This window comes from Pongo abelii, chromosome 13 (genome assembly GCF_028885655.2).
Source record: "Pongo abelii isolate AG06213 chromosome 13, NHGRI_mPonAbe1-v2.0_pri, whole genome shotgun sequence".
Classification (NCBI taxonomy): Eukaryota; Metazoa; Chordata; class Mammalia; order Primates; family Hominidae; genus Pongo; species Pongo abelii.
Window position 1 is genome coordinate 125,467,763 of NC_071998.2, and position 139,878 is coordinate 125,607,640.

The following is a 139,878-nucleotide window of genomic DNA, read 5'->3' on the forward strand; positions in this document are numbered from 1 at the left end:
GAGTTCGAGACCAGCCTGGCCAACATGATGAAATCCCATCTCTACTAAAAATACAAAAAATTAGCTGGGCGTCGTGGCAGGCACCTGTAATCCCAGCTACTCAGGAGGCTGAGGCAGGAGAATTGCTTGAACCCGGGAGGTGGAGGTTGTGGTGAGCCAAAACCGCACCACTGCACTCCAGCCTGGGCAACAAGAGGGCAACTCCATCTAAAAAAAAAACAAAACTGTACCTTTGAGGGCTCGCCGGGTCTAGCCCCCTTATTGCATAAGAATCCTTAAAATCCCAGACGGGTTGGGCTTCCCATTTTACAGCAGAGAAAACTGAGGTGTAGGGAGGTGCCTAGGTATGTCTGACTCCAAGTTAAACACATGTTTTTAACCACTGTGCATTTCAGAGCCTCGTAAACCTCTGGCTCCATGTTCTCATCAGGATCCCTCTGCTGAGAGCTCAGCGCAGGCAGCAGGGCTGGACACAGGAGATGGGGACAAGGCCCATGCTGTAGAAGGGGCAGATCTGGGATCTCACCCCAGACAGACCATCCAATGGGAAGGGTCAGCGATTGTGGGACAGAAAGAGGAGACAAGAGAGCCAGGCTAGCAGCGCCCAGATGGACAGACACGTAGTCTCTGGGTGCGTTGCTGGAGGAGCATCCCACGATGGCTGGAACTGTCTGGATGCTGTGCCAGGCAGGCCAAAGTGGCCGGTCACATCGCAGCTGCTCTCAGCTCCTCTCGGCCACCACGGGCTCTGCCGAAGTGGCAGCCCTGAGCCGGGACACTCCCCACTCCCAACAGACATAGCTGGTGAGGAAGGCACTGTCCCTAGGCGGCCTCCACAGGCTTGTGTGGGATCCTCAGGAAGGGGATCTGGGGACCCTGGAGAGACTGAGGCCCTTGAGGGATGAGCTGAAGCTGGAGGAGGGGACGAGGTGCAGGCAGTGCAGTCCCAGGACCACGGCTGGCTCAGCGCCAGAGGAAGGAGATGCTGGGAGGGAGGCGCTGAGACTTCAGCTGAGGGGAGAGCTGGAGATGGGGAGGGGAGGCTGTGAGGATGGACTTGCGTCCAGGTCACATTGGGCTGGGCCCAGAGCAGTTTCTCCAAGTGTGGCCAGGAGCTTACAGGTGGTTGGTTAGAACTGTAGATTCCGGTCGGGTGTGGTGGCTCCTGCCTGTAATCCCAGCACTTTGGGTGGGTGCATCACGAGGTCAAGAGATGGAGACCATCTTGGCTAACATGGTGAAACCCCCCACTACTAAAAATACAAAAATTAGCTGGGCGTGGTGGTGCACACCTGTAGTCCCAGCTACTTGGGAGGCTGAGGCAGGATAATCGCTTGAACCAGGGAGTCGGAGGTTGCAGTGAGCCAAGGTCGCACCACTGCACTCCAGAGGAGGTGACAGAGTGAGACTCCATCTCAAAAAAAAGAACTACAGATTCCTGGGCTCCTCCCCAGACCTACCGGGGGGCCAGGGAACCTGCATTCCACCAGTTCCCTAGGTCACTCTGTTGCATCCTGAAGTCTGAGAGGCACTTTGCCTAAGTGAGGAGCCTGGAAACGTGGCCCAGCCTGTCTGCAGCAACTTCTGCAAGGGTTCCCTCTGCTGCTGCCCTTCACCACTTCCCGCCGGTCCTGCTCTCACCCGACTGGCCTAAAGCTCATGGTGTCTCTGCCCCTCACAAACAGCCCTGCAGGGCGGAACCCTGCCCACACCACCCGCCTCATTCGGGGTGAAAGGCAGAGCCTGCAGAGACAAGTGTGTCCAGGCCCCTCCGAGACCCGGTCAGCCTTTGGGCACTGGGGTCCAAGTTAGGGTCCATCCTTCTAGACTGCTACCCCAAAATGATGTTATTTTATTTTATTTTATTATTTTTTTTGAGATGGAGTCTCGTTCTGTCGCCCAGGCTGGAGTGCAGTGGCGCGATCTCAGCTCACTGCAAGCTCCGCCTCCTGGGTTCACGCATTCTCTTGCCTCAGCCTCCCAAGTACCTGGGACTTCAGGTGCCCGCCACCACGCCCAGCTGATTTTTTGTATTTTTAGTAGAGATGAGGTTTCACCATGTTAGCCAGGATGGTCTCGATCTCCTGACCTCGTGATCCTCCCGCCTTGGCCTCCCAAAGTGCTGGGATTACAGGCGTGAGCCACAGCACCCGGCCAGGATGGTTTCTTTCATCCTTGGGCCTCCTTGACCTTCCCCAGCTTGGCACGAGGCAAAGGCCTCCAAGTCAGCCCAGTGTGGGTGGCTGGTCTCTGTGCCAGCTCAGCTGTCTCCTGGCCTCACGCCAACAAAGGCTGTGAGCATCCCCCACTCACCCCATCTGCATCGTTCACCCACCCTTCCCTGTAGCATGCTGGGTGGGGGTGGGGGTCGGCCCTACCCATACCCACCTCTCTGGCTGGATCTCCCCTGTGCCTCCAGCCTCACCCCACTGCCCCCACGCCCTGGCCTTTGCTGACACAGCCCGTCCTCACCCCAGAGGCCTGTGTGATGCCTGCAGGGCAGCCTGGCTTTTCTGGCGCCTCTGGTTGAACACCACCTAGGAAGGGTCCCTTGATTTTCCACCAACTGGTCAGCATGGCCTTCCATTCCAGAACCTGGCACTGCATCCTGCAACTGTCGCCTGCAGGTCTGGCTCCCCCAGATGGAGCCCTCCCTGAGGGCAGGTACCAGGTGGGCCCACTTCAGACCCACGGCACCTGGCAGTACCTATATGCACACCACTCCAGGGATGCGGGTGACAAGGTGAGGGCCGGGAACTGGGTTGATGGGAGAGATTTGTAGTGGTCTAGCAGCCCTGTGTATCACTCTTCTATTGTGGAAAATGAAGGAGGCTTGTTATTTCTTTCATCACAAAGGCAGGATACCTGCCTGAAGAGCATCAGTGCTCCCCAGGGAGAACTGAGAGGCCCCCCTCCTACTTTCTTTTGTGTGTGTGTGTGAGACAGAGTCTCACTCTGTCGCTCAGGCTGCAATGCAGTGGCGCGATCTCGGCTCACTACAACCTCTGCCTCCCAGATTCAAACAATTCTCATGCCTCAGCCTCCCGAGTAGTTGGGAGTACAGGCACCTGCCACCATGCACGGCTATTTTTTGTATTTTTAGTAGAGACAGGGTTTCGCCGTGTTGGACAGGCTGGTCTCAAACTCCTGACCTCAGGTGCTCCGCCTGCCTCGGCCTCCCAAAGTGCTGGGATTACAGGCGTGAGCCACCGCTCCTGGCCTTGGTCCTTCCTACTTTCATTCCTTGTGGGCTCCTGTGGAACCATTTCTTCTGCACCCTCCAGAGCCTGCCTTCCTCCCCGCATCTGGCTTTGTTTTCCAAAACTGGTCATTCTGTGCCCATTCTCCCATTGCCTGTTTCTTCCTCTTAACAACGTGTCGCTGCCGTTGCTCTGTGGCAGGACTGCCCAAGCTACCTTATCTTTTTGGCGGCCGCGGACTGTTCCAGAATCCCGATGTCCCATGGCGTATTTTCCTTTTCCTCTACAGATGGACATTTGTCTCCAATGAGTTCATCATTATAAATATTGCTGCCATGGACATCCTGGGGCAGCCTCGGGCCCCTCTGCAGGTGTTTCTGAAGGAAAGATTCCTGGGAGGGAACTCACAAAGGGTTGTATATTCTAAATGGGCACTGGGGCCAGTGCTGTAATCCCAGAACTTTAGGAGGCTGACGTGGGAGGATACCTTGAGGCCAGGAGTTGAGACCAGCCTGGGCAACACAGTAAAACCCCACCTCTACAAAAAATTAAAAAAAAGTTAGCCGGGCATGGTGGTGCACACCTGTAGTTCCAGCTCCTCGAGAGACTGAGGCAGGAGGCTCACTTGCACCCCAGGGGATCGAGGCTGCAGTGAGGTGTGACCATGCCACTGCACCCCAGCTTGGGCAACAGAGTGAGACTTCATCTCCAATAAACAAACCGACAGGCACTTGGGGTCCATCTTTTATTTCTGTCTTAGAGACCACGGTTGTGATTTAAATGACCTCCACGCTCTGGTAGTCCCTGCCTCTCTGGTTTCCGACAGCTTTAACATGAGACCCCAAGATGAGGAAATCAATGTCTGAGGTCAGAACTATCCAGGACCAGCCACGTCCCATGGACTGCACCTCCTCTGCCGGAATTCGAGCCTGCTCACGCTTCCCATAGCCCACCGTGCTGAGATGGGCCCCATGTGCCTGCCTACCTGCCTGCCTCTAGCCGCTGGGGGCGTGGTGGGGTGGCTGCTCCCTGCCTCCAAGGCTGTCCCCCAAGCTCTGTGGCCACTGGAAGACAGCTGGGAGTGAGGCCCAGGCTGACCGCCTTGGAGAAGCCTCATCTGCCGCATTCGTGGAGATGCTCAGGCCTCAGCTGGTTTGCGGGGAGTTAAAGACGGCAGAGGTATAGGGCAGGGGCGGGCAGATGAAGGGGCCGCGAGGGTCCTTGCGGGGGCCAGGAAGGAAGGGAGCTGCTGGGAGCCAGAGCCCAGGCCAAGGCCTCCACCTGAGCCCAAGCCTCTCCTCTGCGTCAGCTTTCCTATTTCACGCAGCTGCTCCCCGCCTAGGGAATTCTCCGCGAGCTTGCGGGAAACGGGAAACGCAGCAGGGCCAGCCCTGCATCTGCAGCTTCTTACTCTCTTCCTCAGCTCCCGCCCCCAGGGCCCAGCCTTCAGTGCCTCGGGCTGGCGAGGGCCGCCCCCCTCAAGGCTGGTACGCTCGCCTAATCCCATGTCACCCCTTTCCTTAGGTTACTTATCCCTGTGGAGACTGTGCTGCCTCTTAACCAAGTCAGGGAGCGCTTCTATTTTATCCCAAAGAAACACTTCATCACTGTGAAATCCCAGAAACAATGGGAATGGGCAGCGGGGCTAAAGTGCAGCCAGGGGTGCGGGAGGGAAGGAACTGGGAGCGGGTGTCGGCGTGGAGGGCGGACTGCAGAGCTGCTGTGGGGACAGCCACTCAGGGATGACGTCCACACTTAGAAGAGGGCCAGTATGACTCCCAGGAACACGTGGAGCCTATGGAGGTCTGCAGAGCAGGGGCAAGCCCCAGCCTGTATGTACTTGTTATGTGACATTGGGCAGGTCACTGAGGCTCTCTGGGCCCCTCATTTTCCTCATCTGCCAGATCGTGGAGGTCTTTTAAATCATTTTCCTCACCTGTAAAGATCAGAATAGCTCCCACATTTGGGACTGAATGAAATGGTATCTAAAGTTCTTAGGTGGGCCAGGCGTGGTGGCTCACACCTGTAATCCCAGCACTTTGGGAGGCTGAGGTGGGCAGATCACCTGAGGTCAGGAGTTCAAGACCAGCTGGACAATATGGTGAAACCCCGTCTCTACTAAAAATACAAAAATTAGCCGGGTGAGGTGGTGCAGGCCTGTAATCCCAGCTACTCGGGAGGCTGAGGCAGGAGAATCACGTGAACCCAGGAGGCGGAGGTTGCAGTGAGCTGAGATCACACCACTGCACTCCAGCCTGGGCAACAAAGCGAGACTCTGTCTCAAAAATAAAAATAAAAATAAAAATAGGCCGGGTGCAGTGGCTCACGCCTGTAATCTCAGCACTTTGGGAGGCCGAGGCAGGTAGATCATGAGGTTAGGAGATGGAGACCATCCTGGCTAACACGGTGAAACCCTGTCTCTACTAAAATACAAAAAATTAGCCGGGCATGGTGGCACGTGCCTGTAGTCCCAGCTACTCAGGAGGCTAAGGCAGGAGAATGGAGTGAACCTGGGAGGTGGAGCTTGCAGTGAGCCGAGATGGTGCCACTGCACTCCAGCCTGGGCGACAGAGCGAGACTCCGTCTCAAAAATAAATAAAAAAATAAAAATAAATAAATGAAGTCCTTAGGCGGGTGAAAGGCACACAGTAGGCGCTCAGGAATAACAGCTGTGGTGGTTTTTAATAGCTCAGACAGATGGAAATAGTTTGGTATGATGGGGAAGCATGGGTGGAGTACTACTAGCAGCCGCATATAGAGCCCTTAAAAAATGACTCCTACAAACCACCACTGCACTAGCTACACTCCTCCAACCCGGCCCTGCCAAACAAAACTAAACAAAACAAACTAAAGCCTTTGAAAAATCCCCTTGGCTCTTTGGGCCGCTGATTTCCACCTGGTCTGTCCCAGGAGCTGTATCTTTCACAGTGGTCTTTGCCGGGACCCTCTGTAACCAGTGGAATTATGCTGCCGCCACCAGCGCCACCGAGAACCCGAGGTGGGGAGGGGATTTGCAGACTGCGCCAGGTGCAGCCTGGCTTTGGAAACAAGGGCCGCATTCCTTGAATTCTCGCTGGGAGACCCGCCCAGCTTGGCCTGACCCAAACTGGTGCCTGCATCGCTTCTGGGCACGCGCAACTGAGCTCCCAGCACCACCTGGGGGAAGAGGGGGGCAGTCCCTGGGGACACCCTGGCCTGGAGTGGGGTGGAGGGTGGAGCAGGCAGGCAGTCATAGGGACTTTTAAGCAAGTTTAACATAGGTTTAAATCCCAACAAGAGGCGGAAGCGAACATGCCACGATTCATTCATTGTGAGGGTCTTTATTGAGCACCTGCCATGCGTCCCTCCTGGCAGGCACCGAGGTGGACAGGGTGTCCCTCTCTCATGAGCCCACAGTAGCGAGGGAGGTGGACAAGGGAGCGGCCCCTGGTGAGGGCCAGGATGCTGGCAAGGATGGAGGGGCCTTAAGGAAGGGACAACCCAGGTGATCAACCATCCGGATTTCTTTGGGATTGAGGGGCTGCCAGGGGCAAGGACTCCGGTTCTGGAACTGGGGCTGTGCCAGTCAAAGTGGAGTGTTGTCACTGGAGACAGGGGCAATCTAGAGGGGTCACCTTAGAGGGTGGCCAGGGGAGCGGATGTGATGAATGGAGAACGAGGCTGGTGGGAAGGAGAACGGAGTGGAAGGAGAGAATTTGACACAAAGAAGAAACCACACAGTCCGTGTCAACAACAAGATGGGCTCCTCCGTCTACCCTGCTCTTTCTGTACCAGGAAGCTAAGGCCGGGGGAAGAAGAGAAGGACAGTGGTACAGTGAGGACTGGAAGTGGCTTTCTGGATACCTGGGCTGAGCGTGGACAATCAGCATAAAGCTGTCAGGTGAAGGCCCTGATGGGCCCTGATGGGCCCCTGGGGAGATCCCGGGGATGGGGGATGGTGACATGAATCCCCCAACTGGCTGCCCTGGCATAGTTACCAGGGGAAAAGGAATTCAACCTAAAATTCCACTGACCTGGCTGGCAGGGAGCCATAGGATCTCCAGGCAGCAGCAACAGCTCCCTGCACGGTGGCCAGGTTGAGGGGGCCCACCAGCCTGGAAATCTGCTCAGCAGCTCCGGGAAACCCTGGGTCCTGGGCATTCCCCCGTCCCTCGGCTTCCTCCACCCTCCCAAATCAACTGCCATTGGAATCTGCTGCCCCCCAAAGCTCTGGGCTGGCCATGAAGGGGCCAGTGCTCCCAGGCTGCCTGCTTCGAGGACGCCAGCACTCCTGCCACGGGCCGTTTGTCCATCGTTGCCGGTGGCCCTCCCTCTCAGAGTTCGGCAGTCCACTGTCCCCGAGGAAACACTAGTCACTAGGTGACAACACGGTTCTTCGAAAGCCCCAAGTCCTAAAACAGGCTGGTGTTCTGCATTTCACCCTGCTGCAACCTCAGAGCCGTGCCGCCTGCTCCTGATCCCAGAGGTGCCGTCTCTGAAGAGGCCACCCCTGGAAGCACTGAGAGTAGACTGGCGGGTGTGCGGGTCCTGCCTAGAGCCAGGGCTCACTTCCCTGGTTGTGGCCACTAGCTGTGGGTCCTTGGGCAGCTTCTCAACCTCTCTGAGCCTTGGTTTCCTCACTGTAAAAAGGAGATAATAAAAGCATCATGTCACAGGCTTGTTGGGAGGGTGCAAGGAGGTACCAAATGTAACAAACTGAATACAGAGTTGGGTACACAAGTGCTCCTCAGTGCTACATGTCACCCCCACCCTCCTGGGCCAAGTGCCCAGAGTGCTGTGATGAGGGTCAGACTCAACTCAGCCAGACCCAGGGGACACTGACCCAGGAATTACAATGGAAGATGTTTTCACTGTGGAGGAGCTGGGGGCCGGAAGACTTGCCAGGTTTAGGGAGGCCCAAGTGGACACTGGCTGGTCAGGGGTGCCCTGGGGAGGAGAGACTGGTGGAGGGACCTAGGCCAGTGGGGAGGGTGGCCAGCAGGCCTGGACTGTTGGGCTGATCAGAGATCCTTGAGTGCAGGTGGGGAGAAACCTTCTAGAAATGTTTGTTTGTTTATTTATTTATTTATGAGACAGAGTCTCGCTCTGTTGCCAGGCTGGAGTGCAGTGGTGCAATCTCAGCTCACTGCAACCTCCACCTCCTGGGTTCAAGCGATTCTCCTGCCTCAGCCTCCCGAGTAGCTGGGACAACAGGCACCTGTCACCATGCCTGGTTAATTGTTTGGTATTTTCAGTAGAGATGGGGTTTCGCCATGTTGACCAGAATGGTCTTGATCTCTTGTTCTTGTGATCTGCCTGCCTTGGCTTCTCAAAGTGCTGGGATTACAGGCGTGAGCCACTATGCCTGGCCAAAATGTTGTATTTATAAAAATTGTTTAGAGAAGGCTGGGCGTGATGGCTCACGCCTGTAATCCCAGCACTTTGGAGGCCAAGGCGGGTGGATCACCTGAGGTTAGGAGTTTGAAACCAGCCTGACCAACATGGTGAAACCCCATCTCTACTGAAAATACAAAATTAGCTGGGCGTGGTGGCGCATGCCTGTAATCCCAGCTACTCGGGAGGCTGAGGCAGGAGAATTGCTTGAACTCGGGAGGTGAAGGTTGTGGTGATCACCCCATTGCACTCCAGCCTGGGCAACAAGAGCAAACTCCGTCTCAAAAAAAAAAAAAAAAAAGAGAAAATCCCGTAACCCCATTCAGCAATTTTTGCAATCCACCCCTGCAGTCATAGCTAAAATTCTGAAACCATATAATGCCGGCAAGGAAGAGAATTTAACAAAGGCAAGTAATTTGCTTTACTAAGTTTTAAATCCTCCTATATCCTACCAAACTGTTGTCAGGCTCAGGAAAAACTATCGCAGGTGAAAATAGAAGAGAAAATAAGAATCACAGAAGAGGAACAAACACGATGGAGATTTTCAGAACATTAACTAGGCTTTGGCCACCAGGAGTGACTTAGTAAATGGAACTGTTTCTCTGACCAATTTTTTTTTTTTTTGTGACGGAGTTTTGCTCTTGTTGCCCAGGCTGAAGTGCAATGGCGGGATCTCGGCTCACTGCAACCTCTTTCCTGGGTTCCAGCGATTCTCCTTGCCTCAGCCTCAGGTGATCCTGACCTCAGGTGATCCACTCGCCTCAGCCTCCCAAAGTGCTGGGATTACAGGCGTGAGCCGCTGGGCCCGGCCGGATTTTCTCATTTTTACTAGAAGGCTCTATCTCCTGGGGGTGGGGTGGGGTGGGGTGGTGAGACCAATTCACCTGTAAGTGGAAGCTGGGAACTTGGTTTGAGTTCTGAGAGTTCTGGGGTCTAGCGTCTTATCTTGCTTTGCCTGGAGGGCTGAAGGACTGGAAATACTTCTGTTTTGGGGCTGGAACTAGGACTGCAGTTTGGGAGGCGGTGCTAGGTTGGAAGAGGAGGCGGGGTCTGGTAAGCACTTTAGCCAAATTGAGCAGTGGGAATTAGGGAATTGAGGGCAGTGGGAAGCTGGTTCCTAGTTTTAAACTGGGGAGTGACAGATCAGAGCTGGATTTTTAGGAGTTTCTCTGTCTGGAGGTTTAGAAAAGACCCAGGTGGGAGGTAGGGCTGGGGTGGGGAGGGAGAGAAGTGGACGATCTGAGAGCTGAGGCGGGGTGGAGGGAGAGCAGCGTGTCACGGGCTCGGGATTCCGGCCCAGGCGGCCAGGTGGACGGAGATAGAGATGCGCTTCTTCATCCGAACTGGGTTTGCTAACCTGTGACTGTCACTACTCCATGCTCCATGGCACCTGGCCCAAGGGATCAGGCCTCTTGGGCACACAGATCCATATGGCGCCCTGAAGGACCAGACAGGGACCTTGCCTTCTCTGTGTCCTTCCTGGGAAGGGGACTCCAGACCAACTGCCAGTCTTCCGGTTCCACCTCTCTGACAACCGCTCACCTCACCCTCCTTGGCATTTTTATTTCAAATGCTCTATCCCTTTGTTTGCATGGGTTCCCGTGTCATATTCTGTGTTCCCATTTTTAATTGGAGAATAAGGGACTATGTTATTCTACCCACTGGCCTAGCTGAGGGGATAGGGAGGCCGTGCCTACCTCCAAAGCTCTAAGAAGTGAAGCAGGCGGAGAGAATGTGCAGTCGTTGAGGCCAGAGGACCGGGCCTCAGCTTCTCCTCAAGCCCCTGAGTCCTCCTCTGGAGACCACCCCCTTGTACCTGGAGGTGAAAATGCCCGCCCAGGAGGGAAGGGCTGGCCCCCGGAGAGCCCGCAGCGAAGTGAGTTTGCGCACTGCGGAGCGGGCGCGGGTGACTCCAGAGCGGCTCTGCCAGTCCGCGGGGCTGGCGGGGAGCAGGTTCGTGCACCGCGGGCTCTGTGCATGCAGAGGCGGGAAGAGCCCCCAGCCCGGCAGCCGGCCCCGCGGGAAGGCGCAGCCCGGGCTTCCGAACCCTGTGAACTGGCAGGTTCCTGGTCTTCCAAATGGGCAGGAATCGTCCTGCCCGCCCGGGGTGGGAGGCCACATGGGGGCACTGCGCCCGGGCGCGGCTCCAGGTGCTTTCCAAATGCCCACTGCCGCTCTCATCCGTACCAGCGATGATCAAGAACGGGCCTGGTCGCCCGGGGAGGTGCCCCGGCCCGAATCGACTCCGGAGACAACGCCGGGCGACGCCACCTGCGCAGGTCCCAGAGGGCCGCTTGTGTCTGTGTGCAGGGCGTGCTGTCTGTGGAAACGCGAGGGCACACTAGCACTTTCCTGTATGTATTATTATACTTCAGTTTTTAGGAAGTGCATTAGAAGGGCCTGTACCAGTCAAATTCGGGGATTAAAGCTTTTAAGCGGGAAGCGCGCGCCCCGTGCTGTCCCTTTAAAGCGTTGGGCCGGCCCGAGGCATTCTGGCCGCTGCCGCTGCCCGTAGCGCTCCTCGGAGAGGCCGGCTTTGTGCGCTCGCCCCTCCCCCCGGACACCGCCCCCTCCCCTCGCGCACGCGCACTGCGCCCCCGCCGCCTGGCGCCCGCCCGAGCTGCCGCCTTGTCGAGCTGAGTCCGCGCTCCCGCCCAGGCGGCGGCCGACGCGACGCCCCGAGCGCCCGGCCCCGCCGCCGCGGCCCGGCAGGTAAGCGGGCAGCCGCCCGGCCCGGGGAACACAAGGCGGGCAGCGGGGCGGCGCCAGGAGCTGCCAAACCGCACCCGGCCGCCGCACGTGTTCCCCGCCGGGCTTCGGGCCAGGCCCAGCCCCGGGCGCTGCTCCCGCTGCAGCGGCCCCGCCCGGGACCCCCGGCTCGGCCCCTCGGTGGGCGGCCGCGCGCGCAGTCCCCTCCACCCGGTCCGCCCCCACTCGCGCCCCCACGTCCGCCTCCCTGGCGGGCCGCTGACAAGGCCAGAGCGCAGGCACTGGGGCCTCTTTCCCGCAGGCAGCGTGCCCGGCCTCACATCGCCCCTCTCTCTCCACTGCCCCTTCAGGGAAGGACCCCAGAGCCACCAAGCCACTCAGTCCCTGGACGTGGTGCGCTTCCCCTCGTAAAAACGCCCCCAGCCCGCTCCCGCCGCTCACCCCAACCCGAGGCAGCCAGGCTGCAGCTCGCTAGGTGGGGTCCTGGGGTGCGGGTCCTCGGTCCTGAACGGTAGGCCCACCGTGCCTCCTCGCGCGGTGCCGCAGACCTGTCCTGGCCGGTCTGCGAGAGCCATTTTGAGCGGTTACGTTCCCGGACCAAACTGAGGTCGGCCTGTTACATCGCTAACGACACTCCCTGCTGTCTCGCTTGCAAGTTTCCACTCACCCAGGTCCGTTTACCCATCTTCTCAAATGCTAGTTTAATCTGTGACCTGGGCAGGTGCTGTGCTAGCCGGTGGGGAAGACAGGTAAGCGAAGGACCCAGGCGGGGAGCCTGTCCAGGATCTGAGATAGGGAGAGCCAGGTTCCCACCTCTGTTGGGCCGGCCACTTGGCTGGTGTTTAAGATGCAGATTAATTCCTATCTGTGAACACAGTATGCTCTTCAGACTGCATGTCACAGGCAGATTCCTGGGCTCCACCTCAGGGACTGAGGGACTCAGGAATCGGCCTGCGGCATGCAGTCCAGGAGGGCATACTGAGGTTTGGTTGCTAGGCTTCAGGTGGTCAGGCTTACCTGGATGAAAAGCAGTGGCTGCTAGGAGCCAGGCAGCACCTGGTCTAGGGGCCAACTCTTCATCACCGTGCCTGTAACCTTGGCCCCCTCTTTCCTCAAGATCAAGTCTCCAACCTTCCTGTTCCCTCAAAATGATTGTTCCACAGAGACACCTGGGTGTTCATGAAAATGCCAAGCCTTGGCCCGGCGCGGTGGCTCACGCCTGTAATCCTAGCACTTTGGGAGGCTGAGGCGGGCGGATTGCCTGAACTCAGGAGTTCGAGACTAGCCTGGGCAACATGGCGAAACTCCGTCTCTACTAAAAATACAAAAAATTAGCCGGGCATAGTGGTATGTGCCTGTAATCCCGGCTAAACTGGAGGCTGAGGCACAAGAATTACTTGAACCCGGAAGGTGGAGGTTGTAGTGAGCCCAGATCGTGCACCTGGACTCTTTGGACTGTGTCTCAAAAAAAAAAACAAAAAACAAAAAACAAACGCCAAGCCTAGACCCCACCGACGTAGAAACTTGGTGGGCGTGTTGGGTCAAGAAATTGCATTCCCCCCATCCCCCAATGGAGTTTCACTCTTTGGCCCAGGCTGGAGTGCAGTGGCGCAATCTTGGTTCTGCCTTCCGGTTTCAAGTGATTCTCCTGCCTAAGCCTCCCGCGTAGCTGGGATTACAGGGACCGGCCGCCACACCCGGCTAATTTCTGTATTTTTAGTAGGGACGGGGTTTCTCCATATTGGTCAGGCTGGCCTTGAACTTCCTGACCTCGTGATCCACCGCCTCAGCCTCCCCAAGTGCTGAGATTACAGGCGTCAGCCACTGTGCCCAGCCATCATATTCTTAAAAGTCAAGTTAAGGTTGTTTTGTTTGTTTCTTTTACATGTTCATGTTTTTTGAGCCCAAAGGGTGGGGCAGGATGGGCTTGAGCTGGGAGGGGCTGGGCACCTTTTTTGTAAGACCGCCTATCTGTTGTTCCTCCCCTGAGGGTGTTTCCAGGCATCTAGACTCTCCTAGGTGAGTTGATGCTGACAGGAGCTGTTCGGCCTTCTGAGCTGCCTGTTTTGCCTTCTGTTCCTCTGGTGTTTCGTTTGGGTAGGGCATGGCCACACTTCACTCAGCTCTTGCCCTGGCCTGGCTATCTCATGCTAGGACCTTTGCAGTGGACTTTGCAGCTTTTTGCTTGGATTTCCTTAGTTACTCTTTCTCCCTGTATTTGTCCAGCCTGCCAAGGAAAAGGCAGCAGTTGGGTTAAATTGGCATGGCCAGGTTGCACTAATGACAAGCACCACGTAGCTGGCATTTACCGAGGACCGGTTTTGTACTAGCACTTTGTCCCCTGGGCAGCGCTACATGGCCTGCCCCTCCCCTCCCCATCTCTTGTCCTGTGCTCGGCCCTAGATGCAGCGTGATCCATCTTTGCGCAGGGAATCTTTGCTGCAGGTGAAATGGAGCGGTGGCCACACCTGTTCTCTGCAAAGTGGGTGTTGTAGTTTCTCTGCTTTCCTCTTGGATGAAGACTTTGAGACGTGCTTTTTAATGCCTTCCATTTCACGTTAGTGTTACAATCAGCCTGTGCAAGATTTCAGTTCCAAGCTCCAAGCTAGAATTTACAGTGTGTAAACTCATTAGATTAATGGTAGTGCTAGCTTCCGGGATTCCGATGGCCAGTGGTATTTGCAAGCATGTCTCAGTGGCTTTCCCTTTTAATAATGCTGTCCCTCCTTTCTGAGTAACCTGTTGTGCTTTTATGAGATGTATTCAAGTAATGAATCTATTCCCATGGTAGAGGAAACTAGCTGCTTACTGTACAGATTTGGGGTAATTTTCATTGTCAAGGTGAAACCGATTGAACTGCAGTCTTTTTTCGTTCCCCTGCAGTGTGAGTCCTGCTCGTAGAATATCGTTGGTGTACTTGAGGCTGCTTTTCCAGAAGGCAGGATGTGGGAATTCCAGCAGGCAGAGCTGGCTCTGGCTTGCTCTCATCTCTGTGTTTTGTAGCTCCTCACTGAGCGCGCGAGCCCTGTGAGCTGTTAGCATGCTGGAAGGCAGCCTCGCGCCTGCAGCCTGTGCATGGAGGCACTGGAGCCCAACCATGAGGCGTAGACCACGGGGTGCCTGCACTTGTGTTTTCAAACATGGCTGTGAACGTGATTGCGTCACTTAGGGTGCATTTTAGGATTTGGATGTGCTCCCAAACTTCTACACCCTGAAGCTCAGTCTTCTGTCATTTGGCGTGTTAGCTTTCTGTCAGGAAACCTTTTGCTGTTCTTTTTTTAATGTGTCCAGGGCTCTTTGAAGAAAACTGCATTTTGTTTGCACAAACTGCTGCATTCCTACAGACTTCTGGATAACAAAATAAGAAGCATCCTTGAGAGTGGGGTCTTTCATTATGACAAAAGGGGAGAGCGCAGGGGTGTCAGCGGAGCAGCTGGAAAGTATTAGCAAGGACTTAGGGGAATTAATAGGGTCCTCAATTTGGAATGGTTTGTTTGCTACAGGGCTCAATATGGTAGTCAAATGTTTTTCTTTTTATCCTTTTTCTTGGAAATCAGTTTTTAAAAATATGGTTTGTTTCTTGGCCCCCTGTTCTGCATCTCGCTCAACAGACTACCTCTGTCACCGGGTCCCTCCATCCGTGTCTCCTGTGCGGCCAGCGTCAGAGCCATGGCGACGGAGGAGAAGAAGCCCGAGACCGAGGCCGCCAGAGCACAGCCGACCCCTTCGTCATCCGCCACTCAGAGCAAGGTGCGTGCCCAGGGGCCCCTTGGACGCCTTCCGGGGGCAAATACGCTTAGAGATTGTCAGAAACATTTCAAGCTCATAAGCCTAGTCTTCCCTACTCAGTTAAATGTCACTGCTAATTTTTATTTACTGACCACATATCTAGCGAATGCTTGTTGCCTGCAGTGTCAGGGATCCCAAATCTGTCACCTGGAGGAGGGAGCCTTTTATCAAAAATACAGATTCTTGGTCCTGATTGTAAGAGTCTCTGTAGGACCCAGAAAACATCTCTTTATATTTGCCCCAACGCTGGCTGCGATCCTGACGCACAGGCAGATCTGCAAGCCCTCCTGTAGACCTTTAGCAAAGGGAGCAGGGCTTCAGTGTTCGGGGTCGGGGGGGTGGGGCGCTGGACCAAGGCCAGAGCTGGTGGGGGCCACCTGTGCTGTAGCAGGATCAGAGGTGGGATTGAGGTGGGGGGATGAGCTGGTGGGGGCCTCCTGTGCTGTAGCAGGATCAGAGGTGGGATTGAGGTGGGGGGATGAGGTGGATTGAGGGGGGCCTCACGTTTCTGGCTCGGCTGGTGCTGTTGGTACTGAGTTTGGAGACTACAGAAGAAGAGGTCTTGTGGGGAAGTAGTGGGCTCAGATTCAGATGTGTTCCACTTGAAAGGTACTGTCCACATACACATAGAGATTGGTGGAAGGCACTGGGCATGTGGATTTGGAGCTCTAAAGATCTGAGCTGAAATTAAACGGTGGGAGTCAAAATCCAAACTGGTCACGGGTGGAACGCACAGTGGTGGTGACTTTTTGCTAACTGGTCTCTCCCGCAGCCTACACCTGTGAAGCCAAACTATGCTCTAAAGTTCACCCTTGCTGGCCACACCAAAGCAGTGTCCTCCGTGAAATTCAGCCCGAATGGAGAGTGGCTGGCAAGTTCATGTACGTAGCACTGAGGCCCTTAGCTGCTGGGAGAGGCGGTCTGAGCTGCAGACAAAAAACTGGCGAGGGGATGGCTTGCTTCCTCACCTACTGCTGGGGGGACGTAGCAGGCCGCTGGGGGGCCGTAACAGGCGGGTGTGTCTCCTCCTGGAACTGTGACCTCAATGCTGGTTGAAATTGCCCGTGGGGGCCAGGCGTGGTGGCTCATGCCTGTAATCTTAGCACTTTGGGAGGCGGAGGCAGGCGGATCACGAGGTCAGGAGTTCGAGAGCAGCCTGGCCAATATGGTGGAACCCTGTCTCTATTAAAAATACAAAAACAGATTAGCCGGGTGTGGTGGCACATGCCTGTAGTCCCAGCTACTCAGGAGGTTGAGGCAGGAGAATCGCTTGAACCTGGGAGGTAGAGGTTGCAGTGAGCTGAGATCATGCCACTGCACTCCAGCCTGGGTGACAGAGCCAGACACCATCTCAGAAAAACAAAAGAAGAAAGAAAAGAAATTGCCCGTGGACCCTGGGAGGGAGAGGAAGGGGACTGGTCCTCTCGGGCGTGTGGCCGTGCTGAATGGGTTCTGAGCCATGTGGTTCATGCTGATCACCTGGGACTCATGGGAAAAGCTCAGACTTTGGACTCTGGATGACTGGACAACTGTATCCTGCTCTTAGCCTCAGATCCTTTTGTTTTCTTTCAGCTGCTGATAAACTTATTAAAATTTGGGGCGCGTATGATGGGAAATTTGAGAAAACCATATCTGGTCACAAGCTGGTAGGTTTCAGCCCTGTGCAGTGAAGTTGACTGTTGAACAGGGTGGCTCTAGTGATCAAGGGGTCAGGGCTGCTTCGAGAGCTGTGGGTTCAGGTTTAAGTTTTCCCCATTTTTTTTTTTTTTTTTAATAGTTATTTGCATCTTGAACTTTTAACCCAAATACATTTGACTTCCATGGAGGAGTGTCTGTGAGGCTGGCAGAGCTGCAGAAAGCCTGCTGTTTTCCTCCTGGGCCGTGTGTCTTTTGTAAGGTTAACTAGTGAGAAGATTTCCTGAGGGCAGTGGGGATGTTTGGGATTTTGACCTTTTGCCGATTGGTCCTATTTTGTCCTGTCAAGTTACTGACCCTGTTTTTTCTCCCCAAGGGAATATCTGATGTAGCCTGGTCGTCAGATTCTAACCTTCTTGTTTCTGCCTCAGATGACAAAACATTGAAGATATGGGACGTGAGCTCGGTAAGTGACACTCAGTGCTTCTCTCCAGGGGAGACCGGCTGCAGGGCACGGGGCAGGTGTGGGGGAGTGAGTTGACTGCTCAGTAAGCAACACTCAGTGCTCCTCTCCAGGGAAGACCGGCTGCAGGGCACGGGGCAGGTGCGGGGGACTGAGTTGACTGCTCAGTAAGCAACACTCAGTGCTCCTCTCCAGGGAAGACCGGCTGCAGGGGCATGGGGCGGGGTCGGGTGGAGGAGGCCGAGTTGACTTCGGGGAACGGTAAGTCACTGGCGGGACATCAGGCGTGCTTTGAGCTGTCAGACATTGATAAGTGTGACCTGATGCTTATGTTTGGGGAAATAAGCATTGGAATAATACTAATAATACTCTGTTTTAGGGAAAGTGTCTGAAAACCCTGAAGGGACACAGTAATTATGTCTTTTGCTGTAACTTCAATCCCCAGTCCAACCTTATTGTCTCAGGATCCGTAAGTGTGGCTGGGGCGTCTTCCCTGGGGGAGGTGGTATCGGATGTGGGAAGGCTGTTGAATTTGCTTATAGCTACTGTGGAGAAGGCAGGTGGGCCCTAAGTCCTTTCTGTGCTGTTTGTGGGGAGGATGGGCTGATAGCAGGTCTTAGGTTCCGGGGAGGTTTGTCCCCTCTCCTTCCTGTAAAATCACTGTCATCTCTTTTGTGTTCAGTTTGACGAAAGCGTGAGGATATGGGATGTGAAAACAGGGAAGTGCCTCAAGACTTTGCCAGCTCACTCGGATCCAGTCTCGGCCGTAAGTCCCTCTGACACAGGTGGGGTGGTGTCCGGCACTACGTTCCTCTGACATCGGATGTGGCCAGCTGTCTCCCTGAGGGGCGTAAGCCTGGACATGGCCTGTGCCTAGCTGAGTCCTGCTGTCATGCCACGGTCTAGAGCAATCAGGTTGGAGGCTGGGACTTGAGAAACGAGTCCTGTGTGCAGTGGAGGGATGGCGAGGGGGTGGGGAGGTGTCAGTGGGGTTCCCTGTGATAAGCACCAAGGGGCCCTTTGTGCAGACTTGGGGGCAGTGGCCACAGGCGTTCAGGAGGTAGTGTACCCCAAACTGATGCACAGGACAGGAAGGGCGGCCAGGCTGGGAAGGGCACTGGGAGTGGTGGGAGCATAGGTGAAGTGTGAGTTTTGAGTGGAGTTAGCTTTGTTGGACGGGGTGGGTGGGGATGACCCAGTCCTGGTGGGAACCGTTGGAAGCTGGAGCTCTCTGGAGAATGGGCTTTGCACAGGAACACATCCTGCCATTTTGCTGTTGCCATGCCACTGTGCAAACCAAATGACTGAGAGGCCAGGCACGGTGGCTCACGCCTGTAATCCCAGCACTTTGGGAGGCCGAGGCTGGTGGATCACTTGAGGTCAGAAGTTTGAGACCAGCCTGGCCAACATGGTGAAACCCCGTCTCTACTAAAAATACAAAAATCAGCTGGACGTGGTGGTGTGTGCCTGTAATCCCAGCTCCTGGGGAGGCTGAGGCTGGAGAATCACTTGAACCTGGGAAGCGGAGGTTGCTGTGAGCCGAGATTGCACCACTGCCTGGGTGACAAGAACGAAACTCTGTCTTTTTTTTTTTTTTTTTTTTTTTTTTTGAGACAGAGTCTCGCTCTGTTGCCCAGGCTGGAGTGCAGTGTTGCGATCTCGGCTCACTGCAAGCTCCACCTCCCAGGTTCACGCCATTCTCCTGCCTCAGCCTCTCCGAGTAGTTGAGACTACAGATGCCCGCCATATGAGCCCAGCTAATTTTTTGTATTTTTAGTAGAGACGGGGTTTCACCGTGGTCTCGATCTCCTGACCTCGTGATCCTCCTGCCTCGGCCTCCCAAAATGCTGGAATTACAAGCGTGAGCCACTGCGCCCGGCCGAAACTCTGTCTTTAAAAAAAAAAAACACAAACCAAGAACAAATGGCCGAGAGTTAAACTACGCAGTATCATAAACCGCTCCATTTCACCAAGTGGCCAGAAGGTTCTTTTGTTAACAAAGTGCATGAGGTAGTTTCTCGGCCAAGCCTGCCCTTCGTTGAGAAGCAGAAGGAAGGGTGGTGCAGCGTTTGTCCCATGCTGCCCGCCCGTGTGCCTTTCACTTTGTGTCATCTTGGCGGTGAATGGGTTTAAGCATTTTTACCCTTGCAAGGCTTTGCCTGAGTGAGATGGCAGGCGAAGCCCTGATGCTGACCGGACAGATAGTGTGTCAGGCCTGGGCGGGGCTGCGGGGTCTGAGCCCCGCACATAGCCGGGCCACAAGGCCCTCGCGGGCCCAGTGTCACCACTGTGGGGAGGCCGTTTGCTGTGGGGATGGCATCATGTGGCCTTGTGCTTGTGGCTGTGTGCTTGTGGACCCAGCCCCTAGGTGCCAGTCCGCTGCCCTCCAGGACACCTTGGGTCACAGTCAGCAGAGCTGACCTTCAGATTGGGGCTGACAAATGAACACTTGTGAAGTAACCTGAGAAAGGGGTTCGCTGGTGGCCTTTGAGTTGGAAGAAAGAATTCTGTGAGCATCCTGGAGGCCAAAGATAGCGCAGGTGGGACTCGCGGGTGATAGGTAGGATTTTAAAAGTCTTTTTTTCCTACAAAAGTCACATTTGCTCATTAAAAAAAACAGGTTGGGTGCCATGGCTCCCACCTGTAATTCCAGCACTTTGGGCGGCTGAGGCAGGAGGATCCTATGAGACCAGGAGTTTGAGACCATCCTGGACAACATAGTGAGATCCTGTCTCTATACAAAAAGCAAAAAATTAGCCAGGCGTAGTGATGCGCACGTGTGGTCCCAGCTACTTGGGAGGACAGAGTGGGAGGATTGCTTGGGCCCAGGAGTTTGAGGCTGCAGTGAGCAAGATGGTACCACTGCACTCCAGCCTGGGTGACAGAGTGAGACCCCATGTCTTAAAACAAAAAAACCACAAAGGTGAGCAAATGTAGGAAGTAGAAAATGAATTCCCTGAGCCACCCCTGGGGTCAGCTGCCAGGAGGTGGAGTTGGTCCCTCTGTGGTCTTCTACTTTGCTTTTTTAGGTGCATACTTTCCAGGGTAGCTCACTCTTGTCCTTTAAATAACTGGTACCACACCACAGCTGCTGCTCCGTAGCTGTCTCCACTTCACAGCTGCTGTTCCATAGCTGTCTCCACTGCAGAGAGGTTTGTGTTTTTTTTTTTTTTTTTTTTGTGACAGAATCTCACTCTGTTGCCCAGGCTGGAGTGCGGTGGTGCAATCTTGGCTCACTGCAAGCTCTGCTTCCTGGATTCAAGGGATTCTCCTGCCTCAGCCTCCCGAGTAGCTGGGATTACAGGTGCCCACTACCAAGACTGGCTAATTTTTGTATTTTTAGTAGAGACAGGGTTTCATCATGTTGGCCAGGCTGGTCTCAATCTCCTGACCTCAAGTGATCCGCCCGCCTGGTCCTCCCAAAGTGCTGGGATTATAGGCGTGAGCCACTGCGCCCGGCCTGGGGCACCTTTGATGTCTGCGCACATCTATGCCCTTGGATTGCTGGTGTGGGCCTGCTGTGTGAGCAAGGACTCTGCCAGTCACCTCTCAGTGAGTGCTTATGTGTAATTCTCACTTTGACAAAAAGGAGTGCAATGAGCATCCTGTTTGCATCTGTGGCAGTTTATGCGGGATGGCTTTGGAGGGGAAATGCAGTAGTCAGGATATGTGTTTAGCTTTTTGACAGGTACATTTTGGAGCTTTAGAGACTTCGAGGCGTGTGGCCCCCTGCTCACTGTCTCCCATCCCTGTCCCCTCTCTGGCCAGGGTTTGCCCTCTCTGGCCAGGGCTCCTCGGCTGAGGGCCACTGCTGACCCCGTCATCCACAGCCCTCGCGCCCTCCTTGCACCCGGGACCTGTGTTTTTCCTGCTCTGGAGCTTCTGCTACTGCTTGTCTGCCCAAGTTGACTCCACAGAGCGCTTGGAGTGCTCCTTGGCTAGGGGCTTTGCCATCCCCTGCTGGGTTCTGGCTGATTACCTTCTCTCTTTCTTTCTTTCTTTTTTTTTTTTTTTTTAATATTTATTTATTTTGAGACAGAGTCTCGCTTTGTTGCCCAGGCTGGAGTGCAGTGGTGTGATCTCAGCTCACTGCAAGCTCCACCTCCCGGGTTCACGCTGTTCTCCTGCCTCAGCCTCCCGAGTAGCTGGGACTACAGGTGCCCTCCACCACGCCTGGCTAATTTTTTTTGTATTTTTAGTAGAGACGAGGTTTCACCGTGTTAGCCAGGATGGTCTCCATCTCCTGACCTCATAATCCGCCCACCTCGGCCTCCTGAAGTGCTGGGTCTTTTTTTTTTTTTTTTTTTTTTTTTTTGAGACAGGGTCTCTCTCTGTCACCCAGGCTGGAATACAGTGGTGCGATCTTGGCTCACTGCAACCTCCGCCTCCTGGGTTAAAGTGATTCTCCTGCCTCAGCCCCCCGAGTAGCTGGGACTACAGGTTCATGCCACCACACCTGGTTAAGTTTTGTATTTTTTTGTAGAGACAAGGTTTCACCATGTTGGCCAGGCTGGTCTCGAATTCCTGGCCTCAAATGATCCATCCACCTCGATTTCCTAAAGTGCTGGGATTACAGGCATAAGGCACCGCGCCCGGCCTCCCTTATCTACTTCCTCACGGTTAACTTCTGGCAGCCTTCTGCTGGAGTGCAGTGGATGGGCTGGACTGCCCCTTGCACCTGAATGTGGGTGGAATGGCAGAGCCGGGCCATGTTTGCCAGTGGGTAGTATTTGGATGTGGTTAAGAAGCTGAACAAAGCAAAGCATGGAGTTGGCCTTGTGAGTTTTGGGGACTTGTTTTGTCTTGTTACTGTTACATCCATGGTAATAGTCTCAATAAGAGACTGTTTTGCACATTTAAAGGTAGGGATGAATGTGGTTAGATGGATCACTGTGAGTTAGAAAAGTACTTTGAGAGGCTGCTGGCCAGATGGTTGCAGTTAAGCAGCTGGCACGGTGAGAGCACCCTGTCAGAGCAGAAACAGGTACTCACCCCTCTGTGTCTGCTGGAGAACATCTAGGGCTGCAGCACCCAGCATGCCCAGCATAAGAGGCTGCCAGCCGCATGATGGCCCAGAGCTCAGGGCTGTGTGAGGTACCTGCAGGTTTCGGAGACCTGGTACAAAAAAAGAAAGTAAAGTGTCTTGTAGTAACTTTTTGTGTTGATTGTGTTGAAATAATATTTTAGATACCTTGGGTTACATGTTACCAAAGTAATTTCACTTGTCTTTTAAGCTTTTCTAGTGTAGCTTCTAGAACAATTAAAATTACACGTGTGGCTGGCAGGCTCTTGCAGAGTCTAGCCTAGTGCTTCTCCGGGCGTGCAGCAGCAGGCAGCATGCCCCGGGGACCTGTTCGAAATTTATGTTCTTGGACTCCCCCACCTGGACTGGTCAAATCAGAAGCCCTGGGGATGGGGCCTAGCAGTCTCTGCCGTAGTAGCTCACAGGTGCCTTTGATGCATGTGGATTTGCCTTTGGGGACACATGGCAATGTCTGGAGACATTTTTGGTTGTCAGAGCTATAGGCATCTAGTGAGCAAAGGACAAGGTTGCCACTGCACAGGGGCAGTACCACCCTGTCCCCCCCCCGGACGAGTCTGGTCTAAAATGTCAGTGGTGCCAAGGCTGGGAAACTGCTTCTACTAGAAAGTAGAAGCAGACAACCTCAGTCCCATCCCCGAATCATTAAACCACGGCTTCCTTGTGTGGCTTGATTTCACCCAGGAAATGTTTCAGCACCCATAGCCTGAGACAAGATAGTTTCCAAAGGTGCTGTTTGCTTGTGAGAAGGCTTATCCTTGGCTGGGTGCAGTGGCTCATGGCTGTACTCCCAGCACTTCCGAAGACCAAGGTGGGAGGATCGTGTGAGCTCAGGAGTTCGAGACCAGCCTGGGCAAGATAGGGAGACCCTGTTTCTCTTATGAAGAAAAAAAAAAGGGGTGGGCGCGGTGCCTCACGCCTGTAATCCCGCAGTTTGGGAAGCCAAGGCGGGTGGATCACTTGAGGTCAGGAGTTCAAGACCAGGCTGGCCAACATGGTGAAACCCCGTTTCTACTTAAAAAAAAAAAATATATATATATATATAAAAATTAGCTGGGAGTGGTGGTGCGTGCCTGTAATCCCAGTTACTTGGGAGGCTGAGGCACGAGAATCGCTTGAACCTGGGAGGTGGAGGTTGCAGTGAGTTGAGATCGCACCCCAGCCTGAGTGACAGAGTGAGACTCTTTCTGAAAACAAACAAACAAACAAACATAACTCAATCTTTTTTTTTTTTTTGAGATCAGGTAAGAAGCAGCCGTGTCCATGACTTGAAAGTAAGTTTTTGTCTGTTTTCCTTCTCCTTAATTCTTAGGTTCATTTTAATCGTGATGGATCCTTGATAGTTTCAAGTAGCTATGATGGTCTCTGGTAAGTGAAAACATTTTACTTCATTAAGCAATGAGTATTTAACTAAGGGCCAGCTCTTGCACCATTCCTGCATCTGGGGGTACAGCAGTGACAAAAAGACCCAAGTCCTTAATTTCCGAAGCTTCTCTTCTGGCCACGCTGCAGACATGTTAGCAGATACGCAGTGCAGTTTTGCGGTTGGCAGCACAGATGGTGGGGCGGCATGCCTGGGAAGATGTCCTTGTTGTTAGGGTGGGTCACGGAGGGCCGCCTCCATCGGACTTCAGGTCCGTGTAGACGCTGATGTGTGCTGTTCACATGCTCGTGGAAAATGGGTATTTGGACCCCTTGAGGTGAAAGCTGTGCTGCTCCGGGAGGATGCTGAGTGGTGCCGTCTTGCCCAGTGAGGACGCGTCACCATCCCGGGCAGGTGAACGCGAGCAGATGGCAGCATAGGGAAGGGCAGGAGGAAGAGTGACAGGGTCTCCTGCAGAAAGCCCACCTAGGTCTCAGCAGGCGTTTGTAGTGCTTGGACTTGGTAATCTGTGTCCAGCACTCCTCAGGAGACACAAGGGAAGTGGAGAAGTAGAGGTTAACTCAGCGAAACGTCTGATGGGAGCGAGTTGGGGGAGTGGAGTGTTTGGGTTGTGTTTTGGGTGTGGGACGGACACATCATAAGCTGTTCAGATTGGTCACTGGGGAGGAGGGGGATGGTGGCAGCCACTGGCGGAACTGAAGATCTTACTAGGACTTCCTGCAGGGAACCCTCAGGTGGACACGCACACTCGAATTCTGTCCTGCAGGGAACCCTCAGGTGGACACACACACTTGAAATCTGTTTCCCAGTGTGACTCCCCAGTGACTGTTGGCGTGGGGATCCCCAGGGGGTCACAGTATGTAGTCGCCATGCATGACCCCCCATCGGTCTTGAGAAGACGGGTCTGGTGGGAGAGGGTTGTAGTTGAGTTGCACCCAACCACCGGCCTCCCATGGGCTTCACAGCACACACTTCCGGGCCATCGCCTCGTGAGGTTCAAGCTGCAGTTGCAGCACTGTGATGGCGTTTGGGGCTGAGGTCACTGGGATGTGCTGTGGCAAAAATGAGGTCATCTGGAGCCCCACATTGGCCAGCAGTCTCCACGGTTAAAGCCATCATTTACACTTGACCATTTACTAGCTTATTGTAAAAGATACAATTCAGGAACAGCCAGAGGGAAGGAGTGCACAGGGTGAGCTATGGGGGAGCATGGAGCTGCCAGGGCCTCTCTGGTGCCACCCTCCCGGCCCCTCTGTGTGTGTCACCAACAGGAAAGTGAGCACGGGACAGTCTCAGAGTTACTCATGGACCTGGCTCTAAGAACTTTCTAAAGAAATCAGAAAAAGTATACCAAGGAAATCAGGAGGGAAATGGGAAACAAATGAGAACATAGATGATAGAAGATGTCTTCTTTGATGAGGCTGGTAATGAAAACTTTTTAAGTCCCATGATGGAAAAAGCAAAATAAGCAAGATGAGAACTAGGAGGTGGGTGGAAGCACTGTAGGGGGAGGAAACGGGAGTCAGAAGGCTCCGTCCAGGCTGAGCAGTGCCTCGGCTCCTAAACGGGCCCTGGGTATGGTGCCTTAAGGACCAGTCACTGCTGAAGAGGCTGGAAAAGGGGACCGAAGGCCTAAAAAGAACATATTCCCTGTGACTTTATATCTGAATCCAGTTAAATAGCGAACTTTGAAGCTTATCCAGACGATTCCAGACCGCAGACGGGAGGGAGCTCCCTGGTTCATTTTTTTGGATTTAGCATGACCTTGCTACCTAAGCCTTGATTGCTGGTCCCAGAGGAAGGCCACAGAGGGCAGCCCACTGGTGAATGTTGATGCCAGGATTCCAGAGGAAGTGGCAGCCTCCTGAGCCTACTGTGCACAGAAAGGAATTCCCACAGCCAAGTAATTCATTCATTATTGAATAATGAAAGGATTGTAACGTAAACATCAGGAAACCTATTATCTAATTCTACCAACAGATTAAAGGCGTTAAAGGTCTCTGTTATTAATTAGTAGAGGTCAAAAAGGCGCCTGATTGATAATATCCAGCAGCCAACCCTTCAGCAAGATAGAGCAGTATTGTTGGCCACTTATGGTAACTAATAATTTTCACATGTGGTGACATGCTAAGACGATTTCTGTGAAAATCAGAAGTGGGACAGGTGTGCCTGGTTCCCATGTTACTCAGCATTGTTGGGAGTGTCTCGTTAGTGTAAGAAAATGAAAAACCAGTCCTATGAAAATTGAATAGAGATACACATCTTTGTAGATATGTTTGCATGTTTTAAAATATTTAAAAGCCACCAACACTGCTTTTCAAATACCCATTTAGCCCTGTGATGTGGGTACTGTCAGCCTTGCTTTTCAGGCAGGGACACTTCCCATGGTCTCTCAGTTGGTCTGCAGGACCCAGACCCTGTGTCAGCTCTGGAGTCTGGGCCTGGAACCCTCTGCCCTGCTGGCTACGTGGTGTGATCTCGCGTTTAGTGCCATCAGTGCTTGAAAATTGACTGTTTTTCTATATACTAGGAATTGCCAGTTAGAAGATGGGGAAAATGTTTCCATTTTAACAGTGACAAAAATGCTAAGATGTATAGGAATGTGGCTAGCGAGAAAGAGCAGGAGCCATGCAGGAAATGAGAAATGGAACTGAAAGGACACACGGGGGTTAGGTCTTGAGGGTTAGGAGATGAGGTGGCTCTGGAGAGGCCCTCCCGCAGTGATTGCGGAGCTAGAGGACATGAATTTGAGATCCATGGGGCAGCAGGATGGAGCTGTTGCTGAGAGAATTGAGAAGATGCAGAGTTGGGAGGAGAGTTGCTGCTTCTGGGTTTGAAAACCCTGGGTGAAGTGTCTGAGGTCCAGTGTGGTCTTGTCCCCGGATTATTGAAGTGTGGGCAGAACAGGAGGTGGGTGTGCAGAACAGGAGGTGGGTGTGCAGAACAGGAGGTGGGTGTGCAGAGCAGAGAGCTTCGGGGCCCCAGAGGCGGCTTCTTCATGGGTGAGAGATGGGAGGGACTGTGCATGGCGGCCATGGGGTCTCGTGCTTGGGGAATGGTTTGTCCACGTGTGCCCCAAGCCTGTTCCCCGCTGCTGGCGTCTGTGCAGTAGAATTGTGGGTGCTAACACAGTGGGCTCTGCTTCCAGAATGCGTCTGTATTGGCAGAAATCACAGAAACCCTGAAATTGGAACAATGTAAATGCCTGGCTCGTCCCTTCTGGGAATAGTCCAGAAGACTGCTTACAATACTCTTAAATTTTTGTTTTGAAAGAAGCCCTCTTATTGCTTGCATGTGTTTGCATGAGCGTGGGCAGAGCCTGCGAGAAGCACTGGGCTGCTGCTCCCCCTCTCCTTGGCCAGGGAGAGTGGAGAGAGCAACAGGCCTCCCCCTCTGTGTTAGGGGTAAACCGCGGCTTGTGTAGGAGAGATCCAGAGGTACCCCACACATGGTCTGCACGTGTGTAGCGTGTGTGGACTGTTGATGTTTGTATGGACGGTGTTTAGTCTTTGTCCCTAGAATATAAGAGAATGACTGTTAAACAGGTGAAGCGTAACTTTTAAAAAAAGATAGGGAAAAGTGTGCTAGTCCTAAAACTTAGATCTGACTCCCAGCAGCCCACGTGAGATCGTAACTTGTCTACTTACACTTTCTTGTTCTCTTTGCTTCGAAGTCGCATCTGGGACACCGCCTCGGGCCAGTGCCTGAAGACGCTCATCGGTGAGTGTGGCTCTGTGTGGAGGCTGGGTCTGTGGGGAGGGCCTCCCCTGCTGAGTTCCCTGCCCCTGTTCTTCACCAGCTCCTCCTCCCTCCTCTGCCCTGGGTCTGCCCCTGCAGGAGGAACCTTCCTCCTTGTCCGACCGTTCCGCCAGCTCCCCCTGAACACCCTCTGGCTCTCTCGCTCCTTCTGGTGAAGTTTTCCTGCTGTGGCCTTTCTTCTCGGGCCAGTCTGGGGCTCTTCCACCTGTGCTGTCGGGCCTCCCTCCGGCTGCTCACTAGAGTCCTCTGGGCACCCCCATTGCCTCCTGGCTTCGGGCCCCTGCTATCATGCCCGCCTCTTGGATCATTCCTTGAGTGACGGGCTGAGCGCCTGCCCATCTGCTGGGGGTGCTGCAGAGGTGCTGCCCTGGGGGCATGGAGGACAGGCCTGAGGTCTCCACCCCTTGGCGGGAGGAGAGGAAGGAGGGACATGGCGTGGCCTGGATGGGAAGGCCAGGTGCTGGGCAGGGTGTGGCCTGAGGGTCTGTGATGGCCCGGGGTTCCTAGCTGCCCCTTGTGGAGCCTGCAGAAAGGAGCGGAAGGGTTTTCATCTGGGGAGTGTTCATGTTTAAGAAGCCTAGGCTAGATGTGTGGGATGGGGCGCACCTTGAGGAGGGAGCTGGGTGGTGAGGATGGGGAGATGGACCCCCTTGTGGGGGGGCACCCCGTTTGTGCTCTTCTTCCCCCTAGTCTGTCGTAGCCTGCTGGCCTAGCTGAGACCAAGCCCCACAGACTGAGAGGCTATCTGCAGCAGGAATGTGTTTCCCCGAAGTCCAGGAGGCTGCAGTCAGGATCGAGGAGGCCTCTTCTTGGCTTATAGACGCTGCCTTACCCTGGCTTCACACCGGTGTCCCTGGTGCCTCCGTGTGTCCAAATGTCCTCTTGTAAGGACACCACCCTTGGGCCTCATTTTCACTCTGTCGCCCTCTTTGAAGGCCCCGTCTCCAGTACACTCACCTCTGAGGCTCTGGAGGCCTGGGCTTCAGCATGAGTCCCCTTGCCACAGCGGTCTTTGTAGCTTCCTGCCTTGTGGGGCCAGCCTTTTGCCATGCATCTCTCCTGATCGAGATCACACTGCACTTGGTGTCCCCTGAACGGGCCACCTGTGCTCAGTTGTGTGCGCCGCTGTTGTGTGAGCACACATAACCCTCATGGCCACCCGTCGGGAGGGGTGTTGTCCTCATCCTCACGGCCACCTGCGGGGAGGGGTGTTGTCCTCATCCTCACGGCCACCTGTGGGGAGGGGTGTTGTCCTCATCCTGCAGAGAAGTTCATTCACTAGCCCAAAGCTCCACAGCAAGCAGGTGCAGGGACCGGGATTCCAGCCTGGGCACGGGTAGTTTTGGGCGCTCCTGAGCCCAGGGTGGGGACGGAGGGGTCGCTGCATAGCAGTTTTCCCATCGGCGTCTCCTCAGGTCTAGCGAGTTAGACCCTTCTGGACTTCACTGAGACAGGTCGGCTGATGCGTTCATTGTCTGTGAGGCTCTGGCCGGGCAGCCTGGGTTAGGCACGTGGACACATTTGCCATCAGCTGTGTTAAGGGAGCCCGGCCCCCCGGCCCTCACTGTGACCTCGGCCTGCCTGGTGGCGTGATGTGGTGTGCCCCTGAGGGAGGGACCGCGTGGCCTCACAGCGTCTCCCGTGCCTTTTCATTGTATGTGACCGGGCTGAGGGAGCGGAGACGCCAGGTGCCTGGCGAGGCCAGGCGTCCCCATGGTGGTAATGCTGAGGGCCGTGTCCTTCCTGGTGCTCAGGACACAGCAGCGTGTGCACATGCTCGGGGGTGGTGGGGGGGTCTCTGATGGGGCCCAGGGGTGGGGCCTGCACCAGGACACACCTTCATTGAGATTCCCTCCTCCTCACTCGGGTGAGAGGAGATGCCTTCCTCTGGTTGTGAGGGTTGTGGGGTTGCCACGTCCTGAAAACTCTGACCTGTACATCGACAGCTTCTGGGAACCTTGACTCTTTTTCAGCTGTGTGAGAAAGAGCGGCTCTGCTCTGCCCCCAGGCTGCGGAGTCCAGCTGATAGGCCTGGGACATTAGCTGTGGGTGTGACAACAGACAGATGGGTTCTGCGGGTGCGAATGCCCCTTGCGTGGATACATTCTTAAAGGAGAATTTCCGAGGTGATTTCCCAGCCCTCGTTGCTGCTGGTGGAGTTGTCCCTCTGTTGAGTTGGGCATTCGCCAGCCTCATCCATGCCCTGTGAGGCAGGCGACTCCTGAGAGTGCCGGTGGCTCAGTACCCCCAGGAGGCCTGTGTTCCTGTGTGCCTGTGTGCCTGTGTTCCGAAAGGCCTGCTGTCAGGGGAGGCCTGTGTTCCTGTGTTCCCGTGTTCCGAAAGGCCTGCTGTCAGGGGCCCCGAGGCCATGGGCTTGAGGTGTCAGGAACCTGCTCATGGCTGGTGTGCGTGGCTAGGCTACCCTTCGGGGCACCGAGGGGTGGTGGTGCTGGCACTGGTGGTGGTGGCCGACCTCACTCAGATGTCGCACGTGGGGGACGGGGAGCGGGTCCCACCTCCTGTCCCTGCCCAGCTGTCAGCGCCCGCCCCGTGTCACCTGTCCGTTTTTATTGCAGATGACGACAACCCCCCAGTGTCTTTTGTGAAGTTCTCCCCGAACGGCAAATACATCCTGGCCGCCACGCTGGACAAGTGAGTACTGCGTGGGACTGTGGCGGCGGGCATGTGGCCTCCCCAGCCAGAGACACCTGCTTGCCAGCGTGAGCCTTTGGAGAGCATGTTGTGGGCTTGGCACGGGATCCAGGCTCCTGGTGGAGCTTCGGCTTCTGGGCAGTGGCCTGTTAGGTCGGAGGGCAGACCCCTGCCCATCTCTTCCCGAGGCTGAACCTCAGGTCCGACTAAAGGAGGATTTAGGGTCAGTTTTCTGGTTGAGCGACTATGGCCAGGGCAGGCCTAGCCAATCCCGCATGAAGGAGTCGGCGGTCCGGGGGCCTCCAAGGCCCTTTCTGGTTCTGACCTCTGAGCGCCTTGATTTTACCTCTCACAAAGCCACTGCCCTCCCGGGCTGTTCTCTAAGCTCCAGCTTTCCCATGCGTGCACCCTCAGCCCTGTGGGTCCGAGCCTGGGCCCCGATCCTCTGAGGGCTGTGTGGTTGGGTGGTAAAACCTGTTCTGGATGTTTCCAGAACCAAGAGGACTTCCTCACCCTTTTGAGGATGACCCGAGTTAGGGACGATAACACCTATCAGCTTCCTGTTAAAGTCTCTCTTGGAACTACAAATACTTGCGGCTCTCACACTGTGCTCTCAGACGCCGAGTCACTGGACTTTGAGCCTGAGGGGGCCCCTCACCCTGATGGGGAAGGGAATTCCAGCCCCGCTGGCTTTTGCACCTGGCCCTGATGGTGGCCGTGACGTAGTGGCTGCAGAGTTGGGCATGGGGACAGAAGGAAGCCTCCAGACGTGCCGCCTCACCCCTCTCTCTGTCTTGCAGCACTCTGAAGCTCTGGGACTACAGCAAGGGGAAGGTGAGCTCCTGCAGGCTTGGGCCCCCATTGTGCGCCATCCCTGGGTCATGGCCTCTGGTGGGGACACAGCTGGCCCCGGTGATGACAAAGGAGAGGAGCTCAGAGAGCCATCTCCGCTGGATTTGGTGTGAACTGAAAGACCTGGGTATTTGTAGTGTGGCAGTCTGCAAGTTAAATCTTCGATTGTGTGGGTTTGGTACTTGTACTTATTAGAAATAAGTGTAATGAGTAGTGAAACGCCTTGCTTAGAACGTAGAATTATACAAAATCAAGGGGAATCATGACTCTGTGACCAGCCTGTCCCCTCCTGTTTCAGTGCCTGAAGACGTACACTGGCCACAAGAATGAGAAATACTGCATATTTGCCAATTTCTCTGTTACTGGCGGGAAGGTGAGTCTCATAACCTTGAAGCGTCTCACCCGTTCCCAGCTTACTTGCCCGAGAGGTCACGCCTGTTACAGGTTGCTTTATACTCAGAGACGCTTTTCTCTGCCCACAAAATGATTTTCCGTTTCAACCAAAGCGCACTGTGCCAAGTATGGGGGACATCTTGTCCCGTTTGTTTCTAGGTCCATCTCCTTAACGGAGGCAGGCAGCCTGTTGTCGGGCTCTGCTGGCAGTGCTTGGCCGACACCTTCCGAGGGCGTTGGGACCCAACGGATGGAGCTCTGTGTGCTCAGAGTGTCCCTGGGTGGGTGCGCTGGCTCCGAGGCCGTTGTCCACCGGCCCCAGCAGGGAGCGGAGTGTGTTTTCCTGCCCACCCACACTGGTCTCGATGCTCCTGTCTTAGACCGGGGTGACTCGGGCAGCATGTGTGTGACACACAGACTCAGAAAAGGGTGACCTGAGAAGCATCTTCCATCCTGGAAGCCTCTCCTGGGGCAGGCAGGTGCCTGGCTTCTGTGAGCGAGGCCAGTGCTGGGATAGAGTAGGCGGGGCTGTCCCCCTGGGAGATGAAGCCTCAGGCCTGGCTGGAGGGCAGGCAGGGCTTTTAGGTTGAGTTCAGCGAGGCAGCCACCAGCAGGGTGGGCGTGCGACGGGGCGTAACTGGAGATTCTGCCCCTTCCACATGCACGAGCTCTGACCTGCTTTTCCTTGCCCTGTTTTCCCTGCTTGTTGTTACCTAGTGGATTGTGTCTGGCTCAGAGGATAACCTTGTTTACATCTGGAACCTTCAGACGAAAGAGATTGTACAGAAACTACAAGGCCACACAGGTGAGGGCCTGCGCTCCTGCAGTCACTGGCTGCCTGTTGATGTGAGGACGGTTCCTGCAGGTGAAGCGTGGTCTGCCCATAGAGTGCCACTGTCTTCCCCTTCCCACCTCGGCCCTCCGCTGGCCCCGTTGAGGAGCCGCTGCTAACAGCTCTTGCCCAAGGCATGGAGCTGGTCACTGGGCTGCCGACTCAGACCCAGGGCTCCTGGCTTGAACCCTGTTTCTCCCTGTTCTGCCAGGCATTCTGGTCCGGAAGGTGTGTGTGGCTGTGGGACTTTAGGTGGGTGCAGCCTGTCCCACTTCACGGCGAGCTCTGTTTCCTGGGCCGGGGACAGTGAGGTCATCGCTGCCCCATTCTGGAAGCTCTGGCTCCTTTCGGATACCTGTTCCCTCTCCCAGAGAGACCCCCAGCTGCATGCAGGCCTAGTGGGCTCCACGGCGGTGCTGGTTCCCAAGTGACCTGGGGTTGCCCCCTCTGTGGGTCCTGGCTGCCCTCTGTAGCTGCCGCTGCTTCCTCGCCCTCTGGCCCTGCATTTCCACGTCTCATGGAGCCAACGAGAGCAGGGGGTTCGAGCCCTTGTGGAAATCTGGGGAGGTGCTGCTTCTCCCTCCATGCGAGCAGCTTCACCCAGCCTGGGGTCAGTGCTCACGCTCCACGGCGGGCCTGGGCCTTCCCCCGGGTCCTCGCTGGCGTTCTGGGGTTCCTTTGGTTTACGTAGAAGCTGTAAACTTTGATGTGGCCGACCTTGCACCACCAGTCTGTTAGATCTTACTGCCCTGCTTGGGTGGTGGACTTGTCCTTGCTGTGACAGAGCCAGCCCTGTGGGGTGCTCTGGGGCTTAGCATTGGGGGAAGGTGGTGGGAGTGGGCGGCTCAGGGTCCGAGGAAAAGAGGGACATTGTCGATAAAGGACTGAGGACCACGAGGGGTCCGACTGCAGTCCTTGTGCGCGCCAGCCTCTGAGCCAGTCCTGCTGCCACGCTCCTCCTTGTGGGCGCTGAGCTGCTGCTGGTGGGGGCGTGTGGGGCTCCTGGTCTGCAGGCAGGGCTGGCACTCCCTGTGGCCTCCTGCCCCTGTCCCCCAACCGCCTGTGTTGCCCTGGTACTGGCTGCTGTCCCCTTGCTCCCCTCCCCTGGGCTCCTTGTGTCGAGGGTGGGCAGTGGATGCTTGTCCTATGACCTCCCAGGTGACGGGCAGGTGCTACCGCATTTCTGGAGAAAGGTGGAGCTCAGCCTGGGATGGCGCCCCCAGCCCAGGCGCAGGGATGGCTCTGGTTCTGACTGTGTCTTTGTTTTCAGATGTCGTGATCTCAACAGCTTGTCACCCAACAGAAAACATCATCGCCTCTGCTGCGCTAGAAAATGACAAAACAATTAAACTGTGGAAGAGTGACTGCTAAGTCCCTTTGCTCCTGCCCGCGAGAGACTGTCGGGATGTTGACCCGGATTGGCAAGAAACAGGGTGTCTTGGAGGTGGTCCCCGGATCTGCGCCTGGGAGTCAGGACAGGGCCTGATTTGAGCCTCCTCTTTGAAGATGATCTGGCCGAGCGGAAGGTGTGGACCACCGGAAAGTTCTAAAAGTTGCTGGTGACATTTCTTGCCAATTCTAACACTGTCTAGGGAAGAGTTCCTAGTCTATTGTGTTCAAACAGAGTCAACAAAAGTTTTTAATTTTTTATTACAGAAGGGTGAAGTTCAATTTAACATGCGTTGTGTCTTTTCAGTAAACGTTCTGTATCTTTTTGATATTCCATGACCCAGTGCACGCTGTGGCCTGTCACCGCCACCGTGGTCCCGCCAGCCTCCCCTTTGGCCCACGCCGGCCGCCCCCATTCTCTGCTGCGTAGATGCCCTGGCCCAGGGCCCTGACTCCTCCATTCCTGCCAGTAGCTGTTCCTAGTGTATTTTCGTCTTTCTGGAAAACAGCATTGTGTGGTTGTTTTCCGTGTAAAGAGCCGTTTGTGTCTTGGGAGCTTGTGGCCCACACGCCGATAGCACGTTCATCGCACACGATGCTCGATGCTCCCGTTTGTCTCAGTGTCCCTGCAACAAGCAGCACCGCAGACTGTAATAAAAGGTGGGGTTTTGTGAACGGTTGTGGCAAGTGCGTCCTTGTGAAGCTCGTCCCATGTGGCTTTCTTGGAGAAAGGCTCCCCTGGGGCAAGAGGGCGGAAGGTTTCTTCAGAAAGGAGGTGCTGAGGCTGGCTGCACCTGCTCTCTGAAGACGCCTTCCTCTCTAGGTTCATTGTTCAGTGTTGCTGGGGGAGGAGCGGGGGTGGGGAGGTTCTTAGTTGCGAAGGAGCCAAGCTCCTGATGGACTCTTGTTGGGATGTGGGGGATGCCTGTGGCATGGGAAGGCTCCCTGAGTCCCTCACTCCAGGTCAGATGCCAGTGGGACTTATGCGCCCTATGAGGGCTGCAGGGCCAGCGCTGCCCCTCGGCCTCCTCGAGGGGTTGGGTGCTAAGCGCGAGCCTCGCCGTCCCTGCCGGAGCCCTCACCCGCCTGCCCCGCTGCCTCTGCTTCTGGCAGTGTGGCTTCCTGGTGCTCACCTGCACAGCAGTTTACAGCAGAGGCCGAGCAGGAGCCTCTGGGGAGTGAGGCTGAAACCTGAACCTGCCCGTGGAGACAGCTGTGGTGAGGGTTGCCACACACAGTGAGGGTGGAGCAGGGTGGCCGAGGGCACAGGTGCCTGGGTCTGTCCCACGGGGCAGGGCTTTGGGGCTGTGATGCTCTGGGAAGCCAACTTGGGTCCTGGGTCTACAGAGGGCCCTGGCCCCGGAGCCCAGCCAGCTCTGCCTCTCTCAGGGCCTGGAGTCCTGGGTGAATCCTGCAGGTTTTTGGTTGCACCGGCCCAGGGAGGAAGCAGGGGGTTTGTCAGGTGGGCTCTCCTGGGGGTCCTCGAGTGGCAGGGGTGAGGAGGGGATTATCCGAGGCATCTGGAGATGTATGTCCCGTGGTTTCCCCTGCTCCTCTGTTTCGGATGAGGTGTACGGATGAGTGACCTGCACTAAGAAGTGAGTTGCCACAGTGAAAATGGGTTGGTTTTTTTGTCTTCGACGCTCAGGGTCTGGGCGCCTCGCATTTGCAGTCTGTTGTGACAGACACGGGGAGCTCCGCGTGCCAGCCTATGGCTGCCCTGCTGTGGGGGTCCTGGGGCCGGTGAGGCCCCTTCAGTCTTGTTCTGGGGGGACGGCCCACTCCGGGGAGGGGGTGTGCTGTGCTGAGCGCTGTATCCCTGAATATAGTTTATTTTTTCTACATTTGAATTCTGTTGTAGATTTATGTAAAAATACATTCTTTTTGAAAATAAAAATTTTCATGTCTTCTAATTTAGTCTTGTGAGAATTTCTTAACTTAAAACGTAGCTGTCTCTGTGGGGTGGGAGGGCAGCCACCCTGGGGCTTTGTCCCCGGTGGTGGGGGTGGTGTCTGGTGAGCCAGTGTGCCCCACAGGACAGTCCTGGGTTTTTACAGTAACCTGAGGAAAGTCATCTATTTGTGCTAATTATTCTATGTATTTTGTGTTGGTTTTTCCACTCTTAGGTTTATACCTGTGTGCTAATTACTGACAGTGTTAGGCAGGTAGCACGGATGAGGAGGGGCCCTCCAAAGTCCTGCTGCCAGCACCGTGTTGGGGAGTATCTTCCAGCGTATGCGCTACAAACTAACAGGAGCTTTCAGATGTGAAGAGCGCTGCGCCCCCAGGTTCCTGTCCCTGCTGCAGGAACTTCATCGTTTATTGGCTCCTCCTGTTATCTCAGTACAAATCCCAGACATTCTACGTTGTGAGCGCTGAACGCGTGGGTATCTCAAAATAAGTCTCCAGAAGCGTTATCACCACAACGCCATTTTCACACCAAAAAAGGTCTCCAACCCCCGCCTTTTTTTTTTTTTTGAGATGGGGTCTTGCTCTGTTGCCCAGGCTGGAATACAGTGGTGTGATCACGACTTACTGCAGCCTCAACCTCTCGGACATGAGTGATCCTCCCACCTCAGCCTCCCAAGTAGCTGCGACCACAGGCACATGATACCATGCCCGTCTAATTCTTTTATTTTTGAGACAGGGTTTAACTCTGTCACCCAGGCTGGAGTGCAGTGGTGCCATCTCAGCTCACTGCAATCCCCACATCCCGGGTTCAAGCGATTCTTGTGCCTAGCCTCCCAAGTAGCTGGGATTACAGGCCTGGCTGTTTTGTGTATTTTTAGTAGAGTTGGGGTTTTGCCATGTTGGCCGGGCAGGCCAGCAAATTTTTGAATATTTAATTTTGCAGAGACAGGGTCTCACTGTGGTGCATAGGCCTGTCTCAAACTCCTGGCCTCCGGTGATCCACTTCTGCCTCCCAAAGTGCTGGGACTGCAGGGGTGAGCCATTGTACCCAGCCCCCCTAAAATTATTTAATTGAATATCTGATGTTCAGATTTCCCCTGTTGTCTTAGTATGTTTTAAAAAAGTGTGCCTGTATGTGCACATATACAAGCATATACACACGTCACATGCACGCGTACACGTATATATATGCATGTAGTGCACACCTGTGCATGGGTGCACACAAGTATATTTGTGCAGCAAACCACAGCATGTGTATGTGTATGTAGATGTACCTGCAAGGTATGTGTGCATAGGGTTATGTGTGTGCACATGCACAAATGCATGTATGTGCTTGCACACATGTATGCCTGTGTATGGAATCGGGAACCAGACAAGGTCTTCACCTGCATCTGGTTAGTTTACCTCAAGCCTTTTTTTTTTTTCTTTTTTTGGAGACGTCTTGCTCTGTTGCCCAGGCTGGAGTGTAGTGGCAGGACCTCAGCTCACTGCAACCTCTGCCTCCCAGGTTCAGGTGATTCTCCTGCCTCAGCCTCCTGAGTAGCTGGGACTACAGGCACCCACCCACCACGCCCTAATTTTTGTATTTTTGGCAGAGTTGGGGTTTCACCATGTTGCCAGGCTGGTCTCAAACTCTTGACCTCAAGTGCTCCGCCTGCCTTGGCCTCCCAAAGTTCTGGGATTACAGGCGTGAGCCACCGAGCCCGGCCCCTCAAGTCTTTTTAAATCGCCAGGTCCTCCCTCTTTTTTCTGTGCCATGTATCGTTGAAACCAGGTCGTTTATCTTGTGGCCTCCTGGTCTGGTTTTGCTGAGTGCATCTCCGTGGGGCTGTTCAGCATCTTCCTGTCTCCTGTGTTCCCTGTAACCTGGCAGTGGGTGAGGCAGCCGGCCACGCTCCATGCACCCACCACGGTGGGTGGTGCTGTGTGCGTGTTCAAACAGCTGACTCATCAGCAGATTGGTTTTATTTGATAAACATCTTTCCAGTCCTTACTTGAGTCCTATGTTAAAAAACATACAGGAGTTTGTGCCCAGGACAGATGTGATGGATGGGGACACACACAGAGGCCAGGCGAATGCTCTCACCACGCTTGCCATTCTCACTCTCTGGGGTGCCTTTCTGGTGATTTCCATCTATGGGAACCATGCACAGGTGGGATCAATCTGTGTCATTTAGGAAAACAAGCTGTGTGCCACATCCTGGCACATCCTGCTCTTCAGCCCATGAAGGAAGCTCTCAAAACACTGTGGTGGGGTAAGCTGTTGGCCGTGTGGATTCACCATCCCAGCAAGGAGCTACCTTAGGGTCAAGGATGAGTTCTGAGAAATAGAAAAGACTCAGTGAAGAGGAGAATCAGGTATGGTTACCCAGAGGAAGGGCAGAGGATGCTGAATCCCGGTAGAGTGATGCCCGCTCCTGGGCTGTGGGCTGAGATGGCATTTCACACCCTCGGGGGAGACCCTGACCCTCACCACCAAGCCCGACGGGTGCGGGGGAGCAGGGGGTGCAGGTACTGTTAAAGGTGAGATCCACTTGGCAAAAGATTTTATGTAACTCAACTAATGAGGGGACCTGTAAGATGTTACAACCGCTTGAAAGTACCACACTTATGCAGGCAGATGAATGCTAAGACAAATTGCAAATAGATTCAAAACTGGCAAAAGGTCAAAATCCACAGTAATAATCACATCCCACTGGGCAGGCACATTCAGCTTCCTACAATTTTGAGCTGTGAACAGTGAACAGCAAAGACCAAAGGTGGAGAGGACCCGGATGGCTGCTTAGACTCCTTAGGTTGAGCAGAGGTTTTTTCCTTATGGCTATTTCAAGGTCTCTCTGTTTTTCCTGATAGTCGACTCTTCTGTCAAAAGCTTGGTGAGCAGGAGGGAGGGTTCCCATAAAGCCTTTTGGGGAAGGAAATACCGGAATATGGGGTGACTCCGAGGGGAGGGGCTGTAACAGATGAAGGCCGCTTGGTAGCTTCATTGTCGGGGTGCAGGGGGCGAGCTGGGCTGCGGTTTCCAGCCTCCATCCAGGCTGAGCCCTCACCTGGATCGGCCCACTCTCTCCTAAGGGATGCAGCCAGGCTGTGGCTTTAACGTGGCTGGTGTGCTGATTGCGCAGGCCTGAGCCCTGGACCGGCTCGCACTTGGCCTGCCTATTTTCCGCATCCCAGGCCTCAGTGCCGGGCCCTCCAGCTCCCGGGGCCTGCGCCTCCCGCAGCCTTGGTTGTCTCAGCAGGTGGCACCGCGTCCTTCCCCGGAGGGGGACTGACACCCTGCAGTTACCCCGACCCTGCCCTCCACGGCTGTTGGCACATCTTCTCCAGAACCCAGGGCTCTCAGCCCCTCCATGGTGCCCGCACCCGGCCTCCGGCCTCGCCCCGCCGCAGCCGCGAAGGTCTTCCCGCTACCATCCTTGCCCGCTGGGCTGTTCTCAGCGTGGCCGCCGGAAGGACGTCCTTTGATCTCATTCGGTCCAGTCCCTCCCCTGCGGGAGGTTCTCCAAGGACTCGCCCTTGCTGAGGGTCGAAGCTCAGGTCCTTGCACAGGTCCCTGGGGCCCCGGGCCAAACGGGTCGTCCCCTGATTCCCCTCCTGGCTCCTGGCTCCCCTCCAGCCCCGGGGCCTTGCGGGGCCCTCCCTGCGTCTCAGGGCTCCGAGGTCCTCGCGCCTCCTTAGATCTGGACTTGGGTGTTGACCTCCCCGTCCGCCCTGCTCGCTGGAGCGGGTCTCCACTGGGCTCGGGGCGGAGGCTCTGGAATGGCCGGGAATGCGCTCCGGGCGGGCAGCGGCTTCGCTGGGTAGCTGCCGTATCTCCGGGCCGTGCCCAGTGCTTAGTTTTCTGTGAATGAATCAATGTTGAGCGGAAACTTCGTCAGGCTTTGAACGAGGCCCTGAACGTTTGCGATGTTGGGGACGCGCCCGTCAACCCGCCGAGCCGCCCTGTGCCTCATGCGGCGACCGGGGCGCCCTCGGGAGACGGGCCCTGCCGGGTGTCGAGACGCGAACACGACCCAATGCCAAGAAGGGGCGGTGAAGATTAACGGAAAAGCCCCAAGCAGCGGCGGAACGGCGCACCCGTGCACAAGTGCGACCCGCGCCCGTGTCCCAAGGAAAGAAGATAAAAGAAGATAAAAAATGCCCCGGGCTTTGCGGTGGCTCACGCCTGTAATCCCAGCACTTTGGGAGGCCGAGGCGGGCGGATCACCTGAGGTCAGGAGTTCAAGACCAGCCTGGCCAACATGGCGAAACCCCGTCTCTACTAAAAATACAAAAAATTAGTCGGGCGTGGTGGCGGGCGCCTGTAATCCCAGCTACTCCGGAGGCTGAGGCAGGAGAATCGCTTGAATCCAGGAGGTGCAGGTTGTAGTGAGCCGAGATCGCGCCATTGCACTCCAGTCTGGGCGACAGAGTAAGACTCCGTCTGAAGAAAAACATAAAAGAAACAAGAAAACGATGGTTAGATGCCACGAAGTAGGTGGCAATGCCTTAACCGTATGCGTGTTGTCAGGCCCGAGGGCCTCTTCCATCCTTGTCAAGGGGAGTGCTAACCTTCTCTCCTTTCATACAACACACCCTAAACGCCCGTGCGCAACGTATTTAAGGACCAAAGCTCTATCCGCCTTTCGCTGAGGGCGACTTCTTGTTCGCTATCCATGGAGGTACATTTGTAAAAATGCCAGGGTCCAGTGGGAAACCACAACTGTTCTATTCAATCCTCTTTATTAATTTGAACGTGTAAGAAAAAAATCTACCATTTTTCGTGCCCTAATATATTCATAAAAGCAGCCAATTAGAAGCTGAGGGGAACAAACGGAAGTCCCGAGCGTCCTTCAGAGAAGTAGATTCCCCCGGAAACAAAACAGGGCGGGCGCGCACCTCCTGCGGCAACACGCCTAGCCCACGGCGGAAGGCGGGAAGAACTGTCTACGGAAGTGGAAGGTTGGTAACGAATCAGAGAACAAGGATCGGAAGATCCGTTCCACGGACTTCCGGACGCGGCCCTGCCCGGGAATTGCGGGTGTTCAGGACCCTGTGGTGCGCGGGAGGCCGCCTGCGCATGCGCCGCGTCGGCTCAGCCGCGTTCTCGCAAGCTCTGCGGGGTGTTGGGTGGCGAGTTCGAGCCCTAGAACGGTCGAGTGCCCTGGAACCGGTTTCGGCTCTGGCGTCCGCGCGTGTCCTCCGGCTCCAGGTTACAACGTCAGTATTGGCGCCTTGGCGCGGTCCCGTCCTGCTCTCGTCCTCCGTTCCGTGGACCCCCGGGCGGTTGTGGCGCCCCGCAGGCCGCGCCCCTCCCATCGCCTCGATGGGCAGGGCTCTGCGAGGCTCGGGGACCGGGGACGCGCGGCCTTACTGACAAGGAGCGCGAGGGTCTGCACAGCCTGGGGCACCACCCGGCCTGGTGAGGATGATCGCTGTGCGCGCGATGCACATGCGCCCTCAACACCTCTGCACATTCATGCACGTGTCCATACATGGGGGCACACACGTCCTTACACGTATGTACATACGCATGTCTACACACGCCCATGTCTACACGCGCACATGTCTGCACACGCACGTCTGCACACGAGTCACACGTGCAAGTGCACGCATGGATGGTGGACACGCGTTTACACACGTGAATATGTGTATACGCATGCAGACACATGTGCCTGCCCACATGGATGTGTGCACAACAAGCACAGAGGTCCTCAGTGGCCCACTCCTGGTGGCCGTGTGCTGTGGGCTGTGAATGGCCATACTCATTTCTCAGAGCTTTTGAGTTGTGTGTGTTTCCAGTTGTACATATTAATTAGAAAAAACAAAAGTGAACTTGTAGGTTAAGGCAGGTCCTTAAATTTCCTTAACTTCCTCTCCCTGGAGACCTGGTGGGCTGGGCTTGGCACTGCTGCAGAAGGCCAGCCACACCCTGAGTCAGGTCTTCTCCAGAAGGTTCAGGGTAAGCCCTGGATTACAGATAGGAAACCAAATGCATGAGGAAGACACTGCTCACCCTGCAAAGACGGTCAAGGTGTGGGGCGGGGAGCAGCAGCCTGGAGGTCAGAGCCAGGACCTTGGGGGCTGAAAGTGGTGTGCCTGGCTGGTGATCTTCAGCAGTGGGAGGCCTGGTGTCACCCTGGGGCCCAGACTGTGAAGGACTGGTGGCTTTGGGGATCTGCGTGATCCAGGGGGCCCAAGTATCTGCCCAGCTGGCGTTCTGTGCACTGCCCACCTGCCTGTGTTGTCACGAGGATGGGGTTTCCTAAAATGCAGATTCTTGTCTCTTCCCTAGTCTGAGTCCAGGGTCTGTGGTCAGGCCCAGGAATCTGTATTCACTGAGGCCCTTTGGGTCCTGCCGTCATAGCAGCCTGTCTTTACTTTGGGTGGAGGTCGGAGGTCTGCACGTCACCCAGGAGACTTACCAGTGGTAACCCAAGAAGAGGGAAGATGGCAAGGGGGTCTTTGCAGGGTTGGGAGGGCCAGGCTGGAAGGACCTGGGAGGCCACAGCACCCTCTCGGACTCGGTGCAGAACCCGTGGAAGCAGCCTGTGATGCACCGATGGAGGCGGCTTTGCCCCATGTCTGCTGGTGCCTCTGGAACTCCGGCTCTGACAGACGCCGCGTTTCCTGCTGACCACTGCATCCGAAGATGAGCCCAGCACTTGCACACAGGGCACCCCAAAGTGTTTGTTGAACAAAGGCATGATCAGTATTGGTATTGCCCTGAGACTCATGCCCTCAGCCTCGATTTGGGCACATGCTCATGTCAACCGCTGGAAGTCCCTCTGGGGCGCACAAATCCCTCTGGGGCGCACAAATGTCTCTGGACCAGAGGAAGAGTCGGCCTGGCTCCATGTGCCTGGCGCCTGGGGCAGAAAGGTGGACGGGGCAATCAGAGTGGTCATCCTCGGGGAGTCCACTTTGCACTCCACTCGAGTCACCAGGGATATAACTCACTGGATCCTAAGTCTCGCTTTCTGAGTCTCCTGTGTGAAATCAGGCTACATCCAGAGAAAGGTCCAGAAATAAGAAAAGGTGGGATCGCCTACTGACCCTCCCATTTTTTTGCACACGGAGACTGAGGGAGGGGAGGAACTTGCTCAAGGGCACCACACAATTTTTTTTTTGAGATGGAGTCTCAAAGACGGAGAATTCCTCCAACCACGAGGAATTTGAACGCTTATCCTGAATTGTGGAAAGTGAATGTCTCATGGAGTTGGGGTCTGTCACCACCTGGGGATCCACAGTCAGACGTGGCATAGAGGATGCCCTCCCAGATCCCGCTCTGTCTCCCAGACTGGAGTGCAGTAGTGCCACCTCGGCTCACTGCAACCTCCATCTCCCAGATTCAAGCAATTCTCTGGTCTTAGCCACCTGAGTAGCTGGGATTACATCCGCACACCACCACACCCGGCTAATTTTGTATTTTTAGTAGAGATGGGGTTTCACCATGTTGGCCAGGCCGGTCTCTAACTCCTGACCTCAAGTGATCCACCTGCCTCAGTCTCCCAAAGTGCTGGGATCACAGGCATGAGCCAACGTGCCCGGCCCACCCAAGTTATTGCTAGAGTGGTGGGGTAGGGACCCAGCCCTGGCAGAGCCCTGGGCCATGCGTGCTTTTCCCCTCAAGTGTCGAGGCAGATAGAGCTGCTCCATAGAATACAAGATGCCCCATTGAGATGGAATCTCAGACAAACGAGTCATGTTTTATTTACTGTAAGCATATCCCAAATATTTCATGGGACACACTTATACTAAAACTTATTCATTGTTTATCTGAGCTTCAGATGTAATGGAGTGCCCTGTATTTTTACTTGCTAAATTTGGCAGCCCTAGTAACGGGAGCTGGAAGGCTTTTGTTATCTGCCCTCAAGCAGCATTTCCTGGCATTGGCTCCAGTGACCGTTTGTCTCTTGAAATGTCCCGTGGACAGAATGGAAGAAAACTGGGAAATATTGTGTTAAGTAAACTTGCACGATTCCTTTTTTTTTTCTTTAAAGAAAAGCCTAGCCGGGCACGGTGGCTCACACCTGTAATCCCAGCACTTTGGGAGGCCAAGGAGGGTGGATCACGAGGTCAGGAGTTCGAGACTAGCCTGGCTAATGTGGTGAAACCCCATCTCTACTAAAAATTAAAAAATTAGCCGGGTGTGGTGGCAGGTGCCTGTAATCCCAGCTACTTGGGAGGCTGAGGCAGGAGAATTGCTTGAACCCCGGAGGGAGGTTGCAGTGAGCCGAGATTGTGCCACTGCACTCCAGCCTGGGCAACAGACTGAGACTCTGTCTCAAAAAAAAAAAAGAAAAGATAAAAGCCTATTAGCTGGCAGGAGGGCTTATGAAAATGAGGCCTGGGGGATGTGTCATTTACTCAACTGTCTTGGCTAATGAATGGGATCTCTAGGCTGGTGAGGTTGCGTTCTGTGTTTTTTTTTTTTTTTTTGAGATGGAGTCTTGCTCTGTTGCTGAGGGTGGAGTGCAGTGGTGCGATCTCGGCTTGCTGCAACCTCTGCCTCCCAGGTTCAAGCAATTCTCATGCCTCAGCCTCCAGAGTAGCTGGGATTACAGGCATGTGCCACCATGCCCAGCTAATTTTTTGTGTTTTTTTGTAGAGACGGGATTTCACCATGTTGGCCAGGTTGGTCTCGAACTCCTGACGTCGAGTGATCCGCCCACCTTGGCCTCCCAGAGTGCTGGGATTACAGGCGTGAGGCACCGGGCCTAGCTGTGTTCTATGTTCTGTAAAGGAAAACAGTGCAGGGAGGAGAAAAGAGGGGCCTGGGAAGGAAAGAAAACAGCGGGAAAGGGGAGGGCTGAAGACAGAGCAGGAGGAAGGCTGAGCGGCCTTAGCTCTTTGGCCTAATCCAGACCAGTCAGACTTCACTCTGGGCGCCTCCCAGTGGCAGCCACTTGATTTGCAGGCAAAGAGCTTTGAGACCCGCTCTGCAAATCCAGCCTTATCCCTGTCCACATGGGTATGGCCCCGGAAAGCACTCAACAAATATGCATTGAATGAATGACTTCAGGCAGTGATCCAGATTATTCAGAGCAGAAAGCCGCTTGGGCTCTGATTACAGAAAAGTACTCCCCACTCATCCGGATGCAGGGATACCTTCCAAGACCCCCAGTGGAGGCCTGAAACTGTGGGTCGTACTGAGCCCTAGAAATACAGTACTGTTTTTTCCCATACATACATACCTATGATAAAGCTAGGCACAGTAAGAGATTAACAGTAATTACTGATGATAAACAGAACAATTGCCATAATATACTGCTGTAATAAAGTTACTGTGTGTGATCTCTCTTTCACAATATCCTAGTGTTCCATGCTCACCTAGTTTCCAGCCACTATTGACCATGGATACCTGAAATTGCAGAAAGCAGAAACTCAGATAAGGGGGGACTACTGTACTCTTTTTTTTTTTTTTTTTTTTTTTTTTGGAGACAGAGTCTCGCTCTGTTGCCCAGGCTGGAGTGCAGTGGTGCGATCTCGGCTCAGTGCAACCTCCGCCTTCCGGGTTCAAGCGATTCTCCTGCCTCAGCCTCCCAAGTAGCTGGGATTACAGGCATGCACCACCATACCCGGCTAATTTTGTATTTTTAGTAGAGATGGGGTTTCTCCATGTTGGTGAGGCTGGTCTTGAACTCCCGAACTCAGGTGATCCGCCCACCTCAGCCACCCAAAGTGCTGGGATTACAGGCGTGAGCCACCATGCCCAGCCCAATTTTGTGTTTTTAGTAGAGACAGGGTTTCACCATGTCGGCCAGGCTGGTCTTGAACTCCTGACCTCAGGCAATCCTCCTGCTTCTACCTCCCAAAGTGCTGGGATTCCAGGCATGAGCCACCGCGCTCGGCCCTGTACTCTTATTTCTAGGCTCACATGGCTTTGGGGAGTCTGCGTTTTCCAGAATGCTGATGACATTTCTGCTCCAGATCTGGGGAAGTGTTGGTGAGTCAGTACTCAGCAGGAGAGAAGGCTGAGGACAATTTGGGCCCCCACAGGTGGCCATTCTCCCTCCCCAGAAACCCGGCCATGTGGTTGGCCGAGGCTGCCCGCTCTTTCGAAACTCCAAGCTCCGGGCACCCACAAGGAAGGAAGGACGAAGTGAGGGTGGAGTGAGCGCAGTGAGAAATGCTCCTCCCGGCCGTCAGCACCATCCTGTGGAGTTGGCGATGTGGTGGTGGGATCAGAGCTCAGTCTTTACAGGGAATGTGCCCTGGAGACACATCTTACTGGCAGCATCTGTGGGCTGCCTGGGGTGGGGTGAGGCAGGAATGGGGTCGCCTGACCCCTGCCCTGCCCACCTCTCACTCACACACCTCCACCCACCTGCTGGCTGGTCTCAGAGGCCTTCCTAGGTTCCCCGGAGGCTCTCCGCTGGGAGCCGGGGGAAGTGTCAGAGCCAGGGTGACATTCCCAGGAATAGCCAGAGGCCCCAAGGACTCGTTGCCTCTCGGAACGGAAGGACTCGGTGACCCAGGAACCTTCTGGGGCTGTCACAAGTCTTGGAATAACTACTGGGGCCCAGAAGGTCAGCTTCAAGGCCACTCCTAACGGCCACCACGCTGACCAGTGGCTTTTAGAATGGGCTGGTCCTTTGGAACTGCCCCTGGCTGGTGGGTGTCCCTGCCTGCCAGCCCCCGTCCTGCTGGCCTTGGCCTGGGTGGTGGGCTGGCCCCAGGGTGGGGTGTTCCTCCTACCCCTGCCTCTGCTTCCATCACTTTTTTTTTTTTTGAGACAGCGTCTCTTTCTCAGGCTGGAGTGCAGTGGCGCCATCTCGACTCATTGCGACCTCTGCCTCCTGAGTTCAAACAATTCTCCTGCCTCAGTCTCCCGAGTAGCTGGGATTACAGGCGCCCACCACCACTCCTGGCTAATTTTTGTATGTTAGTAGAGATGGGGTTTCACCATGTTACCCAGGGTGGTCTTGAACTCCAGACCTCAGGCAATCCGCCTGCTTCAGCCTCCCAAAGTGCTGGGATTACAGGCTTGAGCCACAGTGCCTGGCTGCTTTGATCACTTTGGGAACAGTATTCCGGTGTCAGGCTGCTGGGCCCGGGGGCTTGGGTGTCTGCCCCAGTCAGTCACCCCTCTTAGGGTGGGACACCCAACAGGCATGGAACACAGGGGACCTGTGTCTTTTAGGGCGCAGGGCTGGGCAGTTCCAGCAGTGTCCGCCAGGGGGCGGGGCTGCACCGCTCAGGGTGGAGCTGGAGCCACCAACCTGCATCCTGGCTGGGGCTCCCGGCTCTCACCACAGCCCTCTCCGCCTGGCTTCTCTGGGCTTGGGCAAGGCCCCTAACTGTTCTGTGCCTCAGTGTCTTCCCCTTGAAGGGACTGATCTGCAGAGTGCCGGCCCCGGGGTTGAGCTTATGGTGAGGGCTCGGTGGCAGTCAGCCCTGACGGTCCTGTTTACCCCATGGAGAAACTGAGGCTGGAGTGTCCATTGGACATCGGAGGTGACACCCTCAGGTGCAGCTGGCAGCGGGGCCCCAGGAGATGCTGGGGGGTGCCTAGATTTGTGGGGTTCTTGGTATGCGCCCAGCACGCAACGGTTCCAGTTAGACCTGACTCTCTCTGGCACTGTTTTTTTCAGAAGGTCATGTTTTCTGTGTGATACACAGAATACCTGCTCACTATAGAGGCATTTAAAGCCACGCCGAGCCGGGCGCGGTGGCTCATGCCTGTAGTTTCGGTTACTCAGGAGGCTGAGACTGGAGGATCACTTGAGCCCAGGAGTTCAAGACCAGCAAGGGCAACATAGCAAGACCCCATCTGTAAAAAAAATTTTAAAAATTACCCAGGTGTGGTGGCATGCACCTGTGGCCCCAGCTACTCAGGAGGCTGAGGTGGGATGATTGCTTGAACTTGGGAGGTCGAGGCTGCAGTGAGCTGTGATTATGCCACTGCACTCCAGCCTGGGCGACAGAGTGAGACTCCATCTCTAAAAACAAACAACAAACTAAACGACATGGAGAAAGAGTACAATAAAAACTAAAATGAGCTCTAATCTTACCAATCAGCACGTGATGGGCACCACTGGCACTTCTACGGAGGAGAGTCATTGGCATTCCTGTGGGTTTTCTATTTCCCATTGGGTCCAGAGTGTGGAGCAGCTCGGGGAGGCCCTGGAAGGGTGAGGGAAGGACGCAGCGTGCCTTTTTGTGTATTCCAAGGTTTCCTGGGATCGGAAGACTCTGTCAATGATGTGCAGGGGGAGCAGGAGGGTCCAGAGAAGGCCCTTTTGGTGCAGTGTATCGAAGGCCCAGAGGGTTTACAATGGGATGTTTCCCTGCGTGCAGATGCCTTCCCCGTCACGTCCTGGGTTCCTGAGGACCAGGCACTTTGCCCGAAGTACACAGTTACTGTGGTTTCTTTTTGCCGCCCCCCCCCCCCGCCCCCAGCACTATTGTGAAATGGATATTGGCCTTGAAGTAGATGGTGTCTTAGGAAGGAGAAAGAGCATTTCCCTTCCCAGTGCCTGTGGTAGCCTCCGGGCAGAGTGGTAACCGCCCTGCCTGGCAGGCCCAGGACTCCCTGGATTTCTCTGACTGCAGGGGTGCCCCCGTGGCCTCCCGGTCAAGCCTGCTCAAGGGGCTGCCGTTCCCTGCTTCTGCAGAGGGTGACGACCGTCTAGGGGGAGAAGACCTCTTCTCAGGGCTCGGGGGCCTCTATTAATAAAGTGACTGCTGACCCCGGACGTACGGGAGGGAGGAGGGGACGGAACGTTCCCAGGGTTGGCGTTTGGCCGGAGACACTTCTTGCCTGACCCAGCTGGCCTCCTGAGCACTCCGGTTCTGCCCTGGCCCCCGAGGCTCCGATGGGCCAGAAGCCCTGCATGGACCAAGTGCTGGGGTTCCCCTTCCTCAGGGACATAAATCTCCCTGGACTGGCTCCCTGAGAGCGTCCTGAGGACCTGAAAGAAGGAGGCACAGGGCCTCAGGCCTACGGGACCAGGCGTGACTCAGCCATAGGCCATCCACCCTCCAGGAGCTGGCTCACAGCTGTTCTGGAAACTTTTCAGGCTGCACACGGTCCGGCTCTGCCTCTAGACCCCAGAGGCAGCCCGCAAGAGGGCTCTTGCTCTAGTTCTCTCTCGTTCAGTTGTTTCCACGGGTGTTTGTGAGTGTGGGCTGGGGACAGGCAAGAGGACAAGTCCTCTCCACCCTCAGAAGCCCGGCCTGTGCTGCAGAGACAGGAGCATGTGGTGCAGGCCAGTGAGCCCAGCTTGTGTGTCTTGGTTTAGCCACTCACAGACTCCCGTGCAGTTCTCTGGGGCTGCGGTCCTCGGTACCCCAGGAGGGGAGGCAGGCAATTTTAACAAGTCATTTTAAGGACAGCAAGACTGGCGAGAGGTGGCCACTGCTGTTGCCCGGACGGACAGGTGAGAAACCCAGGGCACAGAGAGGCCACCTGCTGGCCCCAGGCCACACAGGGAGTTCGGAATGACTTTGGGATAACTCCACACACACCGTGGCAGCCCCTACTTACGAGAACTTTGCGGCAACCCTGAGTGCGGGTTAAGCAGAAACAGAGGCCAGGCTTCAGGGACGGGTGGTGCCACCAGGAGGGGCTTTTCTGGTCTGAGAGGCCGAGGGGGCCGGGGCCTTCGGGAGGGAGGCCGGGGCCTGCGCGGTCACCGCTGTGCCAAGGAAGAGGGCACTCCAGGCAGGGACCTGGCCCAGGCAGCGGCCCCGGGAGGGCTGCTGGTGAGGCTGCGGGGTTGGGGCTGGAGTAGGAGGTAGAACCTTCTTGGGATTGGCCCAAAAGATGTCACAGCACCAAAGTGTGGGCCAACCTCGGGGGTCCCTCCAGGTGACATTTCAGTGTCCCAGCAGAGGCCACCTCGGAGACTTGGTGGCCCCGCGAGGCCCTAGCGCACACTGGCGGGGAGAGGCTGCCTGTTCTCCCTGCGGTAAATGCCCCAGGCCGACAGGCTGGGCCGAATCCTGTGGGCCTGGGGTTGCTTTGGTGGGTGCCCTCCCCTGCCTGGGCATTTGGAGCATCCCAGAGGCTGCAGGGATTTAACTCAGGGGTGGGTCTGGTCCCTGTGGTTGGAGCCCCGAGACCCTCTGGCCAGAGGAAGAGCCCAGCATTCCCAGCACCCATGAGAGGACCCGAATAGCCCGTCTTGAATCATACCCGCTGCCTCCGCACCCCTCGCCTGCCTCCTGCGCCCCTCACCTGCCTCCCACACCCTGCACCCCCGTGCACCATGCCGTGTACTCTAGGGCTGGGGAGCCCTGGGTGGCCCTGGGGTCCCCGGCATCTAGACAGCCTGACTGCAGCCCCTCACAGCAGCCCAGCTCCACACCTGACCCCTAGGGACCATCCACTCCTGCCTGGGATGGACCCTGCGGGCAGAGGAGAAACAGGAGTCCGCCTCCCACTCCCATCAGTTCACGTCCTGCCCCCAGCTCTCTAAAGGGCAGCGCTTTTCAAAGTGTGTGTCTGTGGAGCCCTAGACCAGGGGTCGGGGGTTATGTGTGCCGCTCCGTGGTGGTGGAAGTTTGGGGAGCACTGGGTGGGCAAGGGGCTGCAGATTTCTTCCATGCAGGACTTCTGTTTTCGCCAGAGCTTCGGGCAGCTCTAAGCAGATGATTTCTGGATTTGAGCCATGCAGGTTTTGGGAGCTGGGGAAACTCGTTTAGGGGTGGGCAGAGCTCGTTCCTGAGGAAACAGCATGGAGGACGAGTTGGAGTTTTCCAGGGACGAGGGGAAGGAGAGGGCTCTGGTAAGAAGAGGCGGCTCTGCAAAGGCCCTGAGGCTGGGAAGAGCAGTCCCTCCCCAAGGACGGCTAGGCGGGGGCGGGGCCCAGGCGGGGGCGGATCCAGGGAGGAGGAAGGTGATGGGGTCAGATTCTGCAGGATCCAGCTTTCTCCCTTGCCTGAGAGGTGGTTTGGGCAGAGGTGGGCAGCATGGAGGAGGCGGCCCAGGGAGTCCCTATGGTTGCCCGGGTGGAGTGTGGGGCTGGCCTGCCCCGGTGGGGATGTACGCGCTCCAGGCACCCAGCAGCCCCTCACCCAGCCCATCCGTCTTGCCCCGGGCCCCCGGGTGCTGCCATCTGGAGGGTGCTCTATCTGGGCCTTGCCCCGGGGAGGCGGCCAGCCCAGATCCTCTGCAAACAGCTCGCCCCTCCCAGCTGCCCCCATCCCCTGATGGCCCCCACTGTGGGAGATGCTGCTTTGGAGGGGCAGGAAGTGCCGCTGTGTTGGAAATCTGGGGGTGCAGGTCTGGAGGTGCACGCTGGATGTCCCTGCCCACATGGGGTCTGTCACGGTGCCGGGTTCTGAGGGGCTGAGGGGGCCCAGGGTGGGCTGAAGGACCCAGCGCGGTGGGTGACAGAGCAGGAGGCGCTCCCAGAGCTGTCCTTCGTGAGGGAGGTGTGGAGGTCACTGGTGGGGGCTTCTGTTGGTCCCTCCTGCTGTGAGGGGCGCGGCATCCACTTGGGGGCAGCTCCTGTCCCGGCTCCCACCTGGAGGCAGGGGAGGCACTTTGTCCAAGATCATGGGAGGGTCGGGGTGGGTGTCATCTTTCAGGCCACAGGCCCTGGCCCCAACGTCCCGGGGAACAGTGAGGACACTGCCCAGAGCGCCTTGACCCAGACCCAGGGACCCTGGCCTTGCCCCGTGGCCCCGGCAGCCTCTGCTATTTCTGGTCCTGCTGAGCTGGGGCTGCTCATGGCTGCCGCTCCCTGTAGGCACTGCACACGGTTGCTGGCCGCAGAGGGGACCCCTGCATATGCTCCAGAAGTGCAGGGTGACCGAGCACCTCCTGTCAGCTGGCCTCGGGCTAGATGCTGAGGGTGCAGTGCGAACCCTAAACAAAGGCAGGAAGGGCCCTGGCATGGCCCCGTGGAGCTCTGAATCCAGTGTGGTCGGCATACAGCGGTGTCAGGGACACAGACACAGGGGTCCCGCTAACTAAGGCTGGGTCCCGCTTGGTCCCTGGGAAGCAAGGACAGCTCTCTCTGTGGGGGTCCAGCGGCTGCTGTGACGAATGAGCACATGCTGGGAGGCTTCAGACAACAGAGAATGATTCTCTCCTAGTGCTGGGGGCCGAAGAATCGGGGTGTCTCAGGGCTCGGCCCCCTCAGAGGCTCCAGGGGAGGGTCCTGCCTGCTGCTTCCGGCTTCTAGAGGCTCTAGGGGTTCCCTGGCTTGTGGCCACATGATTCCCATCTCTACCTCTTATCTTCACACAAGCCTCCACCTCCCCCATGTCACTCCACTACTGCCTATGTCTCTCCTCTGCCCGGTGTCTCCTCTCCCTCCTGTGTCTCTCCTCCTCCCCCCGTGTGTCTCCCCCCATGTCTCTCCTCCTCCGCCGTGTCTCTCCTTTCCCCCTCGTGTCTCTCCTCTCCCCCCCGTGTCTCTCCTCTCCCCCCGTGTCTCTCCTCTCCCCCCCGTGTCTTTCCTCCCCCCCCGTGTCTCTCCTTCCCCCCCGTGTCTCTCCTTCCCCCCCGTGTCTCTCCTCCTACCCCCCGTGTCTCTCCTTTCCCCCCCAGTCTCTCCTCCTCCCCCCCATGTCTCTCCTCCTCTCCCCCATGTCTCTCCTCTCCCCCCCGTGTCTCTCCTTTCCCCCCATGTCTCTCCTCCCCCCATGTCTCTCCTTTCCCCCCCATGTCTCTCCTCCTCCTCCCCCATGTCTCTCCTTTCCCCCCCATGTCTCTCCTCTCCCCCCATGTCTCTCCTCTCCCCCCCGTGTCTCTCCTTTCCCCCCCATGTCTCTCCTTTCCCCCCATGTCTCTCCTTTCCCCCCATGTCTCTCCTCTCCCCCCCATGTCTCTCCTCCTCCTCCCCCATGTCTCTCCTTTCCCCCCCATGTCTCTCCTCTCCCCCCCATGTCTCTCCTCTCCCCCCCGTGTCTCTCCTTTCCCCCCCATGTCTCTCCTCTCCCCCCCGTGTCTCTCCTTTCCCCCCCCATATCTCTCCTCTCCCCCCCGTGTCTCTCCTCCTCCCCCATGTCTCTCCCGCTGTGTCTCTCCTCTTCTTCCCCCCGTGTCTCCCCTCTGTATGTCTCCTAAGGACAGTTGTCATTGGATTAAGGGCCACCTGGACAATCCTGACAATCTTCTCCCCAGTAACTTAGCCACATGTGGGAAGATCCCCTTTCTAAAGAAGGTTCCAGCCACAGGCTCCAGGGGCCACTGTCAGCCCACGACGCTCTCCAAGCTTCAGTTTCCACATCTGTAGAATGGGGATGCGGTGAAGCCTGTCGGGCTGGGCAGTGAGGTGGAGTAATGGCACCGTGACTTTTGTCAGCCCCTCTTCTGTGCCAGCCCAGACCCTCCTCCTTTGCCACCCGAGGTGAAACCGCCCCTTCCAGGAGCCAGGACTGGGGTTTTGGCCCCTGCTGGGCAGCCTATCCCTCCTGTGTGTGGGGAATGGGGAGATTCTTGCTGGGGATGGGCAGGGGCTGGGGTCTTTAGCCCCCGATGGAGGTCTGCGCTGTGACATGTGGAGCACGTGATTCCAGGGCCTCGTGGACCCAAGAAACTGGGCTTTTTAGTGCTTCCAATGCACCTTCTGTCAGCCCCGATGAAACGCACAGGTGGCATGGCACCCACCATCCACGCCAACCCCAGCTGCACCCCTCGGGCCCTCACCCGTCCTTTCCGCCCCTCGAGCACCCCCAGTTCTTCCTGCTTCAGGGTCTCTGCCGCTGCCTCGTCTCCTCCAGCCCGCTGGGCTGGCTGTGCTGTCCCCACCGGGTGCCTGAGCTGGATGTGGTCGCCCCACCTTTTGCAGGGCCCTGAGGCAGCGCCGACTGCTGAGGCCCCACTCCTGCCCTGCCCAGGCCTGCCATGCCATCCAGAGGGCACAAGAAGAGGGCCTCATGGCAAAGGTGGCACCGAGGGGCTTCAAGTTCACAGCTGAGGGATGGCAGGGGAGAAGGAGAGGGCTCCAGGTGGGGGCGACAGGAGTGAAGGTGAGAGAGGAGGCGTGCCCGGGCCTGGCATGGATGCCCACCAGGCATGGGGGTTGCTGTGTGAGTGTGCTCTGCCCACTGGTGGGTAGGGGCAAAGCACACTTCTGTGCCAGGGCATCTCCATGGGCCGGTGGTGTGCCTGGCCTCTGGGGAGGCTGAAATGACCCAGCCAGCCACAGCCGAGGGCCTTGCCAGGTGGGGCAACTGCCTGGGCACTGACCCTCCCAATGCCTCTTTCAGTTTGGTGCCACTGGCCTCATTTCAGATGAAGCAATGTCTCCTTAGAGAGGCACATGCACCCCCAGTGTCTCCCAGCCAGGCCCTCCTCTCTGCGTGGGGTCCGTGGTGAAGACGGGAATGGTGGGGGCTGGCGGCCAGGTCACAGCTGTCCGCACACACAGTGCCTTGGCCCGGAAGATCCTGCCGTCGGCCTTTCTCGTTAGCAAACAGGCCCGCAGCCCCTCCGCCACTGCCAGTCCGTGTGGCTGCCTGGCTCCCTGCAGGGCGCCTTCGCTGGCTAACGGATACCCGCGTGCTCTCATTTCTTCCTGCCTGGGTCTCCTATTTATTTAGCCTGGAGTAACCCCTGCTGTTGCCTCTGCTCAGCTGGGAGCTAGCATCCTCTGTGCTTGGCCCCGCGACCTTGGGATTCTAGTCCCCGTGTTCCTCTGTCTTTCCAGGCTGCTGTCCAGGGTGGGCCCAAGGGACACATCGTTCAGGCTGCAGTGTGGACTGAGCACCCGGGGCCGGTGCTGCTGAGGGTTGAGCGCTCTCCCCTGCTTCCTGTTTCCTCCCCTGCAAACTGGGGTGAGCCCACCTCTCTGGAGGGGCCAGGCTAGGAGCAGGAAGGCCCTGTGTGCACAGTCTGCATGACACCAGCACACACCGTGGGCGCTGGAGAAGACCAGATGAGGTGATCCGTGGGCGTGGGCTCCTGGAGGGGCCAGGTGCATGCCGCGGACAGTTTTGTCTGAGCTGAGAGCGCATTTCAGGTTTCTAGGGAGGCCAGGAAGCCCTCGGGAGGGGCCGTCCGGATGTCCCACAGTGGGAAGAGGTGGCATGGATGGGCATGGCTTCTAGAAGGAGGAGTCTGGGGGTGAGCATGTGAACAGGTTAGGAAACTGCAGAGCTCAGGAAGCAGCCTAGCAGGTGTCAGCCAGGAGTTCTGGGAAGTCTTCTCCAAAGAGGTGAGGCTCAGCTTTGATCTGAAGGACAAGAAGGAGCTGGTGACACGGAGATCTGGAGAAGGGGAATTCCAGATGCTGGGGCCAGCACGTGCAAAGGCCCTGGGGTGGGAATGAACCAGTCCTTGGTGGATGAGCCTAGGAACAGGACGAAGCCGGTGGAGGGGGGGCTTCGGGAGCCCAAAGACACCTCCTTGTGCAGACAGCTCCCCATCTCAGCCTTGAGGAAGCGGCCCCGCCAAGCCTGTCTTCCTCCGTGGTCCTTGTGGGTGGTCCTTCCCACGCTGGCCTTGTCCTCCATCTGCCTCAGCCAATGGCTCCCTTGTGCACTTGACCATTGTCGCCTTTGGCCCCTCACTCCCCCCAGTACCAAGCAAGTGCCCTGACCCTCACACTCCAGGCCCCTGACGTCTGCAATCCCACCTTAACCCCACACCCATCGACACCCCAACTTCCAGCATCTCTCACACCGTCTCACCTCACAACCCAAAACCCCCAGGGCCGGATGAGCCTCACCCCCGTGGTGTCCTCTCTGTGGCTGTCCCGCTTGGGAGCTGCCTCCTTTGACTGCATCCCTGTGCGGTGAGCTCCCATTCCACCCCGCACCCCTCTGGCCGTCCCGCCGTTCCCTGGCTCATCTCACAGAGAAACCTCTGGGGTGCATGATGCCCTCACAGCCCCCACTCCCTCCCCATTCACCCACAGATCTCCTCCACTCCAGCCCGGCTCCCCCTCCCCTGGGGGCCCTGTGACCTCCGCATGAGGGTGCGTCTCCTGCTGAGCGTGGCCTGCTCCTTTCACCTTTCCTTCCCTCTCGAGGTCTCTGGGCAACCCCCTCCACCGTCCCTTCTCCGTCCCCGCTGGGCTGCCCTGTTTTTCCACCAGGGTGTCTGCCATTCAACGTGTCCCGTGCCCAAGTCCGATGGCCCCTTGCCCACCGCCCAGGCCAGCTCCCCTGCTCCGTCCAAGGTGCTCAGGCCCCAAATCCCGGACCCTTGCTGGCTTCCTTTCGCTCACATCTGCCCGCATTCATGAGGAATCCCTGCTGGCTCCTCCCCGCAGGCCCAGGATCCATCTTCTTCCCCAGCATGCACCCACATGCCAGGGTCTCTTCCTGGTCTCCTGTGGCTGCCCTGGTCCTGGCCTGGTCTCCTATCCACCAGGCAGCCAGCCCAGGTCAGAGCCTGGAGCTCCTCTGCCCCAGCCAGCCAGGGCTCAGCAAACCCCGGATCCTGCCTGGCTTCTGAGGCCCTGTGGGGCCGCCCGCTGTCCCTTGGGCCTCCACTGCCTCCTGGCTCCTCCCTGGATGGCCGAGCTGGCTCCACTCCGTGATGGCCCCTGCCCTCTTCAGCCTGGGCCATGCTAAGGGCATCACATGCCCACTCCCGCCCTCACTTCTCTCTCCACACCTGCAAGACCTTCCCTGGCTGCCTCAGCATCCCTGTGTCCCATTGGCCCCCTGTTCTCCACAGTGGGGATGGGTTCCCATGTGCACAGCCGTCTCTCTGCCCCGGTCTCCTCCCAGCACGCAGCCTCCTCGAGGGCTGGCTGTTCATGGTGGAATTCCAGGGCTGCAGCAGGGCCTGGCTCAGGGCAGCAGCCAACAGGAGCGTGGGGACTGGGATTGGGAGGACGGGAGAAGGAGAGGAAGTAAGGAGAGATGGAGGCAGAGTCCCCCATCAGAGAGAGCAGGGAGAGGGGGTGAGGTGGCCTCCCTCTGCCCCTGGACCGTGTAGGAGGGCAGGTCCCCCGGAGTGGCAGGTCCCCCAGAGTGGCAGGGACTTAGCAGTGTGCACTCCCCACTGTGCCGCCTGTAGGACCCACAGAGTTTGGGGGTCACTGGGCACACACGCTGAGGCAGCGCTGAGGGTGGACATCCTCTTGCTTTCAGGGGCCTCCCGGAGGTGGCCTGTCTTCGTCTGTGAGGTGGGCACGGCATGCGCACCAGCTGCCACTTGCCCACGGGTCCTGCTGCAGCTGGGCCCAGCTGGAGAGGTGTGCAGGACGCGGGATCCCTGTGCCAGGACCTGAAGTTTGAACAGCAGTTCATCAGGTGACACAGGGTGGCCTTGATTTCAAAGGCCACTGCCTGGAACTGAGATGGTGACAGGGCGCCGGCCTGGGACGGCCCAGTCACAGCCACACTCCAATTTTGCCCTCTGAGGCAGCGGGTGGGGTCAGGTGTCGCCACCCTGGTTCTAGGTGAGAGCTGCGTTCAGGGGTGGAGTCACTCATTCAGGAAACTGCCGCAGGGTTTGCAGACAGGACTCCCAGGCACCAGACCACAGCCCCCTTCCCAGCTCTGCAAGGAGTTGTTGAAAAGCAGTAATGTTTAGTGTTTTATTGTCATCAGGAAAGTGAAACAGATTTGTTACTCAAAATATAGAAGAATAGGCTAGGCATGGTGGCTCATGCCTGTAATCTCAGCACTTCCGGAGGCTGAGGTAGGCAAATCCCTTGAGCCCAGGAATTGGAGACCACCCTGGGTAACAGGATGAAACCCCATCTCTACTGAGAGATTAAAAAAAATGAGCCAGGCGTGGTGGTGCACGCCTGTGGTCCCAGGTACTCTGGAGGCTGAGGCAGGAGTCTCAGCTTGAGGCTTGAGCCCGGGAGGTCGAGGCTGCAGTGAGCTGTGATTGTGCCACTGCACTCCAGCCTGGGTGGCAGAGTGAGAGTGAGACTGTCTTAAAAAAAAAAAAAAGAGAAAAGAAAAGACAAAGGGGCTTAGAGGTATAGAAAAGTAAAAAAGAAAATCAATTGGACTACCCCTGTCAATATTTTATAGCAAATTTTTGCTGCTATTTTCCCCATGTGCTGTGTGGTGTGTGGTGTGTGGTGTGCTGTGTGTGGTGTATGTGTGGTGTGTGTGGCATGTGTGTAGTGTATGTGGTGTGGTGTGTGTGCTGTAGTGTGCTATGTGTGGTGTGTGATGTGTGTGGTGTGTGTATGACGTGCATATGGTGTGCTGTGTGTGGTGTGTGTGGTGAGGTGTGGTGTGTGTGGTGTGTGTGATGTAGTGTATATGGTGAGGTGTGGTGTGTGTGGTGTGTGTGGTGTGTGTGGTGTGTGTGGTGAGGTGTGTGTGTGGTGTGTGTGGTGTGATGTGTGCTGCATGTAGTGTGTGGTGTGTATGGTGAGGTGTGGTGTGTGTGGTGTGTATGGTGAGGTGTGGTGTGTGTGGTGTGTATGGTGAGGTGTGTGTGGTGTGTGTGGTGTGTATGGTGAGGTGTGGTGTGTGTGGTGTGTATGGTGAGGTGTGGTGTGGTGTGTGTGGTGTGTGGTGTGTGTATGGCATGTGTGTGGTGTGTATGGTGAGGTGTGTGTGTGGTGTGTGTGGTGTGTATGGTGAGGTGTGTGTGGTGTGTGTGGTGTGTATGGTGAGGTGTGGTGTGGTGTGTGTGGTGTGTGGTGTGTGTATGGCATGTGTGTGGTGTGTATGGTGAGGTGTGTGTGTGGTGTTTGTGGTGTGTATGGTGAGGTGTGTGTGTGATGTGTGTGGTGTGTATGGTGAGGTGTGTGTGTGGTGTTTGTGGTGTGTATGGTGAGGTGTGTGTGTGGTGTGTGTGGTGTGTATGGTGAGGTGTGGTGTGGTGTGTGTGGTGTGTGTGTGGCATGTGTGTGGTATGTATGGTGGGGTGTGTGGTGTGTGTGTGTGGCATGTGTGTGGTGTGTATGGTGAGGTGTGTGTATGGTGAGGTGTGTGTATGGTGAGGTGTGTGTATGGTGAGGTGTGGTGTGTGTGGTGTGTGCACATGTGTTTGAGGGCGTGTGGGTGTTTCTGCCACTGGGTCCCCCACCTCACTATTTTCTCTCTCACACCCTTTCATGAGATCTTCTGCCATGTGACTCAGTGGTGTGTGGTTTGTGGTGTGTGTAGTGTGTCTTAGCCTGTGATACCAGCACTTTGGGAGGCCGAGGCAGGAGGATCCCTCAGCCCAGGAGTTTGAGTACAGCCTGGGCCACATGGTGAGACCCCTGCCTCCACAAAACATTAAAAAAATATTAGCTGGGCGTGGTTGCTCGCACCTGTGGTCCTAGCTACTAGCCTGAGTAATAGAGCTAGACCTCCCATCTCTAAAAAAAGAGAAAAAAAGCAGTAACCACAAAGTGTTACATTTTATAAAACAAGAGAAAGTGTGTGAACTGCACCTGGCTGTGCCCCTCCCACTGAGGAGCTGTTTGAAGGTCTCTGCCTTGGAAACCCCCACATTAGACAAACACCCTCGCCCATTCCTCTGATCAGGGAGGCACGAAGTAAAATTCCTGGGCCAAGGGGCTGCCCATGTGTCAGATGTTTTGTGTGTGGGTAAAAATTGCTACTGTATTTCCTTCTAGAATGGTAGTGGGGAAACTGACAGCCTTTTCCCTCCCGTGTCATTAACATAAAAATCATTGCCAATTTAGTAGGTGTAAAGAGATGTCTTTGTCCTTTTAATTGTTACATTTGGAGCTTTGTGCAGTTACACATTTGACGGACTTGTTGGCTGCATTGTGTGAATTGGTGTTCCTGGCCATAGCCTGTTTTTCTCCTAATGGGATGGCCGTCTTTCTTAAATGCATTTGCAGGGGCTCTTTGTATTAATAATATAAAATCTTTTTCAATTGCGTGGATTCCAAATGTTTTCCCAAGATCATCTTTGTCCTTTAGTTCTGTCTTGGTCTACATAATTTACATTTGCAGTTGAACTTTCACTTTTTCCTTGATGGTGGTCTCGAGGGTGTGTGTGTTGGGTGGTTTGAAGGGTGAGGCCTGGGAGGGGGGCGCTGGGACAGTGGCCCCGGGCCAGGTGCGGTCGCGGAGTGGCTGGGGCTGGGGGTGGCTGCCCTTTGAGGCTCTGCTCTGCAGTCTTGGACGCTTTCCGGCTGAGGGTTGCGTGTTGGTCCAATGAACTCTTCCTGGAAGTGCGTTTCGTGGTAGGATGGTCCAGGGTCACCCCCGTTGGCTCATGTCAGCCTAAACAGGACATTCTGTTGCAGTAACACAGATTATGCTTTGTTTGTTGGAAAATCGGCAAGATATGCAAGTGCGTGTGTGAGCTTGTGCAAGGAAATGGGGCAAGAGTTACCCAATTAGCAGCTTTAAAAAGCTCATCCTTAAAAATCCGCTTCCTTTCGCGTCTGAGGGGCTGGGCACCTCGCCGAGGGCTCAGCTCTCTGGTGTCATGGGAAGTCCTTCTGAGGGGGTCACAGTGAGTACAAGGGGAGCTAGCCCAGCGCAGCAGCCCACGAGCATCCAAGGCAGACAGGACCCTGGATCCCCATGCCTCTGTTCCCCCTGACCTAGCCCCGCTGCCCCCCAAAAAGCAGGCAAGCCAGGGGCTCCCTGAGCCTTTTCCAGTGCGTTCCATCAAGGGGCATGGAGGTCACGTTTGCTCTAGACAAGGTCACACCTGAATGGTGCCAGAAACCTGCTTCCTAGCACAGTGTTCTGGGTAGTGGGCACTGCTGAGGCTTCTCTTCGACCCATTTTACAGATGGGGATGCTGAGGTCAGGTAATGGGGCCAATGTGCCTGACACCCAGAGCAGACCTGGGAGCGAGAGGCCCAGGCAGGGCAGGAATCCCTTCTGCTCCTGCCCCAGTGCTTTCTGCCCCACCGTCACAGGACTGCGGGGAAAACAGCGAGATGCCGGTCCTGCCATCTATCAGCATCCTAAGAAAAGGCCGGGGAGCTGACTTCTGCCTGTGGAGGAACCCCGACTTCTCACTACTGAAATGAGGTTGGTTTGGCCGGGCGCAGTGGCTCACGCCTGTAATCCTGGCACTTTGGGAGGCCAAGGCGGGCGGATCACGAAGTCAGGAGTTCAAGACCAGCTTGGCCAACATGGTGAAACCTCATGTCTACTAAAAATGCAAAAATCAGCTGGGCGTGGTGGCAGGCACCTGTAATCCCAGCTACTCAGGAGGCTGAGGCAGGAGAATCACTTGAAACCGGAAGGCGAAGGTTGCAGTGAGCTGAGATTGTGCCCTTGCACTCCAGCCTGGGAGAAAGGGCAAAACTCTGTCTTAAAAAAAAAAAAAAGAGATGAGGTCGGTCTCTGTTCCCAGTTTCTGCCTCTGTGGGATGGGACAGACCTTCTGGGATAGGGTCACAGATACTGAGAACATAGTCGCTGGCACCCAGCAGGTGCTTGGTTGGTGGTGACGATGCTGTAGGACAGGCGAGGGATGCATTTGTACATGTTGAATACCTCCTGGAAGATGGCGCCAGGGCTCTCTGCCTGGAGAGGGAGGAGTGATTTGATGGTTCTCCTGATGCACCTATCCGGCAAGTGCCCTCCTTCCCAGATGTGCAAAGCTTCAGCCATCTGGAAAGTGGTCAGTTGGCCAGCTCCCTCAGGATGCGCTGGAGCCAGTCCACCTTGCACCTCCCAACCACCCGCCTGGGTGATGAGGATCGTGGCCAGGCCCAGGTCCTCGGACTCCTGAGGACCAGGAAACTTGGAACAGAGGACCTGCCCTGGGGTCCTGAGGCCTGGTAGCAAGTCCTGGCTCCGTCTTTCTCCAGCTGGGCGTTCCGTTGTCAGAGCCTCAGTGTTCCCATCCATAAAATGGGCCTGATGAACACAGTCTGTTTGTCCCACCCCCTTAATGAGAACCGTGAATGGCAGTGTCAGTTTCTGAGGTCACCTTTTAGGTGCCATCCAAATGCAGAGCCTTCTGACCCCGAGTGTTTGTCCTGTCCCTCCTGTGTGTCCATAGCTCCTTCTTGCCTGCTGCCTTCTGCTCCTCCCAGGTCCCCGGGGAGGTCACAGACGCTCCTCCAGCTGTCTGCAGAGTCCGGGTCTTGGATTATGGAAGCTTGGGGTGGCCGTCTGGGAGGACACGCTGGCTCCCATACCCATGTGGCTGCCTCATTTCCACCAGCTGAGCCAGCAGACACGCGGCTCCGGGCCAGCGCCCAAAGACTTTCCATGGCCGGGGGCAGGGCGGAGGCTCAGGGAAGCCGGCAAGGGGCTCTGAGCCCACACGCTGCTGCTCACGTCCAGAGCCCAAACTCGGGACACGCTGGCTGTGGGGGACACAGTGTCCTCAGGACGGAGGCCCAGAGCCTCTGACCTGCTGGTCAGAGGGAGGGGGCTAGAGGCAGGGTTGTCTCCAGCCTTTCTAGACAGGAGACGGGTGACCCCAAAGTCCCCCTCGAGCCAGCCACAGCCAGCCTTGGAGCTGGAGTCCTGACCCCCGACCAGGTTTGAGGCTGAGCTAAGAGGACATTATGGGGGCTCAGAGCCCAGGGGACCCCCCACACCTCAGGCTGGGCAGGGGTTGGCAGGGCGCCTGACCTAGCTCCAAAGCTTCCAGGTACTTGGAGGGTTTGATTTTTCTTCCCATCCTCCCTGCCCGGAATTCAATTAATCAATAGAAGAAATCTCTGCGTCACACCTCTCTGAGCCCCGCAGGCTCCTACAAGATTGATTAACACAAACATCAATTTCTTGGGCTGTGCGCCTCCAAAAACACGGTACTTTTTCAGATTGAATTGCTACTGTGTGCCCGGTGTAAATAAGGGAGAGGGAGTAATATGGAAGATTTGTGACTGTGTGCGGCGTGGCTCCGCTTCCCGCTCCGCCGGTGCTATTAGGTGCTGCAGTGCGGGGTGGAGGGAGGGAGGGACAGAAGGAGAGTGGAGGGACAGAGAGGGGGCAGACCACTGGGCAGGGCGAGAGAGGACAGAGAGAGAGGGAGAGAGAGAGATGACAGGGAGGGAGACACATACACACAGACAGGGAGACAGACACAGAGGCAGATACAGCGACAGAGGGAGAGTGGAGAGGCAGAGAGGGCGGGAGACCACTGTGGGGCTGAGGGAGGACAGACAGAGAGAGAGAGGGAGAGATGCACACACACAGAGACAGAGAGACAGAGGGAGAGTGGAGAGGCAGAGAGGGCGGGAGACCACTGCGGGGATGAGAGAGCACAGAGAGAAAGCAACAGAGAGAGAGGCAGAAATTGAGAGTGGTGGAGGGAGGTGGGGAGCAAGAGAGGGAGAGAGAGAGGAAGAGGAAGAGAGAGGGAGGTGAAAAGAGAGCAAGGAGGTGCGGAAAGGCAGGCGAGGGAGTGGGCGTCCGGTGCAGGGTGGCTGGGAGGGATAGCTAATTGCTTATTCATTTTTCCTGGCAGTCTGAAGGGGGTGGCAGCTGAGAGGGGGGTGGCACTGCTGGTCTTGAAGCAGCTGCTGGTGGGGTGGCCGAGGTGGCCTTGCCATGGGAGGACAGGCTCTCCTGCTCCCTGCCTCCTTCCATCCGGTGCAAAGCAGGGCCTGATGCAGCGGGCCCAACCCAGGCACGTGGTGGGAGTAAAGGACCCAAAGGCCTTGCTCAGAGGCCGGGAAGGCCAAGTCCGGAGCAGGGAGACTAGAAGCCCCAGGTGAGGCCCAGGGCACTGAGCAGAGTGGGATAGGGGCTCCTCCTCGCAGCCACACACCCCCCTGCTGGGCTCCCTGTGGCTAGTGCCCTCCCCAGTGTGTCCCCAAGGCCCTGGGCCTCTCCATCCTACCATGCGCCTCTCCATCCGCCATCCCCCTCCCACCTCCCCACAGCCGGGTTCCAGACCAGCGCTGTACAGGAACCAGAATGCATGTGAGCCACACAGCAAAGTTTCAATTTTGTAACAACCATGTACAAAGGGAAAACGGGACAGGTGCCATTAGTTTCAATAATGAGCTTTGAACTCAATGTACTCCAAATGTAGTCATCTCAACAGGTAATCAACACAGAACAATGCCTCCTGCAATCATTTTTCGTGTCGAGTCTTTGGGACAGGGCTGTATTTCATACGCACAGGGTCCCCTTAAGGGCCGGCCACCTGTGAGCACTCTGGGGCCAGCGAGGCCAGCAGCCCCGTGGTGGATGGTGCAGCTCTGGGCCCTGGTTCCAGCCCCTATGTTCTGACAGTAAATGCTGAGGCCTCTCTGAGAGTGGATGCTGGGTCCTGGTGACAAAGCTGCCGGCGGCTCGCGGGTCTCCCCTTTACCCGTGAAGGGGCTGGCACAGTGCCCAGCATGGAGAAGCTCGTGGCAGAGAAAGAACTGCATGTTCCAAGGCAGAATTTCAGCCAGTTCAGCTCCAAGCCACCCGCTCTTGCCCCACTCCCTAACTGTGGAGGCCCCGGGAGCCTTCTGGGGACTGAGCACGGGCCCCGGCAGGTCCCAGGCCTTGAGATTACTTCCATCCTTGCTGCCATCGGCTCTTGACCCTTGGTCCCTGGGCCGGCTCCTGTTGGGCGGCTTTGTGGGGCCGGGTTCTGGGTGTGGAGCGTGGCCTGGACTTCCCAGTTGTCGGAGTGGCTGGAAGCAGGGCCACTGCTCACAGTGCTTCTCCTGCCTCTTCCCAAGGCTGACTCCTGTCCTTCTGTTCTCTCAGAATGGGGCTTGCAGCTTCGGGCAGGCGTTCACCAAGGACTCAACAGGCAGGGCCCTGACCCTGGAGCTTGAAGTCTGAGGGTCCTATCTTCCCTCTGGAGGTGTCCCCCAAAGGGGGTGGTGGGGTCTTTCCTTTATGTATAACTTTTTAATTTAGCAAAACACAGATTTTGTTGTATTTTTGAAAGGGTCTCACTCTGTCAGCCAGGCTGGAGTGCAGTCGAGCAATCACAGCTCACTGCTGCCTCAACTTCCCAGGTTCAAGAGATCCTCCTGCCTCAGCCTACCAAGTAGCTGGGACCACAGGCGTGAGCCACCATGCCCAGCTAATTAATTAATTATTTTTTTTTGTAGAGACAGGGTTCCTACCATGTTGCCCATGCTGGTCTCGAACTCCTGGGTTCAAGTCATCCTCCTGCCTCAGCCTCTCAAAGCACTGGGATTATGGTCGTAAGCCACTGTGGCTGGGCCAAAACACAGACTTTAGCAGAGTTTATAGGAATCAGCGCCATTGTGGTGGTTAGAGAGGTGATAACGCCACAGACCAGGCTCCCTTGGCAGAGAACGTGACTTTTGCCACCTCCCTGCTGTCCAGTGAGCCAGGAATTACTGTTTGCGGCCAACGGGAGTGGCCACTGTGGCTGAGAGAGGGCAGCAGTTGCGGGTGGGAAGAAACCATGCTGGGCTGATGCCAGTGTCTCTGGACTCTCATTCCAGTGCTCTTTGTACAGCAGCCCACCCTATCTGGGGTCCCTTCCCCAAGGAGCTTCCCAAGAAGCTGAAACCACCAGCCCCATGGCATGGAGCTTTGAGAGTGCTGTCAGCAGGCACTCAATTCACTCACTCATTTAGTCACTCACACATTCATTTATTCACTCACTCATTTAGTCACTCACACATTCATTCATTCACTTATCTATCCTTTCAGTCATTCATTGCTCATTCATTCACTCATCCTTTTAGTCATTCATCCACTCATTCATTCATCCTTTCAGTCATTCATTCACTCATTCGCTCATCCTTTCAGTCATTCATTGACTCATTCATTCACTTATTCATCCTTTCAGTCATTCATTCATTTATTCATTCATTCACTCATTCATTTTTCACTCATTCATTCACTCACTCATTTTTCACTCATTTTTCACTCATTCATTCACTCACTCATTTTTCACTCACTTTCAGGATTACAGGCTTGAGCCACCATGCCCGGCCCACTCATTCATTCTTTTGTTCAGTTGTTCAACAGGTGTTCATAGACTTTGATGCGTACCAAACACTGGGCCGATCTTTCAGATGCAGTGATGCAGGAATGATTATCGCCAGGTTTATATGAAAAAACCAAGGCTCAGAGAAGGTCAGAGACTTGCCTGAGGTCACACAGCCAGAGAGCAGTGGGGTAGGAAGGACTGAACCCAGGCAGAGCTCATCTGAAAGCCCCTTGACCTGCCTTCTTAGAGTTTCACCCCCGCACTGGATTGTCCCCAACCAGCAATCATTGGGGGTTCTTGGCAGGGTGGGGACAGCACGGGTCTCAGCGGGAGCACCAGGAGGAGGTGTGGCGAGTCGGGATGGTGGGGGACACACCATGAGGTGGGCTGGTGGGGGACACAGCGGGAGGTGGGCTGGTGGGGGAGATGCAGTGGGGGTTCTCTGGGCTTCTGCATCTCTGCTCTGGGGTCAGTCCTGGTGGGAGCTCAGTGGGAATGCAGAGACCTGGTTTACCATGAAACTCAGTCTCCTGGAGGAGCAGGCAACTGCCCAAGGCATTCAGCAGCTACACCAAGCTGGGGCTTTGCGGGCTGTACCCTGGGACCTGGAGCCCCTCTGTTTCCCCCAGGACTTGAGCCCCCTGGGTTCACCTTGCTGAAGCCACCCAGAGAGGCCAACGGGAGGACTCAGGAGGAAGACTCTGAGGCTTCATCTCTCCTGGGGCCTGATTTGGACAGCCTGAGGTTTAGATCTGTTGCCGTCTCCTCTTGCACAGGGCTGCTCTTATGGCAGAATGACCGAGCTGCCCCCGCAGAGCTGCAGCGAAGCTGCGGGCACAGCTGCCTCCTTAAATGGCTGGAGCCCCCACTCTCTGCCCCTCGCCCCTTAAAATGAGCTCCTGCTGAAGTCAGGCCCTCGGCAGAGCCTTGGGTGGAAAGCGAGGGCTTCCGGGGGACTGTGCATTTTGAGTGGCCTCAAGTGAGTGAGTCAGCTTCTGCAGCGGGCTCGGGTGGCGGGCACTTGAGTTAAGTGTGGCTAATTTGGTACAAGAACACGACGCCACCGGCAGGTTCTGCATCTTGGAGAAGCTTGGGGGCCATCAGCACAAAGGGGCCAGGGGAGGACGCTGCATCAGGGGCCTAGTGTGCGGGGGTGGTGAGTGCGGCAAAGGCACTCGGGCTGGGGCCCTGCCAGCCACTGCCCCCTGCCAGGCCCTGGGCTGGGCACCTGTGGCCGGTGGGGACTCGTGGAAAAGGTACCCTCCCGCAGGGTGGGGCAGAGCCTCCTGGGAGCAGCACCCTGGGCAAGCTCAGTGCCCAAGGCAGGTCCCACACACCTGCCCACTGCCTGGATTCTCTCCCTCGCTTCCCTTTTTCGTCCCAGGAGTAACAGAAGGGGTCCAAGGTGAGCATGGTGAGGCAGGAGCTCTGGGTCATCCTCTGCCCGCCTTGGCCCATGAGCAGAGCCAGCAGCCATGCCAGGGTCACAGCTGGCTGTGGGGTGAAGCTGTGGTTCAGGACTTGGCATTTCTTCTCAAACGTGTCCTTGCCTCTTGGTTCAGAAACACAGATGCCCACTCAGGTTCCATGAGGAAAGCAAGAGTGAGAGCAGCAGGGTGATGCTGGCACCACACACCTGACCCTGGCTCCCTACAGCACTGCTTCCTGCAGCAAGCCTTCCCCGAGTCCTGGGGACACCTCCGGAAGACTCCTGTCCCACTTCTGCTCTGACACCAGACCCTCCTGGCTGGGTGACCTTGGATAAGGAATCCTAATGCTCCCTACTCCAAAATGAGCGCTGTGCGCTCAGGGACATCAAGACTAGGAGGTGCTAACCCACTCTCCCTGGCCAGCAGTGAGGCCAGTGGACACAGAGCTGCCCAGGGAAGGACCCGTCCCCCTTGGAGCGTGGGTGAAGTGGGCCCTGGGTGCTAAGAGGGGCCCAGCATCAGGAAGGCTGCAGCCCTAATGCCACCGCAGGCGGGATGGCCTGAGAGAGTCTGTGCTGGGAAGGCATTCAGGAAGGCCTGGGAACTCTGATGCAGCCTCTCTCCTTCAAGGCGCTCTCTGGGGATTGGCCTGGGGCAGCGCAGAATCCCAGAGTCCCCGCCTATGTGTCCCCCAGCCCCTGCTTACCTTGTCTGCCCAGGGCCACAGGGGAATGGTTAACGGCAACGGAAATTACAACATATTAGAATTGAATGAAAATTAAAACACAACATATTGGCTGGACACAGTGGCTCATGCCTGTAATCCCACCCTAGCGCTTTGGGAGGCCGAGGCAGGAGGATGAGTTGAGGCCAGCAACTCATCCTGGGCAACACAGTGAGACCCTGTCTCTTAAAAAAACAGTGGGTGCAGTGGCTTACACCTGTAATCCCAGCACTTTGGGAGGCCGAGGTGGGTGGAGACTTTGAGGTCAGGAGTTTGAGACCAGCCTGACCAACATGGTAAAACCCCATCTCTACTAAAAATAGAAAAATAGCTGGGCATGGTGGTGCATGCTTGTAATTCCAGCTACTTGGGAGGCTGAGGCAGGAGAATTGCGTGAACCCAGGAGGTGGAGGTTGCAGTGAGCTGAGATCACGCCATTGCACTCCAGCCTGGGCAGCAAGAGCAAAACTCTGTCTAAAAATAATAATAATAATAATAATAACAACAAGCAAAAAACACAACATATAAACTTTTTTTCTTTTTTTTTGTTTTGAGATGGAGTCTCACACTGTCGCCCAGGCTGGAATGCAATGGCACCATCTTGGCTCACTGCAACGTCTGCCTCCCAGGTTCAAGCAATTCTCCTGCCTCAGCCTCCTGAGTAGCTGGGATTACAGGTGTCCGCCACCACGCCCCGCTAATTTTTTGTATTTTTTAGTAGAGACGAGGTTTCACTACATTGGCCAGGCTGGTCTTGAACTCCTGACCTCGTGATCCCACCTCGGCCTTCCAAAGTGTTGGGATTACAGGCATGAGCCACTGTGCCCGGCCCCTTTTTTTTTTTTTTTTTCAAATCCTAAAAATTAGTTCTGACTTTAGAATAGAGATTCTGAATATTTTTAAGGCTTTATTATATAGTTGAAAAATAAGGTCAAGATCGGATTAAGCTTTGATAGTCCAAGTTAGCAAAAATACTAATAATGCCTCTACATGTATTTCCTTGAATCTTGTCTTGTGTTTTACTGATATTGAAAGTGTTTTTTATGTTGCTGTGCTTAATTTTATTTAAAACATTTTTTTCTGTTTTTTTTTTTTTTTTTAATTTAAGGAAAGCCATGCTATTAAACAAACAAACAAAACTATGAGCTAAGCTCTGGGGTTATATTTGAAAATAAAAAGTGTTTCCTGGACTGAAAGAGCTCATAAGCTGATTGAGGAAATACACATATAAATAACTCGAATGAAGGAATTAGGTAAAAAAATGAGATTCTTCCTGTTTGCACATCTTCACTACCTTAACAACAACCAAAAAAATCTGCACACACACAACCACAGGAAAAAGGAAGTCCTTTTGCAGTGTTCTTATCTCATCATCTACTTGATTACACAAACTAGAAATCTAATGTTCCTCAACCCTCGCCCCCAAATCTAGTCTGCCCCATGATAGTTGATGTGACCACTTTACACTGGTTTTTCCATCGACTTTCCTAGAGCAGCTGCCATCACCACCAACACCAGTGCCAGCTTCTTAATCCACATCACTGCTTACATGATTAAAGTTGCTTCTGGCCGGGCGCGGTGGCTCACACCTGTAATCCCAGCACTTTGGGAGGCTGAGGTGGGTGGATTGCCTGAGGTCAGGAGTTTGAGACCAGCGTGGCCAACATGGCGAAACCCCATCTCTATTAAAAATACAAAATTAGGCCAGGTGCAGTGGCTCACACCTGCAATCCCAGCACTTTGGGAGGCCGAGGTGGGTGGATCACCTAAGGTCAGGAGTTTGAGACCAGCCTGGCCAACATGGTGAAACCCCATCTCTACTAAAAATACAAAAAAAAAAAAAAAAAATTAGCTGGGCCTGGTGGTGGGCACCTATAATCCCAGCTACTAGGGAGGCTGAAGCAGGAGAATTGCTTGAACCCAGGAGGCAGAGGTTGTAGTGAGCCGAGATTGCACCATTGCACTCCAACCTGGGTGAAGAGCAAAAACTCCATCTCAAAAACAAAAAACAAAAACAAAAACAAAAACAAAAACCCAACAATGACAAAAATTAGCCGGGCGTGGTGGTGGGCACCTGTAATCCCAGTTACTCAGGAGGCTGAGGCAGGGAGAACTGCTTGAACCCAGGAGGTGGAGGTTGCAGTGAGCTGAGATCACGACATTGCACTCCAGCCTGGGCAACAGAGTGAGACTCCGTCTCAAAAAAAAAAAAAAAATACAGTGGCTTCTAACTACTTTGCCCACATGTGCTCTGGCACCTCTGCCTCTATGGAGGGAAGCCGGAGTGATCTTTCTAAAATACAAATGCCATTGCCTCATCCCTTTGCTTAAAACTCTTCAAATATTGCCTATTGTTCTTTGTATTAATACCAACTTTCTTTTTTATCCTTATCATTATTTTTTCTTTTGAGACAGGGTCTTGCTCTGTCACTCAAGCTGGAGTGCAGTGGCGCAATCACATCTCACCACTGCCTCGAGCTCCAGGGCTCCAGTGATCCTCCTGCCTTAGCCTCCTGAGTAGCCAGGACCACAGGTGTGTGCCACCATGCCTGGCTAATTTTTGTATTTCTCAGTAAAGATGGGGTCTTGCTATGTTGCCCAGGCTGGTCTCTAACTCCTGGCCCCCAAGTGATCCTCCTGCCTCGGCCTCCCAAAGTGCTGGGATTACAAGTGTGAGCCACCTCACCTGGCCAGTATCAACTTTTCCTACCTGACTTGCAGAGACCTGCATAGGTTGGCCACTGCTGACCCCTCCAGCTTCACCACAGGCCAGAAAGCCCCTCCTCTTCCTTGTACAACCCCTTGAAGGTCCTGCTTCTGTCAAGGGCTCTATGCTCGCCAGTCCCACTGCCGTGCTGGTGCTCTGCACTGTGCTAGCTCTTCCTCAGCCTCCAGAGGCTGACCCACGCTGCATCCTCCTTAACCTCTGCCTCACGGCAGAGGTTATATTTATTTATGTGATATTTTGATTAATAGCCATCTCTCTGACCAGACTAGCATAGTGCTTTATATACACTAAGCATCACAATGTTTGTCGAATGGATCAATAGATGACTAAAAAATTAAACTGGGATTGTAAAGTGGGATTCTGGGGGTCTTCGACAACTTCATGGAAAATGCCTATTATGAATAAGCTACATAGGAATTTCAAAGTTTTTTGCACCAAAATAAACTATACTGACTTCTTATAACATGTCTGAACAGAACATATTGACTGTGTGATACAGCTAAAGCAATGTTTAAGGGAAAATTTATAGCATTAAATGCTTATATTAATAAAAGGAAATCAATGATCTATGCTTCCACCTTTAGAAACTAGAAAAAGAAACAAATTAAACTTAAAGCAGGCTGGGCGTGGTGGCTGACTCCTGTAATCCCAGCAGTTTGGGAAGCCGAGGCGGGCAGATCACTTGAGGTCAGGAGTTCGAGACCAGCCTTGCAAACATGGTGTAACCCTGTCTCTACCAATACAAAAAATTAGCTGGATGTGGTGGTGGTGCATGCCTGTGATCCCAGCTACTCGGGAGGCTGAGGTAGGAGAATTGCTTGAACCTGGGAAGTGGAGGTTGCCATGAAACGAGATTGTGCCATTGCACTCCAGCCTGGGCAACAGAGCGAGACTTCGTCTCAAAAATAAAAAACAAAAAACAACCTTAAAGGAAACAGGTGGAAGGAAACACTAAAGACAAGAGCAGAAGTCCATGAAATAGAAAATGGAAAAGCAATAGGAAAACATAATCAAGGAAACCAAAGTTGCTTCTGTGAAAAGATTAATATAATTGACAAGGCTCTGATCAGAGCAATCAAGAAAAAAAGAGACACAAATTACCAATATCAGAAATGAAAGAGGGGATATCATTACAGACCCTACAGATATTTAAAGGTTGATACAGAATGTTATAGGCTGGGCGTGGTGACTTATACCTGTAATCCCAGTGCCCTGAGAGGAAAAAGCAGGAGGATCACTTGAGGCCAGGAGTTTGAGACCAGCCTGGCAACATAGCAAGACTCTGTCTCTACAAAAAAAAATTTTTTCAATTAGCTGGGCTTGGTGGATGTGCCTGTCATCCCAGCTACTCAGGAAGCTAAGGCAGGAGGATTACTTGATCCTGGGAGTTACAGGCTACAGTGAGCTGTGATTGCACCACTGTACTCCAGCCTGGGTGACAGAGCAAGACCCTGTCTCAAAAGAAAAAGAAAAAAAAAAAAAAAAGAAAGTTGGTATTAAAACAATAAAACAATAGAAAATATTCGGAGAGTTTTAAGCAGGGGGATGATGCAGTCAGGTTTGTGACTTTTGGAAGGTTCATTCCAGCTCCCCTCCATAGAGTAGATAGGAGAGTTGCTGGAGTGAGGTGGGCAGAGTAGTTAGAAGCCACCTTAATCACGTAGGCAATGATGTGGGTTAAGGAGCTGGTGCTGGTGCTGGCGCTGGTGCTGGAGGTGATGGCAGCTGCTGGAGGAAAGTCGATGGGATAAACAGTGTAAAGTGATCACATCAGCTAATGTAGGGACAGACTAGATTTGGGGGTGAGGGTTTGAGGTTTCTGGTTTCTGTAATTAGGTAGATGATGAGATAGAGAATACTGCAAGAGGATTTCCTACAAAAACCAAACAAACAAACAAATAGCTGGGCATGGTTGTGTGGGCTTGTAGTCCCAGCCACTTGGTAGGCTGAGGTGAGAGGATTGCTTAAGCCCAGGAGTTAGAGTCTGCAGTGAGCTATGATCGCACCACTGCACTCCAGCCTGGATGACAGAGAGAGACCTTGTCTCTAAAGAAATAAACAGAAAGAATGTTACAAACAATTTTATGTTCCCACATTTTACGACTTAGAAAAAATGGGCAAATTCCTTGAAAGACAGTTACCAAAGCTCACTCAAGAAAAAATAGATGATACCATATAAATTAAAGAAATTAAATTTGTTGTTAAAAACCTAACAACAACAATAGCAAACTCTGGGCCTAGATGACTTTCCTTGTGAATTCTACCAATACTTAAGAAAGAATTAATGCCAACTCTACACTATCTCTTCTAGAAAATAGAAGAGGAGAGAACGATTACCAACCCTTTTTATGAGGCCAACATTACCTTGATATCAAAACCAGACATTGCAAAAACAAAAAAAGAAAGCTATAGAGCAATATTCCCCATGAGCAAAGACACATAAATCCTCAATAAAATACCAGCAAATCAAATCCAGCAATATATGTAAAGGATAACACATCTGACCAATGAGGTTTATGCAAGGATGCAAGTCTGGTTCAACATTCAAAAAACAATCAGGGTTGGGTGCAGTGGCTCGCATCTGTAATCCCAGCACTGGGAGGCCAAGGTGGGTGGATCACTTGAACCCAGGAGTTGGAGACCAGCCTGGACCACATGGCAAAACCGTGTCTCTATGAAAAATAAAAAAAATTAGCTGGGCATGGTGATGCACACTTGTAATCCTAGTTACTCGGGAGGCTGAGGTGGGAGGATCACCTGAGCCCGAGGAGGTTGGCGCCATAGTGAGCCACAACCATGCCACTGCACTCTAGCCTGGGCAACAGAATGAGACCCTGTCTCAATAATAATAATAATAATAATAATAATAATAACAATAATCAGACCAGGTATGGTGGCTATAACCCCAGCACTTTTGGGGGTAAGGTGGGAGGATCACTTGAGCCCAGGAGTTGGAGACCAGCCTGGGCAACAAAGTGAGACCGCCATCTCTACAAAAAATTAAAAAAATTAGCTGGGTGGGGGAGCACGCCTGTGGTCCCGGCTATATGGGAGGCTGAAGCAGGAGGATTGCTTGAGCTCAGGAGGTTGAGGCTGCAGTGAGCTGTGTTTGTGCCATTGCACTCCAGACTGGGTGACAGAGAGAGACCCTGTCTCAAAAAAAAAAAAAAAGGAATTAATGTAATTCATCATACCAACAGATTAAAAAAGAAAAACCATATGATCATCTTCATAAATATTAAAAAAAGCATTCGACAAAGTTCAACATCTACTCATGAAGAAAACGTCTCAGCAAACCAGTAAGAGAAAGGAATTTCTTCAACCTCATAAAAGGCATCTACAAAAAACCTGCAGCTAATATCTAATTAATACTGAAATACTAAATATTTTCCAAGATCAGAAAGAAAGCAAAGGTATGCAGTGTCATTATTGTACTGGAAAGCCTGGCCAGTGGAATAAGGCCAGAAAAAGAAATAAAAGATACACAAATTGGAGAGGAAGAAATGAAACAGCTTCTATTTCCATTCAATATGATTATCTGTATAGAAAATCTCAAAAAATCTATGAAAAAGTTATTAGAACTAATATTAGTGTGCCAGGCATGGTGGTGTGCACCTGTAGTCTCAGCTACTCAACAGGCTGGCGTGGGAAGATCATTTGAGCTCAGGTGTTTGAGACCAGTCTGGGCAAAAAAGTAAGACCCTTTCTCTAATAATAATAATAAAAGTAGCACACTGTTTCTGGTCACCTTTGAGACTGGCTTACTCTGGGTCTGTTGCTCCAGACTCAGCTTTCTTAGACAGAGCTCATTTTGTCAAGTGCAGTGGCTCATGCCTGTCATACCAGCTACTTGGGAGACTGAGGTGGGAACTCCAGGAGTTTGAGGCTGCAGTGAGCTATGATTGCACCACTGTACTCCAGCCTGGGCAACAGTGACCCCATCTCTAAAAAAACCAAAAAACCAAGTGTAGTGATGTCATAAGATACAAGGTCAATATACAAAGAAGTAATTATAATTTTGTGGACCAGAAATGAATCCTTTGAAATTGAAATTAGAAAATAAACAATACCATTTACCATAGCACCAAAACCTGTAAAATGCTTAGGTATAAATTTAACAAAACATGTACAGTATCATTATGTTGAAACTGAAAAACACTAATGAAAGAAATCAAAGAAGACCTGAATGGAGAGATATACTATGTTCATGAATTGAAAGACTCAATATGGTTAAATTGTCAATTATTTTGAAATTTGGGATTTAATACAATCTTGATCAAAATCTCAGCAGGAGTGTTTATAGAAATCAACAAGCTGATTCTAAAATGTATATGGAAAGGCAATAGACTAGAAGAGCCAAAATATCTTTTAAAAAAGAACAAAACTTGGAGGGTTCTCACTGTCTGATTTGAAGACTTACTTTAAAGCTATGATAATCAAGACAGTGCAGTGTTGGCAAAGGGTATACAAATAGATCAGTGGAACCAAAATACAGTCTCATGTATATATACTTAATTTATTTTCATCAGTTACAGTATAACTCAATATAGAAGGGCCATCTTTTAAACAAATGATTCGGGAACAATTGGACATTTGTATGCAAAAAAAAAAATGAAATTTGACTCACACATTGCACCATATACAAAAATGAACTCAAAACACAACCTAGGCTGGGCACAGTGGCTCTTGCCTGTAATCCCAGCACTTTGGGAGGATCACCTGAGGTCAGGAGTTTGAGACCAGCCTGGCCAACATGGAGAAACCTTGTTTCTACTAAAAACATAAAAATTAGCTGGGCATGGTGACCCATGCCTGTAGTCTCAGCTACTAGGGAGGCTGAGGCAGCAGAATTGCTTGAACCCAGGAGGCGGAGTTTGCAGTGAGCCAATATCGTGCCACTGCACTCCAACCTGGGTGACAGAGCAAGACTCTGTCTCAAAAAACAAAAAAAAAACAGAACGTAAACTAACTTTTAAATCTGAAACTATAAAACTTTTAGAAGAAAACATAGGAAAAAATTTGCGGTTTTGGTTTTGGCAAAGATTTCTTATATCTGACAACTAAAACACAACCTGCTTAAAATTTGATAAATTAGACTTCATCAAAATTAAAAATATTAATGAAAAGACAATTCACAGATTTGGTGGAAACATTTCCAAAACACAATTCTGGTAAAGAGTTTATAACCAGGATATATGAAACACTCTCAAAACTCAATAATGAGTAAGCAACCAAAATAAAAAGTGGACAAAAGATATGGACTCTTCATCAAAAGAATATTTATGGATACCAAATAAGGACATAAAAATATGCTCAATGTAATTAGTCATTATGTAAATGCTGAGATGAGATATCATTATACAGCTGTTACAATGGCTTTTTTAAAAACCTGACAATGACAAGTGTTGGTGAGAATGCAGAGCGACTGCAACTCTTGTACATTATTGATGCAAACACAAAATGGCATGGCTACTATGGAAACAGTTTGGCAGTTTCTCATAAAGTTAAACATATACTTATGATATAACCCGGCAATCCCACTCCTAGATATTTATTCAAGATAAATCACATGAAAATCTGTGGATGAATGTTTACAGCAGCATGATTTGTAATTGTCCCAAACTGGAAAAACAATTCAAATATTCTTTAAACCATGGTATGTCCATATAATAAAATACTACTCAGCAAGAAAAATGAATGAGCTATAGATAAATGCAAGAACACGAGTGAATTTCAAGTAAATTATGTTAAGTAAAAGAATCCAGACCAGGTGTGGTGGCTCACTCTTGTAATCCTAGCACTTTGAGAGGTCAAGGCATGAGGATTGCTTGAGCCCAGGAGTTTGAGACCAGCCTGGGCAACATAGCGAGACCCTGTCTCTATTTTAATAAAAATAAATGATTTTTCAAAAAAGAAGCCAGACTCAAAAAGGCTGCATAGTTTATAATTCCACTTAAATTACTTTCTAGAAAAGGCAAAACTATGGAACAGACAACAGATCAATGGCTGGGGGAGTAAATTTACTGGGCTGGGGGACTGAATTTACTACAAAAGGGCCTGGGGAATTTGGGGGAGCAATGGAAGTGTTCTACAGCTTGATTATGGTGGTGGTCATATGACTATTTCAGTTTGTTAAAATGTAAGAACTATATGCTAAAAAAAGGTAAGTTATACTCTAGATAATTATACCTCAATAAAACTGACTTTAAAACAAGAATTTGGGAGAATTAACATCTTCATAATGTTGAGTTTTCTAAATTATGAACATGATATATGCTGTCCATTTATTTAGGTCTTAGTTTTCTCATAGTTTTGGTGAGGTTTGATTTTAAATTTATGCTATCCTTGCAAAATAATTGAGGAGTATATCCTCTTTATTTTCTGGTAAAGTTTATGCAGGATTGCAATTACTGTAACTTGTACTTAAACATTTGGTACCGGTGAAGTCATCTAGACCTGAGGTTCTCTACTTAGGAAGTTTTTTTCTTTTAAAATTACTGATTAAATTCATGGAATGGTTATAGGACTACTTAGTTTTTCTATTTCTATTAGTTTTCTATTTCTTCTTGAGCTTGTTTCAATGAGTTATGTATTTGTTCTTAAGAATTTGCCCATTTTGTCCAATTTCATACAATTTTTGGATATATTGATATAGTATTCATTTTTCAATAGATGTGAGACTTTAATTTAAGTCATTATGGAACACAATGTTAATTTGAAGTCTTTGTCAGATTGCCATACAAAATCAGTTTCTTCTTCCTGCCATTTCTTCTTGTGTTTTAAAATGTTAGTTTGCTCATTTCGATTGGGAGGAGTTGAGGTTTTGCTTCATCTGGTTTTATGTTGTTTGCTCCCTTTCTCTCCCTGACTAGTCTAGAATCAGGTTTTAAGGTGGTGTTTCTGCAGTGCTGTGACATGGAGCACAAAGCAGATATGGTCCTGGAGGCAGAAGGCATCTTGGTGAGGCTTCTTATTTTGAGGTTGTGGCATCAGCCCTTCCCTGCCACCCCCACCACCTGCCTCCTCCATAGACTGCAGTGTCCCTAAACTATAACTTCAGCACCAAGGCTGCTGGGCTGTTTTCTTGCCCTCTTTCCCAAGCCTGTATCCTGGCCCGAACTGGACTCCAGTCCCTATTGCCCTTTGGGAGTGCTGAGTGTCCAGATCCTGCCACTCCCAACCTGGAGCCCTGTGGGCTGTGGTGCTCACCCTGCTCCTTCTGTTTCTGATTTGTGAGAGGCTTGTCTTGTTTTCAGCCCAGGCATATGTTCTGGGCCCCCTTGTTTATATTGCAATGATGGCTGCCTTGTGCTGGGGCAGTGGGTGTGAGCAGCTGTGCACCTGCAAGTGTTATGATCAGAAATCCCTTTGTTTTCAAATGCAATTTGCTCTCTTTGTTGGTCTCAGACTCTCCAATCCAGAGTAGAGAGGTGGCCTTACCTTGACAAGGAGGGCCTTTAAGAGAGTTTTCTGAGTAACAAAGCAGCTTGCTTGCCCTGTAATGAATTCTGCCCCTGCCACCCTGGAATGCAGACATGGCTGTGGGTTTTTAAGCCACGTTTTTCTTTCCTTCTCCTAGATTTCTGTACTTAACGCATTTCCACACATGTGGCATTTCAAGATGGTGGTGCACTGGAGTGGCCTCTCTCAGGCACAGGGCTTTTTGCTGGTCCTTCCCTGACTGCTACTGTCCCCCTCAGCCCTCCTTCCCTGCAGCCGCCTTCCCTGCAACCTCCTTTCCTGCAACCTCCCTCACCCTTCCAGTTTCAGCTTAAACACGGCTCCCTCAGAGAAGCCCCGAGCAGCCGTGCCCTCTTTATACTCCTCTGCACTCTGTCTTTGCCTTCTAGGTATTTGATGCCCATGTGGGCAGCCTGGCCCATAATCCCGGATGGTGGGGGTCGGAACCACCCCGCAGCCAAACGAAGGACTTGACGTTTCTTTCCCACCTCCCCAGGCCTGCTTCCGTCCCGACACTGCTCCTGTCACAGAGAAAGGACCAGAATAAGACTGACTCCATCCCCTGTCCCCATCGCTGGGCATCTGGTCTCCTCCACGCCCAGTCCAAGGATCGCCTGCGTGCCTTCCCTTCTCCCTCTCCCTCTCTGAAGGGAGCGAAGCAGCTCAAATTCGGAATGTGCCCTGTCTCTTTGAGAGGTCCAGTGTGACTTCCTGTTTGAAGATCTTCTAAGTTTATGGAATTTTAGAAACGCTCTGCTAATAAGGCAGAAGTGACCTTTGACCTCCCCTCCCCGCTTCCATCCTGTAACAGGAAGCCAGTGATTCCTTTCTGCCCCACCTACCAGAGGGGCAAGAAAACATCCCTGGGAGGAAGGCCGCTGCCTTTTGCTCTTCATCTTCTATCTGGAAAGTTCCGTGCCCTCTTCCCTGGGGGGATGAGTAAGACGGCACACAGGGCATGGGAATTTTTAATAAGGGCCAGAGCTCTGCAGGGATGCTTGATGGGGGTGCTCATTTTCGAGGTGGGGAGCTGGAGGAGAGGCAGATGCTTCCAGGAGTAACTGTCTGGTTACCAGACTGCAAGACCCACGAAGCCCAATTCTTCACCCATGGAGGGGCGATGGGGAGAAGCCATCAATTTAAGACTTTTATTTACCTTGAACTACTCAGCCAAGCAGACACATTATTTAGGGACTAGAATAAAAAGCCATTCACTTTACTTCAATTGACCATTTAGTTCAATTTGTGTGTTACTGCAGGTAATTACTCCAGTAATAACACGCGGTAATCGGCGCTGATTGGGAGCTGGCCCCGGCTCTGTATTAATACCGTGTGCCATATATACTAATTATCCGTGTGTTACCATGGTTATTTGCATGGACGCCGTGTTAATGACACCCTGGAAACACAAAGCAATAGCGAATTTTGAATTAAATCTTTGTGTTCTCTTAGAGCTAAAAGTGCATTTCACATAAAATAATCATGAATAAAATGAGATCATCTTGGCGGAGTTGCCAGGAAGCTGATTAACTGAACTGCATAAATGTGACTTTATCCCACTCAAGAATTAGAGCCTCCCAAACGTTGTCGGGGTTGCTAGGCAACCCCCCAAGATGACATCACTCACACAAGCCGCGCTGCGGCGATGTCATCTCTACATATTTATAGCGCCTCCGCGGAGAGGGTGTGCATTATGGAAATGACATTATTTTTCTCCCGGTTGATGGGTATGAATGGCCATCAGACCTCTGAGGGCTGTGGAGAAAGAGAATTTGGGAATACCTGTGTGACACTTTCCTGGGGTGTGATAGATGCTTTATTTCCACCAGGTTACCCTAATGGGTCCAAATGAAAAGGCGTGTGTCACAGCCAATGAGTCGTCTGAGAGCTTGGTCAGTGGAGGCCACCGTTTTCTTGCCTGCGCACAGCAGCTGCACATGTGCCCAGGTCTCCCAGGAGACCTGGGACGCCCCCCAGCTGGGAAGAACCCCCACCCCTGCACTACGATGGGCCCCGGCTCCCTGCTCTCGCCCTGAACTCATACCAGGGGAAAAACCAAAGCAGGGACACAGCTGGCTTGAGTGCTGCTGAGCACCCCATCATGGGAGACATTCGAGAAGAAGCTGGATGACTAGAGCAGAGAGGAAGGGGAGGGTGGGAGGTTGAAGGTTAGGGCTCTGTGTTCATGTCTAAGTGTCCACCCTGAGCCAGGCTGGACACACAGCTGAGGCCTCTGAGTGTATGGGACCATGAGGAGTGAGGCTCACCAGGGGCACGTGGAGAAGGCCTACCCAGTGCCTGAGGCTGAGGCAGCGCTTCCTACAGGGGCTTGAGAAGGGGCATGGCTGGAGCTCAGGCCTCCTGAGCCGAAGAGGGACTCGGGATTTGCTGGGGAGCTGCAGCTCGGTCTTCCCTGAACCCCAGCCTCCTCTGGCTGCAGTATGAAGAGGGGTTGGGGGTGGGGATAAGAATCAAAATGCAGCTGGGGGGAAATCTAAGTTTGGGGTCAGGATGGCTTCAGAGCAGCTCTCATCCGCCCTGTCAACTTCCCTGTGTGCGTGCTCATTCCCGGCCACCCCCAGCCAAGCTGGCCCGCCAACCCAACACCCCACAGCTGTTTCTCTTTATAGACTCCTCTTCCTCAGTCCCTGTAGAAACGAATCTGGCATAAAAGAAGTCTCGCCAAGGTCTCCAGCGACCTCTGTGTTGCCAAACACACTCTATTCTCCAGCAGCCCTGTACTGCCTTCTTCTGGTGGCTTCTGGGAGCCCCCGCCCCATCAGTCCTCCCCACCTGTCCTCCCTACCTGTCCTCCCCACCTGTCCTCCCCACCAGTCCTCCCCACCGGTCCTCCCTACCGGTCCTCTCACTACATAATGGGCCACACCTTCTCAGTCTCTCTCCATGGCTCTTTTGCCTTTTCCCCACCCAGGAGGGCCTGGGTTAAGCCCCATCTATACCCCTCCCCAGGATCCTCCCAGTCCAGTGCCTTTATTTTATTTATTCATTTTTATTTTTTTGAGACAAAGTCTCACTCTGTTGCCCAGACTGGAGTGCAATGTCACAATCTCAGCTCACTGCAACCTCCGCCTCGCAGGTTCAAGTGATTCTCCTGCCTCAGCCTCCCAAGAAGCTGGGATTACAGATGCGTGCCACCATGCTCAGCTAATTTTTGTATTTTTAGTAGAGATGAGGTTTCACCATGTTGGCCAGGCTGGTCTCAAACTCCTGACCTCAGGTGAACCGCCCGCCTTGGCCTCCTGAAGTGCTGGGATTACAGGCGTGAACCACCGTGCCCGGCCGACAGTCCAGTCCCTTTAAATGCCATTCCTATGGTGATAGCCCCACATGCATCTACCCAGCTCTGACCTCTCTGATCTCCACCCTGCGATCCAGATGTTTGTCCGCCCACTCAACACCTCAGCATCTCAACAGCTTACAGGCTGAATCGGACAATTGCCAACAGCTCACAGCAGCACGTCCATGCCGGAAACCTAACCTCCCCTGTCTTCCCATTCCTTAAATAGCCCCCATTCTCCATCTGGCTCTGCCAACCGCATGACACCCTCCTGGGCACCCTGCCACACTGTGTTCTGCCAGGTTCCCTGGGTCCAGCGTGTAGCTCATTCCCACCCCAGGGCCTTTGTACTCACCATTCCCCGCACCTGTAATGCCCGCCCCGCACCGAGGTATTCTCGGGGTCCCCACCCTCACTGTATTCAGCCTCAGCTCATGTGTCCCCTCCTCAGGGTCCTGCCCTCCACCACACCTGCTCCCCACTGTTCCTAGTCCCTTACTTGTTTGATTTGCTGTGTAGAAACTATATTCATGTTCCCTAATGAGTTGTCAGTTTCCCTTCCTGGAATTGGAAGCTCCACTAAACCAGTGGAGCATTGAGCAGGAAAAGAGGTCTCACCAAGGTCTCCAGTGACCTCTGTGTTGCCAAACCCACTCCATTCTTGAGGGACACTGTACTGCCTTCTCCTCGTCCCTTCCGGGAGCAGCCCCTCCCCACCCCCACTGCCGTCCTCCCAACCTGTCTTCCCAATACACCACGGGCCGCATGACGAACAAGATGGTGCTCCATCTTGTTCACGTCTAGGTTCAAGGTGAGTTGTTGAATGAGTGAGAAACTGGAGCTGGTGGACACAGGTGAGACACCCAGCGTGGCTTGGGGACATTTGGGGGACAGCAACGTGTTGGGACATTGTCTCCTGAAGCAGGACAAAGACCCTTTGTCTCCAGCTTTGATGAGATGGTTTGAGTGCTTAGTGACTCAGTGACTTACCTGAGAGTTGGCGGGTCACTGGCACAGGAAAGGAGGACGGTGCAGGGCATGAGGAGTGGCCTCTGCGTCCACAGAGCCTGTGCTTTCAGCCTGCAGGAAGAGCGATGCAGAGCCGAGGTGTGGGCAAGAGCTCCTGAGGCTGGGCTGGGTGGGCATTCCCTGGGAAAGAACTTTCTGAGCTGGGAATGTGAAGGATGCATCACAAGGGGTGGGTCCTGGGCCCTGGAAACCTCCAGGGGAAACGTCCCTGTCCCTGTCCCTGAGCTGAGGCCCAGCTGCCTGGGAGCTCAGGGAGACTGGCTGCCCAGCATGCTGCCTGGAGGAGGAGTGGCGGGACTGCCTTGTGGGGCTGGGGGCTCAGCCAAGCATGCATGATGGCTGCAGAGAATTTCTACTGGTCCCCTCCAGGATCGGGCCTCCTGGCGTGGGTTTTGAGAAAAACGAATCTGACTCTGGGGTCAGGCCCAAGGTGTCAGGGCTCACGGCCCTGTACAGCGGGGCACTCGGGGCTGAGGATTGTTTGGTTGGGGGGTGCACCGATCAGTTCCTGTCCCCTGGTGACTGTGCCCCTGGCCAGCGACCTGGCCTCCCTGAGCCCTGGAGTAGGGTCCCACTTCAAATGCTGGCCGGAGCCTGCTGCCACTGAGTGCTTTAAGCAGTAGTCAGAGAGGTGGGGGCGGGGCACAGAGGCAGGGAAGACCCCCACTCGATGTGTGCCAGGGTGCACACTGATGAGCCTAGGAGACAAGGATCCCGGGTTCCCATGGACAAAATGGTGGCCATCTCCTGGCACCCCTGAGCTGCCGGCAGTGGAGACGGTGGATGGCCCCCACACCAGCCTTTCTTCATGAGGCTTTTCCAGTCTCTCCTGCCCTTGAGCAAGTTCCAGTGAACACGTGTTGCTTGCTAGGACCTGGATCCTCTGGTCCTAACTCTAACCCTAACCCTAACCCTAACCCTAACCCTATAGCAAGTCCAGCCCAAGTCCAGCCCAAGTCCAGCCCAAGCCCAGGGAGCCATCTGAGGACTAACAGAGTGGCTAATTCTTACAGACACTGAAGGAAACCAACCATGTCTCCAGATGCCAACTGCAATCGCCAGGACTGCATAAAATAAAGGACATTTACACACTCGGAGAGGGGCGGCTGCATGGACTCAGGGTGCAGAACTGCCCATCAAACTTATTGTTTGAGCATCAGTGGGGGAAGACCTTGTCATCAACAGAGCCCAGGCTGGGGAGGGGGCTTGTGAATCCCTGGTACAAACCTCATCTCCGAGAGGCCCCGGGAATGGAGGCTGGTGGCTGGGGTCCCAGGCTGTCTGCTGTGATCATGGCCCTGGTGCTGACGGGCCACAGCCCCCAGGGTCGCCCCAGTTGCTGCCTCTGCCGCAGAGGCTCCCCAGCAGCTGGAATGAGCATCCCCAGTGGATTTGGAAACCGAGTCTCAGTGCCCTCCCAGTTTCTTCATCGTGTCACCCATGAACACATTGCAATCATCATTCATGGGGCCAAAATGCTCCACTGGGGTCAAAGCAGCCCCAGCAAATGCTGACTCTCTGCTTTCCTTTGTCTCCTTTAGACACAGCCAGAACACTCTCTGCCAACTCTCTTCTGAAAACCTGTTTGGGAAATTATTTGGCAAGGGAAGTCTTGGCACACACTGGGGGACAAGCAGGGCAAAGAGCTCAGAACCTCTGCGCCCAGGTCCGCAGCAACTGGGTGTGTTACTCAGGCCCTGGACCTCCCACACCAGTGTAGCAGGGTCTCTACGCACTAGAGGGGCCCCCAAGGGACCTCTCCTGACCACGTCGGAGCCAGTTCGTCCTGCTGGTTGGAGATTTCCAGGTACCCCCTGAGTTCTGGCCCATCAGCCTTTCTGCCACAAACCAACCCAACCACATGGACGGTGTGTGGCCAACTAGGCTGCGGCTCCACGGAGGCCTCCCTCGCTGGGGGTGCTGGGCCTGGAGCTGCCTGAACTTGGCAGGGCTAGGCCCGTGGGGCCCTGTGGATGAGCAGAAGTGAGCCAGAGCCGCTACTCAGCGGCCTCCAAGGCTGCAAGGGGTGGGGGGCTGAGACTCGGGTTGGTGGCTGGAGAGAAGTCCAGGCAGTGGAGCTGGGAGCCAAGGGCTCACACTTCTCCTCAGGAGGAAAGCTCGGGTGGCTTGTGCCGAGACGGGGGTGCTGGGGCATTCCCTGAGCTCCGTGCCACTGCCTTACTTATTGTGCCTCACTGAAAACATACCACATCCTCGTAGTATAGGCACCCATTTTACAGATGGGGAAACTGAGGCCCAGAGATGCCATCACTTATGAGCTGCTCATCAGCAGAGTCTGGCCTCCAGATCTAACACCTCCTCCCTGGCCTTTTAGCTGCTGTGGAGACAGAAGGCAGAGGGTAGCCCACAAGGGAGGCCCCAAGAGAGGAGTGACGGCGACTCAGGGCTGGGAGATGGGGCTGCCATTGGAGGCATCCTGGAGTGGAAAGGAGGGTTGAGGTCAGAACGGGGAGGGTGTAGGTCTCTCCCACCCTCCCTGCCACCCTGCACCTGGGGCTTGCTCTTCCCCCTCTCCTACCCCCAAGAGCTTTACCTAAGCCTTGGACTCCTGCCCTCACTGGCTTCATACCCCAAGTCTGCCTGGCTGGGGTTGTGGAGGAGGCCACATGGCATGGCCACTGTGGGCAGCAATGTCATTGTCCTTCCAGGACCCTTAGAAGCCATAATCCCACTGCCCTCTGGCCTGGCAAGGGTGTGACTGCCTCTAACCCCTGCAAAGGGGATGACATGTCTCTATTGTTGCTGTTGGCACCATGGCAGGAATTGTCAAGGGTGACTTATTCAGGACCAAATGCACAGCCCAGTGGATGCTGCCAAGAGCCTGCATTCATCTGCTGATTGGAGGTGGTGGGGTTTAAGACCCACTTTATAAATCACGCCTGTGTGCACATGGGGAATGATTAAAAACCCCACAGGGCTTTGAACAACCATGAATACATAGGGCAAGGGCAGCTGGTGCCCTTGCAGATTGGCTGAGGATGTGCCCTCTGGGGTGGGCGAGGGGCAGTGTTTGCAGCTGGAATAGTCTTCAGGGGCTTTCTGTCCTATGACCTTTGTTGAGCACCTACTATGTGTCAGGTATCACGAGAGCCAGTGTAGGGTGGTGTCAAGACCTGGGGTTCAAACTCCAGGGCTGCCTCTAGCTCCCAAGTAATCAAACTCAAGTAATTTCACCTGTTTGGGCCTCATTTTCCTAACCAAGGAAGACCATCTGACTCACCAGTAGGAGTTATGAGGGGAGGTGTAGACAGAGCAGCTGGCTCAGCCAGGCCCTGGGGAGCATGTGGTAAAGGGAATTGCCTTGTCTCCTGGCCCCCATTTCCTCCTTTCTTGGGCCAGTGGAGCATGTGGTAAAGGGAATTGCCTCGTCTCCTGGCCCCCATTTCCTCCCTTCTTGGGCCAGTGGAGCATGTGAGAACCTGGTCTCTGGCTCAACTACAGGGTGGTCCCTCTGCAGCTCCAGGAGTGGCCTGGTAGGTCAGCATTTTTCACTACCTACTGCATGCAGTTTGTGTGCAACATGCTGGGAACAAGAACGAGGAGGATACACAGATAACGGTTCTAGGGCTCATTGTCTTTGGGGGCAGGGATTGAACCATCCAAGCCTTCTCGTAGAAGTGAGGGTGTCTGTGGTACTGAGTGAGGGGCCCCTGAGGGGATAAGGAGGGACATGGGATGTGAGTAGTGGTAGACAGGGCCAGGTGGGGTGCCAATTTAACCCTTCATGCCTCAATATTCCCATCATGGAAAAGGGACCATTCATCACTTTCTAAAAAGGAGCAGGAAGTAGTAGGAAAACCAGAAAGTGGAAGGTGGGACCTGTCTGACTTCAGGTCAGACAGTAGTTCGGCTGCCTCTGCCTCCCCTAGTGGCATCTGAGGGCGTCAATGGAGTGCTGCTGTGTGTCCTCTGTCCACATGGCCCCTGCTGCTGGGCTGTCACTCGGCCCTTGCTGCTGGGCTGTCACTCAGCCCCTGCTGAGTGGGGTTGCTGTGAGAATTACAACATTGAAAAGCTTGTCCTCTGGGAAGAGCATTGTGCCCACTGGCTATTACCAGTGTGCATTTTGTTTTCCCTCATCCTGACCTCAGAGTGGGGCTGCCTGTTCTGACCTCAGAGTAGGGCTGCCTGTTCTGACCTCAGAGTGGGGCTGCCTGCTCCTGCCTGCCCAGGATGCTGATCAGGGGACACTCAGCTCAGGGAGTGGAAGATTGGCCTGGAGGTTCCCCAAGACTGGGACAAGAGGGTCTGATCCACCTGGGGAGGGGCCCTTCCTTCCAGAATCCCAGGGGAGGTCCAGGAGGGGCCAGTGGAGAACAGAGCAGAGCCAAGAGAGAGCCAAGGTTCCCCGGAAGTTTCCCGCAGGGAGCCCACCTGGTTTCCAGCTGGCTCCATCCACTGGTTCTGGACTGTGTGGGCAGGAGGAGCCCAACAGAAGGGGCTCAGGCTGGGAGAAGACTCAGCCCTGGGACAGAATCCTAGGCCTGGGGGAGGGGAAGCAGTGACAGGGCCATCCTATCTGAATTCTCCCCACCCTCATTTCCTAGGTCTGCTGGGCAATGCCGCCTGCACCTCTGGGGAGGGGTGGGGCAGTACAGGAAGACCCCTCTCCCAACCTGGGAGAGTGATGGGCAGCCCCCAGCCCCGCCCCACGTCCATCAGCTCTTCGTTCAAGGCTGGGGTCAGCCTGAGGTCGCAATGCCTTTGTGTGTGTCTGTGAGGGGGTGGCCCCTCTGCAGGCCTTTCACGTGGCTGCAGACCCTGCTGGCCTTTCTGCCAGGGCCCTGGAGGGAAGGAGGGCTGTGAGCCCCCAGATGCTCCAGCACGGCCCAGGCACTATTCATCAGAGCCGATTTGTCAAACGGGTTTGGAGGCAGCTGCAGACAGTGAGGCGAGGGCTGGCCTCATGGGCTCTGCCTGGACAGGTGCTGGCCGAGAAGGGCCAGCCACAGGAACTGAGCAGGGTTTTGGGGTGGACAAGGTTTCTTGACTTTGGACTTGGGACACGTGGGAGAAGGGTCCTGGCCTGGCCGGCTTTACACAAGAGCCTGGGGCTTGAGTAGCAGAGGGGAGGCCCGCCAGGGGCTGTCCCATTCTGTGCAGTGTGGCCTGGGGCGAGTCACTTCGGTTTCCATCGGAAAAGGGGCCGTGTGATAGCCCAGCAGCAGGGGCCGTGTGGACAGGGGACACACAGCAGCGCTCCATTGACCCCCTCAGATGCCACTAGGGGAGGCGGAAGTGGCTGAGCTACTGGAGATGGGGAGACTGAGGCCCCAGTGGGAGCTCAGGTAGGGGGGTCCCTTTGTCCTGTGAGAGCCCCTCCCCTCCCCAGCTGAGGCCCCAGCCTCCTCATCACAGGTTGTACCCAGGGTCCCCTGGGGTGGGGATTTCTTTGTCCCTTTGGGGTCCTCAGGCTCTGTTGTCAGGGAGCCAGCATGGACGGATGGCCCGTGGTAGGGGGCAGGTGGCCTGCAGCCAGTGAGGACAGACAGACAGACAGCAGCACACCAGAGCTCCTGCCCGGCCACCCTGCCCTCCTGCCAGCCTCCCTCACTTCCCTAACTCCTGATTTTTCATCAAAACAGCACACAGGCTCTCAGGCTGTCCACGGTCACGGGGCTGCGAGGGGAGCTGAATGAGGCCATTACATTGGCTTCTAATGTCCCTGCAGCCGCAGCTCAAAAGCTGCCTCGATCAAGCACCCGGGACATTCCAATTTCCGCCTGTCCCTCAGCGATCGTATCACGGCCTGAGTGATCTCCTCACTGGCGGGCGGCAGAGATGCAAGGGCAGCCAGTCGGCCAGGAGCCCCCACCCACAAGGCCACCCCTGAGCCCAGCCATCCACTCCCTCGGGAACAAAGGGAGTCGCGGGCCATGGCCGACAGGGCTGAGAAACAGCTGCATGCTGCCCGTAATCGTCTCCCTGAGTCCCACCCAGGCCCTGTGCTGGGGTTGGGCTCAGCTCATCACTAGCTGGCACCCTGTCATTCCATTCTTTTTCCCCTGGAGGGGCTGGGAGAAGGCAGGAGCAGCCCTAACTAACATGCCACCCATGTGGGGAGGCGAGGGGGGTCAACGGCTCAGGGGCTCAGAGGGGCAGCAGCCCTCCTCGGTCGTCCTCAAGACCTCAGGCCTCTGTCATTCCCTTATAAACGGCCCAGGGTTCTAGGGAGTTGGCTGCAGCTGGGCCTCATAGCAGCCCCCAGCCTGCCAACTTTGGGCAGGAGCTTGGAGCCAGATGGCCTGGGGTTGAGAATGTGCCGGTGCCTGGGGGTCCCTGAGCCTCACCCCCCGGGGATCTCCATGATCTCCCGGATCTCAGCACACAGCAGCTCATTTGTAAAGAGCTTTGTTCCCGAGCTGGTGGCTGTGGGATGAGAAACCAGTTTTTAGAACCTGACTAAGCAAAAACAGGAAACAACCCAGATGTCCCTCAGCTGGGGCTGGATAAACAGGCTGTGGCCCACCCCTGCAATGGAATACTACTCGGTGACAAAAAGGCGTGCATCGCCGGAGCTGCCCCGCCGATGCTGCCTCACAAGGCTGTGCTGGTCGGGTTCTGCTGTCGGCACAGAGCTCAGGCTGCCGTTGCCAGGGCCGTGGGGCTCCTTGTGGGGATGGAGTGTGCTATATCTTGATTATGGTCACAGCTACGTGACCACATGCATTGGTCAAAACTCCCAGAGCTGTGGATGAAAAAGCGGCGTTTTCCTGTATGTAATGTGCTGTATGTAAATAAAACACTGGAAAGGGCTCTTTCTTTGCACGCGACACAGACAGCAGCCTGGAACGGGCCCAGCTGGGCTCTGCTGAGAAAGCGGAGGCGGCTCCACGCTCACCGTGACAGCCGGGAGAGGACCTCACGCCGTCTGTCCCTTCGTCCCTCGCTGGGCCTGGAGCCCAGGAAGGGCTCTCGGGGTGGGGGTCTTCTCTCACAGGCCTGGCTGCCCGTGGACAACAGTGGGGCCCTCCCCAGCACTTGCCTGGCCTGGGGGAGAGTGGCCAGCGGGGCCGGCCTCGAGGGGGCACTGGGGGGTGTCCTTGGGCTGAAAGGCAGGACTCTGTCAGGAGGAGCCCTGCTTCCATTGACATAACAGCTGGGGAAGTGTCACCAAACTCACAAACAAGCCAACACCAAAAAGGTTAAGCCATGTGGTGGAGGGGGATCAGAGGTCGAGGAGTGGCACCTCAGAGCCGCTCAGCCCCTCGGCTTCTCTCTCGTTCCAGCCAGATGCCTTCAAAGACTGTTGGCTAAGTAAGCATTGGGACTCCCCTTTCCTCCTGCACGGCAGCAACAGAGATTCCAGGACTGCTCCGGAGAAGGGCCGGCTCCCTCCTTTCCTGCAGACTGGCTCCCAGCCTCTCCCCCAGGGCCCCCCACAGCCCTCTGCGGGAATTACCTGCAGGTAAAACAGCCTCTCTGGGTCCTCTCCTCCCTGAGAATCTCAGGCCTTTGCTGTGGCCCTAGTAACACGCAGCTACTACGTACGCTGGGGCCCTATTATCCTATTGGCCGATTATCCTATCGGCCACATTAGATTGGCCACCTGTAACTGAGTTACTTTCCCTGACAACAGAGGAATGGGGAACCCCGGATAGGCTGTCCCGAGGAGGCGCAGGCTCTCAGCTCCTATGACCTTCAGGTCAGGAGAACTGGAGGGAGAATGGAGGAATGAAGGCAGCCATTCCCAGTGTCTGTGGATGGCTTTGGGCCATCTCATCATTCCCATTTCGCTGATGAGAAAACGGAGGCTGAGAGCGCCCAGATAACCTCCTTGATGGGACTGAATGCATCCGGCCCGGGGACTCTTAACCTCAGCTGCTCTGGAGAATGTCCCGAGCCCAACCCAGGCTGCTCCCGGACCACGTATATCAGTATCCTGGGATGCAGCCTGGGCACCAGCGTTTTGTAATGCTCCCAGGTGAGGGGCATCCTGGGCCACTGACGACTGCTCATCCTCACCCTCCTCGGGCCAGGGGTACTCCCTGTACCATCTGAAAAGAAAATCATAGCTGAGATAACTCACCTCACACACAATTTTGCAAGAGTCAATATAATGCCCTGTTATATGGAGGAGGAATTAAAGGGAAATTGTATGATAAAATCATACGTTTTTCAATATGTAAAGGCCTGGCTCTGTCTCCAGGGGGAGCCCAGAAGCCCCCCCGAGGCATGCCTGGGTCATCATGTCCCTGCGCCAGCCCCCACGGCCGATGCGGGCAGGCCAGGCCTGGCGTTCCGGCCTCCAGCAGCTGCGCATGTGCCTGTGATGTGACTTTCCCAGGTGGTCAAGTTCCAAATGCAGCAACGTGTCCTCCCTTCAATGGACACAGGAGATGCTTTCCTGGAAAAGCCAGCGAGGATTAAATGTGCAGCAAAGATCCCCAGGACGTATTTTCTAAGGTTCCAGCTCAGGTAATTATAAACAACCTCTTTGCTTACCTGAACGTCTGGTGAGACCAGGGACAGAGTTACCCGCAGGGCTGGCCTGTGTATTTACTGAAGGTCATTGTGACGACTCAAAACAGCCCGTCCTGAATTTCCAAAATGCCCCTTGGGAGTGGAGCCACCTAGTGTTCAACCATTTTGATGTGTCCTGGTGACAACAGACACTCTGGGGACAGGAGGAGCTGCAGGAGGATCACTTGCTGCAGGGCCCGGTGGGCCACCCGTGTAAAGCTTGCAGCCATCAGTATCTGGAGGGCTGGAGAGGGGTCAGGGTCGCGGGAACATCCCACAGAGAGGCCAGGCTGGGACCAGTGCGAGGAGAGAGGCAGAAATGATGTTTTAATGCAATGTTTTAAATAAAGTTAATGCAAAATGAATGCAAGATATCTGTGAGGAAGGAAATATTGAAGTTTTAGAGGAAAAGGGTCTGTGGTCCTGACGTTCCCTTTTGCCCCAGGCTCCGGGTCCAGGCAGGGCGCTGCTGGACACTGGTCTCTGATGGCCTCTCTCCATGGCAGAGGCCTCCTTGGCTCAGGGTGGGGGAAACCTGGTCTTCTGTGCATCTGCAAGATCACGTCTGGGTGGTCAGTGGCTCCCCACAGACGGCTGCAGGGCTGTGGGGCTTGGGCAGAACCCTCACAAGGTGGCTGTGCTAGGCTGGGTGTGGCTGACCCACTTGGGGTGGTTTGCAGCCTTGAGGCCCCTTCAGGCAGGCACAGAGGTGGGAGCCACTGGAGGGTGCCCTGTGGGGCACAGGCGTCAGGCGGTCTGGGCTGGCAGTTCTCAGCCCAGCCGGACACATGAGGCTGGTTCTTTTTTTTTTGAGACAGAGTCTTACTCTGTCGCCCAGGCTGGAGTGCAGTGGTGCGATCTCCACTCACTGCAAGCTCCGCTCCTGGGTTCACGCCATTCTGCCTCAGCCTCCCAAGTAGCTGGGACTACAGGCGCCCACCACCACACCCGGCTCATTTGCTGTATTTTTAGTACAGACAGAGTTTCACCGTGTTAGCTGGGATCGTCTTGATCTCCTGACCTCGTGATCCACCCGCCTCGGCCTCCCAAAGTGCTGGGATTACAGGCGTGAGCCACTGCGCCCGGCCCACCTGGGGTTGGTTCTAAGCATCCTCTGCCCAGGCCACACTCAGGCCAGTAAAATCCCAGTCTCTGGGGGTGGTGTCTGGGCAGGAATGTTTCAGAGTCTCTCCCCAGGTGACTGTACCATTCAGCAAGGATTGAGAGCCCTTGGGACCCACCTGACCTGCCTGCCTGAGTTTGGGTGACCATGCTTCTGTGTGGGCAGTGCCACTGCCGCCTGTCCCTTTCTCGGAGAGGCCTCATGGCCGAGGCGTGCGTTCTTTTTTCCCAGCACCGTCACCACCTGTGTTGTCCTCACTTGAAAGGTGGTCATTTGAGATCTACAGGACCGTGCCTAGTTCACAAATGGGACGGCCACTAACGTTCTTAGAGTCTTCGCCTTGCGCTAGAACTTTCCAGGTGTGTTCTTAAAGCTCTCAGGGGAGCCCCGGGCTGTCAGCACTCTCCTATTGCCCCATTTGACAGACCTGGAAGCCGAGGGGCAGAGGGCCTAAGTCTCTTGGCCCAGTCCCTGGCAGGACGAGGAGAGAGGGAGCTGGAACCTGGGTCTCCACACTCGCTCCAGCCCCTGCCCCACGTTCTCTCCCTTCAGGGTGAGACCTTTCTGTGCCCTTTCTACGTCACCCGGAGCCCGTGACGCCCGCCCATCTGTCTGGCTGGAATCGCCGCCTGGCCCCTCACCACGGTTATTGCCTTTCGTGCCGAGTTGCTCGGGTTTGCTGTGTTATTGGCTCGTTTTTCATTCTGCATCTGCAGTAGCCAGACTTGGAGATGAAAAGCGTGTGGCGCCTAACCATGATGAAAGAGGGGGCGCCTGCGAGTGCCTGAGCGTCTGAAAAGGACCTTTTAGAGGCGGAGGAGCAGAGGAGGAGAGTGACTGCGGGCTCAGCTGGCCCCGCGGCCCCGTGGCCCCGTGGTCTGGATGGCGTGGCCGGAGCCTGGCCTCTCAGAGCCGAGGCTTCCCCAGCTGTGAGGCGAGAGAGAGAGTCACCTTGCAGAGTTCTATGGCGCGGCACGGAGCGGCCATTCCATAAGCATCGTTGCCGTAGCTGTAATATGTTATCACTATAACGTATATCTATGAGTCATAAAATAATAGAACTATTTTATTTTGGAGATCTCTTAGAAAACATAAACAGGAGAAAGAACCACGAAACGGCTGACTTGAGAATAGCTTCCTCTCCGATATTCAATTACCCTTCCCGCTCTCTCCCCCTCTCTCTCCTTCTGCAATTTGATTATTTCGGGGCCCACAATGCACCTGTGCCAACATCCCTGGGCCTCTCCTGAGGGCGCACACAAGTGAAATAAACAGGCCTTGTCTGCGCCCTCTCTCTTTGGGAGTGGCGTGGGTATGCAGACCCCCTACAAAGTCATTTTATCTCTCAGGTTCGTGGGTGAGCAGGAGCGTTGGGGACACAGTGCCAGTCTGTGTACCCTGGCAGTGTTCTCCTCGTTCCGAGAGATTAAGGAACACGCACCAGGTTACAGAACAACCGAGGGGCAGGGCTAGGCTTCTAACTCAGGTGTCTGGAACACGCTGTTTTCCATTTCAATATTCAGTCGTCATTCAACAAACAGTGATCACATGGGTTCCAGGGTGCTATGTGTGGGGGGCCGGGCGAGTAAGAACCCGGTCCCATGGCAGCCGCATTGTGGTGGGAGAGCCAGAAAATAAACATAGGCCAGGCAAAGGCCCAGGATAACTTCAACGCCACCGAGGGCTTTGGGAAGAGGCCCCAAGGGGGTGTGTCAGTGGCGATGGGGTCTGATATGCAGGGTGGGCAGCAGAGGGCTCTGGGGGAAGGCAGGGCTGCAGACACCCGCTGCTGTCTCGACAGTTTGTGAAGTTTCCACATGAGCTCATGATGTGGGGAAATTTGTTCCTTGTTCTAGCTACAGATGAGAATGGGATGTGGGTGCCAGCTGTTGGTCAGTTTGCCGCTGGCCACCGTCCAGCCCTGCCCTTCAGTGGCTAGACCCTCACCAGAGACTTGGGTGTCAGGGACCCATGAGATCTGCCCCTTGCAGTATATAGGAATTCTGTACCTTCCTCCCAGTTTTGCTGTAAACCTAAACAGTTCTTAAAAAATAGAAAACAAACAAACAAACAAAAAAACCCCACAAAACCCCACCCCCCTAACTGGCCCCTTGGAGAAAATGGTGAGCCCATCCTGAGAAAAGGCCAGTGCTCTGGAAATCTCTCTTGTTCTGTTCATGAGGCATCATCACGGATGGGAAAGAAATGCATAGACTTTTCTGTGATATTTCTCTGCTTTTCCGGGGGGTAAGTACACCCCAAAGGGTATGTGTGCATTTGGAAGGTTTGCAGGTTCCGTGGCAGGCCTATTGCCTGCCAGTCAAGCAAGATTCCCAATACTGGAGGCTTCCTCCGACCTGGTCTGAAACAAACGTGGTGAGTCTGTCGCAGCGCAGCTCCTAGAGCCTCGGAACCCCCACGGCCCCTGCAGCCACTGAGCGGTGATACGGGTCCCTCTGTGCCTGTCTCCTGGCTTCCCTCCACTTGTGCTCTGGCACCTGAGGTCTGTTGACAGTGTTGCCTCACCATGCATGGATGCTGCCATGTGGCAGGAGGCAAAGGTCTCAGCATCTTTTTTTTTTTTTTTTTTTGAGACAGAGTCTCGCTCTGTTGCCCAGGCTGGAGTGCAATGGCGTGATCTTGGCTCATTGCCACCTCTGCCTCCTGGGTTCCAGCGATTCCCCTGCCTCAGCCTCTCGAGTAGCTGGGATTACAGGCACCCACCACCACGCCCAGCTAATTTTTGTAGTTTTAGTAGAGATGGGATTTCACCATGTTGGCCAGGCTTGTTTTGAACTCCTGACCTTAGGTGATCTACCCGCCTTGGCCTCCCAAAGTGTTGGGATTACGGGCGTGCTCCACTGCACTCGGCTAACATCTTTTCATCGTGTTACCGAGGTGGGCAAAAGCCCAGGAGGCCGGGACGGGGTGCAACTGGTCAGCAGGGATTCCAATGGCTGAGAGGGATCCTGAGATCCACCTCACTGGTGGTGGTGTGTGTTTGGGACCCTCCTCTGTGGCCCCGGGCCGTGGCAGACCTTCTCTCTGGGCAAGTTGCTATGTACTGTGCAGCACTGACTCACCGGCAGAAATTTGGAGTGGGAAGTTTGGGAGGGATCTAGAGAAGTCAGGAGGGGACAGCATAGCTGGAGGACAATGGGGAGAGGAGTAGGCCCCCTGCAAGCCTGGGCAGGTGGCAGCTCTGCCCCAGCCCCTGCAGGTTGGATCCCATGGCAGTCACTGTCTGGCATCCACGGCCAGCGTACCTGAGAGCTTGTTTGAGCCGCCTTTAGCTGTTTATAAGACATCCCCCCATCAATGATCTCCAGCTTAATTTAGCTCTTCCCGCAGCCCCAGGAGGCAGGCTTCACCACTGCCCTTCACAGATGCTCCAACCTGACCCCCCATCCTCCCGCCAGCCATGACCACCGGGCACTGGCCTGCCAGCCTCTGCGCTGCCACTGTCAGCTGGAGAGAGAGCCGATGGCTCATGGCACAGCCTGGAGGGTTAAAGGAGGCACGGTGTCTGGGGCTGGCCCAGTGGGCGTTCCGTGTGTCATGCTTGTGTGTCTGAATTTCCTTCATTAAAACATTTGTTTTTATTGAAGTGAAATTAACACAGCATAAAATTAACTATTTTAAAGTGTACAATTCAGTGGCATTTAGTTCATTCACAATGTTGTACAACCACTACTTCTATCTGGTTCCAAAATATTGTCACCATCCCCCAAAAGGAGACCTATACCCATGAGCAGTCAACTCCTCACTGTCCACTCCTCATCCCCCGAAACCACCAATCTGCCCCTTCCCCTCCCCTCCCCTCCCCTCCATTCCCTTCCCCTCCTCTCCCCTCCCCTCCCCTCCCCTCCATTCCCTTCCCCTCCCCTCCCCTCCCCTCCCCTCCCCTCCCCTCCCTTCCCCTCCCCTTCCTTCCCTCCCCTTCCTTCTCTCCCCTCCCCTCCCCTCCCTTCTACTCCCCTCCCCTCCCCTACCTTCCCTTCCCTCCTCTCTCCTCCCCTCCGCTGTCCTTCCTTCCCCTCCCCTCCCCTACCTTCCCTTCCCTCCCCTCCCCTCCCCTCCCCTCCCCTCCCCTCCCCTCCCCTCCCCTCCCCTCCCCTCCCCTCCCCTCCCCTCCCCTCTCCTCTCCTCTCCTCTCCTCTCCTCTCCTGTCCTCTCCTCTCCTCTCCTCTCCTTTCCTCTCCTTTCCTCTCCTTTCCTTTCCTTTCCTGACAGGGTCTCACTCTGTCACCCAGGCTGGAATACAGTGGTGCAATCTTGGCTCACTGCAGCCTCAACCTCCTGGGCTCCAGCGATCCTCCCACCTCAGCCTCTTGGGTAGCTGGGACCACAGACACACGCCACCATGCGTGGCTAATTCTTTTGTATTTGTGGAGACGGATTTTGCCATGTTGCCCAGGCTAGTCTCAAACTCCTGAGCTCAAGTGATCTGCTTGCCTTGGCCTCCCAAAGTGCTGGGATTACAGTCGTGAGCCACACGTCACCTGGCCTGCTTTCTATTTCCAAGGATTTACTTGTTCTGGTTATTTCGTGTAAATGGAATCACACCAGATTGGACTTTCATGTTCGGCTTCTTTCACTGAGCATGGCGTTTCCAGGGTTCATCCACGTTGTGGCCTGTGTCCGTGCCTTGCTCCTTCTCATGACTTCCACTGCAGGGATGAGGATGAGCCACATTCTGTTTGTCCTTCATCCGGGGAAGGGCCTCTGGATGTTTCCATCTCTTGGCGGCGGTGAATGGCGCTGCTGTGAACCTGTGTGTATGTGGAGCTGCCTGAGAGCCAGTTTTCAATTTTCCTGGGCATACTGTAACCCTAGGGGTTGCACGCTGGGCGCTAGGCTGATTCTATGTCTGACTTTTTCAGGAACTGCCAAACTGTTTTTTCAATCTCTCTCTTTTTGGTAACGTGTCTCAAGTTCCAGCTACCGGCTGTTTTCCATACTTTATTTTTTATCCTCACACTGACCCTACGATGTAGGCGCCAGTGTGGTTCTCATTTGAAAGACAAGGACGCTGAGGCTCTCCAAGGTCAGGGACTTGCTGGTGAGCATGGCAGGCAGAACCCCAGGCTCTGTTACTTCCGTTCGCCTGCATTTTACACACCCCTGGGGCCCTGGCCTTTTCCCGGAGCCCTCGTCCCCTTTGCTTCTGAAGTTTTAGCTTCCGAGGATAAGTTCCTCGGGAGCTGGTGAGCTTGTGTCCTATTTCTTTGCACCCCTTCCCACCCCCAACTGTGCACACAGTAGGTGCTTCATAAATTACCAGGGCATGACTGTTAATGGACTCTAGCAGATTCTGGCTGATCCCCGGACGTGGCCTTGGCCTGGGTAGACTCAAATCTCTCAGCAGCCACCATGGGGGAGCGGCGCCTGCTGCGGAGTTCGGTGAACTCTGGGTCAGCCCCAGTTTACTGAACCTCTTTCTGACTTAAAGGAAAACCGTGTGTTTGGGAGAGGATGCTGCCAGGAGAGCCCAAATCTCTTACCTTTCTTCTGGAAAAAATAGATCATGTTTTTTCCTTCCTCCCGACCCCCCTCTCCCCGACCATAGCAGAGCAGATGTTAACTTTCCAATAAATGGGGGGAAAAAATAGATGAGAGGCATTTAGCAAACGACAGCTCTATAGCTGAGCAGGCCGGAGTTAGCACTCTGATTTCAACTGGGACTATAAAATTTTATGAGCTATTAAATTGTCCTAAACCTCCTTTACCATACAAACTCGAGTGTCTGAGATTACCCATTAAGAAAAAGTGGGTTACATCAGGAGAACTTTTACTACTTACACTCAATTGTGTTCAATCAATAAAACTTTTAACTTGCCTTGGTGCTCCATGCAGAGCATGGGCCCCAAGGTGGACGGGCGTCCTGGACAGGCCCGTGAACTTGGTGGAGCTGGACAGCAGGGCTCTCTGATGGGGTGGCTCACCTTTGAACTTCTGGAAGGTTCTGGCTTCTGCTTGGGGTCCCACAGTCATGACATGAATTGGGTCGGAGGTGCGGGCCCAGAGACCGGCGTTGCCCACCCAGACCCGGCAGGGAGCCCAGCAGCCAGGCTGAGGCCCGAGTGAGCATGGGGACCTGAGCCCTCCCGAGAGGACAGTGCTGTCACCATCTATGCACTGAGAACCCAGTCACACAGCAGCTTCTTAGGCCCCTCTCCTGTTTACAAGGCCTCTGGCTGTCCAGGGCACCTGACTGATGAGCCATGAGCCTGACCCGCCCCTGGGCACCAGTCTGGGGTGTTCCTGCCTACCCATGTGAGGTGGGGGGCTTGGTGAGCCTGAGGCTGAGTGGGGCCCAGGAAAATCTGATTCTGAGGGGGAAGGCCCAGGAGAAGCCCCTGGATGGCGGACTCCTCACCAGGGCAATGAGTGAGGAACTGGGGCTCCTTTAGGGGTGGGGGCCTCCTCTGAGGTTGACCCTGCAGCCAAAGGACTGTTACAGGGAAGCAGCCCTCCCTAGACAGCTGTCCTGAGCCCTTGCAGAACCACACCTGCACAAGCGCCTCCCCCTGCAGAACCACACCTGCAGAAGCATCTCCCCTGCAGAACCACACCTGCAGAAGCATCTCCCCCTGCAGAACCACACCTGCAGAAGCACCTCCCCCTGCAGAACCACACCTGCAGAAGCACCTCCCCCTGCAGAACCACACCTGCACAAGCATCTCCCCCTGCATCACCACACCTGCAGAAGCATCTCCCCCTGCAGAACCACACCTGCAGAAGCATCTCCCCCTGCATCACCACACCTGCAGAAGCGTCTCCCCCTGCAGAACCACACCTGCAGAAGCGTCTCCCCCTGCATCACCACACCTGCAGAAGCGTCTCCCCCTGCAGAACCACACCTGCAGAAGCGTCTCCCCCTGCAGAACCACACCTGCAGAAGCGTCTCCCCCTGCAGAACCACACCTGCAGAAGCGTCTCCCCCTGCAGAACCACACCTGCAGAAGCGTCTCCCCCTGCAGAACCACACCTGCAGAAGCGTCTCCCCCTGCAGAACCACACCTGCAGAAGCGTCTCCCCCTGCAGAACCACACCTGCAGAAGCGCCTCCCCCTGCAGAACCACACCTGCAGAAGCGCCTCCCCCTGCAGAACCACACCTGCAGAAGCATCTCCCCCTGCAGAACCACACCTGCAGAACCACACCTGCAGAAGCATCTCCCCTGCAGAACCACACCTGCAGAAGCGCCTCCCCCTGCAGAACCACACCTGCAGAAGCGCCTCCCCCTGCAGAACCACACCTGCAGAAGCATCTCCCCCTGCAGAATCACACCTGCAGAAGCATCTCCCCCTGGAGAACCACACCTGCAGAAGCACCTCCCCTGCAGAACCACGCCTGCAGAAGCGCCTCCCCTGCAGAACCACGCCTGCAGAAGCGCCTCCCCCTGCAGAACCACGCCTGCAGAAGCGCCTCCCCCTGCAGAACCACGCCTGCAGAAGCGCCTCCCCCTGCAGAACCACGCCTGCAGAAGCGCCTCCCCCTGCAGAACCACGCCTGCAGAAGCGCCTCCCCCTGCAGAACCACGCCTGCAGAAGCGCCTCCCCCTGCAGAACCACGCCTGCAGAAGCGCCTCCCCCTGCAGAACCACGCCTGCAGAAGCGCCTCCCCCTGCAGAACCACGCCTGCAGAAGCGCCTCCCCCTGCAGAACCACGCCTGCAGAAGCGCCTCCCCCTGCAGAACCACGCCTGCAGAAGCGCCTCCCCCTGCAGAACCACGCCTGCAGAAGCGCCTCCCCCTGCAGAACCACGCCTGCAGAAGCGCCTCCCCCTGCAGAACCACGCCTGCAGAAGCGCCTCCCCCTGCAGAACCACGCCTGCAGAAGCGCCTCCCCCTGCAGAACCACGCCTGCAGAAGCGCCTCCCCCTGCAGAACCACGCCTGCAGAAGCGCCTCCCCCTGCAGAACCACGCCTGCAGAAGCGCCTCGCCCTGCAGAACCACGCCTGCAGAAGCGCCTCGCCCTGCAGAACCACGCCTGCAGAAGCGCCTCCCCCTGCAGAACCACGCCTGCAGAAGCGCCTCCCCCTGCAGAACCACGCCTGCAGAAGCGCCTCCCCCTGCAGAACCACGCCTGCAGAAGCGCCTCCCCCTGCAGAACCACGCCTGCAGAAGCGCCTCCCCCTGCAGAACCACGCCTGCAGAAGCGCCTCCCCCTGCAGAACCACGCCTGCAGAAGCGCCTCCCCCTGCAGAACCACACCTGCACAAGCGCCTCCCCCTTTTGAAGAGGCCCAGGGAGGCTCAGGCCACAGCGAGTCTGTCTGATGGGGTGCTCTGCCCCCAAGGGTTGTTTGCCTGTGCCGGGTCCACTGCCCACTGGAACCAGGTGATCCAGGCTGGCCAGTCAGAAGGAGTCTGAGGCAGGAGATGCTGCTGTGCTGGGCAGTGGGAGTGGGAGCTTGGCTCTCCCTCAGAGCAAGGCAGATGGGTGCTCACAGGAGCAAATGCTGTGGCTCTGGGCTGTGGTCCTGGCCATGTCCTGTCACCTCCCCCAGCCTCAGTTTCCTCACCTGTAAGATGTGGTGATGACACTTGTTTCATGGCGGGTTCCTGGAGATGAGATGAGATCATATCCAGTGGTATTTTATAAAGCGCTCAGTCATGGTGGGAAGACTAAGGAAAACTAGATTCTGTAGACAAAAGGAAAGATTGGTAAGTGACAGAGAGAGGAGTGGGGTTGGTTTTGCCCTTTGTTCGAGAGAGGAAAGTGGGGAAGTGGTGTTTAATGGTGGCCTGTCTGCATTGTGACCCGGAGGAGAAGCTAGGGCGTTTGAGACCAGAACAGGATCATGAGCTTGGGGGCTTCCTGAGGTCGGAGCTGCATTGGTGGGGGCAGGTTTAAGACCCGTCCTGCTCCCCAAGGGCCCACCAAGATGTGAGGAAGGTGGGGGTCCCTGCTCATGGCAGGACCCTGTGGGAGTGCTGCCAGGCCCCAAGCCACCCAGGAGTCTTTCCCGCCTCCTGGGGTCAAGCAGATGACATTCCTGGGACCCTTCTGGGAACGAGAAATGGTCCAGCCCTGAGTCCAAAGCTCTATTCAGCCCCATGGCCCAGAGGAACCTGACATTTCAGCCCCTGCTCTGGGGCCATAGTCTCCCAAACCTTGGGAGCTCCAGGGTGGCTGGGAGGCAGGGGGCTGGGGAGTCGGTTCCGCTGGGAGGCCTGGCCCCGGCAGCATCTGGAGGGCCGGTGGCGCGGGAATTTGAAACCGTTGTGACAGACCCGTTAGGCAATTCCTGTGGGGGAGACGTTGTCTGCTGGGAGCTGGGCTTTCACATCCACTGTTTGGATAAGCGCAGCCACGGCTCACTGTCACTGTTTATGTGGCCAGCCCCCATCTCCTCCCGAGTCCCTGGAGCGTGCGTGTCTCCTGGCCACCCACCCCCCTGCCTGTTGTGACATCCCTGGGTGGGAAGCTCCCAGACACCCTGGTGCCTCCTGGCTGGGAAATGGCCGGGCTCAGAGGCCTCCTGGGGCAGCCCAGGTGGGATGGGGCTGAGTCAATTTGGAGTCTGGGGTGTGTGTCGTGTGGGGGGAGGTCAGCATGCAGGGCTACACAGCCAGGCCTGCTGTCTGAGAGTGCACTCTGCCAGACCCCAATTAGCCTGGTGTGCAGGACAGTGACCTCCCGCCCGCCTGGTGATAGACCCTTGGGATCCACTCCCAGACCCCTCTCTGCCCTCGCCAGACAACTGCTGGAGTCCCACGACCCAGGGACGCTTCTGGGGGTCAGAGGGTGCTCAGCTCCCCAATCTTAGCCCCTCACGGGGGAGGGGAGCAGAGACTTGCCTGCCATCCAGACCCCAGGGATCTCAAACTAGTCCTGCCACCAACTCTCTGAGGGGCTTGTGGGGCCACTGGCCCCCTGAAGGCCTTGGTCCTGAGAAGGGAGAGGAGACTGGGGGAACTTGGAGGTGACATGGTGAGTTGGGCAGTGGAGGTTCACTCGGCTGACCCAAAGTCCAGAAGTCTTCCTTGGCTCGAAACTCCATGCCTTCAGCTACGGGGTGACTTCTAGGAGCCCCATCTACATACTGATGTGTGACCAGGGAAAATTCACCCAGACCACCTTGGACATAGCTGCAGCGGGCAGGGGGATGGTGCTGGGGGGGTGAGTCATTGGAGGGGCAGGCGCAGACTGGGAGGTACCTTGTGGTAAAGCTGAATGTCTTGGGGGTCTTTGGGAAGGGGCCCTGGGAGGAGGAGCTGTGACATCTGTTTTGGGAGCTGAGTTGGGAGAGGGTCAGTGCTGGGTGGTGGAGCCTGTGGATGGTGAGTGAGTTGAGATGCCTCAAAGCCTTCATTGGGGTAACTGGGGGCCCAGGAAGGTTGTTAGGCAAGGGGGCCGTGGGCTAGCCCCTGTCTTTTAGGAGTCTGTGATGAACTGGAGTAGGAGAGATGGGCATAGGGCCCTGAGCACTTAACTGACCACTCACCCTGTGAAAAAAGACTTGGAGTCTTCCTTGGCCTCTGGGGAGTGGCATCTCCTCTGGGTCACCTGTGGCGCTGCTTTCTGCCTTTTAGCTGGGTGGCTGTTTGATGGCTAGGAGGCCCTGCCCGCGTGCAGCCACATCAAATCTTAAGCCCAGGGGCACCCTGAAGCACCACACTCTGGGGCAGTGGAAGGCATTCGGTTGCCCAGAGCATTGGAAGCTGCTCCTGGAGCACCAGCCCTGCGGAGGGAGCTCTGTCAGAGCTTCCCGAGGAAAGGGCCCTGGGGTCTGAGGTCTCAGGAATCCTGGTTCAGGTCCAACCCCATCTTTACTGAGAGACTTCCTGAGCCTTTACTCCACACCTGCATGGCCACCCGCCAAGCCTGCTCAATATGCCTTGTTCTTCAAAATTTTGCCACTCCAGGACTTGTGCCACTCTGCCACTTGGGCAGGGACCCCCTTTGGGTGGGGTTAGCCTATGCCTGCCTTCACCTCCTGGGGGAGAGCAGGCAGGGAGGCCCCGGCTGTCTGGATGGGGGCTGGGAGGGAGAGTCCGGCTGTCCATCGCTCCGGGGCTCAGCACCGAGACTGCACGGCCTGCCTGAGCCTCACAGCAGCCTGTGAGGTCCATGCTGCAAGGATGGGGGCTGTACAGAGCAGGACACTGAGGCGCACAGAGGTTCCCCCATCCAGGCGACTGCAGCCTCTCCCCAGCCTGGCCCTTTGCAGCCTTACCTGATGTCCGCTGGGCTGGAAGAGGGACAAACGTGTACTTCCCACTCCCGCCCCCGGGTCTGGTGGCCCCTCTGGTAGCCTCTTTCCTTGATGGCCTGGGTCACCCCCACCCCCTGCCGTTGGCTGCTCTGTCTTTGGGATGCCACTGGGTCCTGGGAGGGCCGTTCTGTTGTTGCCTGCCACCTCGTCCCTCTGGCTTAGCGCTCTCATCCTCCTCTCTCTCCCTCAGCAGCCCCTGAGGGTCTTTGCCTAGAGAAATGTCCCCAGGGATCCATCCACCCCTCAGTGTTAATTCTCATAGGCCCTGGCATCTGAGTGCCTTACCCTTCTCCCTGCAGGTCCACCGCCTGAGCAAGGCCCGCATTCTATAAGGCAAGGGCTCTGTTGGGTATTTGAGGCAAGGAGTGGGGGTTGCTGGAGTCCCACCCCAGGATGCTGGGGCCCCTCCCCAAAGGGAGCACCTTCTCCTCCCTCTGCAGGGCAAATGCATGGCCTTGGGGCCTCACAAAGTCCTTCATGTCCAGTGTAATTGCTGAGGAGTTGACCACCCCGCTGGGGCCTTCTGAGGACGGGTGGGGCGGGACCTGGGGCTGGGCCCTGAGGCAGAAGGAACCCCTCTCACAGGTGCAGGGGGAGGAGCTCAGGTGCTGGCCTGGCCAGGCCAACACCCACCCTGCCTCCTGTACACGCCCAAGCACACCCCTGGCTCTCTGGCCGAGCCCACCTCCCCTCTCTCTGCCACTCCACGCTGGGTCCCTGTCCCCCTTCCTCCTTTCTCCCCTTTTGGGGGGGGGGTTTAGCTGAGTCTTTGACCCTGAGATTTAGCTCTTGGGACCCTGGGTTCAAAGCCCTGTCCCTTTACTGACTGTGTGAGCTTGGATGAGTTTAGGTGACCTCACCTGGTGTCGTGGGGCCCGGCTCCCAGGCGATGGGGTCTGTGGCACCCAGCGACGGTAGGTCTAGGGTGCTGTGCAAGCACTGTGGGCTGAGGGAGGGAGGAACAGCCAGTCCTGTCCTGCGAACACCTGGTCTCTGGGAGGAAGGTGGTGTGGGCCAGGGGTTGGGTCCTACTGCTGTCTGGTTGGCATGGCTGGGCCACTTTCTCACCTTGTGTCTTCAGCCCACCCCCCCACTGGCTGGAACAAGGCTCTCGTTGCCTTTTGGGAAGAGAGGTGCCCAGGCGTTAGGCCTCTCAGGGCCAGGACAGCGCTGGACACACGAAGGGGTCCTTACTCCATTCCTGTCACCCGCAGTCCACCCAAGGCTTAGGACTTGGGGACAGGTCAGGGCACATCCCCCAACCCCAGGCCTTTTGGTGCTTTAAGTGGGCTGGGGCTGCTAGAACCCAAACCGCAGTGCCTCCCTCTCTCACTGGCCACTTTAGAAAGTGGATTTATTGGCCTTGTGGTTTCTGAGCGGTTTTGGCTCACAGGTGCCCAGAGCTCAGCCCGGCTGTGGAGTCCCCTGCCAGTCGCTGGGAGCCAGAGGGGTGGACAGCCTGGCAGTCCTAACACTGGCTGGCCCTGGCTCGACACCCAGTTCCCAGCTGGGCCTCTGACCGGGCCGTGTCCCACTGCAGCCAGGCAGGAGGATGCTCCTCTGCCCCCAGGGGCTGCCCCCGACGGTTCGGCTGGGGTCCTGGGGTTGGCTGTTCCAATGCCCTATGGCTCGCGGCAGCCCCAAGGCCAGAGCCCACTCCTGGTTATAAGCTCAGACGTGGGGAGGCGTCTACCCCATGTAGAGAGCAGCGGGCCTTTGGGGGCCAGGGCTCTGCCCTTCCCAGCTAGATCCACCTCTTCCCAACCACGAAGGCAGGGCAGGGCCTAGGTCAGGACAGGCAAAAATGGGGGCATCCTGCTCTGCGGCTTCCCACCTGCCACCTTGGAGGGACACCCTCTCTCTGGGGTTCGGTCTTCTCCTGCCTCATAGGGTCCATCCGGTCACTCACCAGGCATTAATTGGGCACCTACTGTGTGCTTGGTGCAGCTCCAGTCCTAGTTCTGGTTGGTCGAGTCCCCACTCCACCTCTCACTTTACCTCTTGCCATGCTTCTCCCTCTGGGGAGCCTTCCTGTCCTCCCCACCCCGAGTCAGGCCTGATGTCCCGCTGTGGCTCCCTGGTCATTCGTGTGTTTCTCCCCGCAGCTCAACACCTCCCAGGTGTCCAGGCGGGTCCTGGTCTGCCCGTCCCTGGGTGAGGGCCATGTCCACGCAGGGTGCTGCCTCCAAGGCTCATGGGTGTTGCTGGGTGAATGATGGTGGGCTCAGGGTCAGGGGGACTTGAGGAGGTTGGCAGGGTGAACCTGACGCCCCTGCTGACGCCATAGAGGCGGGCAGCACCAGGCACCTTGCCTGGCTGCACAGACTCTGGGAGGGGAGGCCACCCAACAGCTGGTGACACTGGGCCTTGGAGGGTAGAGCCACCCGCCAGATCGACAGAGGGTGCCGGGGCTGATCTGGCCTCGGGACTGGTCCCTGTCACTAAGGCTGGCCTTGGCATCTGTGCTGCATGGAGGCCACGCCTCCCCAGTGCCTGGCCGATCCTTGAGGGAGCTCTGTGTGCCCTCAGCACCATCATCGCGAGGTGGAGTGGTCCTAGAGGAGCTAAGGACCACCCTGTGATGAGGTTCTGCCCTCAAAGCGTGCTGCTCGCCAGGTTCGGTGCATCTGTGTAGATGAGGGTCCCATTCTCCACGACCCTTCGGTAGCTCTCTGCAGAGCCGGGCTCCCAGCTCCTTCCCATCCTTGGGGGTGCTCGGCAGCCCCGGCTGAGAATGACGTTAATTAGGGTTTCCTCGTGGCTGGTTCCAGGAAGATTCAGGGTGAGGAGGGAGGGGCTGTATCCACACTCAGGAGCCCTGCGTCTGTGCAGACAACCTGCAGACACAGGCGGACCTGGGGCCCTTCCACAGTGTGCACATACGTGCGCCTGCAGACACTACATCTGCCCATGGAGGCCATGGCATGGGGCACACGTGCCGGTGGGGCTGTGGGCAGCCTGTGTGCCCCCTCCTGCCGCCACCCACCCTGGCAGCTGGGAGCCTCCTTTTGCAACTCTCACATTTATTTTACAGTCCTCTGTATCGGCAGAAGCTTTCAAAACATTTTCTGCTTGTTTACCGAGCTGTGCAAGAACATTTTGTCTTCACTCCAACTTAGCCTTCCTTCCAGAAGGATCAGGAACGTGCCTGTCTCCAAGCAGCGTCAGCAGTGGCCCCAGCTTCTTAAAGGGCCAGCTGGGCTCACCTCAGAGGGGGCAGTGGGGGCTTGCCCCCACTGAGCTCACCTCAGAGGGGGCAGACGGAGGCCAGCAGGCCGGTCTCTTGCCACCCTCAGGGACTGCCGGCCGCTGACACTGGGCTCCCGGTGAAATGAAGCGTTAAAGGGTTGGAGGCTGGGAACCAGCGCTGGGGTGACTGGACAGGCTGCCTTTCACCCTGGCAGAATGCTGAGGGGATTGCAAAGAGGACAGCCTCGAGTTACTACCTTGTAACCTCGATTTGGCAAGATTGCCCTGCCCGGGCACCCTCCGCTTGGCCGCTCCCTGAAGCAGGGCCGGGGTTATGGGGACAGTGGGAACTTCTTTACTGTTCCCATCTGCTGAAGGCCTGGGCTGTGTGAGAGGCCCCTGCACACAGGGTTCGTGAGGCAAACCCCGGCTGCTCCCCAGGTGATCTCCGCTTTGGCAAGGGCCAGCTGACCTCCCTGTCCCCAGGGCCAGCACAAGGTCTGTCCTGCAGCAGGGCCTCAGTGGATGTGGTGGAGGGACCATCTCAAGGGGCTGGGCCTGGCTGCCTGACCCTGTGTGCTGGGGGTCCCGGCTTCCCTGGGAAGGCAGAGCTGCTGGGTGGGGAGGGGCTGCCTGCCTGAGACCCAGTTTCCCTCCTGCCCTCCCCTGGGGCTGTTGGTAATTTGGAGAAGTGACCTTTGTCTTGGCTGTCTCACGTGGCATCATCCTGGAGCCCCTTCCCCTGCCCAGCAATCCCCCACCCCTCTCCAGTTTCCAGCCTTGACAATGGCCTGTCTTGACCTCCGGTGCTGCCCACCAGCAACGCCACTGAGAGCCCCAGACCTTTCCCTTTACCCCCTCCTGCTCCCCCGGGCCCTGCTGCCTCCTGAGCTCATGGCCCATTTGGACACCAGCTTTGTGGATGTAGCTCCACCGCAGTCGATATTAAGGAGATGAATATTGAATTCACCACGGTCCTCCAAAGTCTGAGGAGGTTTGCCAGGGAAACACACATATCCCAGGAAGACACATACGAGATGGAAAAGCTGAGCCAACCCCAGAGGGCAGGATTAGGTGAGGAAACAAGCAGCGTGACCATGTGGTTGGACTTGAGCGCAATGTTGAACTTCCTGGCAGCCAGGGCAAAAAGGGAAATGTGACTGGAGAGGGGCTTTCTCTGTTCATGAGAGAAGTCTTTTACGATATTGTTTACCAGAGGATCCTTAACTCCAGGCCTGGAAGAGCGTGTAGTATGAGGGAGACGCAGGCCAGATTCCTCCTGGGGCTCTTGCTCCTAGAGCAGTTGTGAGTGGGGCTGCTCTCACTTGAGGGTTCAAGCTGTGAGGATTTTTCATCAGTAGGGGAGGAGGCTCTGTGGGGTTGAGGGTCCCTGAAGCCACAGGGCCTGGGTGTGGTGAGCCCCTGCGTGTGTGAGCTGATTCACAGTGGTCACTGTTCTCTGGCCCCCCAGGGGCTACTCAAGGACCCCTGAACCTCTCTATGAGATGAGAGCTGAGAAGGCAGTTGGCAGACTAGCTTCGGGCCCCGCCTGGCCACCTGACCACCGTGAGGACTTGGGTGGGTTCCGCCCCTTCTGAGCTCCTCGGTCTCTCACCCCTGACCCACACTGTGAAATAGGAAGGGCAACCCACGCCGACTCTGGCCCTGCTCCCTGCCAGTTTGTGCCCGGGAAGCAGGGCACTGCCTGCTCTCGTGGCTTCCTGTCCCTGCCCACGGCCACGGGCGCCTCTCACATCCTGGCACTCCACTTCGGGATGGAGGCAGACTTCGCTTTTCCAGAGTTGCTTAAGTAGAAAGTAACCGGCTCGGGTGTCAGCATCTTGTTAACCTCCTTCAGCCCAGGCTGTGACACTGGGAGATACAGGGCCCAGACACCAGAATGGGCAGAGAACCGGTGCCTGGAAGCGGGGAGGGCCCCAGGCCCACCGTCCTCACCCCCACGGGGTGCCGCCAGAAGCCCACCCTGGCAGCTGCCCTGGCTCTCCACCCGCCTGGGTGGTCCCCACTCCGGTGCAGCCCATTCCTCAGCAGGACGGGATCACTGTGTCTCTAGGGCCTCCAGACCCTCCTCTGAGGCAGAGCTGTGTGATTCCTCCCTTTCTCCTGGCACTTCCAGCCTTAATGGTTTCGAAAGATCCCATTTCTCCCGCCTGCCACCACCCATCAGGAGCCTTTCCTCTCGCTACCTCCTGTGCGTTTTCTCTTCTAGAAAGTCCCTGCGGGCAAGGTGCGGCGGCTGTGACCCAAGCAGGTGAGGGTGGCCCCAGAACACCCCAAGTCCCTCTCTTTGCCCCCAGATATGATCCAGGGTCTGGGCTGGGCCAGGCTTCCAGCTCCCCAGCTGCAGCCAGGCTGGCCTGACCTGTGGCCCTGTAAGGCCTCTGGGACCTCCACTGTGCCCAGGAATTGGCTCTGCCCTGTCCATTCGCAACCAGCCACCCACACACAGGCCTCAGCCCTCCTGCCTCCTCCTGGAGAGTGTGGCCGGGCTCCCCATCTGTCCTGAGAGCAGGGGCTGCCCTGCCTGCCTCCAGGGCCCAATTGTGTGGACCTCAGGGTTGATGCTTCAGGCAGAACACCCACAGGGGGCCAAAGGCACAACATCAGCAGAGTCTGTTGGGAACAGAGCCCTCGGTGGTGCGCACAGGCCGGGGTCCCCTTTCCCCCGGCTGCAGCCTCCTGGAGCGGGTGGCTGTGGGATGCAGCAGAGCTCGACACGGCTGAGCCCACAGCTTTGAGTCAGTGCCTGTGCAGGCCTGGACAGGTGACTGGCCCCGCGCCTGGGCTTCCCCACTGGAAACGGAACGGAGGTCTGCCCAGTGGCTTGCAGGTGACTGTCAGACGCTGGAAGGAGGCCCTGGCCGGGAGGCTGAGGTCTGGAGCAAGCCCATCGATTCGTTTGCAGCCTGGAGCAAATCAGAAAAGCAGGAGCCCTCACCTCCACCACACACTTCTCAAGGAGTGGAGTGGGTGCCCTTCCAGAGCTGGGGCTGCTGCAGGCTACTGGAGAGGGACTTGGTCCATCCCCTCTGGCCCAGCTGGGGAGGATGCATTAGGAGGAAGCACTTCTCCAAGTGCAGCTCTGATGTTGCCTCCCTCTGGAAGCCTCCTGGGGTCCCTCCCTGACACAGGGGCAGGCCCTCCCCCTGCCAGTAGCGGCTATGGAGTCCCAGAGGCGCTGTGGGACTGTGCTTTGACTCCACCCACCACGAACTGAGAGCCCCTGAGGACCCAAGCCTTAGTCCAAGGTGTCCTGGGCCAGGCAGGGGCTGTCAGGCTGCCGGGTCCTCAGTGCCAGTCTCTTGTGGCTGGCCCTGCCATGGCCAGGGCGGGCGCCTACCTTCCCAGTGTCTGGGGTCACACATGGCCCATCTCAGAGGACTTCACCCCCCCAACCCCCGCGAATGTCTATTTATTTCCGTTTCCATGGCAGTGCCCTGGGAGCCAGGGCTCCTGCTCCTGGGCTGTAATTTTCCTCTTTGCAGCCTCTCGTCCCGCTGTCCTGGTGCCCGGGCCTGGGCTGGGGGTCCGGGACGCCCATGAGCCCCAAAAGATGGGGCGCTGTGGAAAATCCACACAGTCATGCCTGGGGCTACACAACGCCCTGGAACTGCAGCCCTGTTCTCCCCACAACCCCCACCCAGTGAAGCCTCACCCCTCCCCACCGCCCCGCCTCTATCCAGACCCTGCCTGGTGCTCTGGACTGCCCCCCCGGCCCAGCCGAGTCTGCGCCTGGCCCTGGACCAGTGGGCCTGGCTTGAAAGCAATGTGGCCGTCTGGGCCTGGGCCGGGGAGCAATGTGATTTCCAGCAGGCCTCGGCACTGCCCGGCGGGTGCAGGAGGAGGTGTGAGGGTGGGGTGCCTAGAGGGGGTGGGGGGCAGCACTCTGTGCAATGCCAACAGAGGCGGTTTCCCATTTATTTGGTTTCCAAATCACAGAGTCACTGAGGTGGAGGAAACCAGTTTGTGGTGAGTTGACAGGAGTCAGAGGCTGTTAGGAGACCTGCTGGTGGGGCAGACGCGCCTGTCCCAGCAAGGTGGTTGTGCCCACTGCACAGGCAGATAAAGTGAGGCCAAGAAGGGCTGGCAGGGGCAGCTCATGGGAGAGGGGTCCCAGCTGCAGCCCCCCGATTTTGCCTCCAGGCCGTGGGCTCCTGGGATGCCTCTAGGATGATTCATGCAGTGGTGCTTGGGCCAAAGGTGCTTGGGCCAAAGGTGCTTGGGCCAACTCAGCTGCCCACTCCCTGCAGGCTCTGCCCAGGAGCTGTGGCATCCCCAGGACACGCTGGGGCATCCCCAGGAGCTGTGGCATCCCCAGGACGTGCTGTGGCATCCCCAGGACATGCTGGGGTCCTGGGGAGCTTTGTGGGGGAGCTAGAAACATACTTCCCATGAATGTTCCTAACCAGTAGAGACTGCCGGGGTGTGTCCTCGCCCATTTCTGATTTGTTCGCACAGAACTCCTTCTTCTGCATGGGCTCTGCCCAGTCCTGATGGGTCTCCTGGGCCTTTTATCTGAGAAACAGGAAGCTGTGAATTTTGCTGGAAGAAAACTAAGCGACCAGCCTTTGGCCATCTGCCTTGAAGCTGACCTCTGGGTTCAAGCGGCCTCCGGATTGGATGCAAGTCCTCTCTGTACCCCAGCGTCCCAGTGGAGGGCCGTTTGGGGGCAGGTTGGGGGCAGGGTGGGGACCAGGAGCCCAGGCTTTGTGCTGCCACTCTGGGGCCTCAGCTGTAGGAGGGGGTCATTGAATGCACCTGGTAGTGCTTGCTGAACAGCCTCCTTTGACCCCTCCTTGGCCCAAACCCAGACCATCCCCCAGGAGACTTTGGTGCCTTCCACGCGTCTGTCTTTGTTGGCCTGGGCCTGGGTCTCCTGTCCACCTCTCTGGCCGGGTGGCCTGGGCTGTGCCCGGTGAGGGTGGGACCCTGTGGGCCTCCACAGAGAGTGGAGTAGGGAAGGGAAAACAAATCTTATCTGCATGTCACAGATGGGGAAACCGAGGCATAGTGACTGAGATGGGGAAACCGAGGCACAGTGACTGAGATGGGGAAACCGAGGCACAGTGACTCACACACAGGCACAGGGATTGGCTCCACCACAAACACACTCCTGTTTCTGAAGAGTTCTGCTCAGGAAAAGGAGTGGGGGTACTCTTGGAGGGAGGGAGCTGGGACCACCCTGTGTGGGGAGCAGGAGGGCGTCACCACGGTGGAAGGGAGGCTGTTCCCTCTGTGAGTCCCCTGGAAGGGTTTCCAGGGAGGCGCAGCTGAGTCCAGGTCCCTCTTGCCTCCCCAACCCTGCAGGGCAAGGGCGGAGCACCAGGCGCCAGGCACCAGGGGCTGCTCTATAGGGGGCAGTGGGCATTGTCAAGACCCCCATTCCCCAGAGGCCCAGAGGCCTCTGCCCACAGCATCAGGGCTAGTGAGTGGCAGGGGTGGTGTCCACTCTGCCATGGGCCTTGAGGGCCGGTGTCCACACAGCAGCTGCCCAGCGCTGGCACTCCGGTCTCTGATGCTGTAGAATAAGTGGGTAGCAGCCCAGCCATGTGTGTGTCTGTGTGTTGGGTAAACTTTCAGAGAACCGGGGTCCCCTGAGTGGGGCTCACAGGGAGGAGACCCTCGTTGATTGGACTGGCTGCTGCCTCCTTCCTGAGAGGGCTAAGGGGCCTGCCCGGGGTCCCCTGCTGCCGTGGTGGGGTGGGCGTGGCCTCCATGAGTGGCTGCCTTGGGCCATTCCTGGTTTCAACCCCTCTGACCCCATCCAGTCCAGGTTCCCTGACTGACAGTGGCCAGTGGAACCCTGTCTGGAATTTAGGGGCCCCAGGAGGGGGAAAGGGACTGGAATGTGACTTGGACCCTGGAGGAATAGCCCTGCTCCATGGTGGGGGTGGCGAGGGCTGACCGTGGGGTCTGATGGGAGCACCGCCACTGGAGGAGCCCCACTCAATCAGGTCGGGCACCCGCCTTCTCCCTGACATCTGCCCCTCTCTGCCATTCCGTCCCAGGGGGCCCCTGCCCTGAACAACTCGACCACTCCTGGGGTGGGCACGCAGGGGCCGCCCCTCAGGCCCCCCTTGGACAAGGCTTGTGCTACTGACCACCCTCAGGTCAAACCCAGAGCCCCAGAGACCACATGTGAAATCATCTCAAGGACAAGGAGGCCTGAAGTTCTGGGCATTCCTGGAGGCTCCTGGTCCCTGACCCTCCTGCATCCCGAAGGGACCATTTCCTCACCCCAGTGGTCACCACGAGCCTGGCGCTGAGCCAGACAAACCTGGACAACCGACTAGTGGGGGTCAGCTCCCAGCCTCAGTTTCCCCTGTGGGGTAACAGCTTGAGCTGCACCCTGGGGCTGAGGTGGGGAGCAAGCGAGATGGGGTTTGGAAGGAGATGGGGCACTTCCTCTTAGCCACAATGGTGAGCTTGCCTGAGGGGCCTATTTCTCAGGCTGGGAAGCAGAGGCCAAGGGGAGGGCTCCACTTCCAGGCTCCCGATTCTTGTCTTTTAGCCCAGCACAGGGCAGGTCCAGCAGGCACCAGTTAAATGAAGTCACTATTTAGTAAGTGCCCACTGGAGCCGGCCTTGAGCCAGGGAACGGTGAAACAGACAGAAACAAGCCACAGTCCCTGTTCTGGAAGGAGCTAATTTTCAAAAGGATTGCAGTAGGCATCGTCATCAAAGTGGTAGAGAGTTTGGGGTGACCCAGGCAGGAATCAGGACAGTCCAGCCTCCCAGGCCCACCCTGGCAGAAGGCAGTGGGGAGATGGGGACAGGGCAAGGGGAATGGGCCAGCTGGCGAGTTCTGGGCCGTATTGAAGAATCTGGTCTCTTTTTTTTTTGAGATGGAGTCTAGCTCTGTCACCCAGGCCGGAGTACAGTGACGTGATCTTGGCTTACCGCAACTTCCACCTCCTGGGTTCAAGCAATTCTCCTGCCTCAGCCTCTGGAGTAGCTGGGACCACAGGCACGCGCTACCATGCCCTGGTAATTTTTGTATTTTTAGTAGAGATGGGTTTTTGCCATGTTGGCCAGGCTGGTCTCGAACTCCTGACCTCAGATGATCCACCTGCCTTGGCCTCCCAAAGTGCTGGGATTACAGGCATGAGCCACCGTGCCCGGCTAAGAATCTGGTCTCTTGGCTGGGTGAGGGAGGATTACTTGAGCCCAGGAATTCCAGACCAACCTGGGCAACACAGCCAGACCCCCTTCTCTACAAGAAATAAAAAAATTAGCTGGGCACAGTGGCTCACACCTATAGTCCCAATGTTTTGGGAGTCCAAGGCAGGAGGATCACTTGGGCCCAGGAGTTGGAGGCTGCAGTGAGCTGTGATTGTGCCACTACATTCCAGCCTGGGTGATGAAGCTAGATCCTGCTCTAAAAAAAAAAGAATCTAGACTCTCTCCCAGGGCGATGGGGAGCGCCTCGGGAGAGTAACACGGGAGTGGCATTGCTGGGGTATTTGTGGGGACCACCTGCTGTCCCCTCCTGCTGACTGGGCCCCTCCTTTGCCCCTGCCCTGCCTCTCGTGCCACTCCTGGGTGAGGCTGGCTGCTGCCCTGCAAACAAATGTCCCCCGCGGCCTCAGAGAACCCCTGGGGCTTATGAAATAAGAGTAGAGTTTAGGAAGACCTCCCACACCCTGCCCCCAGTGGCAGCCCCTCTTGGCCTAGAAGAGCAGGGATGCAGTGGCACTGGAGGGGAGAGGCTGGGCTGGGCCCTCACCTCCTCCCTGCCTGCCTTGTGACGGGGCACGTCCAGCCCCTGCTCCCTCCGACCTGCCCCAGGATCCCAGGGAGGGGTGTGTTCGATTCTCTATCCTGCCTGTGCTCCCACTGCTGCTCCATTCCCTGAGGAGCATGTGCTTTGGGCGAGCGTCTCCACTCTGCCCAGCTGGCCTGAGCCAGGCCGTGGTCCATCTCGGGGTGCCAGAGGCTCCTCCGTAGAGCGAATTTGGCGCGGTTGGTTGTGGCTTGAGGCTCCAGGGGGGCTTGCCCGTCCCGCGAGGGCTCACACACCAGGCTCAGGTAGGGAAATCAAAGTCCCCGGGAGCCTTTCTGCTTCCGAGGCAGCCTGAGGCAGAGCCGTGGGAAGGGCTCCAGGGTGCCAGGCCTCTGGAGTGGGCAGCCCACTCACCCCTTCCTGGCCGTACAGCCTGGGGAAGTGTCCTCGCTCCCTCACCTCCATTTCTTCCCTGTAAAACTGAGAGAAATCCTCTCTGTGGGGTGAGGGGGAGCCAGTGCATGGAGGTCAGGGCCCTGCCTGGGGCAGGCTGTTACTCCTCCTGGGGCAGCCACGGTTCCCCTGCCTTCCCACCCGGGAGAGACCTCCTCACCCTCGGCATTGATTTCCCTGTCTCCCCCTCAAGACTGGTGGCCCAGGCCTTGCCCCACGCACCCAAGGCCTTCCTCCTGGGTGTCCAGGTGTACCAGAGGCTCAAGCAACTCCCTTCCGGAGTCTGAGGAGCACAGGGGCCCATCTGTGTTCCTGAAGGGCTCAGAGCCTTGGGGAAAAGTCTCCTAGAAATGCCGGGTGTGGCTGGGGGAGGAGGTGGGGAGAGCCGGGCCGGACCCTCTGCTCATCTGTTTGTGGGCTTGTCTGTGCTGTATGCTTTTGACGCTTATGTGGTGGTTAGAAAGGGCGCTGGTGGGGGAGCCAGATGCCTTTCTGGCTGGGAGCCCTTGCGAGGGCCTCAGCTCCCCGGAACGCTCCTTCTGGGTGGGCAGAAGCTGGAGCCAGCAGGGCCTGGCGGGAACCCCTCAAGTAGGGAGTGAGCCGTGCAAACCGGCCCAGGCCCGAGGGAGCAGCAGAGCTTAATTAGACCACAAGCCAAGAGGGAGTTGAGTGGAGGGAAAACTTCCTTCCTAATGAGGCCACAGCCGTAGGTTGATTTCCCATGCTCCATCCAGTTCAGGGAGGGTTAATTAGACACCTACTGTGTGCTAGGCTGGAACTGGCTCAGCATTTCCCAGGCGCACTGGTCCAGAAGGGGCTCCGCGACAAGGGGTCCAGGCCTCCCGAGGAGACGGGGTGGGAAGGAGGAAGTGGCTTTACCATGGAGAGACCTGACGGATGCACCTCAGCCCTTCAGTCAAGGCCAGCACCAACCGTGGCGTGCCCCGCTGATGGTGTGTCCCTGATGTGTGTGGGGAGAGGGTGCGTTGCCCCCATGCTCTTCCTCCCAAACTCACCACCCATCACCCAGCCCAACCGTGAGGCATGCAGCAGACGGATCTTGCCCAGGGATGCCCTACAAACACTTGAGCAGCGCTGCTCAAAACTGCCCAGCATCGAAGACAAGGAAATCGGGAGGCCAAGGCGATCACCTGAGGTCAGGAGTTTGAGACCAGCTTGGCCAACACAGTGAAACCTCGTCTCTACTAAAGACACACACACACACACACACACACACACAAAATTACCTGGGCGTGGTGGGTGGTGTGTGCCTGTAGTCCCAGATACTTAGGGGGCTGAGGCATGAGAATTGCTTGAACACAGGAGGCAGACGTTGCAGTGAGCCGAGATCACGCTAGTTCACTCTGGCCTGAGTGACAGAGCAAGACTTCATCTCAGGAAAAAAAAAAAAAAAAAAAGGCTCATGCCTGTAATCCGCAGCACTTTAGGAGGCTGAGGCGGCCAGATCAAGAGGTCAGGAGGTGGAGACCATCCTGGCTAACACAATGAAACCCCGTCTCTACTAAAAATACAAAAAATTAGCCAGGCGTTGTGGCGGGAGCCTGTAGTCCCAGCTACTCAGGAGGCTGAGGCAGGAGAATGGTGTGAACCCAGGAGGCGGAGCTTGCAGTGAGCCGAGATCACGCCACTGCACTCCAGCCTGGGCGACAGAGCGAGACTCCGTCTCAAAAAAAAAAATAAAAACCAAGACGAGGAAAGGCTGGGAAACCGTCACAGCCAGGAGGAGTCCAAGGGGAAGAGACATCATATGGTGTCCGGGATGGGGTCCTGGACAGAAAAGGGACACTAGGTAATGAAGGAAATCTGGCTAAAGTGGATTTTGGTTCATGATCATGTCCCCACGCGGGTGGATGGTTGTGACGTGCCCACGCCAATGCAGATGAGGATGAGGGGCAGCAGAGCGAGGGGATGTGAGCGCTTTCTGGACTGTCTTCTCTGTTTTGCTGTAAATCTTAAGCCATTCTGAAAACATACAATTTGTCAACCAAAAAGGGGTTCCAGCGCAAGCACAGGGGGAACGCTGCCCTGCTGTGAAGTCACTGGGCAACCCTGGGTGGGAATATTGGTGTTCAAGGCACTTAGCAATCACCTGGTTATCAGCCAGGGCTCAGGCTCCAGAGCCCATGTCAGGTGGCTCCATAGGGAGTTTAATACGCACAGGGTCCAAAAAGAGGTGTATGGAGGGTGAGATTCGCACCCCTTGGGGGCCCCGTGGAAGAAGGGGCCACCTGCAGGAAGTGAACCGCAGAGGCCGCCCCTGCCAGAGGTGGTGCCTGAAGCAGAGATGCAGGCAGACACCTGGGCCTCCCACCCTCCCACCCTCCCAGCCCCGGCCAGAGCCTCTCAGGGTCAGAACACAACCAGAACCTGGAAATGAACTTTGCTGGGCCAGTGCCCCACGCTACTGAGCAGAGCAGGGAAAGTGCAGAGGGATCTGGGGTTCAGCAGACAGAGCCCTGGCGCCCCCAGCGATCAAGGTCCTTGCAGAAAAGAGGCAGAATCAGGGCTCAGAGAGAGAAAGGACAAATCAAGCTCACACAGCCAGGGAGAACCGCGATTGGAATCCGGGGATGCTGCCTCCTCTAGGCTAAAGATGCTGACTACTTTCTTGGTTACAGACCACGGTGGGGATGTGATGCAAGCCACAGGTCCTCTTCCTGGAAAAATGCGTGCAGGTAAATACTTAGTGCACAGTCTCAAGAGAGTCAAAGACTCCCTGCACCCCAGTCTAGGACCCTAGGCAAAGGTCTTTTCAGTGGCTCTTGAGTCAGTTCTACCCAGAGATCAGAGCAACATCACGAGCCAGGGTCAGGCGAGATGAGAGAACTGGGGTCCTGTGGGCCCCGCCTGCACCCCTTTGGAGGAAGGCAGCCAGGCCGAAGCAATCGGGTTCATAGTGGGGTCTTGGGAAGGACCTGGCTCTGTGCTTTCACACGTCAAGCGCTGACGGCACATGCCTGTCTGATCACCGCTGGTCCAGACTGCAGCATCTCTGTCGCTCAGGGCTCCGTGCTGCCCCTTCTGCACCTTCCTCACCGTGGTGGCTGCCGGGTCCCTTACATTTCAGGGACCATCCTGAAAATAAACAGCATGGGAGAAATCTTCCTGCAGGGAGCCAGGAGGACGCAGCGGCTCAGGGATTCAGGCATGCCAGAGCTCAAATCCTGAGTGTCACTTCCCAATGGGGCCTCCTAGACCCTCCTCCTGGACTTGCTGTGAGGGAGACAGGAGAGCTGTGTAATGCCCAGCAGGCGCTGGCTGATGCGTGGACCGTGGTGACCATTGCTGCAATTTTTTTATAATCAGAAATGTAGGCTGGGCGCGGTGGCTCATGCCTGTAATCCTAGCACTTTGGGAGGCTGAGGCGGGCAGATCACTTGAGGCCAGGAGTTTGAGACCAGCCTGGCCAATATGGCAAAACCCCATCTCTACTAAAAATACAAAAAATTATCCAGGCATGGTGGTGGCGTGTACCCGTTATCCCAGCTACTCAGGAGGCTGAGGCAGGAGAATCACTGGAACTCACGAGGCACAGGTTGCAGTGAGCGAAGATCATGCCACTGCACTCCAGCCTGGGTGACAGAGCGAGACTCTGTCTAAAAAAAAAAAAAAGAGAAATAAAGAAGTTGGATGAGCGTCACCTCCACACTCCAATCTTGCGTGTTGACATCTTACCTTTGGGATGCCTTTACAAATAAAATAATTGGTAAAAGTGTCTCATATTTGGACTCTGTAGTGCTGAACATAGTGTACATATGTGTGTGTGTATGTGTGTGTGTGTATATATATATATATATATATAAAATGCCAATATAGTTAATTAAAATACCACTTAATGACTATTGCTTCTGGCTGTTATGAAGTAGCCGGCATAGCTCAATACCTAGACAAGCTGGGTAAAATATGAATGCTCTTTTTGAAGACACTGGTGAGCAGCTGAGCCAATCGGGACTCAAAGGGCTGAGATCTCAGCAAAAGGGGAACTGCGGAGAGATGAGCCAACGCTGTTGCTCGCTTTTCATTCAGGGGATTTCCCAACTCCTGCTGCAAGACAAGAGGCCATAAACACCCGTGAAGAGGCAGGGAAGCCAGCGGAGTTTCACAGGGCTGACACTGGAGTTTGGACCTGTCAAGGTAGCCAAAAATTGAGTGGCGATCTGAAGATCCTGGGGAGAAAGGAGGTGAAAATAAGTGAGTTTGATGCTCAGAGGTTTCCCTTCTAGCCGTTTGGTGGACGAACGTGTGCAGAGCAAGAAGCTAAGAAGCCCAGAAGAAAGCTACTGAGGTGTCAGAAGTTCTAGAGTGTCAGGGAGCCCAGAATGAGAGCTTAGGACTTGCCAAGGAGGAGAAGCTCTAGAAGATGCTCCAGGCTCTCAGCCGGGATGCCAGGAAGCTTAATCACTATGAAAGGGAACCAGACGTATAGCCAAGCCTTCACAAATGTCAAGGAAAACCAAGAAACAGGACCCAGAGAAAAAAAATGATGACAGCAACAGCCCCGCAGACTGCTCAGCTATTGGTAGCATCACAGATGGGCTTTCAAATTATTATTCAAGCAAATGGATAATAAAACAGAGAATTTTGCTAGACAACTGGAATCTATTACAAAATGGAAATTCTAGAAAAATGCAATGATTAAAATTAGAAACTTAATAGACAGGCTTAACAGTAGGCTAGGAAATAGAATTTTAATAAAGTGAAATGAGAAGCCAGGAAAAAAACTAGGATGGAACAGAGTGAGCAGAAAAGGATGAGAAACAGACAGAGCATGCCATACACATGGGGTCTGGGGAGCAGCTCCATCATGCAGGTAACAGGAACTATAGGAGGGAGAGAGAGAGAAAGAAAGAGAGAGAGGATAGGGAAAAAGCAATGTTTGAAGATAGAATGGCTGAGGATTTTCCAAAATCGATGAAAGAAAACAAACCCCATATAGAAGCTCTCCACACGCCAAGCAGGCTAGGTCCAGGGAGAAGCCATCTAGGCATATTATGGTAAAACTGCTGTAAACCAAATACAGAAATCTTAAAAGTAGCTAGAGGTAAAGACAAATAGACAAATTACCTTCAAGGGGACAATAAAATTATTTTTCAGCAGAAATGACGGGCTCCAGAAGACAAGGGAGTAACGTGTTTACAGTGCTGGAAGAAAAGAGCTGTTGCTCCAGAGTTCTAGACCCAGAGAGGAAGGACATCATTCAGATACGAAGGAGACTCATCTCAGATCAGAGTTTTGGATGTGTCCATCTCCACCAAGAGCTGGGGAAATCTAGGCAATGGAAACACAACTTGTGCCCCTCCGTGCCCCCAGCACATGGCAGGTGCGCACACACACAGTGGGTGGAGACACCAGGAAGAGCGAGACTGGGGGTGTCCACCTGGCAGGCTGGCGAGCCATGAAGCTGAGTGTGAGGCATGGTGCCTGAACTGCCAGCTTCAAACCCCAGCTCTGCCGCTTAGTAACTGTGAGCAATGATTAATCTTATTCGTCAACCTGGCCGGGCATGGTGGCTCGTGCTTGTAATCCCAGCACTTTGGGAGGCTGAGGTGGGTGGATCACCTGAGGTCAGGAGTTTGAGACCAGCCTGACCAATATGGTGAAACCCCATCTCTACTAAAGATACAAAAATTAGCCGGGTATGGTGGCGCACGCCTGTAGTCCCAGCTACTCCAGAGGCTGAGGCAGAAGAATCGCTTGAAACTAGGAGGTGGAGGTTGCAGTGGGCCGAGATCATGCCACCGCACTCCAGCCTGGACAACAGAGTGAGACTCCATCTCAAAAAAAAAAAAAAAAAAAACTTACGTGACAACCTGAATGGGTTACGGGGTGTCCAGGCATTTGGTCGAACATCATTCTGGATGAGATTAACATTTGATTGGAAGGCAGTGTGAAGCCAGTTTTCCTCCCAGTGTGAGTGGGCCTCATCCAATCCTGAGTAGGAAAGAGTTGCCTTGCCTGGCTGTGGAGCTGGGACATCGGTCTTCCCTTGCCCTTGAGCTGACGCTTACACCATTGGCGCTCCTGGGTCTCCACTTTGCCTGCTGCAGATGTTGAGACTTGTCAGCCTCCATGGTCACGTGCACAATTCCTTATTTTATAGATCGGTAGGAATAGACATAGAAAGTGATGTGAACGTGTGTCTCCTATTTGCCCTGTGTCTGCGGAGAATACTCACTAATACACTGTGTGACCCTGGGCAAGTTACTGAACCACGCTGAGCCTCATGTTCCACATGGACAAATGGGGACAGGAGTAACACCCATCTCATCTGTCTCATAGGAGCTGATGAGCAATAACATGTAAAGTTTTTAGTTGCTCAATAAATACTAGTGATTGGCCATGTTAAGACCTTTAGCCCTGGATGACCACCAAAACAAAAGTGAAAGCAAAGTAAATACTTTTCCAGAAAAATAAAAACCAAGATAATCAATTTCCAACAGACCTAAACTACAAGAAATACTAAAGGGGTTCTCCAGGCAGAAGAGAAATCATCCCAGATAGAGACGTGGATACGCAGGAAACAGTGAAGAGCCACGGAACAGGTAAAGATCTGGGTCAAGGTAAATAAGTACCAACTTTTCAAATAATAATGATTTCTTGGCCGGGAGCAGTGGCTCACACCTGTAATCCCAACACTTTGAAAGGCCAAGGCAGGTGAGTTGCTTGAGCCTAGGAGTGAAATACCAACCTGGGCCACACAGAGAAACCCTGTGTCTACAAAAAATTTAAAAATTAGTCTGGGCGCGATGGCTCATGCCTGTTATCCTAGCACTTTAGGAGGCCGAGGCGGGTGGATCACCTGAGGTCAAGAGATCGAGACCATCCTAGCCAACCTGGTAAAACCCCATCTCTCCTAAAAATACAAAAATTAGCTGGGTGTGGTGGTGGGCACTTGTAGTCCCAGCTACTCAGGAGGCTGAGGCAGGAGAATGGCTTGAACCCAGGAGGCAGAGGTTGCAGTGAGCCAAGATCACACCACTGCATTCCAGGCTGGGCGACAGAGCGAGACTGTGTTTCAAAAAAAAAAAAAAAAAAAAAAAAAGAAAGTTTGAACTAGAAAGAGTAAAAAGGTAGAAAGATGTTTTATGAAAACATTGACCAAAAGAAAGATGTCTCTATAACACCAGCTAGTATAAACTTGGAGGCAAAAAGTATTACAAAAAATAAAGATGAACTTGCCCAGGCTGGAGTGCAGTGGCACAATCGTGGCTCATGCAACCTCCGCCTCCAGGGTTGGAGTGATTCTCCTGCCTTAGCCTCCTGAGTAACTGGGACTACAGGCGTGCACCACTATGTCTGGCTAATTTTTGTATTTTTAGTAGAGACAGGGTTTCACCATGTTGGCCAGGCTGGTCTTGAACTCCTGACCTCAGGTGATCTGCCTACCTCAGCCTCCCAAAGTGCTGGGATTACAGGCATGAGCCACCACGCCCAGCTAAGATGGACATTTCATAATAAAAGAATTATACCACCAGCAAAATGTAAGAAACTTTTATGCACCTAATTATAAAGCTTCAAAATATGTAAGGAAAAATTTGGCTAAAAGGAGAAAAATGGACAAATCCATAATCACACTGTTTCTTATAACCAATAGATCAAGCAGACCAAAAATCACCAGAAATAAAGGAGATCCAAATACAAGGAACAAACTTGAACTAAATGACAAATATAGAACAGTGTCCAACAACAGAATAGACATTATTTTCAAGTGCATATGAAACATCAGCCAACACTGACCAAAGCTGGGCCAAAAACAACTAGAATAAGTTTTAAATGATTGAAATCATTCAGAATAGGTTTCCTTACTATAAAATATTTAAGCTGAAACTCATAACCATCACAACAAAAATAAAACTGGAACATATCCAAATGTTTGGAAATTAAGTAATAACACTTCAAATGGGTCAAAGAAGAAATGACAATTAAGTTAGAAAATATTGTGAAGTATATGATAATTTAAAAAATGCTGTATTAAAACTTATGAGATGTGGCTAAAGCTATGCTCACAGGCAAATTTATAGCCTTAAAATAGATGTATAAGAAAAAAGACAGAAAAATCAATCATGTAAGGCATTGTAGTGGATGCTACGATGTCCTGCCCAAATGTCCACTCTAAGACTGAAGTGCCCATGTTCTCAGCTGCTAGCCATGTTGCCAAGCTGAGTACTTCTCCAGGAATTGCCTCTTCTGAAGGGGCTGCCTCCCTCAGGTTTAAGCCTGCTTTCTATAACTGGATGATATGGGAGCACAGAGTTCCTTGCTTTAACTGGAGACTCCAGAATCTAGAATGGGTCTGGCCTTGGGACCAGCCACAATGGCAGGTCCCTGAAAGAGAAATGAGGAAGTGAAGAATTGTGTCTGGTGGGTATATGCACTCAGTCCTGTGGAGAATATACCTACTTCAGGACATGAAAAGGTGTGCTACGGAGGCAGAGAATGCCGTTGCCATCTAGACATCTGACAAAAGACACATCCAGATGTGCAAGAACTTCTACAGACCAATAAGCAAAAGACAACCAGTAGAAAAAGGGGCACAAGTCTGAACAGGCACTTTTAAGAACTGGATTTCTGGCTGGGCATGGTGGCGCCTGCCTGTAATCCCAGCTACTGGGGAAGCTGAGGCAGGAGGATCACTTCAACCCAGGAGGTGGAGGTTGTGGTGAACCGAGATGGCGCCATTGCACTCCAGCCTGGGCAACAGGAGCGAAACTCTGTCTTAAAAAAAAAAAAAAAAAAAAGAATTGGATTTCCGAGTGGCCATTAAGCATATGAAAAGTTGCTCAACCCCACTAGTTATGAGGGAAATGTAAGTAAAAGCCCTGTGGTACTGCTAGAACGGGTCAAACCAAAAACACGGACACACCCAGTGCTGGTGAGGGTGCACAGCAGCTGGATCTCACACCACTGATGGGTGTGTGGGCCACTTCAGCTCCCCTGGAAAACTGGTGTTATCTGCAAAGCTGGACACGCTTGGACCCCAGGGCCCAGCAATCCCACCACCCATTAGCAGGCGGACACCGTTGGAACTAGGCACAAAACCAGGAAATGCGCATGTGTCCGTTATCAGAATTGATAACATTGTGCGTATTCACCGCTGTATACACAGCTCTGAGGGTTGACATGGTAGCTACGTGCAGTGACACCGATGACATGCAGACAGGAAGGAGCCAGGAAAGGACATCGGAGAGGATTCCACGTGCATGGATTTTGAAACCAGCAAGTCTAACTATGGCTTTGGGAATCTGGACAATGGTTTCGTGGGGGCAGCTGATGGCTGGAGGATGGCTTCCGGTTGTGGTCGCGGCATATTGATCAGCATTTTGTGAAAACCCATCAATCTGCCTGCTTTGGGGGCGTGCTGTTCTGCGTGGTAGGTGCTGGTCAGCAGTTACCTGTTAGTGGCTGGTGATCTGGGCACTTGGGCACTCTGCTGCCCAGCTCCCTCAGGCCCCTGACTGTCCACTGGCCTGTAACTCGTCCCCACCCCCACCTTTCCTGTCTACACAGCCGTGGACCTGGCCAGTTTGGGCCCAAAGTGTTTCTGGTTTCTGGCATGGGGTTTCTTGGCCTCAGTGTCTTGGGCCGAATGACCATGGTAGTCATAGCTTCTACTACCTGTTCTGGTGACAGCATCTTCCCCACTATTGTGGACTGAACTGTGTCCCTCCAAATTCATATGTTGAAGCCCTAACACTCACGGTGAGTATATGTGGAGATGGGACTTTTAGAGAGTTACAGTTAAGGTTAGATGACGTCTTAAGGGTTGGGGGCCCTAATCCAATAGGGCTGGTGTCTTTAAAAGAAGAGGGGCTGGGTACGGTGGCTCACGCCTGTAATCCCAGCACTTTGGAGGCCAAGGCGGGTGGATCACTTGAGGTCAGGAGTTCAAGACCAGCCTGGCCAACATGGTGAAATTCCCGTCTCTACTAAAAATACAAAAATTAGTCCGGCATGGTGGTGGATGCCTGTAGTCCCAGGTACCTGGGAGGCTGAGGCAGGAGAATTGCTTGAACCTGGGAGGTGGAGGTTGCAGTGAGCTGAGATCACACCATTGCACTCTAGCTTCTCTGTTTAAAATAAAAATAAAAATAAAAATAAATAAAAGAAGAAGAAGAGACACCAGAGACCCCTCTCTCCACGTATACACGGAAGAAAGGGCCTGCAGGGACACAGAGAGAGGGCAGCCTTCAAGAGGAGCCCCCACCAAAAACCAACCAGGTTGGCAATGTGATCTTGGAGTCAGCCTCCAGGACTGTGGGAAATGAGTCTGTGTTGTTGAAGTCACCCGGTCAACAGTGTTTTATTATGCAGCCTGAGCAGACTAAGACTCCAGACCTAAGGGCGGCGCTGGGGGAGTGGTTTCCTGACCCAGGAGGGCAGGGCCCACTCCGTCTGCTCCCACTTCACCCAAGGTGGGCACCATTCCTTGCTGTGGGCACCAGCTTGGGTCTTGGAGTCCAAAGGTTCTTGAATCTCGGCTCCTCCACTTTCTGGCCTTACTCCTTGGCCTGCCTGGGCCTCAATGTTCCTGGCCGTTAGAAGGGCCAGTGGCACCTACAGCACCTTCTGCTGAGGATCCGGGCAGAGGAATTGCCCTGGGGGAGCGCTCAGTGAATGGGGAGCACTTACTAAGTGGCAGCAGGCTGTGTCTGCCTGATGACCGGAAGGCTATGCTCCAGGTCCAAGCCCTTCCCTGAAGGGCTATGAGTAGGGGCAGGTACTGGAGTCTGGAAGATTGTCCCTTACCACACCCTTACTGTTCAATAACCCTTACTATTATTGACTTCCATGTGGAGATGAGAGGAGGGTGGTCGTGAAGCCCATCCTTGGGGACAGAGCAAAACTGTCCCTAGGCCGGGAGCGATGGCTCACACCTATAATCCCAGCACTTGGAGAGGCTGAGGTGGGTGGATCACCTGAGGTCAGGAGTTCGAGACAAGCCTGGCCAACATGGTGAAACCCTGTCTCTACTAAAAGTACAAAAATTAGCCTGGCGTGGTGGTACATGCCTGTAGTCCCAGCTACTCAGGAGGCCGAGACAGGAGAATCGCTTGAACCCGGAAGGCGGAGGTTGCAGTGAGCCGAGATCACACCATTGCACTCCAGCCTGGGTGACAGAGTGAGACTCCATCTCAAAAACAAAAACAAAAACAAAAACAAAAACTGTCCCTTGGAGCATGGCAAGGCACAGGGCAGACCCATTCTCCCTCTCCAAGTTTCTAAGAGGTCATTTATGGCATTGTCACTTTTTAATTAGGCTTAGCAATTAAAGAACCAGGAAGATTCCATGGGGGGGCAGGGGTACAAGAGCGAGTACTCCGTCCTGGCAGGGTGCTTGGTCTCCCGACTCCACTGGGCACTATCTCCAGGCCTTCCCAGACCGAGTCCGGTCTGCCCCGGGGCCTCCTGTGAGCCCCCATCGCATGTGCCCTGCCGCAAGGCTTCTGCTCCTCCTCCGCTCAGATCCTGACTCCAGGAGCCTTCCGAGGGCCTGGCCTCTGGTTCCCGGCCCCGGGGCCCCTGGAGGCTCACTGTGCTTCTCTTCTGTGCAGGCTGCTGGGTAGATTCTGGATTTTTAGGTTTGATAACCACAGATCTGTGCACGATGGGGCTGCTGCAGAGGCTGCATTTGGGGTCCTTCCCGTGTCTGCAACCCCAGCACGGATAGACAGCGATGACTTCGCCCAGACACGGATAGACAGCGATGACTTTGGGCTCGGCGTCTTCCAACAGCAAATACATAAATTGACGAGAGTCATAGCTCTTGGGAGGTTGGTGCAGATTATATTTGTGCAGTGGGTGGAAGAGATTCCTCTAAGTTTAATTATAATTTAAGTGTAAAATATGCAGCTTCTGCAGGAGTCTCCCGCCTTGTGCATAATTACTGCACTGCTCTCTCCTGGCCACAGTTACGACGCCTCTGTGTGCAGCGAGCGATTAATTTATAGGCTGGTAATAGGCTAAAACAATATTTAAAATCACTTTACCCAATGTAGCTTTTAAGGAGGGGTTGAAATAATTACTTAAAGACCCAATTTGATCCTTTGGCGTGGTTCCTGAGCTACTTCAGCCCCACCCTTCCCACCCCGGACCGATGCACCTGCTGTCAGCTGTGCAGGGCCCCTAGCAGCCCTCATTTGGCAGTGATGACGTACAGCCCAGTCAAAATGAGCACCCAAGAGATGGAGGCCCGGGGGCGCTGGCCCCTCATTAACCAGTAAGAGCAGAATTTATTGGCCGCTTGGAAGGCTGTGGACTCTGAGGCTGGTGTTGCAGGAGAAGACATTGTGCCGCCCCCCTAAGTCTGGGGGAAGGGACAGGTGCATTGGGGGTGGGAGTGGAGGGTGAGCCCACCTGTCCCGGGAGACTTTCTGTGGCTCAGTCGTGGCCAGAAACAGCAGTGGCCAGAAGATAAATGCATGCACACTTGCACGAAACCCGGGCAGCCTGGCAATGCTCACAGGCTTCATCTTCCCTCCCAGAGGGTGTGACCCTGAAGCACAGGCAGAGGTCAAGGAACGGGCTTGGGAACTAGGACAAGTGGGCAGGTCGGGGGTGGCCCTGGCAGGAGGAGGTGTCACGGGGACACCACTGGGAGGAGGAAAGCGGGGCCTCAGTGACAGCTGCTTCTGGAGCGTCCGGTGACTCCTGGGTTTGATCCGGGGAACAGCCCTCCAATGCCTGGGCCTGGGGACTGCCCAGGGGAGGTGGCCCACAGCCACAGCTGGCCCCGCTCCGGAAGGATGTGAGCTTCAGGGCACAGCAGAGCCGAGACTGGGTGCCAGATTTGCTTCTTAATGGCAGGGTGACCTTGGAAACCTCAGGCACCTGTGCACCGTGCTGGGGGTGACAACAGTGTGGCTCTAACATGCTGCGCGGGAACCCTGAAGGGCCTTGGGGCAGCAGAGTCCTTGAATTCCTGCATCCCTACATCCCTGGGCTCCTGAGGGGTTTCATGGTTTGCTCCTGACGAAGGATGTCAGGGCATCCTCTTATGCCGAGAGGCCTGGTTGGGGTGGGCTGGGGAGCATGGCAGCCCCCAGGCAGTTAACTGAGGGCGGGGACGTGTGGGGCCCCACCCTAAAGTGGTTCCTGGAGTCTGAACCTGCAGTGTGGATGTGTGTTCCTCGTGGCAGCAAGTACAGGGATCACAGAGTTCAGAGTGACACCTTCTGGAGCATGAGGGCTCCTTGCCCTGCTGGCTCCTTCTTGAGGGCTGCGTTTTTATTCTTTGAAAGTCATTATAGGCCAGACGTGGTGCCTCACACCTGTAATCCCAGCACTTTGGGAGGCCGAGGCAGGCAGATCGCCTGAGGTCAGGAGTTCGAGACCAGCCTGGCCTACATGGTAAAACCCTGTCTCTACTAAAAATACAAAAATTAGCTAGGCAGGGTAGCAGGCACCTGTAATCCCAGCTACTTGAGAGGCTGGAGCACAAAAATTGGCTGAACCTGGGATGTGGAGGCTGCAGTGAGCCGGGATTTCACCACTGCACTCCAGCCTGCGTGACAGAGGGAGACCCTGTCTCAAAAAAAAAAAAAAAAAAAGTCATTATAAAATGCTTTGTCTCCTGTATTGTTTTGGCCTTTGATATTTCTAGGGTCTCTGCTTGGTAAATGTTTAGAAGAGTACGTGAAAGGTTAAAGGGATGAATTCATAAATCCTGGCATTGCCTCATTGGCAAGAAATTCTTGTTGGGGATAACCCGGAAGCTGAGTGTTTGGCCTTCCTTGACTGTGTCCATGACTCAGTCTCAGAGCCGCTGCAAGCAGCAGATGCTAGAGAGAGAGACAGAAAGACAGAGAGAGAGAGAGAGAGAGAGACAGAGAGAAACAAAGAGAGGAAGAGAGAGAGAGAAAGAGAGAGAGAAAGAGAGAGAGAGAAAGAGAGAAAGAGAGAGAAAGGGAGAGAGAAAGGGAGAGAGAGAAAGAGAGAGAGAGAAAGGGAGAGAGAGAAAGAGAGAGAGAGAAAGAGAGAGAAAGAGAGAAAGAGACAGACAGAAAGAGAGAGATAGAGAGAGAAAGAGAGAGAGAGAGAAAGAGAAAGAGAAAGAGAGAAAGAGTGAGAAAGGGAGAGAGATAGAGAAGGAGAGAGAAAGAGAGAAAGAGAGAAAGAAAGAGAGAAAGAGAGAGAAAGAAAGAGAGAAAGAGAGAGAGAGATAGAGAAAGAAGGAGAGAGAGAGAAAGAGAGAGGAGAGAGAGAGCAAGAGAGAAGAAGAGGAGGAGGAGGAGGAAAGGAAGGTGAGGAGGAAAGGGAGGTGAGGAAAGGAAGGTGAGGAGGAAAGGAAGGTGAGGAGGAAAGGAAGGTGAGGAAAGGAAGGTGAGGGGAAGAATGCCATCTTCCTCCCCCAGGAGGCCAGCCTAGTAGGAGAGTGGGTGCTGTGGGCCAGAGGGCAAGGCTTTTGCCTGGAGGTGAGAAGATTCTGTGTGAAGACCGGGGCACTGTCCCCTTCCTCCCCTGCCCTTGGCAGGACAGTGTGGTCCACCTTTGAGAAAGTCACCTCCTTTCCTGAGCCTCAGTTTCCCCTTCTGTTCAACGGGGTGGGTGAGATTATGTCTCACTTGTCTCTGAATTGTCTAGGTTGCTAAGTGCCCACTGACCACGAAAATGTGGTATGTATACACCGTAGAATCCTACTCAGCCATACAAAGGAATGAAATGATATCTTTCGCAGCAGCTTGGAGGGAGCTAGAGGCCACTATTCTCAGTGAAGCAACTCAGGAATGGAAAACCAAACAGCGAATGTTCTCACTTATAAGTGGGAGCGAAGCTAAGAGGATGCAAAGGCATCTGAGTGATATAATGGGCTTTGGGGACTTGGAGGGGGTTTGGAGGGGGGTGAGGGATAAAGGCTACACATTGGGTACAGTGTCCACTGCTCGGGTGATGGGTGCACCAAAGTCTCAGAAATCACCACTGAAGAACTTATTCATGGAACCAAAACCCACCTGTATCCTGAAAACTATTGAAATTAAAAAAAAAAAGCAATGACAAGGGGCTTTTAAAGGTATTGCATTTACACGTGGGTCCTCACATGCCGAGTTGTATGCGCAAGACAGCAGTGGTTATGTTCTCTAACACCAGTCTTGTGCAGGTGAATCTCAACTGGAGGAAAATGAGAATAATGAAAATCTAGACATAAAAAAAAAGAAAATATCTGGTACCTTCTACTATATACCTTGCTAAGGGCCAGGAAATACATTAAGCATTTTATTTTATTTTTTCTTGACATGGAGTTTGCTCTTGTTGCCCAGGCTGCAGTGCAGTGGCACGATCTTGGCTCACTGCAACCTCTGCCTCCCGGGTTCAAGCGATTCTCCTGCCTCAGCCTCCTGAGTAGCTGGGGTTACAGGCACTGTGTCCGGCTAATTTTGTATTTTTAGTAGAGACGGGGTTTCACCATGTTGGCCAGGCTGGTCTCGAACTCCTGACCTCAGGTGATCCACCCGCCTCAGCCTCCCAAAGTGCTGGGATTACAGGCATGAACCACCGCACCTGGGAAGCATTTTAGATAGGTTATGTCATTTCTTTTCTTGAATATCCTCGCGAGGTTGGCACTGTCATTTCACTTCGGAGGACACGACAGCTCCTGAAGGCACAGGAGTTGCCCCATGACCACAGATTAATAAGTGAAAGTGGCAGGTTCCCCTTTGCTGGTCTTCCTACATAAACACACTGACTTACTCTCTGAAAAAAAATCAGCTTCATTTGTCTTGGTTGCCCCCTGACACTCTAGGGTCCTGTGGATGGGCAGGCAGTAGGGACTCAGAAATGCTGGCAGTCACTATTCTTTCAACAAGGCTGTGCAGGCCCGAGGCAGGCTCAGAGCTGGTCCCTGCAGGCAAGGAGCATGAGGACCAAGCTTTGACACCCTCCCCTGCCAGCCCCCAGTGTGTGGCTGAGGCTGGGCTGTGGTGAAAGTCCAGAGTGGAGCCTTGGAGCCCAGGAGATTCCAGAAGGAAGTGGGCCCGGTGGTAGGTAGGGGTTGGGGGCGGAGATGAGAGTTGCTGGTTGGGGGAGGGGAGAGCTCAGCAGGGGGTCTGTCTGGAGAGGCCTGTCGGGCAGGGCCTTGTGGAGCCTCAGCAAATGCTCGGGATGATCCTGCAGGTGGGAGTTGGGGAGACAGAGAGAGCAGTGGGGACATTTTTAGGAATGCATGGCCCGAGTGAATGCCAGTTGGCCCAGGCCTTGGAGTTAGCTCTTTGCTGAGGACAGAGAGAGAGAGAAGATTAGTTCACCTGTCTGCACTCCCAGGGTTCATCCACCCAAGACTCTCAATCCTCTTTGGGGTGAGTTTTGCAGGCCCGGCCTGGTTGAGGGGACCAGCTTCAAGGGGAGGCGGGTGGCATCCATGCGTCTTTGGCAAAGAGCCTCATAAAAGGGGCCCGGACTGAAAATCGATTCTCTAAAGCTGAAATCAATAACAATAACTAATATTAATACGGATGGTCCTCTCCTTACTGCACTCTGCAGCTGGGGGATGAATTATTTTCAAGGATTAGCAGAGGTGGCTCTGCAGTGCGGCTGGGATGGGATCAGCCGGGAGCCTGGTGCTGGGCAGGAAGATGGGCCCAGGGGACCTGCGCAGCCTGATACTTCCTCTGCCTTCAGTTCAACTTTTCCAAGACCTGGCTTCCTCATCACTGTCCTCAAATGAGTGGGCTCACCGGCTGCATGACTTTTGAGCCCTGTGGGACGAGGGAAGCCCATGACCTCGGGGGCTTAGGATCGGGGTATGGCGAAGGGGAAGAGGGATTTGGGACATTTCCCTGGGGCCTGTGAGCTCCTAGCATTGGCTTCTGCCTATGAGGCGATGTAAGTGATGCCATAGGGAGGCCCTGTCTCCAGGGAGCCCCGAGGCTGGAGTGGGCAGCCAGGGAGGGCAGCACTGCATGGGAGGTGGCCACACGGTTCCTGCCTGGCACCCCGGCTCCCACCTGCTCTTTGTGGAGCTCTCTCTGCTGGGAGTATCCCAGACTGTGGGGCTCTCTCTGCTGGGAGTATCTGGGACTTTTGTCAGAGTCTACAGAGTGGGGAGCCCAGGGTGAAAAGGGGGTGCCCAGATTTCAGGCCTTGGGGCCTCTGCTCTCCCCACTGAGAGGCACAATCACTAACTCCTGTTTTCCAGGTGCACAGCGGAGAGCTGAGTGGGCCTCTGCAAGACCAGATGTTTACGGGGCAGAGCAGGATTGAGAGCTGCAGCTCTGTGTGCCCTGATGCCCCTAGCACTGTGCACCGGGGGATGCAGCATTGCTGAAAATGGTGTTGGAGCTTGGGGGGATCTGTGAGAATAACAAGTTAATATTCACGAGGCAGGTAGGGAAGGTGTTATTTTTCAGGGGAGGCTCTGAAGACTGTGTGTGTGTGTGTGTCCATGTGCGAGCCCACATACGTGGGCATTTTGAGGACACAATTGGAAATTTTTCCTAGACATTGTTAGGTGGCTGAGTAGCCACTTTCTGTGTATAAGTTGGAAATCTGAAAAACAGTATATACTGAAACACAGAACTGAAACATGAACATTGAAGAGAAAGTTCAGGAATAGTCTAGTGGGAAGAGGAAAGAGACTTACCTCAGGAGCCAAAGAGGAGCTTACTGCTGTTATTGGTCACTTAATATGAGTCTGAGCTTCTTAGTAGCCAGGGCAAGAAAGGAAAGCATAATGAGTCTGAGCTTCCTAGTAGCCAGAGCAAGAAAGGAAAGCACGATGGGCTTTGCAGTTTTTGTCAATAAGAAGATACACTCAAGATCCCCTAAAGGAGGAATTTTCCTGGTGTGGAAGTCCGGAATTGATGATCAGATGTATCCTCGTAAAAGAGGAAGAGTCTGTGCCTCAGGGGCTTTTTTCTGAGTCCTCCATAGAGGCAGGGCCCGATTTGATGAGGTGTTCCCTTGAGGTGTGGTGGTAGCTGAGCAGGCACCGTGGCTTCCCAGCAATAGGGTCTCATGTGGACTTGGAGCAGAGCGGGCCGCAGGGCACAGGGCGCAGCCCACCTCACTCCCCACTAGATCCTTGGAACCAGCTTGGTGGCCGTGAGTACCAGGTGCTGGGTTAACCATTGTCCCTCTTCCCCCAGGACAATGAATGAATGGCATTAGGACCTGGGTCATCCCTTGGAGGCAGGAGGAACCATGGGGTTAGGGAACGAGGCAGAGCCCACTGGGGTGCTGCTGGGGTGGGGACTGGGAGAGAAATGAGAGCTGGTTCCAGGGTCCCAGGTAGGCCTGAGGCTGGTAAGTGTGGACAGGTAAGTGTGGGGGTGCTTGGTGGCCACACCCAGACCGAGCTGCACCATTCCCAGGTCTGGGCTGCAGGTGTCAGGGGCTGTGAGCTCTGATTCCTTCTGGAAATACAGCTCAGGGGGCACGGGGTGCACTCTTTGGCCATTTTGCTGTCCAAGCGTCCTCCCCGCTGCCCCATTGCTAGGGCTCACAGGCTCACAATGTCCATTCCACAACCATCTGGGCAGATGGCAGAGCGGGATGGGCCGTGGGCCAGCTGCTCCTGGCATGGCTGGGCCGAGGGGAGGCATGCCCTCTAGGGCACTGTGTTTGTCCTTCTACCACAAACCACATCTGTTTCCCTCAGTGAGAACTATTAGTGAGCCCCTGAGCCCCCAGCCCCGTGATACCATGGTGGCCAGAGGAACTGGCCTAGGTCTTGGTTTTCTCAGAAGTTTCTGGAAGGCCAGTGCCTGGCGGGGAAAAGATTCAAAGCAAAAACACTGAAGAGTTGAACCAGTTCTCTCCCTGAAGTTGTTTGGATGACAGCCTAGGTTGGGAGCTCTGGGTGAGATGGGGCTGGGGGTGCAGCAGAGAGCAGGGCACCCCACCTCCCCTGGCCCCCTGATCCCCAGCCCCCAGGCCCCCATGCCTCGGTGCTCCCTGTCCACGTACTAGAGGACCGAGCAGGCAGGAAGCTGGTGTGCAGCCCTGGCTCTGCTTCTGATGGGTGCCCATGTGGTGCCAGCCCTTGTCTCTGGGCCCTGGTGTTCCTGCTGTGGGATGGGGGATGGGGGCCATGGTCCCTGGACAGAGGTCAGCCCTGGAGAGGGCCTCTCCTTCAAGACCTGGTGCCCACTCTGGCCCTGGCTGCATCTGGCCAGTGCTCGCCACAGGCCCAGGCCCTTGGCCCTCATCCCCCACCCCTGCCCCTGGCTTCTCCCAGTGGGGGCCGCCCCTTGTCCCTTGACCCGCTAGCCCTCTGGGCTGTGTTTACCCACTGTCCATCTGCCTCGATGTGGGCAAACAGACTGAGGCCAGGCCCGAGACAGGGGAGATAAGGCCCGGCTGATGGGACCAAAGGTGAAGGGGTCACCTCGCTCCCCTCCTGTCAGTTTATTTACTGTCCTCAAACTGTCACCTGCCCTTCTGGGAACACAATGGCCAAAACCATGACGGTGTTTCCAAGGGCCCCAAGTCTCGGCTCCAGGAACCTTGTGGGCTGCTGAGCTGCTGAGGAGATGCACAAGGAAAACAGAAGGAGAGAAGGGGCTCCCCACTCACTTTGATCTGCACACCAACGCCAGGCATGGCCCCGGGCACACTGCTTACCTCCCACTGAGGCGGGTCTCAGGACAAATTCGAATCATCAGTGTCTCCATTTTTCAATCATTCTTATTCTGGAATCCAAACTTGTCAGGACAGCACTGTTCTGCCTCCAAGTCTAGAAACGACAGAGCAAGGACAGCAGCCAGCAGGGATGGGCAAGGCGGGGCAGCCCTCGGAGCCCGTCTTACACTGGCAGGCCAGGCTCAGTAAAGACCCCAGTGAGCGCCATGCCCGCCACACAGACACAGACCAGGACAGAGCTTCCATTAATACAGGAAACACCACTTAAACACCCCCAAGAGCGAAGGCCATCACTTCCTGGCCTTCTGGGCTTGTCCTGGGCTTTGGGACTGAGCTTCGGTTTATCCTCTTCCTGGTATTTTCCATGCTTTCTGCTTCACCCTCTTCCCAGGGTCCCAATCAACAGAGGCAGAAACTGCTGAAACTGCTGCGCCGTGGTCTGCCCATCCACGGCCTGCTTAGGGTGGCTGCAGAGACAGAGGTGAGTAACTGCCAGCAGTGGGGACAGACCCGGGGCATGGGGCCCTTCCTTTGAGTGATGCTGATCAGCCACGGTTGACAGGAAACCCACACCTGGAAGAAGATTCTGGAGCGCTGGGAGGATAAGCAGGGGTCTGTCCTGTGACCCCCAGTGATACCTTGAGGTTAAGAAACCCCAGCCTCCACCGGGCACGGTGGCTCAAGCCTGTAATCCCAGCACTTTGGGAGGGTGAGATGGGCGGATCACCTGATGCCAGAAGTTTGAGTCCAGCCTGACCAACATGGTGGAACCCTGTCTCTACTAAAAATACAAAAAAATTAGCCGGGCGTGGTGGCGGGAGCTTGTAATCCCAGCTACTTGCGGGGCTGAGAATCGCTTAAACCCGGGAGGCAGAGGTTGCAGTGAGCTGAGATTGTGCCACTGCACTCCAGCCTGGGAGACAAGAGCAAAACTCCGTCTCAAACAAAACAAAACACAACACAACACAACACAACACAACACAACACAACACAACACAACAAAGTAGCCCTTGGCCGGGTGCAGTGGCTCACGCCTGTAATCCCAGCACTTTGGGAGGCCGAGGTGTATGGATCACGAGGTCAGGAGATTGAGACCCTCCTGGCTAACACGGTGAAACCCCGTCTCTACTAAAAATACAAAAAATTAGCCTGGCGTAGTGGCAGGTGCCTGTTGTCCCAGCTACTCGGGAGGCTGAGGCAGGAGAATGCCGTGAACCCGGGAGGCAGAGCTTGCAGTCCAGCCTGGGCGACACAGCCAGACTCCGTCTCAAAAAAAAAAAAAAAAAAAGGCAGCCCTAGTCTCTGCCCTCCGTGCTGGTGAGGGCGCTGGGGGCCATTCCCATCACACACATTCCCACCCGCCTCCCACTGCCTGCTTGCTTGGAGCCTAGACCCAGCCCCTGCTAGGGACAGACCCAGAGCAGCTCACACTTCATGGCACAACTCCCTGTTCCAGGAGCTTCGATGGAGCTCAGGCCTGGACCCCCCTCATCACACTCCATGGAGACACCGCCCGTGACCCTGACACCATACAGGAGCCACCGCTGGTGGCCTACAAGACCAGTGAGTGCCCAGTGCCACCCCGTCCGGGTCCTGCTCAGGGTGCCCCAAAGGGCTCCAGGGGTCAGGCATTCACCCGCCTGCTCCCGATGCATGTTGCTGCCTGAACTTTTTGGGAAGGAGGCAGGCACCCGACAAGTGACTGTCTGTATATGACCGGAGATGAAGCCTGAGCAGGGGCGGGGGCATTTCAGAGATGTGGCAGAGGTTCAGCCAGGCCTGAGCAGGGCCGTGGCTTCACAGTGATCCAGCTTGCCCAGTGGGCTGAGGGTGGCCAAGCAGGGCTTGCTTCTCCAGAGCCGAGTCCAGCACAGATCCAAAAGAACTCCTGCCTCCTTTCACCCGAATCCAGGCCCCCGTTCTTGCAAAGGGGCTCCCACTCCCCTGCCTGGGGCTGCAAACCCCAGTGGGAGATGAGGGCAGGGGCCACATGAAGTAGAGCTCCTTCCTGCCACTGAGACACTGACCGCGTCTTTCCATCCCTGGCAAAACGCCGCTCAGATTCTGCTCAGCTACCTTCCATGATGGGGAACTCACCAGTAGCAAAGTCAGAAAGCTTCCCTTAGGGCCAGTGAAGACCTGCCTCCTGGAGGCTCCTGTCCCTTGGCCATTCCTTTGTGGTTTTGTCCAACGTTTAGAGGCCTCTCCTGTGTGCTGGGCCCTCTGCTGGCACTAGGGGCAGAGGGACAATCGAAACAGGAGGGCCCTCCTCCACTGAGCCCACAGCTAGACGCAGGGAGGGAAGTGAGCAGGCTGAGGACTTGGGGATAGAGGCAGTGCAGGGAGCTGAGGGACATGCAGTGGGGCCCCCTTTCCTGGGACATGACCAGGAAGCCTCTCCCAGAAGAAGTGACAGGTGCGTTGACACCTGAAAGGGGAGGCCGGGTTAGGCATAAGAGTTTCCAGTTCAGGGAAGGTAGGATCTGTGGCAGGGTCATGAGACAGCTGGGTGCATTTGGGCGACTGAAACAATTCAGTGGGTCTGGATCCTGAGACAAAGGGGCTGGAGGACGCAGAAGCAGTGCCTCCCAGGCTTTGAGGGTCCAGGCAGGGCTGATGTCTCCCTGAGTCGGGAAATGGCAGGGTCAGGCGGTGCAGAGGAGGTGGATGACCCGACAGGGCATGAGGCACCCCAAGGCCCTGGCCTAGCCCCACCCTCCTCTCCAGACTCTCTCCAGGCACCCCACCTACCACGTGTCCCAACCCCACACTGCGGCCACTGCTCTAGCATGGCCTGAGCCCATCAGCTCCTGTCTTCCTCGGCCAGGACATGCTGCGCTCCTGCCTGAAGCACTGTTCCTCTCACTAAAGTTGGTCCTGGGGTTTGGCATTGCCTCCTTCAGGAAGTCCCCCCGACCTCTCAGGCCATTTAGGTGTCTTTTCTGTGTATCTCACCAGCACCTGGATTGTTTACTCTTCTGACACCTCCCAACATGTGCGCACTCGCGCGCGCGCGCACACACACACACACACACACACACACACACACCCTGGACATTGTCTGCCATGACATGGGTGTGGCATGCAGTTCTGTGGGGCAGTGGTGGAGCGGCCAGGCTGGGGAGGGTGCCTTGGGGTGCTTGGACCTGTTGAGGATACACAGCTACCTCTGTGTGGACAGTGGCCCTCCTCTGTCCCTTTTAACTGAGCAGAGTCTGGAAGATAATGCAGTGGCCCATGGTGGCCCCAGCCCTAGGGGGTGCTCAGGGCACCCTTCCCACACAGGGTCAGAGGGTGATCTCAGAGACCCTCGCTGGAATTGGGCGTGGGGGTCTGTGTCTGTGTCAGCCCCTCTCCCAGGCACGAGGGAATGCAGAGCAGTGTGTGGCATCTTTTCCTCCGAGAGTCCCCCTCAGGTTCGGCTGACACTAAAAGAGCTCAGTTAAGTTCCATGGGCTGCAGTCAAGTTCCTGCATGAGCTGCACCCACCTGCACCCCTGTGCCACCCCAGCTGCCCTCCCACCCCCCGGCTCACAGCTCTGAATTAAAGACCAGCTCCACCCACGGCCCCTTCCACAGCCTCTCCTCTCCGCTGCTGGCCGACCTATTCCCAGGGACCTTCAGAAGCTCAGGACCAGGCCACCTGGAGGGGTTGGGAGATGGGAGGATGGGACCCTGGGCCTAGGCTGTGAGCTGAGAGGGAAGGAAAGGGCTTATTTTCACTCTTGGCACATTTGGGCCCCTCCCCTACCCTGAGCCGCTCAGCAAAGGGGTGAACAAGGTCCGCTCTGGGGAGCGCTTTCTTTCCAGGGCTGTATCGGAGCCAAGCCAGGAAACCTGATGCAGGCGGGGAGGGGAAGAGAGCGGGCAGGAGAGGAGGAGGAGGTCTGTGGTCTGCAAGGGGGGTTCGGGGCTCGTGGTTTTGCTGTCAATTATTTGGAGTGTTTCTTCCACCTAATCAGCTGGAGTGTTTCCACGAGGAAAGCACTGAAGTTCCTTCTGGATGAAGATGCTTCAGAGACCCTGGTCTGCCTGGCCGGGGCCCAGGAACAGCAGAGGGACCAGGTCTTTGCTCGAGTGTTCTCTGAGTTTCATGTGGCTGTGATTGCGTTCAGCGGCCCCTTTCCCTCCACTTCTGGATGAAAAGAGGGAGGGTTTCCATGTCAGCTGGGGCCGGCGGCCCTGGGGCTCCCGTCTCCCATCCTGCCCTCCTGTCCCCCATGGTGGCCTCCTTGAACTCAGGAGAAGGGCAGCCTCTGCGGGTCTCTCCCTGTCTCTGAGCTCAGAGTCCTGCAGACACAGCTGGTAGCTGGAGACTCGGGGAGATGGCCCGAAAATTCAAAGCCCACACCAGGCTCCACCACCACCTGGTGAGGCCACATGGCCAGGCTGGGCCTCAGTCTTCTCATCTCTGAAATGGGGATGGTGGAGTGTTCCTGGCAGTTTTCCAAGTGAGCAGAGCTAACCCAGGAGCTGAAGGCAGTGACAGCAAAGGTTCACCCACACAGCCCCTGGCTCGTGGGATCTGCAGAATGGCAGCGGGGGGGGGGGGTCACTGCGCCCCCTCTTGGCTTTCTGCATTTCTCTGGCCACAGGAGGGGTCAGCTAGAGGTGCTGGGAGTTGATGCCCCTGAATGGCCCTCCAGCCAGGGAGATGACGGCAGGTGTCCCTCCCGGGGACAATTCCAGGGCGTGCTCTGCAGTCTCACAGAGGCCTGCAGTATGGAGCCACCTTGCCTGCAGCAGATACCCACCCCCATGAAGGCCCGTTCCTGTCCCTGTCCCTCCCAAGCTGCTCCTCACAGCACTTTGGGGGTCTCCACCTGCACCTGCATCCTTGTCCTGGGGGCTGCTTTCAGGGGAAGCCTGGCTAGGAAAGGTGGTTGCTGGTTCATCACCCTGACCCTGAGAGAGCGGAGGAGACAGGACAGTGGCCAGGGCCCAGCCCCAAGAGTGCTGATTCCGGTGGGGGCAGGCACAGTAGGGCGTCAGCTCTGTGGGCAGACTTCTTGGTGGAGGTCTGTTTTGAGAAACTGGGAACGGTGGGTGGAGGAGGGAGTTAGGTGAGGCTCCGTGCTCCTGCGGCCCCCACTGCATTCCCACCCTGAGGTAGCTGGGGAACCAGGATGGTTTTTTACCCCCTGCCCCTGGACTGGGCAAGCTGAGACCCTTGTGGCCAGAGGGACTGTGACAGCTTGGCTGACACCGCACAGATTCCAGGTCGCCTCCTCTGAATGGTCTTATTTGTTCAAGTTAATGTCGTGTCATTAGCCGTTGGAAGCCTCACAGGAGATTAAACATTAAATGGTGTGTGCTTGGAAATGTTGTCTCGTGCCCAGGGCCAAGGGTCAAGGTTGTGGCCCTTGGTCTTCATTTAGAGGTTCTCTAACAGACAGGTTTTCTAAGTGGCCATTACTGAAAAGTGATGAACCAGGAGCTCTACCTCCCGGGGTGCCCCCCAGAGATGAGCCAGTCCCTTGAAGAAACTCCCAAATGCCCCCACTGGGCTGAGAATCGCTGGGGTGGGGGCCGGTTGTGCAGGGCAGGGCCAGGGGCTTTCCAAAGACTTGTCAGTTTCCTACGGCTGAATCTGGCAAGTCTCCTACCCAGGAAGGGGTAGGTCAGTCCCCATCCAGATGTGGGGATCCTGTGGCCTGGAGCTGGGGACAGCAAGAGGGTACCTTCACCATGGGCCAGGATTCATCCTCAAAGAAGGTGCCAGGTGTCACATGTGAGTCCACAGAAGAGAGGGAAGGCAGCTCACCAGGCCAGAAGGACAGACGGCCAGGGCCCAGAATCCCTGGTGGGTGGGTCACGAAAGGGAGCTCTGACCTTTCCCCCTCCTTCCCTCCCTACCTTCATTTCTTCCCTCTGCAAACACTTCTCAAAAGCATCAGCTCTTGCATTGGGTCTGTGTGGGGATGCTGATGTGAACAGGACAGGACAGGCCCCCTGCCCCTCCAGGGAACCCCCAGTCTAGAGGAAACAGACAAAGAAGGCTGTTGAGGTACAGTGTGTTAAGTGCTTCTCAGGGACACACAGGAAGCATTAGCTTTGGGCTGCACCTTGAGGCCAGGTGGGATTTGATATTTAGACTGGAGGGAAGGATGTTACTTCTAGAACATGCAAAAGTAAGGGGATAGGAAGCAGCAGGGAAGGCTGGCAAGGGGCTCAGCAGGAAGCCCTTCATGAGATGGTGCAGGGACAGTGCACTGCACAACCTCGGCACACGGTCCTGTTGGCTAAGTGCCATCCACGCAGAATGCTTGTACCCTATGTTTCACAAGCATCTGTTTATGTGTCTGTGTCTGTCTTAAGGGCAGACACCAGGTTGGTGCATCTGG

At 55.2% G+C, this 139,878-nt stretch overlaps 1 protein-coding gene, 1 long non-coding RNA gene and 1 other non-coding gene across 5 annotated transcripts; 1 reads left to right on the top strand and 2 right to left on the bottom strand.

The window, feature by feature from the left end:
• Positions 1–10,904: 10,904 nt before the first annotated feature.
• Positions 10,905–35,384, top strand: WDR5 (WD repeat domain 5). Of its 3 annotated transcripts, none has more exons than XM_024252568.3 (14): positions 10,905–10,927; positions 14,894–15,032; positions 15,844–15,952; positions 16,644–16,717; positions 17,083–17,172; positions 17,549–17,638; positions 17,852–17,935; positions 23,523–23,578; positions 27,268–27,314; positions 29,930–30,005; positions 30,806–30,839; positions 31,156–31,230; positions 31,968–32,055; positions 33,353–35,384. In XM_024252568.3, exons 2-14 carry the CDS (start codon positions 14,952–14,954, stop codon positions 33,451–33,453), a joined length of 1,005 nt encoding a protein of 334 aa, XP_024108336.1. In that variant the 5' UTR covers positions 10,905–10,927; positions 14,894–14,951; the 3' UTR covers positions 33,454–35,384. The 3 variants fall into 3 exon arrangements, with proteins under 3 accessions (XP_024108336.1, XP_024108337.1, XP_054376841.1); XM_024252569.3 differs by lacking the exon at positions 10,905–10,927 and adding an exon at positions 11,104–11,285; XM_054520866.2 differs by lacking the exon at positions 10,905–10,927 and adding an exon at positions 11,509–12,031.
• Positions 35,385–39,832: 4,448 nt separating this feature from the next.
• LOC112135048 (U6atac minor spliceosomal RNA) lies at positions 39,833–39,958 on the bottom strand. The gene has a single exon (XR_002916362.2). It is a non-coding gene; the product is annotated as a U6atac minor spliceosomal RNA (small nuclear RNA).
• Positions 39,959–58,887: 18,929 nt separating this feature from the next.
• On the bottom strand, positions 58,888–89,209 carry LOC129048044 (uncharacterized). Its single transcript, XR_008510048.2, has 3 exons — positions 89,147–89,209; positions 81,685–81,774; positions 58,888–59,436 (listed from the first exon to the last, which is right to left on the bottom strand). It is a non-coding gene; the product is annotated as an uncharacterized LOC129048044 (long non-coding RNA).
• Positions 89,210–139,878: the final 50,669 nt, after the last annotated feature.

Coding starts and splice junctions, on each gene's coding strand:
- WDR5 (XM_024252568.3), top strand. CDS start 14,952: ATGGCGACGGAGGAGAAGAAGCCCGAGACCGAGGCCGCCAGAGCACAG. Junction 17,639..17,851: donor ACCTTATTGTCTCAGGATCC/GTAAGTGTGGCT, acceptor TTTTGTGTTCAG/TTTGACGAAAGCGTGAGGAT. Junction 27,315..29,929: donor GTGCCTGAAGACGCTCATCG/GTGAGTGTGGCT, acceptor TTTTTATTGCAG/ATGACGACAACCCCCCAGTG.